A 144,179-nucleotide genomic window follows, 5' to 3' on the forward strand; every position below is an offset into this window, starting at 1 on the left:
AATATTTTAGACTGCTGTAGTTTCACAATTTGCTGTTTAGTTACTCCATGCTCTCTGGGCATGTCAGTTACCTATTCAAACTAGATATTAAGTAGGGAAACAGTATGTGATCGTGTCCCCTCCTTTTTAAATGAAAACATTAGCACTACTAAATCCATGTTTGCGAAGGGAAATATTATGGCAGCATTTGGTGCAGGAACTGCAAATGCATTTTAAGCTTTATTCCTATCCATTTGTATTCCACTATTATTTTCCCTATGTTCCCTTGTCTGCGCAGTTTTACTTCATAAATGGCTTGTGTGAGTGCCCAGTAGTACAAGATGCGCCTTCCCAAATGCAGAAAATGGAATCTTTATTGGTTTAAGCATATTTTTCAAGATGCTGCACAAAACCCACAAAGCACTTAAGCGGTTTTAAGTATCTGTGAAGCAAGATATATTAGACTTCCAATGGCTTTTGTCTTTAAACAGGTTTACAAAGGAAATGGAAGTGGATCTAATATTTATAAAGGTGGCCAACTGACCTAAATGTGTAACAGCAGATTTCACATCTAGCAATATTGTGAACTATAGAAACTCAGAGGCTGAAAAAGGGATGAATAGCTGATCTTTGATATATTGCAACATCCTATGATGTGTTTATGTTTTAGTCATGTGTTGCTGTCACTGAAACTACAGGACTTGATATGACACCAATCCCACCCCACATCCAACTATTTCTGAATTTTGGGAAAGTCCAGATTCTCTTTAGAGAACATAAAGGTTTTAAATATGTGCTAGTAGTGCCTTAGATAATTATTTTCTTTTCTTACTTAACTTTCTGATGAGCATAGGGAATTCCTTCCAGCCTAAGTTGACCATATCTCCCCCACGCAAATATGGGACAAGAGGAATGATGCCATCCAAGCCAAAACGGGACACAGGGTCACCTTAACTGGGTGTCAGGAGGTGGGGCTGCCATTTGGGGGCTGCCATCCAGCTAATTGAAGCGGCTGGCTTCCACCAGTGGGGGGGGGGGGCACCACGCTGCCGCTCCAGCTCCAACAGCCAGGGGAACCTGAGGGGCAGGGGCAGCTGCCCAGTTTCCCCAGCTGAGGGAAGCTGGGGGGGCAGCCACACTGCTGTGTGGGTCCAACTCCAACTCCCCCAGCTAAGGGAAGCTGGGGGACAGCCATGCTGCTGTGGGGGGAGCCAGGCAAAGCTGGGGGGCAGCCACACCACGGTAGGGGAGCCGGGGGCCAGTGGCGCAGTCTGGTTCCTGGCTTCGCCAGTCAGGGGAAGTAGGCGGCAGCCTCCTGAAAATATGGTGCAATTAGTCCCTTTGACTAAATAAATTCAGGGCACCATTCTGGCATCCCAAATACAGGACTGTCCCACTGAAACCAGGCCAGATGGTCACCCTATTCCAGCCTGTGGCTAGTATCAATTAGGTGCGAATGTTTCCGCTGTTATCAGCCCTCTTCATGCCAAGTGCTGCGAGCAGGGGGCCTTCCTCTTGCTCACAGCTTCATATTAGCAAAGTCTTGACTACTTTCACCTAGACCTCAGCTCTTACATCAGGGCTGTGATACAAAGGCTTATGTTTCAGGGTCTCATCATACTACATACACCATCCCTTGGGAGGCAATAGAATTTCACAGGTACAGAAGAACATCATATGGAGATAATGGGGTTGCAAAGTACTAGCCAATCTATGGGCTTCATCTAGCCGGTAGGCCATTTATTACTGGGGATGCTGCACTAGAAAGGAAAACCACTACTGTTGACTGAGTTATTACACCAGTGCAGCTCATTGGAGCTCAGTTAATAATGTGCTAAATGAAACACTCCAGTACACTCAGTCTAGCTGCATTGGCTCTACAGGTCTAACAGGAATAAAACAGTAAAAATACGTCTTTGACATTGAAGGCTATGTCCACACTAGAACGTTTTGTAGACAAAACTGGGATTTTGTAGACAAAACTCCCAGAGCATCTACACAGAAAATGCATTTTGTCGACAGAAACTGACAACAAAAAAGCTGTGTAGATGCTCTGGGGTGCCCTTTTGTCAACAGAGCAGATCAAAAGATTGATCTGTTTTTATGTGTAGACACGATCTGTCAACAGAAGTCTTGCCAAAACATCTCTTCTGATAGTAAGCTCTGTAGACAGATGCTTCTAATGGAGATGTAGCTAAAGTCTTTGTATTCAAATTAATGTTTATTAAAAGAACCAGTCCATTGGGTAAAGAGCTGCCATTTTTGCCTAATCATTGCTCAGTGTAAAACTACATTTTCAAGATTACTTTTATGAGGAGCAGATTTTGTCACCATGCAACAATTCTGAGTTCATTAAACAAGAGTTGCATTGTGTATACAAATGTATGAATAGCTCACAAACTATTTTAACTCTGAAATGACAAAAATTTTCTTTCTGAATTTCTTAATCAAATTTCACTTTAATTCCTTGGTACTTTTCAGCTATACGTTGCCATTTGACTCGTTAACTGTCACTCTCAGAGGTAAACTAGTACTATTTTACTAAATGCATTCTTGCCCTGCCCAAACTTTGCAGCATGAACAGCAACTATAGCAGCTTACTAAAAGCCATTCCACTTTGTATTATTAAATTGTGCAATTTAAAAAAGAAAAATGGATACTCCCTTTTGCATTGGCTTATGAAACCATTCCCTGCTGTCAGAAGCCCTGGGAAAGGTTTAATTACACTCTTAGCAGGTGCCAAATTGTTGAATGGCACAATGAAAACCTGTTAGAGATCTTGAGTGCCATTTGGATGCCAGCCATCAATGCTGTCTGCCTCACTGTGGCTTGTTGTGCCCTTCACAAGTTTTGTGAAACCAGAGGTGAGTCATTTCCTCCCTAAATGCATTGACAGCAAGGTGCCACAAAACTGGTACTCCCAGCAAAAAACTGCATCTACTACAGTTGGATGCACCTGAGCAACTGACGTTTGGGGTGCTTTGTGGTCTCACACTGTGGACTTGTGTGGCCCAAAGGAGAAGGAGAATAGTCCCTCCGTGAATATGCTGGTGGGAGTGAAAGGGCTAATCCACTGAAGGGAGGCTTCAAAGCTCTAGGAAATGAGATGGGATGCTCAGCTCACATATGAATGGTGCCTCCTCCTGGTCCTTTTGGGGCTTAGCTTTAGGTCAACACCCCTTCCCACAGTTTCACACTGTCCCTCCATCCACAATGGATGACAGGAGAGGGATCACTTTGATTACCTGTTCTGTTCACTTCCCCCGTGGCTCTTTAAGGAATCAGTTCAGCTCTGGGTGCTGTCACCACTAACTCCTCTTGTGGCTCCCTCCCCTGCCACCACTGAGATAATGGAACTCAATGGAATTGGTCTAACAGCCAGCAGGGTGGTGGGAGGGATCCAGCCGTTAAATCAATTACATTGAGTTCCACTGAGTGGCACCAGGGCAGGGAGATACCCACACTGCAGGTGGGGGAGGTAAGCCCACAGGAGAGCTGAGGGGAGGGGCAATTGAGTTTTTCCTGCTGGAGCCACACAGCCCAGTTGAGAAGGCGGTGGTGGCAGCAGCCACGGAGGAGGGGTGGCAGCACACACAGCTGGAGGAGCTTGTCAGCTGAGGCAGGTTAATTCCGAGGATGGGGGTACAGGTTTGGGGCTGAGATGGTTTAACCCTGGGGATCGGGAGGGGGGAAGCCTGGAGATAGCAGGGCAGGTTTGGAGACTGAGGAGGGTACAGACTGGGAATGGGGGGCATGGAGGGTTGATGCAAACCTTGCTCTTTCCCGCTTAAGAGCCTATCCCCAGGCGCAGCATTTCCTTTGTCCTCATTCACTCTCCAAATCCAGGGGTGAAAGTAAACTTTCTAACCAGCACAAATCAATGTGTGTGCACTGTCCTTAAAATAGCAGTTACAAAAAGTAGTTTGACATGATTTATTAAGGGCTGTCTCGTATTCGCATGCATTACGGCTCTTCAAGAATTGATTTTGTAACTGAATATGAAAAATCCTCTTCTTGCTCTTTTGGTTGCAGACCCCTGCTCTGGGGCACTGGCCACTGTCAAAAGACAGGATAGTGGGCTAGATGGACCTTTGGTCTGACCCAGTGTGGCCATTCTTATGTTCTCACCTCTCTGTCCACTTGTGGCCCACCTTGCTCCACGAGTTGGTGCTCTCTCTTCGTGAGTCAGTCCTCCAGCCAGCTCACTGTTTCAATTCTCCCTTTCTTACACACAAACACACAGTGCCCCTGCTTCGGGGCTGGCAATGGAATCCAGGCCAGCTCTCTCTTCCATGTTCCAGCTCAGGGACCATGTAGTCTTCTGTCAACATCTGTTCCCTTCTGGATTTCACTGCATTTCCAAAACCCTTCCTCACCATGTGGAACTCCCCCATCTCTGGGTTTGCCTGCTTCATCATTCCCTCTTACCAGGCACCAACTGCAGACTCGATGTCTCTGAGGAAGTGACCACAGCCTATTTCCCAGAAGCCCCCTCTGCCGCTGGTTTCGCAACTTTGTAAGTCCAGTTCAGCCTGTTGCTCCTCCCCTGGGCTCCCTCACTCAGGGGGTTACTGGTAGGTTTGCCTGCCTGGCTCTTTTCACTGGCGTCTCCTGGAATCATGCCCTGTCTCCCAGAGGCTTGCTCAGCCAACCCAGCAGTTTTGGGGCACTAAGACTGGCAAAAGCAGCCTCTACTCTGCTCTGCCCAGAGTGCTGTGTTTACCTTTAGTATTTCAAATACTGATTATGAGATGCAATTATATCAGTACACTGCATTGATACAATAAAAAAAACCCTTTATTTCTAAACTGCATTACAATGAGACAACATTCACCTGTTGCCACGCAGGCCTGCTGCCCTCACCTCTCCCACCCTTCCACCCCCAAAGCCCCAGCCACAAAGAACCCTCTTCCAAAACAAAGCACAAACAAGTGCAAACAGTGAAGCCAAACACACAACAGAAACTCCTAGCCCTCATCGGCATGTCTCCTGGCCCCAACTCCCTTTCCACTCTCTCCTGATTTTCTAAGCCGTTGGCACTGGTGTAATGGTATAACAAATACGCTTCATCTATAACCATATTGAGAGGCCTAGAGCTCCTCTGTGAGCAAAACAGAGCAGCGTCCACTAACGAACTGTAGAGTTAAAGCAAAACAAAGCAGCAGAAATGTAGTCCTTTAAAGACTAACAAAACGATTTATTCGGTGATGAGCTTTTGTGGGACAGACCCACTTCAAGTCACACTCACATTTCATCTAAATTTCATTACAACAGTGTCACACCAGGCTGTTAAGAGGGAGACCACACCCTAATGCCACCCACTATCACCAGACAAAGAAAGCTGATCTCAAGAAGGGGAAAGAAAACGTTAACAGCATTTTGTCTGGCAAGAATCTACTTAATAACTGAGGTTGTGGAATCTCCATTCTACGATTGTCCTCACTTTCCTATTGTTTTCTGTATAATCTATCTAGTTTGTAATTGTTTGTCTGCTGCATAATTAATTTTGCTAGGTGTAAAACAATTAAGGTGGTGGGATTTGATTGGTTAGGTAATTCTGTTACAGTACGTTATGACTGGTTAGTAAAACTGCACTAAAATAATTGGTCAAGGTATAGCTAAGCAGAATTCAAATTTCACGACTTAAACTGGAGTCCAAGAAGGAAAATAGCCGGAAGGCAAAAGGAAGGAAGGGAAAAACCTGGGCAGACTCACCCCCAAGACCAGGACTGCCAGACCCTAAGGTGCAGCAACCAGCATCCAGAGACTCAATTTGTCCCAACAAGGGAAGTCTGCCTGCCTACCTGTATCAGGACTGGTGAGCATGATTGTGTGCACTTGGCAGGTATTCTGCTTTCTTGGTAATTGTAAATAAATAGATAATAAGAATATTATCAGTGGCACAGATCCTGCATACCTGCAGGGAATTCTGTCCTGAGCTCCAGTACCTGGGCAAGGCTGGGAGTTTAAATTAACAGGGTCCTACCTTGAGCCCTTGGGATTGAGTAAGGGGGTATGTGTCCCTGAAGCACTGAAGGGATAAAGAATTTGTGTGGGTAAGACCGGCGTGGAAGCACCTACTGGGAAGGGGGTCAAGATGAAGGACTGCTTGCTGCTAAACTGCCCTGCCCACGTAACCATGGAGCTTTGCAAGCTGTTCCTGGACTTGAGGGTATTATGTTTCAGGGCACCCATGCTTTTGTTCTGGGACAGGCAGCAGGAAAAAAGATAATGATCAACGAGGTCAGCGTCAGGGTTGTAATAACCACAACATATTTTTCTGAGGGTATCAGTCACACCAAGCTCAGCCATGATTGCGAGCTGGGGTCACAAGTACCTAGAATGATTAGATGGATTTCACATCATGTCTGTTTGGAAATATATATAGGTTTAAAAACTGATACATTCAGTATGCAAAGTTCATTTGATAAGTTACAAACATTCACAAAATTACAGTAAAATTATCAGAAGATAGTCACAATAGCTTTTTCTTTTAAGAATAGAAAAGCTAATATTTACAGCTGAAAATATTCTTCATGGAGAACACATTATCTGAACTTGTTTAAAATAACTGCCCATCACAAATATTTTTGTTCTCAATGACAGCTTTTAGACAGATTTGTCTTTACAATGAAGTGCTGCAGTTTGTATTTTACACGCCGAAAATAAAACTGAAGCAGGACAATCGCAGTATTGACATGTCCATTTTAACAGTGTCACTGTTGGTTCCAACAATTCATGTCCTCTAAAAATAAAAGCATTCAAGATAGATCAATTGTTCAGCAGCATAAAACCTATTCCAGAGAGATACTTTGCACTGGTAGTTAAATATTAGAGATGCTTTTTGTAAAGCTGCTACAACTTATTACTAAGTTACTCAAAGAAGGAAAGTATATTCTGAGCTAGTAGGACCAATACCAAACAGTATTAATCAAGTACAGATTCAAAGTCAACCAGTCAGGAGTGTGATCAGCTTAGCCACGACGTGTACATTGAGACTGTTTCCAAGGAGACGGTAGCGTTGCTTCACTGTTATTGTATCAGGAAACCCTAGAACAAAAACATACAGTTTAAAGACACAATTAGTCTGGGTCTGTTCCTGCCCTTCTGTTCTATGGGAATTTGCACAAACATTTCCTGGCGCAGTTACTGAAAGCTACAATACACATAACGTGTCCTCTACAATGTGTCTGAGCCATGCCCCATTGGAATAACACCCACTGAGTTTCATGGATTTCAGATCAACCCTTTGGAGAGCAATCCAGCTAAGATTTTACAAATGACCACAACTTTTCCTGCCATCTGTGCTAACTGAGCTTCACTTGCACAACCCAGAGCTGGGAGTAAGGAGGAGGATGGTGGCCAGGGTCCCTTTTTTGGGGATAGCAGTTGAGCCCCCAAAGATGGCAAGTGTGGCTGGAAGGAAAACGTGGTCATAGCAGCCATAATGTGGTGCATCAGCAAGTTTCCAAGTTTTCTCGCAGGAGACAGGCTGAGCCAAGGGAGGGATGCCCAGGAGAAGGTGGCTAAGAAGAGTTGTTCCAGCTTTCTCTGGCAGTTGTTTAGGCCCTGAATGAAAACTATTGTAGTGAAAAGCATCTCCTGCCAGCTCCAGCCATTCTGCCCTGCTCCCTGGCAGCCAGACTTGGGCAGCCTCTCTCCTCAAGAGGTTCATTCACTTGCGCCTAAGAGCCCCTGTCACACGCCCCACACAATCCACTGGGTTCAGCTCAGGATTTACACAAGAAGCTATATGCCGATAAACTGGCTGGAACAGCAATGGTTCCTAAGTTTCCTTTATCTTCGACTGGGCAGACCGCACTGTGCAGAATGTCACAGACCCTGCTCTCTCACCCACCTGAATAAATTATGCCTAACTTTGTACTTCCTTGGCTTAAGTCTCGCCATCGCCCCCAAAGAGTTAGTGCCTAATACGCTTTGGCAGGCTCACTGAACAATTTTGGGTCTAAGTCATGTTTGCTTTTTAAGGATGCTGCCCTGCTGGTGACAACCTCCTGCCAGAGAATGCCAGTGCCAGACTCTATTTGCCCTCTGTTTGTTTTTCCACAAAACACCCAGGGCCTGATTCTCACTACTCTACGGCCCTTTTACGAGGCACTGGCAAAGCAGTAATATCATAAATGAGAATTGGGCCCCAGCTGCCGGCAAGTTTTGAGTCATTTGGCTACTTCTCCCCCTCTCATTCTGTATCAAAAACAGGAGAGAACAGGCAAGAGAAAAACATTATGCATAAGCTGATGTCATCCTCCTGAAAGCGAGTCACAGGTGCCAGAACAGAGGAGGCAGTTTTGATAATGTTGCTGTGTTAACCTTATGGGACCTATAATATTGACTGCAATAAAACAATTAGTCTCTTATTGTTCCACATTGTAATTATCTTTTCCAAACAGCTGAACCCTAAAAGCACAAATAAATCTATTTTTGAAGTCAAAAGATAACATTTACAATAACTAACAGCTTTCTGCATCTCTTCTGCTGGAAGCAACAAAAATCAAAACACAAACCCTAAATTAGAAGAACCAAAACATTTAAGTCAGACAAGAGCCTCTCTTCACTGCCCGTTAGAAATACAGCAACTTTTCATTTGGAAACGCTTTGTTTTTCTTGGTTTACATAAACACATCTATTTGGCTAAACACCATACAAGTTTGTTCTTATAAACTCAGAAAAACAGATGACATTTTAGAGAAACTGTCACCGAATAATAGCCCATCATTAAATAAAGTAACAATAGTAATTCATGATTCAAATGAAGTCTCTCTATAGTAACTAACACACATGCAAAGTGAAGCATTTTTCTTTCACCCGCCAGCTTGCCAGTTCTGGTTGCAGTTCTGAAGACCAGACAAGAGGCAGGTGAAATTCAAAGACACTTACCAAATTCTGGAGGGAACCCATGGAGATTTGCAATTTCTCTAGGAGTAAAATAACGCAGCTTTAGTGTTGATAGTTTCTTAAGCTTCTCTTCTTCTGATAGCATCTCAATGGATTTGAACACTGATTCTAGCTGTGGGGAAAATTCAGAACGGACATGGATAATGGACTATGACTACATAAAATTATAGCATAACATATCTTCACAAAAACACTAAAGGTGACTGCATTTCTGAAGACAACAGGACAGCTGCGTGTCCTGTTTACAAGTACAGTTTGTGCTATACTTTTGCAGTCAATGTCTCAACAATTAGAGTTTGAAGAAAAGGCATTACGTTCTCAAGGGGTATTCATTCTTCTCAAGTCAGAAGCCATACAAATATTCAAATATGCAACCAAAGGAAGATAAACTGCTGTTGAATATTAAAAAAGAGAGATGACTCAATAAGCAAGAACTAACATCTTATACTAAAATTATGCTATGGATACTTTGTTAAACATGACAGCTTTGATATTCCTCTCTGTTCCAATTCCGCGTTTGTTGTGCACTGAAAAACACTATTTAAATTCTGGCCAAGGATCAAAAAGTATGGTTTTTCCATGTAAGTTTGATAGGTTGTGTGAAAAAAGTTCTTTTCCCCGTTTCATCAAAAAACCTGCCATTTCATTTTTACTTTTTCTGTGCTAAAATATCACTAAAAGTGGACAATTTAAAAGTGTTTGTGTTTCAAAGCAATATATAAAACTTGTCAAGCAATTAAACTTTTTTTTTAAATTTCACATCTTTTGCTGGCAAATAGGGTCAGCTGTGTGCAAAAATTAGCCCACAAATGGCAATAGAAGCCAAAAATATTGTATTCTGACTTTTCCACAGATCCAGCCTATATCAAAGTTTTCACATTTCATTGTGAATATTCCGCAGAGCAATAGGAATGATAAAATTGAAGCATGCCCACGTTCTCTACACACAAGCTTGATTTTAACGTATTCCACCTGGATTCTCCTAGTAAATTTACTGGAAATAACCTGAAGATCTGGAGGTTCAGTTTGTGTATGCTATAAAATTTAATTTGGCAGAAATTTTTGCTTCCAATAAATCCAGAATAGTTAAGACAAGGAAGTTAAGAAAAACATTAACAATAAACCCTTCTGATATGATTTACATTACATCCTGTACCTGCACATCCTCTGCTGTCTGCAGCACTGAGCCCGTTCCTTCTACATAGTGGCCATACCTTAGGAACAACAACAAAATCATATGTGAAAAGTTCCATTAAAGTATTGATGAGAGTAGAGACAGAGGGGTTAATTTGCTGGCACTAGCATTCTTCCAGAAAGGCTTTCTTATTAACAAAACTGAACATGGGACTGCAAGAGCAGACGTTGAAAATAATCTTTGGAGATTATTCTTCCATCAGTGCTCAGAAGATTGAACCATGGTAACAATCTATAGTGCAACCAGTCAAGGATTTCAGGCATAATGTCTTCAGAAACGGCCACCTAAGTTGCACATGCAAATTATTCATTGCTGAGGACAAATGGACTTGTGGGTATACAGTTTGGGCAGTTTAATTTGGCATCTATTTGCATACAAAATAAAGATGGCCACTTCTGCAAATTTGGCTTTTTGTACTCAAAAGGAGGACAAACCACTAGCGAGCGCCTAAACATTTTCATTTAGGAAGAGGAGAAATTCAGCCAATTTTGTAATTAGTTGAATATATTTGTACTTGCGTTTATTTCTCTACAGCAGTCAAAAATATGCAACATGTGATAGCAAAAGTTGACATTATGAGCTATATTTTAGTTCCTTTGGAGCCTTTGTGGTTCACATCGTAAATACATGTTTACTCCACAGTCTCTTGCAGACACTTACTTAAATATAATTATAGGGATTCCAGACCATCAGAAACATAAACTGTTCACATGTTAACTATTGAGCAACAAAATCCGGAGCAGACAAGGATTTAGAAAAAGAAACAAACAGGTTTTTGCACAGTGAACCTCTAAGGAAAAGACAATCAACCATCTGCTTTACCCCTCCGGATGCATTTATTCCTCACAACAACTAGCCATACCCTTCCCTTGGACTACTCCCCAGTTTACTCCTCACCATTGTACAGACTGCTGTTATGGAGTCCACTGCACAGATTAACTCACTCTATCCAGATGCACTGTGAAACTGTGGTGGCTGTCTTTTATTTTGGGCTTTACACATCCCACAAAGGGAAAAAGCTGAGGGGTGGGGGCAGAAGCAGTGAGTGGAGGACTCTTCTCACATGTGCAACAGTCTTGTTAAAGCTCAATCCTGAATTAAGCCAAGCACTCCTGTGCTGATCCAGAAAAGTACTTTAGCACACAAGTAGCTCTACTGAAATCAACATCACTACTCATTTTGATTAATGTTAAGCTTGTACGCAAACACTGTGCTGTGTCAGGGCCCTAGAACACTTACGGATTATGATGTAAGTAATTAAAACATCCTCTAAATACATTGTTTTTAACTAATATTGTTTTAAAAAATACTTTAATATTTGTTTTCACAAGGTAACCCGCATGATAAAAAGGAAGCACGTGCATTTATAAATAGAATTAATTAAAAAAAAACAAAACAAACAACAAACCCTTCTGGGGCAAAACAACTAAAATAATTGTAAACATTTCCTAAACTGGTACTTCAAATCCTTACTTTGCCAGGTGAGCTTTTGCATGCATCTATATTATTATAAAAAGGCACCATTCTAAAGGATTTATGGTGCAGGAATTGTGCTGACAATATGGTAGTATGATTCACACCATGTATGGGGGTCCTCCCAAAAATGACAAGACTTTGTTTCTCCATAGGATTATACTACATTGATTTCTAAGTGAATATGATGAAAGATCACTTGCTTTTTACAAATGAGTAACAGTTTTCATAACTTTGGCAGAAGTACATCTTTTCTTAATAGCTGTTCGGTTTTTTTTTTCTTCTATTGTTGCTCACTAGAGAAGAATTAACAACTAACTCTAAAGTAGACGAAGTAGTTAGTAGCATTTGGGAAACTTTGGCATGGAAACACATTAGGACTTAGGCAGCTGATTACTTTTCAGTACTTATATGGCAAGTAGACGCCCGGTTAGACAATCTTTTTACTTTATTTTACTGAAGTTTTAGTGTTTTGTTCTTTATGTATGTAAACTTCTTAAATGCCTTAGTTTGATCCAGGCAACCTATTCTTTGTCTAAGTACAGTGACTTGCGACTCAAATAAAAAGTCAATTTCGTCTACACTATCTCCCTTCTTCTTGTTTGAACCATGACCTACACTGCTGTGAAATGCTGTACACTTGCAGAGTCTGTCAACAAGATAAACATGTTCTTCCCCAATGCACAATCCAACTCAGCTAAATGCTCTCGTTATGCCCAAAATAATCTGTTCCACAACGAAATAAAGGACTCCAACTGGGTGGCCACTGTTTCCATTTTGTGTCATCCTATAAATATGTATTTTAGAGAGTTTGCACATCTATCTGTGCAGGAGTTCATTTGTTCAAGAATGCCTCCTAAATAGAAAGAGCTATGACGACCAAATTTGGTATGCAGCTTCCACTTAGCCTAACAAAAGCAGGAAAATTGGGTGTGCCTGGAATAGGACTGTTTTCCATAGCATGTGAAGGGAGGGAGCAGATAAAAGGTACAGCTATACTACAGAGTGATGATCACAGGAGGGAGGCTGCACCAGGAAGATAGTGGCTAGCTGGTGTTAAGGCTCTCTCATGCTGTCCGCCAGTGACCCAGATAAGTGGTCGCTGCCCCAAACAGTCCCCCCAGGCCCTCAGGTGCAATGCTGCTGAGGGGGGGACACCAGCCAGCAGTCCCACTGCCCAAAAACAGCACTTCTGGGGTCAAGGCTGGGCTGTGCAGTCCCAGCTCCCACACCCCTGGAAAAGCTCTGCCAGTGCCACCCTCCCCTGTGGAAGCCAGCGTCAGACACTGCAGCCCAGCCCACCCGTTTTCCCCCTAGGAGTTGGCGGCCAAAGCCAGGCACCACAGCTCTGTCCCCCTCCCCCGAGGAGGAGCAGGGACGGCAGCTGAAGTGATATCCTCACCACCATGAACAGCCCCAGAGAGGTCGCCCACATGTCCCACCCTCCCCGTCCAAAGGCCCCAACCTCCTGCCTTTAGCCCACCCCCACCGTGAGCCCCCAACCCCCTGCCTTTAGTGCCCCCCCACCTCCCATTCACCTGTATTTACTCCTACTCCCGCTACAGGGTCAACCCCTGCCCTGAAAGGGCCTGAGCAATGCCAGGTAAGTCTTCTAGTAAAAATATACTGTAAACCCAATACATAAGGGTCAAATTTATCCCTGTTGACACTGCAGTGACATGTTTAGAACAACACAAACGATCAGTTTGGCCCAGGGTTTTTCATAAAGTGTGCTAGTTACAGGCCCAGTCTGATGAGATGTGGTGTGTGTGTCCCGTATTACCCTCAGCTTTCATTGGCACTGATATCAATTAGACCTAGAAGAAAAATTATCTTTCTGTCCTGTAAAAGTTTTCAAGGTTCCAAAACAATTTCCTGCTCTGAATAGAAAACAAGAGGCAGTCAGTCACTCTTCAGTGTTCTCAAACTGAAAGTATGAAAAAGTGGTTCAGGTGAACTGAAACAAACATCTTGTTTTCACTGACTCCATTTTGTTAAAAATTATACTTCTGCTCTATAAAACAGCTTAGAACAGAAGAAAGGCTGTACTGTGTCTGATCAAAGGTCCATCTAGCCCAGTAACCTGTCTGACAGTGACCAATGCCACATGCCCCAAAGGGAATTAACAGAACAGGTAATCAAGTGATTCATCCCTTGCTACCCATTCCCAGCTTCTGACATGCAGAAGCTAGCAATCCCATTCCTGCCCATGCTAGATAATAGGCACTGAGGGACGCATCCTTCATGAATTTATCTAGCTCTTTTTGTCTTGGCTTTCACATCCTCCAGCAAGGAGTTCCACAGGCTGACTGCGTTGTGCAAAGAAGTATTTCCTTTTGTTTGTTTCAAACCTGCTACCTATTAAATTTCACCTGGCGACCCCTATTTCTTGTGTTATGGAAAAGAGTAAATAACTTTATTCACTTTTCCCACAGTCAGTTTATGAAACATTGTGTGGAATTAGAGAACCAGACACGTTTACTTTCAAAAAGCCAGAATATTTGACAATTTTAAAACATTTTTAAAAATATGAGCTGATAAATTTCTTAAAACTGACCCTTTGCCATGAAAAGTTTTGGTTTCATTTAATCAGCATTTTCTGACCAAAAAAACAAAAACAACAAAATAAAAATTGATCAAAAAATTCCCAGCTAGCTTTAACATCTCTGGAAATTGAGAACAATCAGCATTTTGCAAGATTGGGCCTTAGAAATGCAATCCACAATTAAGAAGCTACTAGACCAGAAAGCAGCAAATATTTAACTGCATAAGTGGTCATCTGTGCATTTCTCCATTCAAAATACAACTAATTGTTGTAAATAAGGAATATATGACAATATCCTTGTATGGTGTGAATGGACATAGCTCACTGCCGTCAGTGGAGCCACTTACACCAGCTAAGGATTTAGTCCCATGTTCACAACATCAATTAAATATACATTAGTGGCAGTTTTAATGAGGAAAGGAACTGTTACACACAATGCTTTGTAATTTCAGTAAGTAATATAAATAAGTTAATTAGTGCATTAGTTTTCCACCAGTCTACTGGAACAATATTTCCGCCAGGGGTAATTAAGCTTCTCAGAAGGTCACCAAACAAATGTCATTGTCTTTGTGATTGCATTTTTGGGCTGGGCACATGATGTTCTGCCAGAGCAATTCTCACGCTTGTATTCTGTTGAACCAGGAAGCATGCAATAAAGAGAAATTTGTTATAGTAGTGTCTTGCTTTCTGAGGGAACACACCTTTGGGGGTTTTTAAAATGACTGCAAAGAGAAGTTTGCATTTAACTGGTCTACATAAATTCCACCAATGGGCTTTCCTAGAGACTTACCCTTTTGTGAAGCATGTGGATCTCCTGCATGTGGGGGTCACAATATCTAACAGTAAAGCATAACGTAGTAAGGCCTTTGGTGGCAAGAAGTACTGACTCAGTTCTTCTCCACCTTCTTCAAGGAAGTCTTTTAGCATCTGAATAGAGAGATCACGGTCCTGGTTCTGCTTTCTTTCCATTTCATTTGCTGTTTCAAGTTTAAAAATTATCACCTCCTTCTGCAAACACTGTCCATTGCCACCAGAGTTTGGGTCAATGTTCTCCTCTTTGGGTAGCGTGAAGCAGTTCTCTTTTTCCAAGCCTGCAGCAATTGTGTGCTTCGCAGAAGCTTTTGGCTCCTGATCTGGGAAATTTTCCAGTATCTAGCATGGAACAAAATATGCAAATGATTAAAATACTGTACTCATACTGTAATAGTCAACTGCCAAGAGAAGTCCATGTAGCAATGTTTGGGAAGTTATACAGAATTGGCCAGGATAAAAGAAGACAATTCTCCTGCTTCATCTATCAAGATTTTGAAAACATTATAAAGTGCTAAATTTTACGTGCTGCGTAGATGTAAGCAGCCAGTTTATAGAATGCGGACCTTGCCACAAACAAAGGGCTGTGTGAAACTATTAGGAGCTTGACTAGTAAGCTAAAACTCAGTCAAGGTTTGCTAAAACGTTTGTGAATCTCTAATGAGTTTCCCACCTCCTCTCACACATGCCTGTGTCCCTCTCAACAGTTCTGCCATTCGCCATAATCTTTCAAAGTCTTGTGGACTGGGTGGCAGTTCACCTCAACCAGAAACTCGGGGGGGGTTTGTTCGTCATTTCCTCCTCTATAGAGACTGCCAAAGGGCAGTCACCCATCTTCTACCTTTAAGGGTCCTAGCAGACATGGCTGCACCCTCCATCCTCCCAATAGAAGATGTGGCTGGGAAGAGAAGGCAGTGCCAGAGTGCCCAGCACGTCAGTCTCTTCCAAGTCAGACGAACCGTTCTTAAGAACTACAAGTTATCTGAGCCAGAGGAAGCCATTTCAGTCCTCTAAAAAGCCAAAACCAGGAAAAAGGAACAGTAGCTTACAGCCATTTTATGTAGGCTATATCTACACTTACCGGAGAAGATCAACCTCTCTGGGTCGATCTTCTGGGGTGCCATACCACACATTCCAGGGTCAACGTCAACCCCAGAACTCCTCCTGAGCTGCACGGTATTAAGTAAGATCGAAGGGAGGAGCACTCCCATCGGCCTTCTGCCAAGAAGACAGGCACGGAAGTAGACAGCTGCAAAGTCGATTTTTGGTATGCAGTTGGCGTAGTAAAGAATTGCGTAGAAGCTGTCAACCTTCAATGTAAGTCTCAACACAGCCTTATGCTCCATCTGCTAAACATAAGCTTTGCATCGCTGAAGATCTGGCCCTGTCTCCTTTGAACAAAGAGTAGTCAAGGAATAGCAACGAATCTCACCTGATCTGCAGCATGAAAGGAAAATGGCTCAGACTGAAGCTTTGCAATCAGAAAATACCGCAGCCTGGAATTAGGAATGCCAAGCTGTAAGCAAAACGCCATTATATAATCAGTCCACATGGTACAGAGAATAAAAGCAATCTGCATTGTCACAAAAAGAGCAAGTTACCCTTTTCTCTATCAATAAAATATCTAGCACTTAAAATGTTTAGCACTTCAAAGCTGTTAACAGTAACTAATGTTCCCTGAATATACTGCTATTTTCAACTGGCATTAAATACGGTTTTCATTTGTGCCCATGAAGAAATCTCTACATCATTAGTTTGTAGTAAAGGGTTTAAACGTACAGGTAATTTTCAGGCATTGTATAACTCTGATCTTTGCATCTATTTGCAGAATGGTGAGTGCCCTCCCTTCCCACTCATTTATTGTGCCTCTGATCACCCTTCCCTACCTAATTTTTCCTGAAGCATGAGAAAGACTTGATTTTTCTCAGGATTTATTATGATTGTTGCCTGCAATTCGCTAGCAAAGTCATACAATTTTTTAATGTAAGGTAGGAAATGAAAGAGCAACTGAAATGTTTTTAACTACATTTTTAGGACAAACATGAACATCTCCTCTTGCTTCTTCAGTCACATGAACAAGGAAATTAGATAAGACAAGCTACAATGAAGGATGCCCTGTATCTCAAAGATACAGAGGTTCGCATGCAACACAGTACATCTTGGACAACTAAAACATAAGCATTTAAGAAGGACCCACTGGCAAATCAAATGATAAGCAGGAAGAACATGTCAAAATCATGACCTAACCCAAAGCTAAGTCACAGGGCACCAGCAAGTCCAGAGGGAAGTCCATCACCCTTTTTTCCAATATGTGAAATTCTTTCCAAATACAGCAACCCCTCGATTTAATGGACTATGGGGGACAGGGGTGTCTGTTAATGCCAAAAGCATGTTATAACCGAAAGGTGATACCGTATGATGAGGCCCTGACCTCCCCAGCCCATCGTTCACTCCTGTCCTCTGCCTCCCTTCCCTCCTTCTGCCCCATTCTTCCCCTCACACCTCCATCTTCCTCTCCCAATTACCAGGAGAGGAGCTGAATGCCGGCCTGGCTCCTTCCAGCTCCTCCTGCAGCTCTCAGCACTGTGGCTCCTCCAACCCCCGGCTCCGAGCCGCAAGCACGGAGGTAGAACATGGCCATTCCCAGCCTGCCAGCGGGCAGCAGCCTCTGACACCATGGCTGCTGCTCAGCACCACTGCAGGCAGTAAGGTCCAGAGGTCCAGGTGATGACATGCTCCAAGCACAAAGGGCTGGGGGAGGAGAGCTCCTGCGCCCCCACCACCCCACCTGAGCCACCCCTCAGCTCCAGCCCCAGCTGTTCTGGCGGCAGCTCCTCCAGCCCCAGCAGCAGCTCTGGCGAGTCTCCAGCACTTATTTCTGAAGTCTGTTATATCGGGGTTTGTTAAATCAAGGATTTATTGTATCCCTTTTGCTTTTAGGTACAGTTTGATGAGTTAAGACTCTTACTACTCACACATGTTGGAGACAAGAGAAATTCTTGATATTTAAATCCACACTTCTCTAGTGTTTCTACAAGTATGACTCTGATAATGGGAAAAAAAAAGCCAATTACCGCCCAGATGTAGTTAGATACAGTGCAATATACTTTGTTCAGATCTTTTTTCCCTAAATAAAATCTATTAAATTCAGTATTATATTTACTAGGACAGTCAGCAGACACACTATTAAAATGGAAGAGAATAACAAGAAGTCCTGTGGCACCTTATAGACTAAGAGATATTTAATATTATATTAAAAATGTGGTATTAAAACACAAGGTTGCTTACTAAGAACAGTGTGCAACAGAAGGTATGCAATATTCTGCACGGTCATACCAGGCTGGATTTGCATTTCTAGTGAAGACTGTGATCCAAATCCTGCTTTAGCAGGACCATAAAGAGAGGACTGTTGGATGGTACGGTTTCCATCTATAGAACAGGATCCCACCAGGTAGGCTGGGGACATGCACAGGCCCAGTTCACAAGCTCTTTGCAAGCAGATGCAGTTCATCTAGTAGCCAAGAGGGTGCTAGAAATTCCCCCAACTGGCAAACCATGTTCGTGAAGGAATGTGGTGATGTACCCACTCTTCTAGTACTTTTGTCTCTGGATAGAGCTGACTGTTTGCATGGATGGGGGATGGGAGGATAATGCAAAAAGAGGATCCCTAGGGCCTCTGCCATACCTGACACAGCAACGGACAGGATTCCTTTTTCCAACTTAGGTTTAAACCCCAGGCTCCACCTCTCCATTACCAAGGCTATAGCTACCCTAGAATGCTTATAATGGCACAGCTGCATTGGTACAGTTGCACTGTTACAAGATCTGTGTAGCCACTTTAAGCTGACAGAGAAAAGTCTCCTGCTGGCTTAATTACTCCAGCCCCCACAAGTGACAATAGATACAGCAGTGAAAGCTCTCCTGTCAACAACACTGTCCACACCACTGCTTAAATAGGCATAAGTTAGATTGCTTGTGGGAGAAGGGAGGTGGCTAATTCACACCCCTAAGTGACATGTTAAATTCTGCTGACATGTAGCCTAAATTTCCAAATGAAAGCTAATCACAATTTTCTACTAATTGTCAACTAATTGCCTGAGCAATTTGCTGATGAGGTCACACCAAGTGTCAGCAGTCAAATGTATGAAAACAAGGCTTCCAGATACCTCTTTGCCATCTACTGGGACCTCAGTAAAAGCTGTGTGACCAACACCCACACCTTGCGTTGTTGGACAATACTGTTCTTTGATACTTAGAGATCTCTCCTGAATGAAACAAGATGACAGTACAAGTGATGAAGATGCAATAAAGATACACATCAACTTGTACCATCTAGAAACATTAATTATTGTATCTGCATGGGGAAATTAATACCTTTTTGATTAAGTCCCCCCAACCTTAAAAATTCATTGTAAAATTAAAAGTGTATTTTTAACCTGTAATTGATAAATGCACCATTTCATGCCACTCCTCGTAACTTCCCAAGAAGTGACCTGCCCTTTCCTTTTACCCAACACTGTTGCTAATTAAAGATGATTAGACCAGGGGTGAGCAAACTTGTTACATCAGGCCCCACTTTTTGTCCCTGCAGTTCGCAGGACCCCCACCACCACCTGCCCAATGTAGCCTGAGCCAAAAGAAATTTCGGCTATGTTCCCATTAAAAAAACCCTTCTGGCATGCGTAGGAGAATGATTATGCAGAATGTAAAACCTTTATTAAAGGTGAATACACAGACAAACACAGTAACAGATTTCAACATTTTTAATATGATGGATGAGTCTGAGACTCAGCCGCCGATTGTGCTGCACCCCCCTTATGAAATTTCACACGCCCCCAAGGATGCCCACCCCCCACTTTGCACACCTCTGGAGGAGATCATACCTGGCAGAAGAAGTTTCAAAGCCTTTGACATTTTCTAGAAGTATATATTTCGGTAATCTCTGGAGCCTACAAGAGAAGTGGATGTAGTGTAGTAAGACTTAAATCATATTACTTCAAGAGCATCATCTTGTTTAGCAATAAAAGATTCAGGTGCAACTTGCCAAACTGAGGGGCTGACTTTAGTCAGTTAAACACAGATGGTCTGATCTGCAGAGGTACTGAGCACACGCAATTCTCAATGAAGTTAATAAGAGTGGCAGAGCTTCTGCAAATCGGACATTTTCTGCTGCATATATTTAGCTTTTGTGGAAAATCTACTTTAAAGTATGTTTTCAGTGAGGCTCGTTAGAAGTCTAGCGGCACCAAAGCCATGTAGGAATTCGAGAGTCTAGAACCATGTTCACTGCTTAGACAGAATGTCTAGTCCCTGGAAGAGGGAGCTCTTCATGTTGTTCTGGAGCAGGGGTCAGCAACCCCCGGCACAGGTGCCAAGAGTGGCTCCCAAACTGATTTTCACCAGCACACGAGGCAGGAGCTCAGCCCCGTCACTCCCCCCATGCAGCTGGGAGCTTGCTCAAAGCCATCCCACCTGTGGATTAAGAAAAGACCAGCTAATGTTACGAACCACCACCTAAACGGTAAAGTTTGGCTGATTCCTGGATCACACAAAGTTCACAGAGCGTCAGTCAGTAAAATGGATTGTTTCAGACATGATCAGAGAGGTAAAGAGGGAATCCCAACACATAAAACAAGTGCAACATGACATACTCCTGTACTCCTATAGCAAGTACAATAATGATAGACGAGTTGAGACACTTTCTTCAGATGCCAAGGGCTTGAGTCACCCTGTTACCACCAACTACCACCCCCACTTCCTACCTAAGTAACACAGCAACTGGATGGTGCTCAACTGGGTGTCAACTCCCTGACTCCACCAATTTGAGAGTTTATCATCATCAGAGATAAAGATTTAAGAGAAACAGAGTAAGGATAATGGAAACAGAAATGGTCCTGTATAAAGCAAAAGCACAACCACTTTTTTTAGAGGCTCAACTTAACAGGCTGAGACAGCAACGAAGGGTCCTATGGCACCTTATAGACTAACAGAAAAGTTTTGAGCATGAGCTTTCGTGAGCACAGACTCACTTCATCAGATGCTTTGCTCACGAAAGCTCATCACCTCATCAGTCTTTGCTCACGGAAGCTCATGCTCAAAACTTTTCTGTTAGTTTATAAGGTGCCACAGGACCCTTCATTGCTGTTACAGATCCAGACTAACACGGCTACCCCTCTGATACTAGGCTAAAACAGTTTCTCTCCTGAAATAATCTCCCAGAATCTCCAGCCAGTGTGGCTAGGATCCACCCTTCATGAATGTACAAGGAGCCAGAATAGCTACCCTGCAGTTTTGTAGGCCCACACCTTGAGCCAACTATCCCAGGCCAGCTGGCTGTGGCTGTTTTATTGCAGTGCTGGCAAGCTCTCTATGGCCAGACACATCCACTGGCTGAAAACTCCCGGGCCAGAGTATCTCCCAAGAGCTCCCTTTCCATGCCTTCGTGTATCAGCCACCTGCCTCCCACCCACTGCCACTTCACCTTTATTCTTCTAAAACAGATTGGGAAAAAAGTAGAAATAGGAAAGGAAGGTGCAAGTACTTTCAAATACTGTGCATGAAATTTGTGCAGGACATTACAAATAAGGATGTGTAACAGTAGTTCCTTCATTTTACTCACTGAAAACTTTGCTGAATGTTTTCCCATTTGGGCTGGAATTTTTCATAGCTGGTCTCTGGCTAAGATGTCATTTCCAAAAAAACACAGGCACTTTATCTCAGCAAAACATAATCCCCTGGAGCCAAGGAACTCAGTAGCAATGGCTTTTTACTGTCTCTCTGCAGTAATTCCAGTTTCACTTTGACAATCTGCCCAGAGCAGATTAGCTGCATTTCCTGGGACACGGAGATAAATCTTCCTAGCCAAGCCCAACTCCTTTGCCTTGTCATGATGAGGGTCACATCATGAGGGTTTCTTTTCTTCAGACACAAGACACAAAAGTTTCTATCTCCTCAGTCTAAACATGCGGCAATGAGAATGTGCCATTTTCACATTGAAAGCAAAATACTTTTTCTGAAGAAGAGCGACCCCCTTCTGCCTCAGCTTCCCCACCTGTAAAATAGGGCTAATGGTACTGCCACTCTCTTGTGAGCTCTATGGGTGGACTTACCAACAGTCTGATAAACTAGTAACTCATACATTTTTTTAAAACAAACTCAGTACAGTGGAAGGATGCAATCAAGGCACTGGGTTTCAAGAAATGTGGGTTAGGATCCTGGCTCAGTCACACGTTTCCTTTGTGACTTTGGGTAAGTAACCTGATCTCCCAGTTCTTCACCTTCTTATTCATAAAATGGGGGAAATCAAAATTCCTTTTACTTGTCATTTGCCCATCTTAGCTGTTTGGATCATAAGCTCTTTTGGGGCAGGACTCTCTGACTATGTCTCTGTATGTCCCATTCCCATGTAGGGTCTTTGATCTCTAGTGTAATAAAACGGCAATTAATCTATTTTTAGCATATTTAGCGTGCAAGGTTTAATATGTGACTGCATGCTGATGAAAGTGCATCAGAAGATCGTCAATTTGAGAATTACATTAACATGCTGCTACCAGCTCCAAGAGCATTTAGTATCTCAGTAATGATATATCCACTAGAATTCAAAGAACTAGTGAACCATTATGCTCAGTTATCCAGTGGGCGTGAGTTTCATGCCAGATTTATTTCTTCACTGAAAGAAGGGATGAGGGTGGGAAGTCTAGGTTTGTTGCCTGTTACCCAGAATGATGAAAAAATTTTTACGATCCTCCTTACACAGAACGATGATCCCAAGGTTAAGGGTCTAGCCCAGGCCTTGGGAGACTTCAGTTCGATTCCCTGCTCTGCTACAGACTTCCTGCATGACCCAAGACAAGTCATATAGCCCTATGCCAGAGTTCTGGATCTGTATAATGGGAACAATTGTACTGCCCTCCCTCACAAGGATGTCCGAGGAGAAATGCACTGAAGATCGTGAGGTGCTGAGATAACAATTACGGAAACGATAAAAATTAGATCGCTTTGTGCAAGTGATGCTTGGGGTTTTAACTGACTGCAGCACAGTGAGTAGATTCCCTCAGAAGCTGATGCAGCATTGCCTGTGTGTGACGGGACACGTGAGCCTCAGCCCTAGGCAAAGTGACACAAGGTCATGACAAGAGAAAAAGACAACACTGACACTACCCCTGTTGTGCACCAAGTTTGCAAAAACACCTTGGACACGAGAAATAATCTGGCTAGAGACAGGATCCTTGGGACCACCTCCTTGCCCTTACCAGCACTATCTCAGGAAGAGAAATGAAGACGCCCGATTCTCCAAAGGTAACAAGACTTTTAATGGAGGGCTGCTGATGGCCCATGTTCTCCCTTCATTTACCAAAAAGGTGAAAAAAGCAGAAGGGGTCAAATACCCTCTGCTCCCTTGAGGAAAAAACTGTCACTGAAAAGCAGGAAGCTGACAGCCTGAGCTCAGCCTCCACTATAAATAGGGAGGTACACCTCTTGTGGAACTGGAAGGGACCTGAGGAGGTCATCGAGTCCAGTCCCCTGCCTTCTTAGCAGGACCAAGCACCATCCCATTTTTTTCCTGTCTTCTCCTATTTGCTCCCAATCCCTAAATGGCCCCCTCAAGGATTGAGCTTGTAACTCTGTGTTTAGCAGGCCAATCCCTCTCCCCCCACACACTTTTTTTTTTAAAAGGCTTGACAATTTACTTTTCATTCATTTCTTGCATTTGAAGTATTCTTTGAAGACATCTTTGGCCTGAGATTCCTTCCCATAGTCTGACAACCACACAACTGCAGCCCACTACTTTGCGATGTTTTCCTTCTCTGTCGATTTTGCATAGACCTACCCACTCACCCAGTTTCTTGTTGTTATCAACTTTCATCAAGTTGATTTGGTGCTCTGCACAAATGGCTTCAACCAACTTTATGTACATGGGTTCATCGCAGTTTGAAGCAAGAACACAAAGGCGGGCTTGGCGTTTGTCCAAGGCTTTGGCAGCTTCACGAATACCATGAGCTAAGCCATCATGGATGAGTGCAGTCCTCAGAACTTCTTGCAGGGTGGTGGTAACATCCATTACACCTCCAGCAGTAATGCCTTCCTCAGCCATGGTTGGTGGGGGTTGCTCCCGACTGGGTTTTGTCCACTGCCTCCGCAAGACACCAGCAAAATAGGCTCTCCAAGCAATGGTTTGTGGTTAGCAGATCCCTCACAGCAGCAAAATCCAAGTGCTCAGGTCGATGCCAACCAGTGCCCAATCCAGCATCATGGACTCCTCCAGTGGCAATACCTAGACCAGCTCTCTTGTTCCACTGCACGAGAAGAATTTCACCAAAATATTCATCTTTCACTAAACCAGACTATAATTCAAAATCGGTATTTTGAGTCCATTTGCACTTTGGGAGCAGTGAACATTTCGGCTAGTACATACAGTTTCATAATTTCATTTATGAATAGCAGTAAGAATTTTTGCAATCATTAGTTAGTTCAAAAGCAGTCACTCTGCAGAGATGGTAGATGAACACTAACAGAGAAGCAGGACTTGCATAACTCCATACTATTACAATGATTTAAAATGTTAAAAAACAAATCTAAGACGGTGGCATTCCAAACAAAGGCGGCACAATCTTTGCCCCAAGATCTATAAGCAGGGATACTAATAATATCATGAACTTTGTTTCAACCGTAATCAGTTCAAAAGGTTGAGCCAGAAATATTTTTCACCCTGGGTATTTCAGAGGCACTGATCCCGGTATTTAAAGAACACCCACCAACAAAGACTACACCCAACCAAAACCAATTTTGCCACTGGAATCAAAGAATAGCCTGCCTTTGTTCTCTATGGCATATTCTGAGCTCAAAAAAAGACTTGTAAAAGGCATGAAAACCCAAGTACAGAAATCAAAAACAATAAGCTGTAAATCGACACTGGTGTTAGCAAGAAACTAGAATTAACAAGTAATGTAAGGTTATATGAAAACAAGAAGATGACCACAGTGCAATTTTATTGTCATCCCTTCTAATCGATTTGAATAGTTTCCCTTGGTACAATATTAATACCTGCCCTGTTACTTCAAATGTTTAAGTGGTTGAGCAAATACATACCTTGGGAGAATATCAAGGATATAAATAAAACTGTTTGTCCTTGGATCTGATACGTCACCTTGCAGGCCGATTCTAAGAGAGGAAAAAGAAAAAAAACACAATCATTATCTAATATTTATTTTTAAAACAAAATGTTAAAACTCTTCCCTTAGGTCCTGCTCACACAAAGAGGTTGGCACAGGCACCAGTACCTGTGTACCAGGATCTGGGCCTTTTTCAGCACTCTAAGGAAAAAAAAATTGACTCCCAAACTCAGAAACAAAGAGGTTAGGGATTAACAATCATATAGAACACAATCTTGTACACATCTACCTGTGGCTGGATCTGGTGAGGTGCTAAGCAACCTGGCCCAACCCATCCAATCACCTGAATGCTCTTAACTGCAAATGCATGTGAAGCCCTGATGAACTCAACGAGCACGCTCACATGCCTCATGTTAATCACATGTTGAAGTGTTCTGCTGGATTGGGCCCAGAGTACTCAGCAACGTTCAGGCTCCAGCCCCACATGCCTAATTTTACTTATGTGAGTAAATTCATACACTTAAGTGGGACTTTTGTTTAAATGGTTCCAGGTCTGAGCTTGTATTTATATTGCTTTTAAAAGGAAAAACAACATTTAGGTGCAAGTGTGTGGGCATTTTTCACCTCTAAAATTTTGTCTTGTCAGCACAAAGTCAAATCAGTAGGGTTGGGGGACAATGACAAAAACCAGCCTGTCTTCACATTGTTTTGAAGCAAAACATTCTTAAAGATAATCATCTTTCTATAAATTAAAGTTATTGGTGGGTTTGGAGGGCCAGATTCTGACACACTTAATCATGTTGAGTAGCACCTTACCTCATGAGCAGCTACATCAACAACTGGGACTGTTAACAGAATAAGAGACTACTCAAGAAGAGTAAGATTATTTCAACCCAGCTGTGTGATTTGTTACAGAATTCAAATAATTATTGTTTAGATACTGAAACATGTTACTTGGAATTAATCAAATAAGCATTCCTTCTGGATAAGAAGTTGACCTGCTAGGGCGTATCTGTCACCCCAATACCCACAAAGAAATAGGTTTCAAAGTCTTTTTGACTTTATATAAACCTTCACTACATATACCTCAATTACCATTCCCTTATTCTCTGTCTAATCACAGCATTTACTGCAGAATAAGCCTCTACAGTTTCAAGTATGTGTGAAGTCAGTGCATATCCAAGGGAAGATTCTACTCTCAGCCACTGTGGTGTAACCCTGGAGTAATTTCAGCAGGCTGTCTGGAGTTCCTTGGACAGAGAAAGATCAGACTCTAACCATTAACACACAAAGGGAGGTCTTCTAAAAAAGCAAAATTCACCAAGTTTCACTTTTACAGGTGATGTACAGGATATAGAATAAGTAGTACATTGTGCCTGACTGAACTACTGAAGTCTGACTCTTAGCACTTTTATGGCAGCACTTCTTACAATCTGCTGAATATCCAGTTCATCATCATCATATTGGGGCTATTTGAAAGCAAAAAGATAAAGGGAAAATACAGACATGTGAACCACATAGTGAACAGATCTTGAATTTCTCTTTAACCTAACATTCATAGTTACTTCCCTTTTCTTCAGAATCGAAACATTTGTTACACACACACACACACACACACACACACACACACCTTGTAAATGGCTGACATGGAGGACTCATCAAAATCATATCAAAAGATAATCTGTTGAAGTCCAACAGTGTTAATCCCTGAATAAGAAGAAAAAGAAGCACATGTGAGAGGTTGGATTTGTTTTTTTACACCACCATCAATTACTGCTTTATAGCTACCAAACTTTCTTGTTACTTCCACTGTTAGCAGCTCCCTAGTAAATACTTTCTAATCAGCTGTTTGTCCTAACAATTTTGTCTTTCAATCCCTGGCAAACACTGTGAAGTTCAGATTGGTATTACTTCTTTGACATCAAGTACTGGTGAAGACAGAACAGATGCCTGGTCCTGGGTTTGTAAAACTACTCTTTCAGAGCAGCAGGGATAGCTCACAGTTCTTTCAGTGGGTTATGTCAAAAATGACGACTATATTTAGATGTTGAAAAAGCATTTTCCCCTCTCTGTAGGCACCTATCTGTAATACTCTCCATTTATCAGTCCTCAAAAAAAAATGCTGGCAAATTCCTTGGGACTTTGCTAAAACAATCATCACAAAAACATGTAAAAAATACACCTTAACACCTACGTCATATTGCATAAGTAGTAGTATTTAAGAGCCCTACTCATGGATCAGAACCCTATAATGAATGATAGGTGCTGTGCAAACATTGAACAAAAAGTGCAGATTTTCTGCAGCCATTATTGCAATGCTTGGGCTATAACAGCATGTGTTACCCCCAGTACTCTCCCTGCAAGGATGGCAAGGTACTACCAGAGCTGGTTTTAAAATCACTCCTGAGAAAAACCAGTCAGTCTGAATTTAAGGCATTTTTTGTTTTTAAAAACAGTATCATTAATACATGCCACATAACACGTGGTTTTAGTGACATATTCAAATTGGATTTAAAGGAGGAAACAGATTCAGAGATTAATATAGGGTTTTACAAATAAAATGTAAAATTGCAATGGCCATAATACTAATATATGTAATTCTAATAGTAACCATCAGAATGTCTGTGTACATTTTGGTTAACTGTTTTCTCAAGAAAAGTTATACATGTGGACATAGTTCAGTTTCCAATATTATATAAACAAAAGCTGAAAATACTCAATTATATTAAAATAACAATAATGGAGAGTTGTGGACCTGAAGCATTAAGCAAAGTAATCAGAAGCACTGCAGGTTGCAGACAAACTGTTGAAGTCCATGCAGGCAGGCAGCATTCTGCCTGTAGCAGAAGACCAGCTCTGACATCGTGGTGTGACTGAACCGATCATGAGTTGTGAATGCACATATCCAAAGTTTGAAAAGATTCACGCTATGCCTGCTGAACACAGCAATCACGCCACCAGTTATATTCAGTTAGATGGAGTATCATCATTCTCCAGATCTGTCTACCAGGTTACGGAGAATCTTTTTCCTTAAAAGCAGATGAAAAGTACTGATTTTTCAATGCAAAGTCTTTCTACTTTAAATGCAAGTAATATGGCAGACAATTGAGATTTCAACTGAGCATCCAGCGGCCCGCAATTTCTTGTTGCGCAGCGGACAATATCTTTCCTTTGTTTTCTGGATGAAGGTTGGCCAAACAAAATACACAGGAATAACTGCCTCACAAAATCTCCTCACAGTACTCTGTTTTGTCTGGTATAAGATCTGCATTCATCATTAGAGCCAACCAACCACAATTTGAATGCAACAGCAGTTGCTGATGCGTCCCAATGGTCTCTGACTGATTGAGTTCTTTGCTTCTCAGAAAAATCCACTGGTTATTAACAGGGGTTCATGATTGTCATGGAGGTCGTGGGAACCATGACTTTCCATAATCTCTGGGACTTCTGTGGCAGACAGCCTGGCTGAACCCAAGATCGACCAAGCAGGTGGATCCAGGACCAGCTATTCAGGCAGCCCTGAGCACAGCCACAACACCACTTCTGAAGTAGTTTTACAACCCATCACTTGGACAGCCCCACAACCAGCTCCTGCTTGGGTGGCCAGCCCTGGGGACCACCCAAGCAGAAGCCGGCACAGCTTGCCCCGGGTACCAGCCAGAGCAGCCACTGTCAGATGTCCCCCTGGTAGCTGATGCACCCCAGCAGCAGCCACTTGAAATGCCCTCTCCCAGCAATGATCCGCACCTCAAGATTTAGTCAGGGGTATTTATAACACGTCACGGACAGGTCAAAGGCAGTCAATTTTTTCACTAATGCCCATTACTTGTCCTTGACTTTGATGAAAAAGGCTTCTATAGCTAAATCACAGCCTTTATTATACTAACCACAACCTTCAAATTCTGCTTCAAGGTCACTCCCAGTGCTAACATAATGCAGCCAATTTTTAACATACATTTCCAAGTACATTTGTGAGCTGCTCCATCAAGTGTCACCAGGCATTTGGGGTTTTATAGACTGATGGCATTCACTAACCAAGCTCCAAGCAGATGGTGATTGTGAAAACACTTTGTAAAAAATCTACATTGTTACATCAAATCACTTGGCATAAGGTCTTGTCTAAGGAGATTTAATCAATGTGATGCACAACCATATAACCAAAGTCTTGGCAGCTTCTGCCAAATCACTTCTCTTATGTTGCATCTCCACACCCCACCCCCATCTTCTAATATTAACATAACTGTTTTTCAATGTAATTCATTGCGTGATGTGTCCTGTCAAGGCACCTATATATAACAATTCACCTGATACCTGCTTTCTTTGGGGTGCTTGACTGCGTGGCCCTAGACAGCTTATCTTTGCTTGAAGTTGGATGCTCAGTAACAGAAAAAGGAGTATACGAGCCATAAAAAAATAATCTTTAATTGTCAAGCCTATATTTTTTTATTTTAGTTCTTGTTACAAACACATCCATTTGTGGTTGAAAAACCACGATACTTCCTCCTTGTCGTCTTTGGTCAATCTGGAACGTACTTTCATCAGATATCTTTGAGAACAGCAATGCAGCTTTAGCAGTGCCTTCCCACTCAGAGTTTGATTCTAATCTTCACATATGTTTAGGCAAGGCCAATAAATTCCAATAGGTCCCTGTACTTTCCACTGCATTTTGCAAAATGTTTCCTCGGATGGTCTGCCTTCCCACTCCCTTTTTCCTTCACAGTTTCAGCATCAAAAGATTCTTTTCCGTCTTCATGAACTTTGTCAAAATAAGCATGGACCTGATCCTGTCGTCTTCCACGTTTGTGAATGTTGGAGTGTTTTGACTTCAACCACTGTACTCCGAGTTCAGTTACAGCAGTTGCTTCACCCAGCCAGAATAAGAAGCTGAATTCACCTCAAAAATTGAAACCTCTGAATCTGGAGATTCCCCTACTGTGTCAAACAAACATCAAATGTTCATGGTTAAACAAAGAAGGGGAATTCTAAGATTCAGGAGTTTCTGTTTCATAAAGCAAAGGCAAATAGTATACAGCACACAGTGTACACGGAGGTTAGGTTTCATTTTATTTGCTTTATTTGAAGTTAAACAGGCCATTTTACTGCAAAACTTTTTTCAGATTCTTCAACGTTTGCCAGTAATGTTTATTAGTCTATTCTCATAACAGTTTTATTTTTCCTGGTTTAAACTGGCATGTACCAATGCCCATTCTCAACTAGTTCTTCGTGGGAAACTGCCACCCTTGTCTAACTAATCTATTAGAATTCTTTGAAGGGGTTAATAAACATGCGGACAAGGGGCACCCAGTGGACATAATATACCTAGATTTCCAGAAAGCCTTTGACATGGTCCCACACCAAAGGCTTTTATGTAAATTAGGTGGTCATGGGATAGGAGGAAAGATCCTTTCATGGATCGGGAATTGGTTAAAAGACAGAAAACAAAGGGTGGGAATAAATGGTAAATTTTCACAATGGAGGAGGGTAACTAGTGGTGTTCCCCAGGGGTCAGTCCTGGGACCGATCCTGCTCAACTTGTTCATCAATGATCTAGAAAATGAGGTAAGCAGTGAGGTGGCAAAGTTTGCAGATGACACCAAGTTGTTCACGACAGTCAAAACCAAAGCAGATTGTGAAGAACTACAAAAAGATCTCAGCAAACTGAGTGATTGGGCAGCAAAATGGCAAATGAAATTTAATGTGGGTAAGTGTAAGGTAATGCATGTTGGAAAAAATAACCCAAATTACACGTACTACATGATGGGGTCAAATTTAGCTACGACAGATCAGGAAAGGGATCTTGGAGTTATAGTGGATAGTTCTCTGAAGATATCCACGCAGTGTGCAGCGGCAGTTAGTAAGGCAAATAGGATGTTAGGAATTATTAAAAAAGGGATCGATAATAAGACAAAAGATATCATACTTCCCCTATATAAAACTATGGTACGCCCACATCTCGAGTACTGCGTGCAGATGTGGTCTCCTCACCTCAAAAAAGATATATTGGCATTAGAAAAAGGTTCAGAAAAGGGTGACTAAGATGATTAAGGGCTTGGAACGGGTCCCATATGGGGAGAGGCTAGAGAGACTGGGACTTTTCAGTTTGGAAAAGAGGCGATTGAGGAGCGATATGATAGAGGTATATAAAATCATGAATGGTGTGGAGAAAGTGAATATAGAAAAATTATTTACCTTTTCCCATAATACAAGAACTAGGGGACACCAAATGAAATTGATGGGTAGTAGGTTCAAAACTAATAAAAGGAAATTTTTCTTCACACAGCGCACAGTCAACCTGTGGAACTCCTTGCCCGAGGAGGCTGTGAAGGCCAGGACTCTATTAGGGTTTAAAAAAGAGCTTGATAAATTTTTGCAGGTTAGGTCCATAAATGGCTATTAGCCAGGGATAAAGTATGGTGCCCTAGCCTTCAGAACAAGGGCAGGAGATGGATGGCAGGAGATAAATCACTTGATCATTGTCTTCAGTTCTCCTTCTCTGGGGCACCTGGCATTGGCCACCGTCGGCAGATGGGATGCTGGGCTGGATGGACCTTTGGTCTGACCCAGTATGGCCATTCTTATGTTCTTATGTTATGCATTTGCTATTGACCGGCAAAGCCACATGCTGTGGATCAAACCATCTGTCTCCTGTACTCAATGGCTATGGTTACACTAGAGGGTTTTGTTGACAAAACACACCACGTTTACACATAACGTGCCTTATGTCGACAGCGTACTGACAAAACCTAGCACTTTTCCCTGAGAGGGTTCTGACTCTCCACGATGAGGCGTAACACTTTTGTTGACAGGATGTCCATTGACAAAACAGCTGCAGAAAAGCTCCCAGGGGGCCTCTCTCGACAGACAGGGCATTCAGAACAATGTGTGCTGTGCTTCAAGGTGCTTGTTTCATCATCAAAGGAGCAGCCAGGCAGTCTGGCCACTCTGTCGACAAAGCGGGCCATTCTTTCGATATGCTGTTAGACTATGGCCACACTCTGACCACAGAAGCTCTGTTGGAAAATCTCTTCCGACAGTGACTTCTGTTGACAGAGTGCTGTAACATAACCATAGCTAATATGGCATCATACCAAATATCCTCTCCATGTTGACTAGGACAACAGGTTCAAAGCATGTACCATCCCCATGTGCTGTTTCGCTCTCTCCCCCACCCCGCCCCCAAGACCAGCCTGCCTTCTGCTGTGCCTTTTAACTTGGTGTCACAACTTGCTGCACTCTACTGGCAAATAAAGTGGGCAAATTCTCACACAGAACAATGCTGTCAAATTAAATGTCCTTTTTTCAATTTATTTATTTTTAATTAGGATACAGATTTTTTTTTAAACCAATGCATTGAAAGTTGTATGGTTAACTGGCATGTTTAAGGTTTGAGAAGCATTTGGACTGCAAATTCACCCAGGAATATGATTAAAAACAGAACATTGCGTACCATGTCACATGCCATGTCATGTATGCTAGCTTAATGGATAGGTAACCCTAACAGGAAAGGTTTTAACTTAGCTCTTACGGGTGAATGTTTTTTTTCTTTACAGGAGCATTGTGAAGATTCTGGTCCCTTTTACATAAAATCTCACAAAGCTAGTTTTATGGCCTACCAGTCATACAATATAAGAAGATTCTTGTTTAAAGATAAAAGAAATGGATCTGTGTTACAAAACTACCACCAGAGCTACAAATGCACTACTGTTAACATTTAAACTGCACCATAAGGTTCAGCTTATAGTATTTTTTTATATATTTGGTTTATTATAAGCCAAGCTGTAAAATCACACCTCAAGAAACAAAAGCAAGAAAGTAAGTGTAATTTTGATCATGCAAAAGAACTGGTTCATTCTCTCTGTGTGTGTGTGGAGATTGCTAGCCTTATAAAAACGAAAGTTTCTAGTTTTAAATAGAATTTTAGCAATATGCAAGAGAAATTTTACTATTTTCCCCACAAAGAGTAAGGAAGATCTTATTCACTTGAATGTGCTCTGAAAAATCCATCGAGGACTTACAATGTAATGTCTCTTCTTCCCTTCACTCATTTAAGAAACTCTGGGCTGACAGTAAGTAGCAACTGCTGAATAAGCAGGATCTGAAGAAGTGGGTCTGTCCCATGAAAGCTCACCACCAAATAAATCATTTTGTTAGTCTTTAAAGTGTTACATTTCTGCTACTTTGTTTTGTTCAGGTAACCTTTAGTCATCTACTCTGGCTTTACTTAAGCTGGTATGTTAAAACAGCTCACAATCTTCTACTACCAAGCTAAAAGCTGTGACAGAAAAATCAAATGATATTCAGTAATTGCTAGCCACTCTTAAAGGGACAGAGAATTATAGAAATCCATGTGACTACTTTATAAATTCTCCTACCATATTAAACATACTCAAACAAAAACATGTAATTCATATTTGTGGCATAAATCAATTAAACCATAAATCCTTTTTATAAATACTGAAGTTAATTTACAAAAGTTCTTTTTCCAGGGATATTAGAGATGGAAGAGACTCACCAGGTCGATCCAGCCTTCTCACAAGGCAGGCTGCTCCATACTGTAAATCTTAAATTGCCTTTACAATCCAGTTTTAAATGTACTAGAAATAAACGTCTCTTACTCACTTTATAAAAATCTTGTAAATTTCTTCGTATTTGGGAGATTGGTGGGCATTTCCTGACTTTTCTTCCTGCTTGGCAACATAGTCTTTATGGCACAGAAATCAAGAATCCGTATACAGCAGGTTTTGAGGAAAAACAAAATCTCCCTCAGGCCGGCTAATTTAGAAACAGCTGAAATGAGTCTGTACTCTGTGCCTATGTGTGTGTGTGTCCCTCAAGTAACAGTTACACCTCCAGGAAATCAACCAATCAACCAAGTCATAATCAAGTAAAACAATCCTAGTATATTACTGCCTCCAGTTTCAAGTGTTTTGATTGCTTCTTCCCTGCTGAAAATGAACAGTAAATACTCAGAGATGGTTACAGCAAAAAGAGACATGTTCATTACTCACTTCAATTGTCTTTGGCCACAATGGTGTGCTGAGAAAATTGTGTTTGTAGACTTCATTGGCAATAGTGTTCACATCAACAGCAGCAACAACTTCTGCAGATATACAGCTTTCTGGAATTAAGAAAGGAATTTGCAGAACTACAGCTGTGCTGTAAGATACACAACATTCTTTCATTTGTAAGTCGGGTCATAATGTTACCAAAGTTAATGCACAAATGGTTTAAAAGATACAGGAAAAACAAATTTACTCAGAACTGCTGGGCTGTCTCAATTGTTAACCAAAACGTAAAGCAATCCCTTCATTTTATAACCAAAGCTGCTTTTCTTCACCCACTGTCCTCCCAAAACCGATCTGTGATCACTGTACTGCACACACTAACGCCATTCTCCCTCTCCTTAGTCATTGTTTTCCCATGCGAGAGCTCCCAGGACAAGGGGCTTTGTGGATCAACATGTTGCACCATATAGCAATTGACCAAGATACTCTAGGTACTAATGACAGATCTTAACTCCCTGACTTGCCACTCTTTGAGTATATTGTTTATCAGTTTGGAAAATGGAGTTAGGAAAGTTGCCCTTGAATTTGGACCATCTATGTTGCTTCACTGCAATATCTTTAAAATCCCCTTTCCGGATCCTCACTATTATTGCTTGCATTCCACCCTGAGTCACCTAGCATGGAGCAGCTTGAAGGACAAGGGCATGAGGCAGGTCTTAATGTGACACAATTGTTCTGTAGATGAAATGAGAAATACTTGATTTCTTAAAACACTTTAGTGAGAAAGCAGAAGACTGCAGTATAAATCGAATAATAATTATCCAAACAGAAAAATGCACCACACAGAAACAGATTCTTATAAAGCAACAGAATAAGACAGTTCTATGGTAATTAAGGTAATCAATCATGCTGTTCAGCCTACCACAGCACATTGCTTCCTGGCAGTAATCAAGTTCTCTGTATTGAGCCATTATACTTAAAGCAAGTTTTACACTCATCAATATTACCACAGCAGGCAACTATATTAATTCCAATAAACAGCACCAACTCCACAATGGGCTTGGCATGTTCTTCCAACTGCAGCATTAACTTTTTTCTTACCAAAAAAGTGGCAAGGTAGAATGCTTTATTTCACTTTCCAAATGACATGTTAGGTGTCAACCTGAGTACATCACGAATGATGGCTAACTACCTAGGGAGTGCTGTAAGCGTTCATGGCCCTTTATACATTTTCCATGCCCAGCAATTTTATAGCAGGAGAGCCAAGTAGAGAACTGCAACAGTAATAACTAGAGAACTGAAAATTAAAGCCTTTTCTATTATATCTGATAGTTAGAGCTTTCAAGCCTCTTCCATCATACTCAAATTCCTCTTCTGTTCAGAAATACTTGAAAGGTCATATAGGAAATTTCATTTAGGAAACACTAGCACTGTTTGGTTTACTCACTTTAACCAATAACAAAAACAATCTAAGTCTCAGGGGAAAAAAAGATGACTAGATGAACTAAGTGACCACCTATTAAAGGCCATGTTGTAGTATATCTTGTTTTCCTTCCTGACATATTAAAACACAGATGTATTAAGCACAGGTATGTTCACAGCAGAGCAATTGTGATGACTACCCCTGAGACTATGGATCAGGTGTTAACACTGACATCTAGTGTGAAAAAATGTCAGTTTAACACGTGTGTCCAACCTTTTGGCTTGCCTGGGCCGCATTGAGTGAAGAGGAATTGTCTTGGGCCGCATATAAAATATATAATATAGTTAATGTATATAAATCACATAATAATGTTAAAAGTTCACGATCTCGTGGGGCCGCATTACTAGCTGTCCAGGGCCGCATGTGGCCCACGGGTTGGACACGCCTGGTTTAATAGGTCAATTATCTAAATTCAGAAGCTTATTTAAAATCTGGTACCATGGCTTCCTAATGGATGTACATTTCCAATAGAGCGAAGGAGAGTCCTTTTCAAGATATATTTTCCCTAAGTAACAGGTGTCTGTCCTGTGGATACCCTGAAAGGAATGAAAATTAACCATCTCAAATCATTATCCCATCAAACAAACAACAGAAGCGGCAGAAGCTAGAGACTGACAGCCACTTGTTGCTCAGATGTCCAACCTTTTCACCACCCCTACTTACAACTTCTTAAAAATTTATAAATAAATGAGAGACTTCAGTCAAGGTCACCATGCATATTATAGGACATAACAAATACTTGCCAAAAATCATTAGTGACGCACTTTGAACCCGAACCATAAAGTCTAATTATGAAAGAAAGGGCATAAAAGTTTTGTCCTAATGCTCTTCATCCAACACCTATTTCTCCAACTCTGCAATGCTGGGCTCTGATAAGATCTCCTTTTGTTACAAAGGATGGACTTCACGTTCCTCATAGGCCGTGTCTCCGCTCAGAGAAAACTCTGAAATGGCCATGCTAATGGCCAAATTGAAGAATACTAATGAGGCGTGGAAATGCATATTCAGCACCTCATTAGCATGCTGCCAGCCGTGGCACTTCAAAATTGCCCCTTTTCACTCCTGTGCAGCTTGTCCAGATGGGGGTTCTTTTTGAAAGGACCCCGCCAACTCTTGCTAATAGGAATAAGGGGATTTCAATCAGCAGAAGTTGGCGGGGTCCTTTCAAAAAGAAACCCTGTCTGGATGAGCCATCCAGGAGTGAAAAGCGGCAATTTTGAAGTTTCAGCACTTCATTAGTATTCTTCAATTTGGCCATTAGCATGACCATTTCAAAGTTATCTCTAAGTGTAGACGTAGCCATATTGAGCTGAAATAGCATTAATAAAAAAAAAAAAAACCAACTTACTAATCAGGCTTTTGTTCTGTATTCAGGGTCCAACATTCAGATGTGACATAATGGAAAGCATGACTATATTCTTTTCAAATTTGCTTTTTCATGAGAAGCTGGAGAAACAATACACATGGTCTGACTACAATCATGCTCCTGAGAGCGTGACACCACTACCAAGTAGAATAAATTTGTTAGCATACTAAGTTACTTTAACCTAGTTCCCACTGAATCTATAGCACTTTGTATGGTAACTGGTTTTATAAAGCCACAATTCTAAAGACACTTAACATTTATCTTCAGGTCAAGTTTTTTCCTCTGTACTTGGTGAAACAGTGCGACTTATCTACCTATAGAGACACTTCAGTATAGCTCTAAGCACTTTACTCTCCATTTAAGTAAAAGATGCAAGAGTCTCGGTTTACAGAATGTCTTGGCAAACTAAGAGCATTGCTGCTTCACATGAATTGCAGGCTCTGCATTATAGGAATAGCAATTAATATCAACCATCAAACTAAGGTAGGTCAGCACAGGAACAACATAGGGCCACCTTTAGACTACATCTACACTACAGAGATCTTTTTAAAGAAGCATTTCCAGAAGATCTCTTCCAAAAGAACTTCTTTCAAAAAAGTGCATCCACCCACACAAAAGCGGATCAAAAGAGTGACCTGCTCTTTCAAAAGAGAGCGTCCACATAGCCACCGCTCTTTTGAAACACCAGGCCAGGGATCGAAAAAAATCAGGATCCATGAGGACTGCTCTTTCGAAAGAAGCGCCCTGAGGAGCATCTACACACATTTTCCTTCGAAAGAAGGCACCTCTTCCTGACACAGGAAAGCAAGAGCGATTTTGAAATGAGTCCCACATTCTTTCAATTTACTTTCAAAAGAATGCTTTGTGTGTAGACACTCTGTGGGATCTTCAAAGAAAAAACACCTTTCTTTTGAAAAATCTTTCAGAAGAACTTGCTAGTGTAGACATACCCTTACAGTCACATTCCCCAGGGCCCCATTCAATCTCTGGTGTTAATCAGAGGAGACTCTGAGCTGCTTTCAGTTACTTTCAACTGTTAATGGCCCAAAGACTGTTCTGGCAGCTCAGGATTGCCTTGTGTCCTTGCACTTCTAGCTACTGTCCCTCTCTACCAAGTGTATTCCACAATGGGGTACTGAGATACCGCACTGCACAAAGCATCTATGTCAGTTTGCATTCCTTACAGAAATGGATTCTTCAAAAGGGCGCTTTCCGAAAGCTTGATATATCCAGAACTGAACAAAGTGGCTGCCACAGGCAAAATAATCTAGTGTTATCTAACAGTAGAAAAATCTGTGTACTCAAGATCTCACAATAAAATAATTAAAATCATCTTTGAGATTTTATTAAAATCGTTTTAATATTTAATACTGGATGCTGCATTTTGCTGTGAATAACTCTATGGACATCACATTTCTGTATAACTGTTTTTCTCATCATTCAAAGCTTTTTTTCTTGAAACCAAAAGAACAGATTAACTCTTCATTTTTAATTATATCATGCTTAGGCAACTCTCACTAGGTTAATCAGTTCAATTAATTATATGATCGCTAGGTAAATAAAAGCTTCATGTTAGGAAAACTAGGAATAAGGTATACATTTTTACCAGGGAGAGTAATTAACCACCGGAACAACTTGCTTAGGGATTTTGGTGGACTTTCCATCACTTGAAGTCTTCAAATTCAGACCAGATAGCTTTCCAAAAGATATGCTATAGCTATGAGATATGCAGTTAGGGGCTTAATGCAGAAGTTACTGTGTGAAGGCATATTGTGCGTTTTATGCAGGAGGTCAGAGATCCTAAATTTGACCTTAAAATCCAAATTTGGGAACGCTTCAGTCCACTTAATGGTACAAGGCTGCAGCATCCAATACGCTCCCTGTTCACCACATGTGGCGAACGGGGCAGTAGAGTGTGGCAAAATGCAGCTCAGGAGAACTGCACACAAGGCGCCCATCCACCCGCTTCGTGCACACACCCCACCACATGGTGGGACAAGTGTGTGGCTGCAGCAGTGGAGGTGGCTCCTCCAGCCCCAGTGGGCTTCAGCCATGGGGCAACCAGTGCAGTGCAGCTTCAGCCTAGGGTAGCCCACGTGGCTCTAGTGAGTAATCTTGCAGGGTGAGGGGGAGAAGGTGTGTGCATGGCTGGGGGGGGTGGGAAGGGAGGCCTTGGTGTGATCCTTTAAATTTCTTATGAACACTGCTGCCTAGGGGGAGTGGGAGGTAGTGATTTAAAGGTGTGAAAATTCAAACTGATGGAAGTAGAGTAGGGAGCTCCATTCATTTTAGGTTTGGAAGAGGTAATCCACAGTTTATAGATCTTTGTAAAAGACTGAAAACAATTTCAGCTGCTGCTAAATATGTCCTTTCACACTTGACAAACCAATGCCCCTGCCATGTATTTCTAACAGACCTTAAAATTAGCATAGATCTGTTCATGTTTACTGTTGCTGTCCTGCACCCAGAATCATCAATGTCAGCACAGTCAAGGGCAGGGGCTGGAAGACCTGAAAACAAAGGAAATTCAGAGCCAAAATAACTAACTAACTATCTACTGTAGCAAATGTATGAAAATGTAAGAAGAAAAAATGGTAACATTTCATGCTAGTTCAGCTTCCCTCTACAATAAACATTAAAGATTTCAGCTTTGCAACTTTTAGGTATAGTTATTCACCTCATCACACAACATTTTGCTCTTGCTTCCTATAAAATCAGGACAGAAGTCACGTAGCATTTTAAAAAGACTAAAAAAATAATTTATTAGGTGATGAGCTTTTGTGGGGAAGACCCACTTCTTCAGATCTGGGGATAGTGCTAACACACACAGCTACCTCTCTGTTACTATTGCTTCCTGTAAAGTAATCAATGTCTTCCTTCCCATCACCACACACTCAGTAGAACACCCAAATGTGGATTTCTCAAAATCATTTTTTGATCAGCACCACTGTTCTGTGGAAAAAAAAAGCTGAATTTTAGAAATTAATGACAAAGACTGCCAAGACTTATAAGATGATTTCATCTTGTGTTTTAATGATCTATCCATATTTGTAGCTGCCAATTTTTATTTTATTTAAATAGAACTAGTCTCAGTGATATAAACAGGACTGAACAGCAATTCTACATTTGATGTCAAAGTTTACTTTCTAGAAAGTCTTTTGTCAAGATCCAATACAAATTATTGAGGTTGTCAGGTAAAATGGTAGCCATAAATGACAGACTGCATACAGATTTAAACCCTTCCTTTGTGAAATTTAAAGGAATCACTAGAAAGAAAACATACAACTGAGTTTGTAACCCAGAAGTGGTACTTTTAAAAATTCTTCTCTCGTAATTCATGCACGCATTTTGAACACGGCTGACCGTAAGTTTGCATGGAACAGACAGAGTTAATTTTGCTTGAGAAAGCTGCCTAAATTAATAAGCCACATAGTTTGTTTTATTTTAAGTTTTGCTTGTTCTTTTGGAAGAAAGTTGCTAAAGAAGTGAACTAGAAAGAAAGATGACTTTTCTAAAAACAAAACATTGTAATTTTCATTGCAGATGTTCTGTGGTTACTAATACATATATAGCAGGTTTGGTGTCTGACATCTAACTATCAAAGCCTCCAGTTTCTTAACAGTAGAGAATCTGGCCTGGAGCAGCTATCACTTTACTTTTTAATGAGGTGCAGGGTGAACCTCTCTAATCCGGAACTCTCTTGTCTGGCAAACTCTGTAATCTGTCATGATTTAGTTAGCAAGATGACCACTTATCATGGGTGTGCCCAAGTCTCCCATGGTCCCATAAAGGCTGTTTATAGCCTCCAGTCCTGGCTCTCAGTGTTCTGTGCTATTATTTAGCTGTAATTTACCCCACGTGTCATTTAAGAAACGAGCAAGCAGTGGAAGTGTTGAAAATGCTGCTGGAAAATACTGACCTCCCGTTGACCGGAAAACTCTCTCATCTGGAACTGATCAGGTCCCAAGGTCGCCAGGCAAGAGAGGGTCAACCTCCAGTGTGTAACAGTTTTATAGCACTGCATCTGTTTTCAGGTACCCTAAAGGAAGGCCCCAGTCCTGCAAGCCTTAACCATGTGTGCAATATACTCCTAACTTTAATAAAACCAACCATACAAAGGTCTACAAAAACAGGTCTAAATCAGTAACTACCTCTATTGGCTTTAACAGACTAGCTGGATGTGACTGAGAGCAGAGACTCCTTCTGTCTAATCCCAGCTCCATCTGACTCCCTACATGACTCTTAGGTTAAAGCACCAGCCAAAATTACACTGTTTTCATTCCTTATATTACTAGACATTAACAATCTCCTTACAAAGTTCTAAGGTTCCAAAAAATAAAAATAAAAATAAAAAATACTACATATTTCACTGAGTATACTAAAGTATGAGCAAAGAGGTACAGATTTGTCACCATGAGTTTCAGAACTGATGCCAGTAACAAAGGACTGAACCAACTCTCATATCTCCAATGACAGCAATATTCTAGTGCTCTATGTGTCAGTGATGGGAAAACACTGGAGCACAAGCCTCGTCTGCATGAGTAAGTCACCACCACACCACACACATCTCCTACTCAGGGATACCCAGAGTTTTTATCTCAGAAACCACTACAAAGTAACTGTTGCCAAATGATGTTTTGGCAGCCACCCTAGTAAATAAAGATGCACTTCCAAGATTAGCGAATAATCATACTGAAATTATACATGTGAGATGTTTTTCAGATCAGAGGCTAAACAGATACCAGGTAGTGTGAGGGGAAGTAGCCTTAGCTTGATTGTGGAAAATATGTATTCACCAAATAATTTACAGGAAAACAACTGAGCCTAGGTCTAAGATAGATGTTAGTGTGGTAGTGAATCTCTGATACTTACTTTTGGCATTATTGTAAAAATAATTTTGCAGACCTAGTCTCACCTGCTGCAGACTGTCATAAACCTTTCTTTTTAAAATAACAGCTTCTTTTCTCCCTTTTTTCTTTGATATACACATTTACTACAATCATTACCACAAGAAGCAAATGAGCTGCTTATTCTTAATTTCTCATGAATCCTGAAGTTTAAAAAAAAAAAAATCAGAAGTAGGATGCCTGCTAAACAACAAGTGGGGCAACTAGATGATCGAGATGCTAAAGGAGCACTCAAGGACAATAAGGTCATTGTGGAGAAACTAAAGAAATTATCTGCATCAGTCTTCACATCTGAGGACATGAGAGGGACTCCCGCATCTGACCATTCTTTTTAGTGACAAACCTGAGAAACTGTTCCAGATTAAGGACTCATTAGAGATGGTTTTGCAACCGATAAACCAGATGGCATTCTCCCAAGAGTTGTGAAAGAATTCAAATGGGAAATTGCAGAACTACCAACTGTGTTTCTTAAACTATCCTCTAAATCATCCTCTATACAAAACGAGAGGATATCCAAAGTGATGCCAGTGTTTAAAAAGTGCTCTAGACGTGATCCTGGTAATTAAAGGCTAGTAAGCGAAATCATGCCTTGTCATATTTATTAGACTTCTCTGAGGGATCAACAAGCACAAGAACAAAGGGGATCCAATGGATGTAATGTACTTAGGTTTCCAGAAAGCCTTTGACAAGACCCTCACCAAATGCTCCTAAACAAAGTAGGCTGTCATGGAACAAGAGGGAAGCTCCTCTCCTGAACTGATAAGTGATTAAAAAAAAAAAAAAGGTAAAGGAGTAAGAATAAATGGTCAGTTTTCAGAGTGGAGAGTGGTAAATAGTGGTGTCTCTGAGGGGTCTGTACTAGGATGAAGCCTATTGAAATGGTGATGCGATACAATTTGCAGATACAAAATTGCTTAGGAAGTTAAGTCCAAAGCAGACTGTGAAGAGCTTCAGAAGGACCTCACAAAATTAGGTGAGACTGTTCCATTCATTCCCTCTGGGGCACCTAGCATTACCCATTTTCACAAAACAAAATACTGGGCTACATGGACCTTTAGTCTGATCCGCTGTAGCCATTTGTATGCTCTGCTGACAATAACCCACAGCACTGGTGAATGCAGGATCTCCTCTCTTCTCAGAGATTTGGAGGGAACACCTTCACACGACAATGCTGCAGTATCAGAGGTCACTGAGATTTATACTGTCTCCTGTTACTGAGAGCAAAATAATATTTATTAGAAAAATTGTGTCATGGTACCACTTTTTTAATAGCTGCATATACACAAGTTTGAAGCATACACAAATCCTTATTATATATGAAAGAGTACTTGCAAGGAATTTTTACTTTCTTCATCTGATCGGCACCTGAATAAAATCATCTGAGTCCCACTTTGCCTTTACAAGGATAAACATCATGAGCAAACTACATCCAAATAGCTAAATGACAAATTCAAAATGTGGGTAAAGCAAAAGAAAGAAAGGTTACTCACCGTAGTAACGGTGGTTCTTCGAGATGTGTCCCCGTGGGTGCTCCACAATAGGTGTCGGGCTCGCCCGGCGCCGCAGATCGGATCTTCCAAGCAGTTTCTGCCAGACCGCGCATGCGCCGGTGCGCGCCGCTCCCTTGCGCGCTCCTGGCCACGTGCGCGATCCGGTCCCCGCCAGTTCCTTGACCAACCGCCTCGGATGCTCCTGCAAAACACTAAACAGAGATCCGAAGCGGGGAGGATGGGCGGGTAGTGGAGCACCCACGGGGACACATCTCGAAGAACCACCGCTACTACGGTGAGTAACCTTTCTTTCTTCTTCGAGTGTCCCCGTGGGTGCTCCACAATAGGTGACTACCCAGCAGTAACCAAAGACAGGAGGTGGGTAATCGGATTATGTGCAGCTTGTCCCCGAGAGGACCACTGTCGAGAGACGGGTATCCTCTTGGAATACCCTGTGAAGGGCATAATGTTTGGCGAAGGTGTCATAGGATGACCAGGTCGCCGCTCTGCACATGTCTTTCAGCACAATGCCCTTGAAAAAGGCTGTTGATGCCGCCACCGCCCTAGTGGAAGGAGCCGTGGGAGTGGCCAGTAAAGGAGTCTTTTTGCGTTCGTAGCACATTTTTATGGAGGATATGATGTGCTTCGAGATTCTCTGCGAAGAGAGACCTTCTCCTTTCAATTTGGGAGCGAGAGAGACTAGGAGTCTATCCATTTTCCGGAAGGACTTGGTCCTGTCTATAAAGAAGGCTAGCGCCCTCCTCACGTCCAGGAGGTGTAGGAGCGCCTCTTTGTTAGAGTTACGAGGCTTTGGATAAAACGAGGGTAAAACAATAGGTTCGTTAATGTGAAACTCAGAAGATACTTTGGGAACAAAGGCTGGATGCAGCCGTATGGTTACCACCTCCTTGGAAAAAACAGTGCAGGGTGGCGTTGCCATAACTGCCGCAAGCTCGCTCACCCTGCGAGCTGACGTGATTGCGAGAAGAAAGGTCGTCTTTATCGTAAGGAGGCGGAGGGAAACCGTGGCCAAGGGCTTGAACGGTGGTTCCGTTAGCACATTAAGCACCAGGTCCAAGTTCCACGAAGGTGGAAGTGGTTTCCGAGGTGGGTATAGGTTTACCAAACCTTTGAGGAACCTGGTAACCATGGGATGGGCGAACACCGTGTGCCCTTCCTCCTCGTGTCTGAACGCCGAAATGGCGGCAAGGTGAACCTTTAACGAGGATAGTGAGAGTCCTCCTCTCTTGAGGTCCAGTAAATACTCTAATATTACAGGTATAGGCACCGAAAGGGGGGCTAGCCGTTTGGTAGAACACCATGCCGGGAAGCGAGTCCATTTCTGCTTGTAGGTCTTCCTGGTGGAAGTCCTCCTGCTACTTTCTTGGACTTGCTGCACTTCCTCCGTACATGTGCTCTCTAGGGAGCTGAGCCATGGATTAACTACGCTTGTAGTCGTAGGCCTTGGGGGTGCGGATGCAGTATGGATCCCTGGGCTTGCGTGAGCAGATCCGGCGCCACCGGAAGGGGCATCGGTGGACGATCCGACATGCGCAGGAGTAGGGGGAACCATTGCTGTCGATCCCACGTTGGGACTATCCGGATCATTCGGGCTCCTTCCCTCCTGGCTTTCTGCAAGACTTTGTGGATCAGCACTGTGGGAGGAAAAGCGTAAAGCAGGGGGCCCCTCCACGAGATCGCGAACACGTCCCCCAGGGACCCCCGTCCCAGTCCTGCTCTGGAGCAGAATCGTGGGCACTTCTTGTTGTGTTGAGTGGCAAACAGGTCTATCTGGGAAAAACCCCATGCGTGGAAAATCAGTCGTAGCAGATCGGGATGGATCTGCCACTCGTGCGTGAGTGCAAAACGCCTGCTCAGCTGGTCTGCCTTCACATTGTGAGCACCTGGTAAGTACGAGGCTTTCAAGATTATATTGTTGGTGATGCACCAGTTCCATAACCGGACTGCTTCTGCACATAAGGCACGGGACCGAGCTCCTCCTTGCTGATTTATATAAAACATGGTGGAGGTATTGTCTGTACTGATCCCGACAACTTTGCCTTGTATATGGTCTCGAAAGTGTGTGCAGGCGTTGAACACTGCTCTGAGCTCCAGTATATTTATGTGCAGTGACTGCTCCGTGGAGGACCACAGCCCTTGAGTCACCTCTTCGCCCATGTGTGCTCCCCACCCTATGAGGGAGGCATCTGTAGTAAGAAAAACCGATATCTGTGGTTGGTGGAAGGGTACCCCTGTTAGCAAGTTCTTGGGGTTTACCCAGCATTGCAGGGATTTGCGCACCTCTGCTGTGGGCGACACCACCCTGTGAACGGTGTGTGCTGCCGGTTTGTATACGCTCGCCAGCCAGTGCTGCATGCTGCGCATGTGTAATCTGGCGTTCTGTACTACGAACGTCGCCGCTGCCATGTGGCCCAGCAGCTGTAAGCACGTCAGGACTGGCACCGTAGGGCTGAAGGTGATGACCTGCACGAGGGAGCCAATGGCCCGAAAGCGAGTCTCTGGTAGATACGCTCTCGCTGTAATAGAATTTATGCGTGCCCCTATCAACTCTATGTCCTGTGTGGGGTCTATCTTTGATTTTGCCAGATTGATAACCAGGCCGAGCAAAGAGAATGTGCCTGCTGTGACGCGTATCATGCGTAGTACCTCCTCCTTCGAGGCCCCTTTGAGTAGGCAGTCATCCAGATATGGGAATATAAATACCCCCTGTCTGTGCAGGTAGGCTGACACCACTGCCAAGGTCTTGGTGAAGACTCTGGGGGCCGAGGAGAGGCCAAACGGTAGGACCTTGTATTGAAAATGTTCTTTGCCTACCATGAACCGGAGGAATTGCCGGTGAGCCGGATGGATATTTATGTGAAAATACGCGTCTTGTAAATCGAGGGCTGCGAACCAATCTCCATCGTCCAGTGCCGTAAGGATGGAGGCGATTGTGATCATCCGAAAGCGTTGCTTGCGCAGGTACCGGTTGAGGCCTCGAAGATCTAAGATGGGCCTCCAGCCTCCTGTCTTTTTCTCCGTGAGGAAGTACCTCGAGTAGAACCCTTTTCCTTGCAGTTCCTCCGGCACTCTTTCCACTGCCCCTATGAGCATGAGATGGTCTACCTCCTGCTTGAGCCTCGCTACGTGGGAGGCCTCCTGGAGGTGGGGCCTGGGTGGAGGTCGTGGTGGTGGGAGCGACTGGAAGGGGATGGCGTACCCCGTGGCTATGATCTCCAGCACCCATTTGTCTGTGGTGATCCTTTGCCACTGGTCGTAGAATGGTTGGAGGCGATGGTGGAATAGCCGCTTCGGATGACCTTGTGCAATGGTAGTGATGGCGCAGCCCTGGATCTGGGTGTCAAACTTGTGGCCTTTGGCCCTGCCCCGAGGACACACGGCTCTGTTGGGAACGTCGCCTGGGAGTTCTGTACTGCTGGTGCTGTTGATGTCACCCTTGCTCGTAACCCCTGTGGTACTGGGGACGCTGTTGCTGGTACTGGTACCGTCTTTGTTGAGGGTAGTACTTTTTCCTTCTGTATGGAGGGGTGTAAATCCCCAGGGTCCTAAGTGTGGCTCTTGAATCTTTACTGGAATGAAGGACCGAGTCAGTTGATTCAGCAAACAGCTTCTGCGAGTCGAAAGGAAGATCGACGATCTTTGCCTGCAGGTCCCTCGGTATACCTGAAGTCTGGAGCCAGGACTCCCTTCGCATCACCACTGCCGTAGCTGTGGAGCGTGCTGCTGAGTCCATGAGGGAGGTTAACCTAGTGTAGTTGTCGAAATTATGGTTCGCTAAATGCGCTGCGTAATTTGCCATTCGCAACAGTAGAGTGGAGGAGGAGTAGACCTTTCTGCCAAACAGCTCTAGCTTCTTGGCATCTTTGTCTGTTCCCCCTGTCTTGAATTGAGATGTCTTTGATCTTTGTTGTGACGACTCCACCACCAAGGAATTTGGTTGTGGGTGGCTGAACAGGAACTCCATGCCCTTCGCCGGCACGAAGTATTTCTTATCCGCTCTCTTGTGGACAGGCGGAATAGTCACAGGGGTCTGCCATATCATAGTGGCGGACTCCAAGATTGCTTCATCAAGCGGTATTGCTATTTTGGAGGAGGCCGGAGGTCTCAGATTTTTGAGGAGTTTATGGTGTTTCTCTTGCACCTCTGCCGTCTGGATGCCTTGCGTGAAGGCCACCCTCTTAAACAGCTCTTGAAACTGTTTGAGATCGTCCGGAGGATGGACGTCCCCCGGGGCCATAGCCTCGTCCGGGGAAGAGAGCGAGGAACCACTAGGATACGCCTCTCTGGACCCTTCCGGTTCCTGTTGGTGATGGTACATCCTCTCGCTGGAAGCGTGCAAGGGAAAATCTCGGGGTTCCATAACCAGTTCCCCCTGAGATACTTGAGTCTCTGTCCCCGTTCGCGATTGCCCTCGGGGATACGGGACCGTCTGTGGGGATCTTTCCCTGGTAGATTGCTGGTGGTGTCTATGCCCCGCGTGATAGGGGCGACCATGGCAGCATGGGCACTGTTCTTGGGAAGGTGACCTAGACCACTCCCTTGGTGCATACCCTCTACATCTGGGGGAGCGAGATCGTCGAGAGATCTGGGACTCTGGAGAGAGCGATTTGTGATAGTATTCCAGCGGCTCAAACCCCAGGAAGGGTGAAGGTGGTCCCAGCCAGGGCGAGGCTGGTTGTAAAAATGGAGACGGGGCTCCGGGTAGGCTAGGGGGGACCCCTGCCTTCTGGTTGGAGTCTGCAGCATAAGCGGAGGGCTGAGAGAGAGCAACTCTGCAGCCCTGTCTGGAGAGGGGCTGCGGTGCCTTGTTTTGTGTGCAGCCTTCCCCCTCCCTTGAGGAGGTAGCTCCGCCCCCTGACGTGTAGGGGATCTCGGCCCCGTCCGCGCTGTGCTCGGCACGCTCATGGGCGGTGCCGCATGGGCGGTGTCCTCCGGTGCCTGCAGGCTGCGTGCCTGCGCGCTCTGCACCGCCGATTCCCCGGGGGTCGGTGCCGCTGCTTGCGGTGCCGCCAGTACCGGCGCTTGTTCAGCTGCCGCCCTGCCTGCGGTGCGGGGCGGCTGTTTGATTATCAGAGGCTGAGCCGCCTCCACGTGGCTCTCCGTGCCGCCACTGATCAGCTGTTGCTGCGGCTGGGGGCTGTGCGCTCCTCCCGTCCCGCTCGCTGTTGCTGCCAGCAGGGATCGGGCTGGGGAGACTTTCCTCCGTTTTTGCGCTGATGGGGTGAGGGAGGCGGCTTTCCTTTTATGGGCCCCGGAGGGTCCCCCCTGCTGCGGCCGCTCCGGCACGTCTGGCTGGAGGGCCTTGTCGAAGAGCAGCATTTTAAGCCGCATCTCCCTGTCCTTCCTTGCTCTGGCTGTTAATTTTGCACAGAAGGAGCATTTCTGCGTGACATGGGACTCCCCCAGGCACCTTATGCAGAGACTGTGCCCATCAGACGCTGGCATTGCCTCTCGGCAGGACTCACACTTCTTGAATCCTGACGAGGACATTGTTGGTGAGTCTTTCAGTTGTTAATGGGGTACTTAGCACCTTCTCTGTGCTGTTTTTCCCCCTCTCCGATAGCCTGCCGCGGCAGGAGGGCTAATGGCCCTAGGCTCCTGGCCTCCGGTGCTCCGCTTGATACTAGAACTGGACTGAATGCCGTCCCACTTGTTGTTTCATTTTTTTCTTTTTTTTTTTTTTGAAAATAACAACAACTGGCTAACTTAACAGTAGCCTCAGAACTTGAAAACTTTAAAGAAAAAACAGTTAAAACCATTGTATACGCTAACTTGGCCGTAGCCTAGTCGGATTCTGTCTGTAGCCGACGGCGGTTAAGAGGAACTGGCGGGGACCGGATCGCGCACGTGGCCAGGAGCGCACAAGGGAGCGGCGCACACCGGCGCATGTGCAGTCCGGCAGAAACTGCTTGGAAGATCCGATCTGCGGCGCCGGGCGAGCCCGACACCTATTGTGGAGCACCCACGGGGACACTCGAAGAAGAATAGGACTTCTTTATTCATACTGAGCAGCTACTAATTTTAACAGGACTCAAAACAAGACTCCAGTCTGCAAGAGTGTGAATTGGGCAAATTTTTAAGTGACATGGAAACAGGGAGTCAAAGAACAGCGTGTATGTCTCACTGCAGACTTCCAATAAAAAGAAATGGCCAGATCTGGAAAAAGTAATGTCAGCTGTAATGCAAACTTATTTAGCCATTTGATATGTAAAATTTAGATTAGTACATAACCTTCAGCACTATCAAGGATCATTCAAACATTCAAGAATTCAAGACTCCCCCTAAAGAAATGACTTGCTTTAGCTTCTCTGGCTAGTACCACTACAAAAGACTCTGACACATACTATTTGTATTTATTGTAATTTCTTCACTCAAAAATAAGCGCAGAAGAAGAGACGTGTAAATTACTATCTAGACTGACCCTGCCCCAATTGTTCAGGAACTCCTTCTGTGATTCTAAGCTGTAATTACAAGTTCTGGAAATAAACTGAACCTTTCTGGGACCAACAATAGTGGTCTGGAATCCTCACCCTCTTTCCCACCAACCCCTCCCAAAAAATGTCCTTGATGCAATGGTGATGATTTGGCCAAAGTCCCAGCTTTCTCAAACACAAGGAGCATGAACTGTAGAGTTATACTTTTTCTCATTTACTTGCAATACTCTTATTTATTCAAGGCTGCATCTTAGACAGGCTCATCTCTAACAACTACTCTGTTACTTTTATGCTATGGTATCACATTTCATTTGGACCACGAGCATACGTAGGGCCCCTTAAGATTCCCACTAACTTTTAAACACATTAATGTTGATTAATTACTAGATGGTCTTAGAGTGTCTATGACTACGTTAGAAGCCAGATAATATCTGGGGCTGATGTTTCACATACATCTAGATACCAACATGTGACAAACAGTTGGATAGTGGTTTGCATTCATTCAATCTATTTTTCGTGGAATCTCATGGGAACTAAAACAAAACATTCAGATTTTCTTTTAGAATACTGTTAGGAAAACTAGAAACAATGTACCTGTCTCTCTTTCCTTCAGTTAAAAACCCCTACAACTCCCAAAAAAATACCGATAGTCCATGCTCTCTTCCAAAGACACACTTAGGTTAGGGCATCTTATTTCGAACCTGGCACAGGCTACACTGCGCTGGAGTTTAAAATAACTGCTTATGATGAGGGTTACTGGGAACAAAACTACTACAACTACTACTACTTAATCTTTGTAGTCTGTGTGGAGCATACATCATCTACAGGTCTCACTCTGTCACAGGACAAAACTTCTAGGACTCCCCCAGTCGTTGTTCTTCAATCTCAGCAGATCTTCTCCACATCGCCAGAGGAACAAAACACCACACTTCAAATAGCCCTGCTATGGTATTTGGCCATGCGGTTTCTATTTCTGAATACAATAGAAACAATACTGTAGCCTGAGGGAATAACAAAGGCATTTGGTCCCTAAGACAATTACTAACGCTTAGTTCTAGCTTTAACTCTTCCTACTTTTTGTACATTCACATATTTTGCTTGCTTTTTTGTTACATTAATACTTATACACACAAAATAGTAATATAAAACACAATACCCTACTTTGTATGTGTGTTGGGGGAGACCTTGTTTTTCTCTTGAATTTTATTCTGCTGGCAAACTCATCTAGATGCATTTTAAAATCCTTATTGAAAGCTTTTAATTTGTACTACCATTAACTATATTCATAAACTACAAAACACGTTCAAAATGCTCCTGTTTAAAACTATGTTCACTTAAATTTTCCATCTCCTATTGTTACAGGAAGTTTAATAGGCAGACACCTGGCAAAAGAGAGATGAAGATGCCTAACTTTCAAAATAAGTCACAGAAATGAAGAAAACAGGCCTTACTGGCATGGTGGGGGGAAAAAAAGAAGAAAGAATCCCCTTATGCCCAGGATAAGCACAGTTTGTTTTGATAGTGTATAGACTAGCACGGCTTCCTCTCTGTTACTAACCAAAGAAAGTGGAAGGTAAGGCCAGGTCAGCCAAAAAGACGACCTCTTATTCTGGCACAGGCGAGCAAAAAGACAGTAAGTCTAAGAGAAGATCTGTACTAGCTTGCTACATCAGCAGATGTGCTATAGTGGGTAAAACTGTGCTAAAATGTACTATGCCAACAGGAGAGCACTCTCCTGTCAGCAGAATTACTCCATCTTCATGAGAGGCAGAAGCGTATATTGATGGTAGAGAGTCTCCCTGTGATATTATGCATTGAGGACAGTGCTTAAGTTGATGTATCTTATGTCAGAGAGGAGAGCTTTCTCACACCCCTTAGTGATGTAAGTTGCATCAACCTAAGGGATAGCGTAGACCAGCCCTGAGAGTATCATCTCATTAGACCTGGTCTACACTAGACCTGAAAGTTGATTTCCAATACACAAGTTTAGCTACTGCAACTGTGTAGATATAATCAACATATCGGAAGTTGACTTTTGTGACTGTCTTCACTAAGAAAGGGTGATGGAAGAGAAGCATGCAGAGGTTGACTGCCGACCCCGGACAGACTGACTTTGCACATCTTTACTAGACACACAAAATCGAATTCCAGAAGTGTGGACAAGCTCGTAGTTTGCAGAACTTCCAGGCTGATCTTCAGGGAAGTACAGAGAAGCCCTTAGTTTGCAGAACACCTGTGCTGTTGTGCCTAATAAACATTTTAATAAATGACTTTAAGAAGCCTTAGTAACATCTGGACAGACTATTTAAATTGGTTTTCCTTATTAGACCTTTAGTAGTTAAATTGTTGCATGTCAAAAAAGGTGGTACATCTATCTAGGACAGCAGTGTCCAATAGGAATTTAAAGATCGCCACAGTTGTGGTTGTCATCCTTCCATATTTGCTACAGCCACATCCCCTGCCCCCACTCTAAATAAATGCTCTCCTCTGCCCCAGAGCCAGACACTCCAACCCCCCCACCTAAATAAATGCCCTCCCCCAGAGACAGACACCCCAGTCCCCCATTCAAAATCAATGCCGGCAACACAAGAGAGCTACTGCCGGAGCCAATGCCAGAGCCGCCACCCCTGGAGCTGGAGCCATTGCAGTTGGGGCCACCAGAGTGGCTGGAGCCGCCGCCGGGGCCACCACTGCTGCCACGTACTTCTCCCACCAAGCAGTGGGGCATGTGTATGGAGCAGGACAGAACTCCCCTCTTGCAGCTCTAGGAGGAGATGGCATTTAAAGGCTCCAAGAGCCACAAGTGGCACCAGAGCCGGAATCATCACACCGCAGTGACCTCTTCACACACATGGTGAGCTGCGCATTTATTGGACGCTGCGGATCTAGGATATGTATTTGCTTACAATCCTTTCCTTCCAGATAAACAGCCACCCTTACCTTGGAACAAAAGCCAAGTAGTGTTCTCCCTGAAATGTTTCAGAATAATCCACTTTAATTAATGATTTGTCAAGAATCCTTCTAATATTAACCAAAATCATAACACCTACTTTAGTCCCTAATAAAGAGTAAAAATTCTTTTTTTAAGTACACATCACAAGAGACAGGCCATCTTCAACCAAACCCCAGAGACTGGCCTCAAATGAAACGTAAGCAAAATAGGTAGGTAGAAATCCAACAGGTGTCTCACAGGCATGTAAGTACACTCTTGATCTGGGATTACTGTTAAGACATCCTGGCAGAACTCTCCTTGCCCGCGAGCCCCTGGAGTATGAGTTTTCGCTCTGGTGCATGTAAATACCACCTATATTCCTATACTCCAGTAACCCTGATAACCTACCACCCCCAGGCACAGGCCGAGGAGCAGGTCTGAGCTTGGCCCGGACAGTGCATAGCAGCATTACCAGCCTGTTCCTCCCTGCCCCCCGAGTTTGCAGCTCAGGAGCCCCGGCGCTCCTCTGCTTGTGCAGGTGCCGGCGCTAGCCCGAGGCGGACGCCGGCGGGAAGGGGTCACGAGCGTGGCCGGTACCTCTCAGCGCCTGGTGCATCCCCCCGATGCCGCTGTAGAGCTCCAGCACACGGAGCGAGCCCATCCTCCCACCCCGGGAGCAGCACCTGGCTCTTACTTAGCATGCGCGAGCGCTGAGCATGCGCGCTGGCAGTTGCTGAAGCCACTGGCTGGCTCCGCTCCCCCTCTGCCCTCACTCATTCCCGGACGCGGCTGCCTGCGCGAGGCGGGGGGCGGGGCCCCGGGTCTGTGGTCTGCAATGCAGGGCTGGGTGGTTTGTGCCACAGCCGCCCCCGTGCTCCCTGCTGCTGAGGCTCCGGGCTCCAGGAGGGAGGTTGTGTGCGACGTGTGTGGTTTGCACCCACCCCCAATCCGGAGCGTTCACACTTCTGCTCCGGTATTTTCCCGCCTTTGAGCCTGTCAGACAACCCCTCACACCCGCCTTCTTCTCAGCTGTAATGTGTCTGCCTGTAGCTGTGCAGCATTGCACAAAGTTATCTTCTCCTCCCATTGCCTGAGCGGGGCTTCCGCTCCTGCAAGCTGCTGTAACTGTAGCTTCCTTCCTTTCAACTATTTATTTTTATTTTATTAAATATTATTTTTATCTTCCATTGTTCTTAGCGCTCAGGCGTTTATCGTGGTTAATACTGTGCACGTTATTGACAATGTGACATTTCAATGATGTTTTTAATAGCAAGCAATCATTTAAAATGCTAATTGCGGCTAGTGGGTTATGCAATCACATCTCAGTGCTTTGTAGTAATAGGGCTTTGTTATAATTTTGTAATTTACATTTTTATTTCCACGTTTTTCCTCTTGTACCACAAGTGTATGCTTTGTTAAGATTCCTTGTATCCTACAGTTATATTAACTTTTTCCCCTATTTCATGCAGTCCCTTCTGCAAAAAATGTACTTTCTAAACAGCCATTAAAGACACTCAACTATATTATATGAAACTCCCCCAAAGAAAAAACTTCTATTGTAATTTGCACAGAACACAGATGCAAATTATTGACAATATCCCAAGTTAAAAATAATCACATCATATAAGTTCTGCTATGATACCTGTCAGTACTGGTTTTCATTCTGACAAGTTTACCGTTTGTTCTACCAAAATCACAAAAGATTTTTTAACATAATATATTTTATTTTTGAGTCAACCTCACAAACCTATTTCTCTTACTGCATGGTAGTATTTAAAACTGTGTCTTATATTTGGGTGTTCGATACAGACCAGAAAACATAAGAACATACAAATCACCGTACTAGGGCAAACCAAAGGTCTGTCTAGACACATATCCTTTAAATCCAACAGTGGACAATGCCAGGTAACCAAAAGGGAATGAACAGAACAGGCAGACATCAAGTGATCTACCCTCTGTCACCCATTCCCAGCTTCTAACAAACAGAGGCTAGGGACACTATTCCTCTCCATCCTGGCTAATTGCCATTGATGGACGTATCCTTCATTAATTTATCTCTAGCTCTTTTTTTAATCTTTTTACAGTCTTGGCTTTTACAACATCCTCTGGCAAGGAATTCCACAGATTGACTGCGTATTGTTTGAAAAAGTACTTCCTTTTGTTTGTTTTAAACCTGCTGCCTATGAATTTCATTTGGTGACTCATTATGGGAATGAGTAAATAACTCTATTCACTTTTTCCACACCTGTCATGTATATATAGACATCTATCATATCCCACTTTCGTTGTCCCTCTTCCTAACTGAGAAGCCCAGTCTGATTAATCTTTCCTTGGGCAGGAGATGTTCCATACCCCTAACCATTTTTGTGGCCTTTTTCTGAACTTTTTCCAGCCCCAAGATTTTTTTTTAATTGAGGCTACCAAACCTGCACACAGTATTCAAGATGTGGATGTACCATGGATTTACACAGAGGCAATAGGATATTTTCTGTCTTATATATCCTTTTCATAATACTGCCTAACATCCTGTTTGCTTTGTTGACTGCTGCTGCACATTGAAGGGATGTTTTCAGAGAACTATCCACAATAACTCCAAGGTCTCTCTGGAGTGGTAACAGCTAATTTAGTCCCCATCATTTTATACATCTGGTTCAGATTATGTTTTCTAATAAGTATTGTTTTGTATTTGTCAACATTTAGATTTCTTCCGCCATTTTGTTGCTCACTCACCTAGCTTTGTAAGATTATTTTGAATCTCTTCACAGCCTCCTTTGGACTGAACTATCTTGAGCAGTTTTGTATCATCTGCAAATTTTGTCACCTCATCATTTCCTACTTTCTTCAGATCATTTATGAATATGTTTAATAGGATTCGCCCCAACATGGAACTGCAGGGGACCCCATTAGTTACCTCTATCCATTCTGAAAACTAACCATTTATTCCTACACTTTGTTTCCTATCTTTTAATCAATTATCATTCCAGGAGAGAACATTCCCTCTTATTCCATGGCAACTTACTTTGTTTAAGAGCCTTTGGTGAAGGACCTTGTCAATGGCTTTCTGGAAATCTATGTGCTCTATATTCACTAAAAACAAAGAGAAGTCCTGTGGCACCTTATAGACTACCAGGTTTTTTGGAGCATAAGCTTTTATGGGCAAAGGCTCACTTCATCAGATGCATGCTATATGGATGGAGCCACCTTGTCCACATGCTTGTTCACACCCACACCAACACACCGCCAAAAATTCTAGTAGTTTGGTGAGACATAACTTCCCTTTACAGAAAGCACATTGACTTTTCCCCAACAAATTATGTTCACCTATGTGTCTGAAAAATTCTGTTCTTTTCTATAACACCAAGAAGTCCTGTGGCACCTTATAGACTAACAGATATTTTGGAGCATAAGCTTTCATGGGCAAAGACCCGCTTCATCAGATGTAAATAGACATATAGATGCATCTGACGAAGCGGGTCTTTGCCCATGAAAGCTTATGCTCCAAAATATCTGTTAGTCTATAAGGTGCCACAGGACTTCTTGGTGTTCTCCAAGATATAGACTAACACGGCTACCTCTCTGATACTTGTTCTTTTCTACAGTTTCAACCAATTTACCCCATATTGAAATTAGACTTACCAGCCTATAATTGCCAGAATCAGCTCCAGAGCCCTTTTCAAAAATTAACATCACATTAGCTCTCCTCAGCTGGGTCTACCCTTCCCCCCAGCTTCGAAGGGGGCATGGTAATCAGGGCCATGGGAGATTACTAATGAAGTGCTGTGGTGAATACGCAGCACTTCATTAGGCTAATTTTCCCCCACAGCAACTTTGAATCACTGGCATGCGTGTAGCCATGGGCACTTCGAAATGCCCGCACTACTTCGAAGTCCCTTTACTCCTTTGACGCTTTGAAGGTGCCATGGGGGCCTGATTACCATGCCCCCTTCGAAGTTGGGGGCAAGTGTAGACAAGCCCCTCCAGTCATTTGGTACAGAAGCTTATTTAAAGGATAAGTTACAAACCACAGTTAGTAGTTCTGCAATTTCACATTGTTACCAGGCAATATGCACATATTAAGTCTGTTAAAATAGGACCAAGGCCTCTTACAGTATCCAAAGCTACCTCATGGGCTTCCATTTCCTGTGCCTTGCTGAGAAAAGCCGAACAGTTGTTCCAAGTTACACGAGAAGAGGGAGCATACAAAGAACAGCAGCTACAAGGGAACAAAGGGCTATCTGAGCCAGGTCTAAGTCCCGTGGGACAGACGCTGTCCCACCCACTGTCCTATGATCATCAGGCATGAGACATGGAAAGAGCTCCATTCCCGTCCTATCAGTCCCCCACCTCTCCTATGAAAGGAAGAGTCCTGGAGAACTTTTCCCGCAAACAGAACAGCCATCTTAGGGGCTACCAGTCTTCTTCCTTTCCCCCTTGTCCTTTGCCTTGTTCCTGAGCCCAACCACTCCTATTCCAAAGTCCCTTTTATGCCCTTGTTTGTTCCCTCTGCTGTTGCGAATACACCTGTTGTGATATTTTCTACATATTCCTGCACTTAGCCCTGAACCCTTTGCCCAGGTGTTACATTGCCCATCTCTGAAAGGGGAACATCTTCCACATATTCTTTTCAGACGCACTTCACACTTCCCCTGGCCCTCCTTCTCTTTCATTCTGAGATGGCATCCCCATCTCTCCATTTCTCTCTGCCAGCAGCCTCCCCACCTACATGTACTCCCTTGGCTTATGCCTCCCCCTTGTACCCCAATTTTTACATTGTACCTTTCTGGTGTGGTGTAGACACAGGCCTGCTGAGTGACCAAACTGTCCAGAGAGGCAGCACTGCATCAGAAGTCAAGGCACGGAAGCCCCACACATGACAAGTATAGATGTATCCAGCATACCCACCTTCTGCTACCATGAAACAGCTGGGCAACTGCAAATCTGATAGTTGTACAAGAATCTTAACATGAGCACCATGAGCACACATTACACACACACACGCGCGCGTATGGAGAGGATGATCATATGTCCTGATTTTATAGGAATAATCCCAATATGCAGACCTGGCAACAGATTTTTGCCAGACCCTGGGCAATGGGGAGGGCCTGAGCTCCAGGCCCCCAGCAGGGGTGAGGCTTTGGGCAGGGGGGCAGAGGCTAGAGGCAGCCAGCTCTCAGTGCTGCCTGGACTTTGCTACGCTTTCCTCGGCCTGCCCTCAGAGCTGCTCGGACTATACCACACAGCGCTCCAACTTCAGATTAAAGGGCCCAGGTCTTTGGCTGCCACTGAAGCCTTTTAAAACACTAGACCCCTGGGCAACTGCTCCTTTTCCTTCCCCTTCCCGCATTGGTGGCCCTGCCAATATGTGGGCCTTTATCTTACATAGGTGCCCATTGCTCCCAACCTGCTGCCCTATTTTTTACGCTTATTATTTGGTCAACTCACCCGAGAAAACCCTCTCTTCCCTCACACTAGGGCTATGTCTACGTGGCACTCCCCCCAGCACTGCTGCCAGCACAGCCATGCAAAAGGAGCTTCTCAGGATTGCAAATGGTGTGCCATTTGCATACTCCCAAAGCTCATTACCATAGCCCCATGAGAGTTTGGCGTCGGCAGAAGGGGGTGCCAGCACTGCAGAGGCTGTGTGGATGTGCCTCTGCCGGCTAAACCCCCCTCTGTTGCCAATCCCTTATGTCTCAAACTGTCAAGCTGAGGCATAAGGGACTAGTGACTGAGGGGGGTTTAGCTGGCAGAAGCACATCCACACAGCCTCTGCAGCGCCAGCACCCTCTTCTGCTGACGCTGAACTCCCTCAGGGCTGTGGTAATGAGCTTCAGGAATATGCAAAAGTCATGTCACTTGCAATCCCAAGAAGCTCATTATGCATAGCTCTGCCAGCAGTGGCACTGCGGGGAGCGCTGTGTAGACCCAGCCTAGGGGTAGAATCTAGCATAGGAGATGGCAGCTGTACCTCTCCTAGATTATGCCAGTGGAAAATTCTCCACTGCACTGTGCTTGCCACTTCAAAGCCTCTCTACACTAAGAAGTGGACTAAAGAATCTGGTGCCTTAATCTTCGTATGCCATGACAGTAAAAACAGTAAGTGGGAACTCATGGGCAGAGAGGGACTTTACTGGTCTTCTGTTAAAATGAATGGAAAACACCTAAAGTTCCCAAAATACTTTTGTCTGAGTAACTTCTTAGTAATCAGTCCCGTAGTTCACAACAAAGTAATTAGCCTTAGAGGTTTTAGTTAACACCGATTAAAGTAACACCTGCATATTTTAGGCCCAAACCTTACTGAGTGAGTGCTATTCTGCTGCCAGTGAAGCAGCTGATCAAGTTCCCATTGATTTAAAGGGAAAATGTATTGGGTCCAATGAAAGGTGAGGGTACTCAGCATCCGGCAAGATTGACCACCTAGCATCTGAGGTGGGAGTGTTGGCATGAAGCATGGTATCAATCAGTTATGTCTTAACATTATGTGAGGCTTTCGATATAAATTGATAGAGTTGCTGTAGAAATGTTAGTTTATTCTAAATCAGTGCATCTCCAAAATGCTGTGATTTATTCATGGTCTGCTATTTTTGTGTCTCTCTCTTACTCTCTCTCTATATATATACCACAATAAAGAATTGTTGGCATAAATGTATTAAACCAGCATTTATATCCAAATAACTTTTTAAAACTTCTTCCTCCTAGCAACAGAGAGTTATTTCCTCAGTTTAGTTACTGTTTCCGAAGTTTGCTCTCAGCTCTGATAGTCAGTCTGATAAAACAGTTAATCATAGTGAATCTGGCAGATGTTCCCCTGGTAACCAATAGACACATCCAATGAAACACATATATATGCTGAAAGGAAACACGCAATCAAAACCACTATACCATTTCCACTTTTTACAATCCTTGAATATGTTATAAACGTTAGAGCTACTGGGGCAGAAATTTTTTTTCATTACAACAATATCCAAAAATGATGACAGAAGGATGCATGTCATTGTGAAAGGGAGGTTTACAAACTGTGACTACACCAAACACCTTCTTTCACTGCAAGCTGTTATGTGTATCTGACAGCCACCACCACACATGCACGTCATTTTTACAGAGATCCTTAACTATGAAGTCCCTGGGGCTGCTATATAGGAAATCAGAAGAAATGGGAGATTCAGGTATGATGTATCAGCCTGTAAGACTTGTAGAATAGTCTGAAAATAGTACTTAGATTCACTGACCATCTGAATCTTGGAGCTAAGTAAACATTAATATAGGAGATTGAAAAGAGGGAGCTGCTCTAAAGCATCTGTCCTATATCAAAATGTAGATCTGCAGAAGCAAGCAGACCTCTCAGGATACTGGAAATGAATAATACATTCTGGATCAAAAACCACACTAGCTAGTGAAAATTTCTAAGTATATGGCATATCCTTGCTATGTAATCATTTGAGTTCAAAAATACTAACATCCCCTATGGACAGAAGTGAGCATAAAATATTATTTTCACAACCCCTTGCCCAAACCTTCTTGACAGTATCAGAATTGAACTTTGTTTAAGTTAATATTTCAGAACAGAATGTTTCACACTTGACTTCTGATAGAAAATATAAAGTTAAGCTTTCCAGCCACTAATGTGGTATTTCTGAGAAACCAACTGTGCCACTACTTTACAGCTACCGATATTAAGGTGATTCATATACTGTACTTTGGAGCTGTCACACCAAACATGAAACCAGCATGAGACTTGGGCTGTTAGTCTCACCCACTACTTTTCTAAGAACTCTGCAACAGGGAAATTTTGTGAGTGAAGTTAAAAATGATTGATGAATCAAAGTACAGTAGGTGTAAAGGAAGAATCAAACACAGTTTTTAGAGTTTCCTTGTTTCATACTTTTAAAATGTTTTTAACTTCCCAACACAGAACTAAATGTCACCTTCCAGTGCTGGGACCATGGATGTATTTGCCTAGATCAGTGGTTCTCAAACTTTTCAGCATCACACCACACTTTTGATTTTTGAGAAACCCTCACACACCCCACTTCTTTACCATCATCCAGCCCCGCTTTTAACAAAAAATTCAACTTGCAATTTACAATAAACACAAAAACTGGATATAAAAGTGTTATTTAAAACTAAAAATAAACACAAATAGTTTTTCTTGGCCCCTTGCAGGTGCCTGGTGCAACCCCAGATGGCCAGCTGCCTGAGCCCTGTGCCATGTGCCAGAGCTTTTCCTCGCCAGCTGCCCCACCCTCCTAATCTGCACTGCCAGAGCCACCTGCCTGAGCACTACACTGCCAGGGCCAGCTACCCCCTCACCCACCAGCCACCCGCCTCAGCTGCAGGAGCCAGCCACCCAAGCCAGCCACCCAAGCCCCACGCTGCCCAGGCCAGCCACTGGTATGCCCCCCATTTGGGAAACCCTGGCCTAGATAATAAGAATTCATGTCTAAATGATGTTGCTTCATTAATTGTCTTTGAATTTCTGGTGCTCACTAAGCAATTCCAGCCTATTAGGCCTGAAGTGGCAGACCATGTCAGAACCAGATCATGTGTTTACACTGTGTTATTTACTTTTTGTTGTAGTTCTACATTCTAGATCAAAGGAGATTTTAAAACAGACACACACACACTGGCCCCAGAACCAAGTGTTGGGGCACTCCACTTGAAACCACCCGCTGGATTACACCCTTAGCAAGCATGCAGATGACACTAAGCTAGGGGGAGAGGTAGATATGCTGGAGGGCAGATATAGGATCCACAGTGACCTGGATAAATTGGAGGATTGGGCCAAAAGAAATCTGATGTGATTCAACAAGGAGAAGTGTAGAGTGCACTTGGGATGGAAGAATACCAAGCATTGTTATAGACTGGAGACCGACTGGCTAAGCAGCAGTACAGCAGAAAGGGACCTAGGGATTATGGTGGATGAAAGGCTGGATATAAGTAAATAGTGTGTCCTTGTAGCAAAGAAGGCTAACAGCATAATGGGGTGCATTCGGAGGAGCATTTTGAGCAGATCTAGAGAAGCCATTGTTCCCCTTTATTCAGCACTGGTGAGGCCACATCTGGAGTACTGCGTCCAGTTTTGGGGCCCCCAGAATATGAAAGATGTGGATGTGCTGGAGCAGGTTCAGTGGAGGGCAACAAAAATGATTAAGGGGCTGGAGCACTTGACCTGTGAGGAGAAGCTGAGGGATTTGGGCTGATTTAGTTTGCAGAAGAGAAGACTAAGGGGTGATTTAATAGCAGCCTTCAACATCCTGAAGGGGAGCTCTAAAGAGGGTGGAGAGAAACTGTTCTCATTGGTGACAGATGGCAGAACAAGGACCAATGGTCTGAAGTTTCAGAAGGAGAGGAGTAAGTTGGATATTAGGAAAAACTGCTTCACCAAGAGGGTGGTGAAGCACTGGAATGCGTTGCCTAGAGAGGTGGTGGAATCTCCATCCCTAGAAGTTTTTAAGTCATGGCTTAACAAAGTCATGGCTGGGATGACTTAGTTGGGGTTGATCCTACCTGAAGCAGGGGGTTGGACTCAATGACCTCCTGAGGTCCCTCCCAGCCCTGAGATTCTATGATTCTGTGATCTGTCTACTTCTTTCATAAGAAACTAGCCCCTTAAGGGATTTTGACTTTTCTCCAGCTTTGACTCTGTCATTTAGTCCCTAGTGATGAGTGTGGGCTTGGACCCCACCTCCCTTCCCCCACCCACCCCATGGTTCAGTCAACTGACCAGGCATCAGATGACACGTGATGGTAGCACGGATGTAGTGTTTCCCCTAGAAAATTAGGAGCTAGGGAAGGTCGAGAGGAACATTTGCTAAGGAAACCCAGAACAAGAGAAATTGTGAAATGAGATTGCATAATCGAAGGAATCCAAAATAGCTCATGAAAGGTCCAGGTGAAAAAAAAAATAATTCAAGCTGTCAGTTCTGGCTGCCATTACTTTTTCCACATTAGGTTTGCCTCCAGTGCAGATTTTTCCAGAGTTTTTTTAAGGCTATCGATTTTAATGCTATTTGTCTGAAATATTTAGTGGAGGGTAAATCCACATGTAGCCTCACTAAGTATGACTTGATTGGAGGGGGGAAAACAATAAATATTCCTCCATAAAGAGGAGAAATCTGCCTGAATGTGAACATGTGTTGGCATTAGCAATATCCATCTGCACAAGAGCTGGGTTGAATGAAGTCTTGTACATGTATAAAAAATGAGCAACATATTTTGCAAAGTAAGTGTTTTCTAATGCCAGACAGCAGACAAATAGGCTCCGGATGAAATGCTGGATTTGTCAATTGGGGACCCCGTGCGACAGTTGTGAAGGTCAGTGGAGGATTACATCATTGCAATGATGATAAGGTACTGATTTCCAAGTGGCAAATGGTAAAACTGACAAACATGGGAATTCAAAACTCAGGAAATAAAACAATATAAGCCCCACTGATCTTCAATCTGATATATACACAACTCTCATTCCCAGTATATATGCCACTAGCCCAAGCATTATGGTGCAATAGTCAGTAGCATCATGTCATGAACAGAACTGGAAAGTTACATGAAAATACATCTAGTTATAGTGCTCTGTTTGCCATATGGAAAGCTCTAATGCTGCCTTGACTGTGTCACTCCCCACCACACAAATGTCAGGCTTTGTGCTAAAAGCGTCACAGCCCAGTTATTATAACATCCCTGCCCTACCTGTCATCTCTTCAGCTTTATTGTCTAGAAGCTTACTTCTCCATGAACTGTTTTGAGCACATGTCCTGGGCTGAATAACTTCCATCGTACTTCCTTGTCTTCAGAGGCATAGAAACTGGCCAAAAATTCAGTGGCAGGAACTGTCTCCTTTCAAACTCCACTGCAGAAGCCACAAAGCTCTTATGTGGGTGGCAGTCCTTCCTCCTCTAGGCATTGACTCTGTCACACCCAGTTGCTATATACAAGACTCTCTGACCATTGAGGAGGATACCAGCAATCAGCTGAGCTTTCCCATGTGAAAGGAAAAGGGGCTTCTTTAACAGACTGAGCCAGACCACTGTGCCAAAGAATTGTTCTCTGTTCCTGAGCTGAGATGCATGTGCTGCTCCCATTGCCCAGCAGATATGCCCCACAAGGAGAACAAACATTTCTAGTCTGCCTCTTTCTCCCCACTTGCCTTCCCCTGATACATGGGATTTATTCTTATCCTGCATCTGGATCATTTCTTTTCAGTCCCACCAGGGAGGGAGCATGGGTAAGGATACATATGTTTGGAGAGTAGGCGTGGAGCAGAACTACATGAGTTGTCCACCCCTCTGGGCAGCTCCAGCTTTCTTGGCTCTGGAGCACATGTGGGTCTCCCTTTAATCACTGCTATAACAGGACAAAAAGCTTCAGGATATACAGTAAAATATTCAGTCTATTTACACATATCACTGGAACCAAAGATTTGGCATGAGGTCCGCAGTTCATGCTGCTCTGCCTGTCCTGGGCATCTCAAAGGAAGGGGCGGTTGTTGCACATAATTATTTATTCCACTGATGTGTCCTGCCTCACCCTCAAAAACAACAGCAGCATTTCCTGGTGTATCATCTAATGACAAACTGTCTTATTATGTTCAGCATAGGTGATGATATTGATAGAGCAAGGGCAGCTAAATCACCTCCACCAGACCTATTTGTCCAATGGTTAGAAGATCCCCATTACATAGCTTGCTTTTGCGGAAGTGTTTCCAAAATGAATTAATAAGAGTTTGGCTACTAGTGCTCACCAGTAGCGTATACCGTACTCAAAACACAGCATTTGCCCTTTTCAGGAAGATTTTCCTACAGAAAATAAAGGACAAATAGCACAACACATTTTCCTAAGGGTCTTCCAACCTCACATTTTAAAACAGGAAAGGGCCATATCAGGAAGATGGAATGAAACAATCACAATGCAGGAAATGAGGCTTATGGTTTGGCTATGTAAACATGACAAATGCACAGGCACCCAACTGCTGAAGTGGCTTCTGCCTACTCCAGCAGCATGCTAAAGGCATAGCAACTGAATATTAGGTAGATGCTTGCAGCGACGAGCTCTCTGCTCTTGTAGTTTTAAACTTGGATGATAACAAGGGCATAGTTGGTACCTCACCGCACATTACCCGGCCACCGGCTAACATGCACTCAGTAACTGGAGACTGAATTTGTAGTTTACAAAGGGTTTCACTAAAACCTGAGATCAACTCTGACTGTGAAATGATTTTTTTTAATGGCAACTACAGTGATAGCAGCCATGGAAGTGTCCAAAATGACAGAGGGAAGATAATGTGATTGCTCCTTTGAATAGCCCACAACTGCTTTGAAAAACTGTTTGTATTGAAAGAAAAGGCCTGTATTTAAAAAACAAAAAATACAATATGCTACAATAATCATTGAAATGTAAATATTTTACAAAAAGTACTGTTTCCATTTATGTCACCTACCCATCATAAATCGCTAGGAACACTTACAATAATAGGTCTGAAAATATGTTTCACAAGATAATATAATAGATTAAATGCAAGGAGTTCCAAAAAATTCTCCCCCGTCAGGAAAAGCCTGAGCAAAGAAGCAGGGTTTGTAACATGTCTGAATAGTCATTAGACTTGAGCTCTACTGAAACAACCATGGAAGGAAGAAGTGAAATCAAATGTAGAGGCACCTCTCTGGAGCATGGCCATTGGTAGAGTGTTTCATCAGCTGAATAATACTTTCCTTCTGAGCAGCCTGAAACTTCACTGGGTCCACCAATCTCCAAAGTTGAACTAATCAATACTTTCTCTCAGATGTCTTCTGTTTCCTCAAGTTACACTTGTGTAAAAAAAACAAAGCTCATCTTTCCTCCCTAAACCTTTCTTGTTTCTTTTCCTCTACCGCTGGTATTACCTTGGGTGGTCTTTGACTCTGCTCTCAAATTTTACCTATTCATCCAAACAATCTCAAATCCTGATATTTATTTCTTTATAATATATCAAAAATCCACCCTTTCCTCTGCGTCCCTACATATAAAACTCTTATTTTGTGCCTTGGTTATCTCCTACTACGACTCAGGCCAACCTCTTCCTCTATGTCCTCCCTGGCCTCCCTTTTCCCGAATATCACTGCTCTCCAACACATACAGATTACAGCAGCTAAAATCATCCCCTCAACCCCATTTCCTCGACTCAGACCATATTACTGTCTTATTCAGATCCCTCCATTGGCTCTTCCTCCCCTATTGAATCAAGTTGGTGGTTCTTGTTCTTATACTCAGTCCTCAGCACAATTTGTCACTACGTCCATCTCAGCTCATCTTCTCCTCACTCTCCTGAGTGCTACCAGCAATGCAACATTTCAATTCCCTTTTCCCACTCTTGTCTCTCCTGGAATAATCTGCTTATCTAAATGTGGAGCCTCTTACCCACTTTCCATTTAAGTCTCTTCTGCAAGCCCTACAATTGCTAGGCCATGCCACATAACACCATCAACACTTCCACCTCCATTTAAAAATGTTCTAAATCGTTACTGTTCCCTGACTTTCTAGGTGAGATTTTCAACTGACCTTTGCTATACTTGTAGTGCATGAGCTTCATGGAACAGAGACCATAGTCAAGATTTGAAATGCCTGGCACTCTGTGGAAACAACCCACTTACACAATTCTTCATGGTGAACATCCAAAAAATAAATGCCATCCCCCACAAACTAATAGTTGCTCTGGAAAATTTTGGCCTCTATCTTTAGCTGTGTCTTGTCTAGCGCTGGGCATATTGGTGACACTTAATGTCTAGTGATATGGTAATAATAAATAAAGTGAATCATAGGGGAGGAGTCAATATTTTTAGAAAGGGGTTGGGTACTATTCGCAATGTAGTTACAGTGCGGCTAAGGAACTTTTCCTTCCCTCTTTCCCAACCCCAGAACTGCTGCATAGGTCTTTGAGGCAATCACAGACCGCTTACACCATAACCCACTTAGATTTTAAAATGAAGCTTTTGCCTCAATTAGCCAAAAAAGTGGATGAGGGAAAGAGATAAGACAGAACTGGTGGGTATATGCCCTCCTATTCTGGCAACTAGTAAAGTCAAACACATAGGGGAACTGAATGTGTAAGATTTGGAACAACATTAATTTTGGAAATATAAGTCATATGATCTGCCGGCATGAGTCATGTGCAGAGCACTTCCTTAGCAATAAAACGCCCTTCATATTACAGAAAAATATAATATTACAGACACAGTAGTTTGATTTTGAAAAGCTGCTAGTCATTTCCTTGACTAGATAACTAGTTATTCATCCACTCTGTATATATTTGGTTTACTAACATGGCAACTTGCATACATTGTGCATATTTCTGGTACATATTATAGGAGACATCATTAAACCAGAGTTCAGCCCTGTGGTCCTTACTCATGCTAAACACCAAAGAGCTGAGTAAAAGCTGGACAAGAACTTCAGGATTTGAAAAATTGTCTTTGATACAAGTTGTGTTTGCAATTTCAGATTTTGGGGCTCAAATGTTTTCCCTTTGAAGTCAATGAAAAGACTCTCAATTTACTAAAAGCAGACCATTTAATCTTTGTTTATAAAATGAATATGTAATTATAACATTGAATATGACTTTAAGAGGATAATTTTCATACGACAAAATTAGTATGGGAAAACAATTACAAATCTCACTAAGGTAGAAGAAAAAGTTAAACTGAATGCAAGATATTGTAAAAGTCCTGGATTGTCACAGCATTCATTTTCTTATAACAATAGCATTTGCATTTCCAAAGCATTCAAAGTTAAGATTTTTTTTCTGGATACTTACTAGGGTAAGTGAATATGTATAGCATTTTAAAACAGAAAATGCCTCAATCATCTCACCTGTCTAATAAAGATACATAAGTAAATTAAGGTACTCAGTGGAAAACTTGGGTAACATTTTGCTTGAACTACTCTAGTCACTCCCTGGCTGAAAAGAAGCTGCAAATAGAGAAACAAGGCTATCAAGATGTATAAAGGTGTTTTTAGACATATATATTCAGGGCCTCGTTCTTGTGCAAGTAGTCCTTGCAAGAGTAGGCTCATATTTTTTAAATACAAGATTCCAGGTAAAAGTAGCCCACGCAGCATTCACTAGTATCAATAAAAGTAACGTAATTTGACAATAAGTATCTCACAGAAAACAGAAAGTGGATTTTTTTTGCATTTGCAGAGTGTAATTCTTCATTCCATTCTGGGCTTTATTTTCTGCAGGAAAGGGGCTATAAGCTTACGTACATCTTACCTCTGGAGAAAATTCAGGAATCACTGAATTAATAGTTCACAGCTAAACACTCTCATTAAAAATGCAATTTAAAAAAATCATGCTGTTAGCTTAGCTCTACTCTATACCAATTCAAGCTAAGAGTCATGACTGTGACGCACTAAGCAAGACTTAGTCAGATCAGCATTAAGATGAGAAATCTGGTCATTGCAATAAACTGTCCTGGAAACTATTTAATGCAATTTTACTTCTGGGTCACTTCTGAATATATCTTAGTATGGTCTCAGCAGATTGGGACGTAGACAGTCATGCTGTAATAGAATGGGAATTTTCTGTAATATGTAAGTGTGTGTGTGCCTCAGTTTCTCCCAAATATTGCTTTATTAACTAGGCGGCAGGAAAACTTGTGTATTCTTTGCAAAGACACAGAGTTACTGGTTTGACTGAGCCCCACGCCCATGGAGAGTCTGAAAGCCATTAGTCACTCCAATTACCTAGACACTGGTACTAGCAAGTAATGACCATAGATTGGTCACCACTCCACAACAAGCCAGCCATGCCCCCTGGAGAATAAAGGACTGAGGAGGAGAGCTAAGAGACAATATTTGTCCATGAAAATGAATAAAGGACAGAGGATGGGCCAGGTGGGATGTTGTTAAGTGTGAGCTGCTGAAAAGGAAGTCCCCTGTGAAATGGCACAGAAGAGCGGTTTTAGAGGGCTCTGGAGTGATCAAAATGGACTATGCTGTACCCTTCTGTTCTCCACACTAGCCAGTGGTGTGTTCCGCACACCTAATGAAGCCAACTGCTTTTACAAAGGTTTGCTGAGAGACACGGCTGATGCTGAGGGTGGGCATGCATTCTGCCCTTTGGGTGCACAGGTCTCTCTCAAGTGTCCAGTTCAGGTGGATTCCCTGAAGGGTGCTCACAGTGTGCAGTAGGAGGGCTCAAGTCTCTGAGGTTCAGTCAAAGGAGGCACTGAAGCCATGTGGTTTATCCTAGTGAAAGTGTGTGACCCAAAATGGCCCTGGCAAGCTGAAGGGGCCCTCTCAGGGTCTGTTCCAGAGTTCCAGACTTGTGGATCCAAATGCCAAAGATAAGGGTCAAGATAGTGTTGGAATCAAGACGAAAGGTCAGAACGACAGTCAATGTCTGAACATCAGAGCCAAGGGTCAGGAATCAGAGCTGAAACCGGGAACAGGATTTCTGGGAATCAGAAAAGAATGGGGCAGGGCTGGTTCTGAGGCAGGAGCAGCAGGATTAGTGCAGGACTAAGTTCAGGGCAAGATCTGGATTGGTCCCATGGAAAAGCAAAGCAGGGCCTGAAGAGAGATAAGTACAGAAAGGCAGAGAGTTCATAGGACCATGTAAATTGAGCAGTCAACAAGCTACAGCTTCTGCTGGGCTTAAGAACCAATCTCCTAGTCCTGGGGTAAGCACGCTTTTTACATTGGGCCCCACTTGTCATCCCTGCAATTAGCTGCCCCACCAAATGGTCTAATATAATTCAAACCAACAGAAATCTCCATTATGTTCATATGGAAAAGAACCCTTTCAGCACATGTAAGAAAGTAAGTAGAATGTAAAAACTTTATTAATTGGTGTATAAATGTAAGTACACACACACAAAAACAGTGACATATGTCAACATTTTAAATGAAATAGAGGAGCCTCAGATGCAGCAGCTGATCATGCTATGCCCCCACTTATGAAATGTCATGCCCCCAAGGCATCCCCCACCTCCACTTTGCCCATCCCTGTCCTAGCTTCCTCTGCCAATGAGACACAACTGTCTGTTACACTCCTGACTCACTAAAGCCGTGTCTACACGTGCACGCTACTTCGAAGTAGCAGCACTAACTTCGAAATAGCGCCCGTCACGGCTACAAGTGTTGGGCGCTATTTCAACGTTAACATCGACGTTAGGCGGTGAGACGTCGAAGCCGCTAACCCCATGAGGGGATGGGAATAGCGCCCTACTTCAAAGTTGAACGTTGAAGTAGGGCACATGTAGACGATCCGCGTCCCGCAACATCGAAATAGTGGGGTCTGCCATGGTGGCCATCAGCTGAGGGGTTGAGAGACGCTCTCTCTCCAGCCCCTGCGGGGCTCTATGGTCACCGTGTGCAGCAGCCCTTAGCCCAGGGCTTCTGGCTGCTGCTGCTGCAGCTGGGGATCCATGCTGCATGCACAGGGTCTGCAACCAGTTGTCAGCTCTGTGGATCTTGCGTTGTTTAGTGCAACTGTGTCTGGGAGGGGCCCTTTAAGGGAGCGGCTTGCTGTTGAGTCCACCCTGTGACCCTGTCTGCAGCTGTGCCTGGCACCCTTATTTCGATGTGTGCTACTTTGGCGTGTAGACGTTCCCTCGCAGCGCCTATTTCGATGTGGTGCTGCGCAACGTCGATGTTGAATGTTGACGTTGCCAGCCCTGGAGGACGTGTAGACGTTATTCATCGAAATAGCCTATTTCGATGTCGCTACATCGAAATAAGCTACTTTGATGTAGGCTTCACGTGTAGACGTAGCCTAAGGTTGCAAGCACATTGAACAGGTGCAGGATGTTGCTCCGGTCGGCTAGTGCTACCGTACTCCTAGAAATGCCGTATTTCTGATAAGTCAGGAAATAAAGGCCAGTTATGGCCCCAAAGAACTCCACAACACTTACCCTGGAAGCCAGGGCATTAGCCTTGAAGTTCCGTCCAAATTCCAGTTCTGGGCCTGCCTAAAATCCTCTAAGCAGTTTCAACTGGATACAATATTTCCTCACTGGCACTGCAAATTTTTTGCATCTCTAGAGGTGCATAGAGACAGCAAGGACTGCATGTGTGGCAGACCTTATATGGACCCAGCAGTACAGGAGAGACTCACTGCACCTTTCGCACTTGTGTACCACCCAATGAATGATGGTAAAGGTTTAATGCCATGCTAATGACCACATTGTGGCTGCCAACTTCTTAACACTTCTCAGAAATTTCACAGCAAAAGACAACAGTACGACTGCTGGCCAAGAAGTACCCAGATCAGAAGGGCACAAACATTCACCTAATTATAGTTAAATATTAGGAGTTACATACTTATTGCCTAATGCAAGCAGCCTGAATTTGGGGAAAAATAAATGCTGAAAATATGACACTGATCATCAACATGTAATGCATAAGCAGTTAGTGTTCTATCGGTAACAGCGCACAGCTGAGTGGGTGTGGTGCATCTTTTTTTTTTTATGTACTGCTAAATTATCAGTACTTACAAGTAAAACATTTTTAATCTATAAGGCGGCCTGTCTCGTGCCTTACTGCTGGTTTCTCATGGAGGGAGGGTATTTTCTTGTACCAGGACTTTAAGAAAATTCCCAAAGATTTATAGCTGTAACTTGATGGCTGAAATAAAGAGCTCCCAGGGGGCACTGTAGAGGACAGGCCAGGATGCTACTACAGTTAGCCTCAGAAATGCTCTGTATGTGTGTGTTATCCCTGCCTCCTATTGAATGAAAAAATAAAGTGAGCTATAGTGCAAGACTTAGGTTGCAAACACTGCTGTAGCATAATCACGGCAGCTTTACTTGCTTGACTAAGCTGCAATGAAAACAACAAAGTAAGGACCAAAGAAGGGCAACAAAGAAGTGCAAAAAAAAAAAAAATCCCTTCATTTAGAACCAAACTTCATTCCTTTTCTTCAAGACACCATCAGAATAAAAACACAGTACTATTTCTTTTATAAAATAACTCTTCACAAAATATTCCAAGCCTGATTCTTTCCCCTAGGAAGAATCCCACTCATTTGACTGTGCCCAGATATTGGAGAATCAGACCCTCTACTTTGCAACTTCTTCATCCTCCATCTGTACATTCAAGTCTATCAGCATATCAACATAAGTATTAGTTTCTAGGGGGTTGTGAGTTAGTGAGAGGTTTAAAAAAAATCAAAAAGCAAAACCAAAATGTTATCCTAGAGCAAATATTTTTGCCTAGCAATTGACAGAAAAGACCTAAAAGGTTTTAGTTGCTTTATCAATGCCGAGTCTGTTTGCCAGTGTGTTTTGACCCGATGTTCCACTAATTTTTCTTTTTCTTAATTTCCTTCCATAACTTCTAGTTTTAACTCCTTGTTAACACCTACATAATTTCTCTTCCTTGTTGAGAGCCCATCCTTTGGCACAAATGGGAGTTTTGCCACAGTATAACCTACAGCAACTCATTCTTGAAACTTATACCTGTCACATAATTGCTGTCAGGTCCTATGTCTCCCTGGTTGTCATTTAGCCAATTGCTCTCCTAAGGCTTGATCCTATGCCCATTGATGTGTCATTAAATTTAATGGTGCACTTATTAAACTGGAGTCTGCTTTCTCATCCAAATCACAGAGGGTTGCGCCAAGAAGCAGGAGCAAGATCTTAATCTGGTTTCATTCACCTACTCTGGTAATTGTCTATTGTATCTGCTTTCAAATTGTAACTAGTCAAAGTGTTTTTCATTAAAATACTAATAACAAAATAAAGACCTCTGCACATTCAATGACCCCAACAAACCGCATCCCTTAGCTCACCCAGACAAAGGGACCAGGGAAAAATTTCATTTTGTCTTGGCAATTTTGTGCCTCACAATTAATATCTAAATAACTGAAAGAAGTTAACAAAAAAGTTTTCTCTATTTGTCACTATTTATTTCATAGGTTTAACAGACTCACTCATATAATTAGTCACTGCTTTTCCTGATATTTAGCTTTTCTCTTGTGTAAAATTTTATTTTATAAAATAATCAATGTATACTATTCAATGGGTGCGTACCAGAAACTGGAGTTTTTTATCAATATCGAAACATACGAATTGTCCCTGTTCATTTAAGCTGGATGTCTATACTGCAGTGTCTGCATGAAACAGCTCAAGGCTACAGTCAGTGATTGTTTTTATTCAGCTTGGGATGTTATTATTAAAGTGCCTATTCTGTGCTGCAGCGGGGGTTGCAGTGTATGTTTTTTATAAAGAGCTCAAATTACCCAAGGCAGAAACTGTGTTAGGGAACAGGGTGCCGTGACAGGGAAGTGTGTGTTACTTCAGTTCAGCGGGTGTGCCCTCCCTGCTCAAGTGCAGCCACCAGAGCCTCAGGGTGCACATGCCAGACTAGCCATTTCCTCTCCCCAATTTGGGCCTCCATAAGCAGCAGCCCAGCTTATGCACAGACTTGGTGAGAGCAGAGTGAGTGGCCTGTGTACAACTCGAGCTTTTTGGGACCGCACCCAGCATGAATGAGGTCTGCATGGTGCGTGTCTCAGACATCAGCACTCAGCCTTGGGCATGCGCTTAGTTCACCCCTCCACCCTTGCACATGTGACTGGCATGGAGATGCAGGCCTCAGTGACTCCTAGAGAAAGGGAATTTGATGCTTTTCTGCATAACCCCTAGCACTGCTCCACCACCCCATCTTGCACCTGGCCTTGCTGCCAGGGCACCAGAGGAACACAGACCCCCAGCTCTGTACAGCACACAGTATGGAAACCCGGGTAGAGTGCCCAGCTGCTACCTGTGGGGCAGGGAAAGACTTGTAAACACTCTGGCCCCTTCTCCAGTCTCCTCTTCCATCACTCCTTCCCATGCCTGATTCCTCCTTCTTCCCCTCCTCTCTTTGCCTGATCCTCCCACTCTGCTCCTGCTTACCCTCCTCCATTCCCCCTCTCTGCCTCCTAAGTCCTAGTACTGATCCCCCACGCCCCACCCTACCTCCTACTGTCTGGGCTGCCAACCCTCCAAGAATGGCCTGGAGTGGGCACCTCGCTGGGTGGCTACTGCCAGCAACCCGGGAGGTTTTAACAGGGTATTTCCAGCTACTGACACTAGCTCATGGGGGAGGTGAGAGAAACCTCTCCCAATAATTTCAGTTGCAGTTGGCAACTCGACTTACCCTCACAACCCTATTCCCGCCCTTTACTGCCCCCTACGGACCCCCTTCTGCTCCCCTTGCGCCCCGACCCCTCACTCTGAGCCACGCCCTCCCCCGCAGAGCGCGCCGCCCCGCCCCGCCCAGCCCCCTCGGCCTCGGCTGCAGGGCTGGCGGAGGTGGGGAGGGAGGAACCCCGTCCCGGTCGCCGCCTGGCGGGGGAGGGGGCTGTGCGCCTGTCTGGCCTGGGAGGCGAGGGGCGGGGCGGGGCGCGCGGCCGAGCCGGGGCGTGGCGAGGGTATAAATACCGCCGCGGGCGGGCTCCCCTGCTCTCCTTCGCCTCTCGCTCGTGCAGCAGCTGGACCTGCCAGTCCCGGGACTCCCCAGCGCCGTCCGGCCGCCGCCATGAGCACCACCACGACCACCACTAAGACCTCCTCGTACCGCAGGATGTTCGGGAGCGGCAGCCGCCCCAGCACCGGGGGCAGCCGCTACATCACCTCCTCCAGCCGCTACTCGCTGGGCAGCGCCCTCCGCCCCAGCAGCAGCCGCCTGCTCGCCTCCTCGCCTGGCGGCCTCTACGCCACCAAGTCCTCGGCCCTGCGGCTGCGGAGCAGCCTGCCCCCCACGCGGCTGCTGCACGACACGGTGGACTTCTCGCTGGCCGACGCCATCAACACGGAGTTCAAGGCCAACCGCACCAACGAGAAGGTGGAGCTGCAGGAGCTGAACGACCGCTTCGCCAACTACATCGACAAGGTGCGCTTCCTGGAGCAGCAGAACAAGATCCTGCTGGCCGAGCTGGAGCAGCTCAAGGGCAAGGGGACCTCCCGCCTGGGCGACCTCTACGAGGAGGAGATGCGGGAGCTGCGCCGCCAGGTGGACCAGCTCACCAACGACAAGGCGCGCGTGGAAGTGGAGCGGGACAACCTGGCGGACGACATCCTGCGGCTGCGGGAGAAGTGAGTGGGGCGGGGTGGGCGCCGGGCTCCTCCTCTTCCCCCCCCCCCCCCCCCCCCGCGGAGGGAGCGACCCCGCCCCACGCGGCTGAGAACCGGGTCGAGTGCTGGGGGAGCTTCATCCCTAGCGCGCTGGGCAGGGAGAGCGAGCTTCAGGGGCGGGGTCGCAGGTATCTCCCCCCCCCCCCCCCCCCGGGGTAACTAAGGGGAGTGCGCGCCCCTCCCCTAACTCGCCACCAGCAGCAGCCGGGACAAGGATCGGGGGTAGCTGGGTTACTCTGTATCCTAACAAAGCAAAGCAGCAGAGACGTGGCGCTTTAAAGACTGACAAAATGATTTATTCGGTGATGAGCGTCTGTGGGGCAGACCCACTTCTTCAGCTAAGTTTCATTTCCAGTACAGGCTGGCATCTGTTGGTGATGAGCTTTTGTGGGACAGACCCACTTCATCAGATCAATTGCATTTCCACTACAGACGGGCATACGACGAAGTGGCTCTGTCCCATAAAAGCTCATTACTGAATAAATCGTTTCGTAAGGCAAGGCTGCCATATGTTAGTTCAGGGATTTTTCTACTCCGGGAGCAGGCGGTTCTTGGAAAACCGTCTTGCGTGGCCCCATCTTACAGGCAAGTCCTGAAGCTGAGGCTGTCTTGTTTTGTTTCGGTGCTGTAGCGAAATGACAGTAGTACCAAAGTTAAATTTGCTAAAAGCCCATCTGAGCACTTGGACACGATTGTTTTATTGAGGCTCTTCTAAGTTTTTGGTGGCTTTCGAAACTTTGGCTTGACTAGTTAATCCGCTTCTTCACTACTGCTGTCTGATGGAGTCTGAGTTTGCCAAAAGATTATTTAAAATCAACCCAAATCTAGGTCAGCCTCTTGTTGTTCATTAGCTGAATAAGCATTAATGACTTTGGCACTGGCTGTCTGTGGATTTCAGATTGCTGTAACAGCATAAAGCCTCAAAGCCCAGTCATGTGAACTTAATAAAGGAGGCACAGACCAGAATAATGTTGGACTGAGATGCCCCCCCCCCCTTTTTTTTTTTTTTGTTGGAGGCCCCATCTTCCCCCTCTGGGATGTTGGCTGGGTGTGGCTGCCAGCTGGATTTGACCAGACACTAGTGTTGGGTTTCTTCTCCCCCCCCCCTCCACCCCCATAGCTCATTGTTTGCTTAATCGGTGTGCTACTATTTTCAGATTGCAGGAAGAAATGATTCAGCGAGAAGAGGCTGAAAACACCTTGCAGTCTTTCAGACAGGTTTGTAATTTCTGCATATTAAAATATGAATATGCTAAATGTAAAGTTGGCATAAAATACATGTTTGGATTTACAAGTCAGATGTAGAGCCACCTAGTGGCAAAAAGCAGCTTGTAGAGTTGCAACATTTCTCAGTACCTCCGGGAAGTTTATCAAGGGGGCTGCCATTCCTGTAGTCTAGACAATGCTAAAATTGGTAACAGTTAGTTTTAAAGTACTATCTGGAGATTGCTCTAGAATATATAGTAGGTCTGACACTTGGAATGTATTTTCAATGAACAAACAAATAGAAATGTTGTCTGGAACACTAGGTATAATATCAGACATATCAGAGGTGCAACCTTAAAACAGAAGATAGGCAAGTGTGGAGGTGGATTTCTAGGTTTTTTTCTCTAAGTGTCTGCTTTTAAGCAAGGTATCAGTCCTCATGTAGTAACGTCTTGTATTCTTTAGGTATGATGGGGGTGATGCTACTGCTTAAGTGCATGGGGGGGGCAGGGACAGCTATTGTTTGCTTTGTCCAAGACTAGCCTATTCTACAAAAGCACTCCAATGTGGAATCACTTTCTGATCCAATAAGGGTGAAAGGCAGCCATCTGTTCGCTTGGCTGAAGGATATTAATGGTTTCTATGGGATTCACTATGGAATGCAGATACAGGCATTATCGCAAGTGTAGAGGCAGCAGATTGAAATAATAGAACTCTTTGTGTTGAAGAGTGGCTTGCTGCAGGCTGCATTCTTACTGAATGTGTCATGATGTAAGAGCATTTTAGAGAGATGTTTTATAACCGTTATTTTAGATACAGACCAGTCTTGAAATACCAGGAATGGGAATAACAGTGTTGAACATGTGAGAATTGTCTTGTTAGGGTTATAAGTCAGAGCTCCCTTCTTTCCTCCTGTCCCTGGGTTCTAGAGGAAGGTCATGACTAGGGATCCTAGTTTTCATTGATTAAAAACCCCACCCCCAATTCTGATCTAACAAAACCACAAAAAAGCTGCATTTTTCTGTTGAGATGCTGACCTTTAGTTACTCTAGTCTCAATATATATTCTCCATTGAATGCTGTTTTGAGATTTATAACTTTTAAGAAAGTTTGGAGCCTGCCAGTGCCATAAATCCATTGTTAGTAAAATAAAATCAATAGAATTCAGTTATGTTTCTTACATATGCCAATACTTCTATGTTTGTACTTCATATAGTAAAAACCGGTTATCTGAGCTTTCATTGTCCATCCTCAGTCTGTTGGTGGTTTGCTTAATACAAGTCCTTCTCTCAAAAACAGTGGTAAAAAGCTCTTTCCCAGTTTTCCTGATTAACCAGGTATTGGATTGTGATCTGGCCCTAACTCCAGTGAGATTGGATAAATGGGTTCACTGAGCATTTGACCTTCTGTGAAAAGGAAAAACTAATGATTCCTCTGTAAAAGTACAAATTCTGCATTTTTTCATTTTTTTTCCTGCTCCCATGGCAAACTAATTCTTGGGATCCCTAGTCATAACATCAAAAGTTAAGAGCAATCAAGTCATAAGATGGGGTGCTTCTTTTAATAGGAATTCTCAAAGAATAAATATGAAAAACATTAAAATTTAGCTGCCTCTTTATGAATTGTAAGTCATCTAGGCAACTTCTTTCTTTCGGTAAGAAACTAGGCAGTTGGCATACAGGTTTAGAGGTCACCAGAGGGCTTTGCTGAGTACACTGTTCAATGCTACCATCACTTATCCATGCCTCAGTTCACGTGTTTTACAGCTGAGATGTGGAGAGGTGATAACTTCTTTTGTAAGCTATTTGAGATGTAATCCGAGATGCTTTTAAAGTATGTGTTCTTGCAAGCTCAGACATTTCATTAGTTACCAAAACTTCTAACTTGAACTATATTTAGTGTACATGGTATTTTAAAGAACTTGCCTCAAGACTTTTTCTAAGGAGTCAATCAGTGTGGAAAGGCATTACTAGAATACCTTGTATTGCCAGACTGCTGGGCTCAGATATGGCTTGATTCCCAAAGTTGTTTAGAGTCTCGTATTCTAGAGTCCCTAGTGGATGCCTGTCTAAATTACAACCAGATGTTTTCCAGTCAGTCTGAATTATGCTAATAAGGCCCAAGATTGGCTCAAGACAAATAGCATGAGCTTTTTATGCAAGAAGGAAGTCATAATGGAAAAATGGATTTGTTTGCCTGAAATGTGAAGGAAACCAGGCACCCCCTTAACAGATTTACTTTTCTTTTGTATTAAAGAATATATGGGGGAGGCCCCTTATACCTAGTGATTAGGGACTGTGAATTTGATGTAAAGCAAAAGGATGTATAAAGGGGAATTTTCTCCCATAAGAATATGGGGGCATATGCACCTCTCATGTTTCCATTGAGCTGCCACACTGAAGGGTGCCCAGGGGCTGCTTCCCGGCTCACTGGGTGGCTCGTCAGCCTTGCTGGGTAGCAGCTGGGACACCAGTAGCTCCCAGTGCAGTGAGGTGGTGAGCAGTGTTGGAAACCCCGGGGAGCCAGGAAGGATGTGGCAGCTGCCAATGAGCCACCAGTGCTCCCAGAAGTCCAGAGGAAGCAACAGGGATGGGGCAGCCATCATGCTCTCCCTGCTCCTTTGCTCTCTCTGAGCCTCGAAGGCAGGGACAGGGCAGCCACAGCGCTTCCCCAAGACCTGAGGAAGCAGCAGGGAAGGAGGCAGCAGCTGCTCTTGCTCCCGCAGCTTCTGCAAGAAAGGACAACATAAGAGTGGGGAATTTTTACATCTTTGGCCACAATGTGCCCAGGACGCAAGTGTGAAACAGCATACAGCTGGTTGACTTATGAAGGGGACCCCCTTCCTCTGTTTCATAACATCTGGTTTGCATTAACATACATTACACTGGCTTAACTAAGCCAGTTAATTGACTTAAACTGGTATCAAGTCCCACATAGGCACTCTTACATGCATTTAACTTTGGTCTAGTTGCAATAAGCTGAACTCAGCCAGGGGTCTAGTTAAAGTGGTTTAAGTCTGGCTTAAATTATAGAAGTTGTGCAAACTGTGTTGCACTTGAGTGTGGTTTTAAACAGACCCAGGTCTCTTGTAAATTGACATAACTGTGTATAGTAGGGGGATCTCGCAATATGCATGTTGTCAAATTCCTTGGTGTTAAACGTTTCCTTGTCGTCCATAGGCTGGATTATGCTTTGTTATATGTTAACAGCATGAATACTGCTTGTATTCTAATACACAGGTCACTCAAGTGATTTTTTTTTTCTGGATCTGTCTTAACCCTTGCTGTGATACTGGAGAGTGGGAGACATATTCTTTTAAGATGTAAGGGGTCAGTGATACTCCATGCATAGAATTCAGTATTTAATACTTTTCAGCAGAAGTACAGGTATTAACCGTAAACTTCACTGAAGACCTGTTAAGACTTAAAGCATATTCAGAGTACCACTGCCATGAGTGTGGCTACAAATGACTTAAAGTGGGCAAACAAGTTTTAAAGATGCATGCATGCATTTGAGCAATTAAAAGCCTGAACAATCAGGCACTCACATAAAATCTTCTCCTTAGTCAGGGAATTGCAGAAGTTGAACATGCAATGCTAAATGTGGCTCGCTCTTGACTTTCCTTCTTGAGAAAACAGCTTGCATCTTCCTACCAGAGCACTGAAGCTTTGTTCTTTTTCCACCCTTAAGGATAGTTGCAGATAACTGTAGGATGCTATTTTATGGCACTTAAAATTCCATATCAGAGGAGCAAAGTAATTCACCTAATGAGCTGTTCAAATAGATTCACTTGCATTAGAGTTGAGCCTGTAACTAATTCAGAATGGAAGAACTGCATCTGAATTACTCCATTTGATAATGGTGCAATAGATACCTGCTTTTGGACAGCAGCAAAATCTACTTGTGGGTCAGAACTTTCTCTTTTCTGCTGTCCCCAGACTCTAGGGGAAGATCATGACCAGGGATTATAGAACCACAGAGCAAATTGTTGCAGTGTTACCCAGCTAATCTGGAACTAGGAAGTAGACCTAATGAGAGCCCATGTTAAGACTTGCAGGCTGACCTTTGGGCTCAAATTCAGAGAAGTGTCTTGAAAAAGACTCTGTCCAGTCCTCTAAAACACTGAGTTTGTATGCATGGTGGTGGACATGTTTAAATGAATAAACTATACAAGTAAATATTGAATTCTATGCAAGATCTAATTAATTGTCTATCTGACTTCAACATACAAGTTTGAAAACTTAGCTTTGCTGCTAGAACTATGGGCTGCCTTAAATTCAATTGGCCCTCCAAACTGGGGAAAAGACTTTATGGTTTAAATTGTACTTTAAATGAATTGGTTGAGGTTTAACTCTGTTACCTTGTGCTTGTGTAACAGAAGCACACGTGGGGAGAGTTGGAACACTCAAACTTATAAGTGAGTCCCTCTACTGTAACCGCTTGTACAACTCCAGTGCACCTGTTCAGTCAGTTTGAAGTTTATGGCAAGTCTTGAACTCCAAGAATATCAGGCGTCACAGGAAGTGATTAAAATGGGTGCAGGGAGCACCAGATATTACTGCAGGTGATGGCACATTTGGCATATGACATACAATATTATCAATCCCCTTAAATTCTATGGATGCTTGACACTGTGCACAAGGTAGATCATGAGATTTGTATAACAATCTCCTTCCAGAATTCCTTGACCTTTAAAAATTTTGCTCCATTAGATCACACACAGTTAACCCCCCAATGACTTCTTGCACTCTGAGATAATGCATAGTGCCAAGTTGAGCACTCACTAGTAATGCATCTAGCTATGTAATGAGAATGATATGCAGTAACATCAAATAGAAGAGAGGGGGTGCTCTGACAAAAATAAAACTCTATTAGGTTGAGAATTTTGGCCTGAGATAAGATCAGTGTTGTCAGGGAATTCTGCAAGAAATTCCATAACTTTCTGTTACCCTGGCTAATTATCAGTTGCGGAATGGATTTTTCTAGTACACAAATGGCTCTGAGTTGGACTGAAACATGTGCTGCTTGATTAATGTGTATGTGCTCTCTACAGTTGACGTACAACTCTGTTCATGCCAGTACCCAACTTACAAATGCATTTCAGATTACTTTTGGCTAGGCTTTCAGGTAGTTTACACTGGACTGCTTGAATTTGGCTCAAATGAGCAGTAAACTTGTTTGTTATGCTGACACGGTTCCCCCACTGCTATTCATAGTGATCTTACTAAATGGTCTCTCTTTAATTAGGATGTTGACAATGCCTCTCTGGCACGTCTTGATCTTGAGCGCAAAGTTGAGTCCTTGCAAGAAGAGATCGCCTTCTTGAAGAAGCTTCATGATGAGGTAAACAGAATCTTCGTTGGATTGTTAATCTGCACTTTATCCCATAGAGCATTATTTCACTGTCTGCTTTGGTCTTAAGGAAATCCGGGAGCTGCAAGCCCAGATTCAGGAGCAACACATCCAGATTGATGTGGACGTTGCTAAACCAGATCTCACTTCTGCCCTGCGTGATGTCCGTCAGCAGTATGAAAGTGTTGCTGCTAAGAATCTTCAGGAAGCTGAAGAATGGTACAAGTCCAAGGTGTGTGAATGGCTGTTATATGGCAATAAAGAGATTTGGCTTACCTGTGCTACTTAGGTATCTGTAATATTACAGCAAAACTACAGAACTTTTCACATACAGGAGACAAGGCTTAACTTTCCGAGATCAGGAACACAGGTGCAGCCTGTCATGAATATACCCCAAGCCTTGAGCCACAATACGGTGTAAAGCATCCAGATACTACCGTAGTTGAACTTACTCTTGTCATCTTTCTTATTCTTCGCATAGCTAGACCCATCCCATGCATTGAAGAGTGGCATGTATACTGATGAGCTGGGAGAGAACATGCATTTTAGCATGGATTATTCTTCATCTAACTTTGGAAAACATATTAATCTCATTTTTAACCATCAAATTAGAATGAAGAGCTGTAACAGCAGGACATTGGTTTAGAGCCCCTCAGCTTCCAGTATTGTTATCTGTGTGCTGTTTTATTCACCTCAAAATCCTCTTAATCTGATTGAAGTCCCAGATAATAGTATGCCAAACTAGTGTAAAGTATTGCACTAACTATAAGTCTGGATTTTTCAATAGTTTGCAGATCTCTCCGAAGCGGCTACTAGGAACAATGATGCCCTGCGTCAGGCCAAACAAGAGGCTAATGAGTACCGCAGACAAATACAGTCCCTCACTTGCGAAGTTGATGCACTTAAAGGAACAGTAAGTGAAAGATTATAGGTAACAACAGCTGCAGTGGTCGGATAGGTCACCTCCATTCACAAGCTATCAAACAAGATGGCAGTATAACATAAATATTGTGCGCTTGTAAAATCTATGCTCTAGGGGCCTTTTGATTTAACTTGTCTTTTAGCTGCGCTGGTTGGCCATTGTGGAATGGAAACTTGGAGATGACTGCTACTTCAGCTTTAAAACTGAGGTGTCAAAGCAGAAGTATTGAGCAGAATATATTAGTTCACAAGCTGACTAACGGAAAGATTAGTCCACTAGTAACTAAATGTTACACTTCATACTATGTTCACTCCTTAATTATCTTTTTGAAAAACAAAATGCTTCATATCTAATTTTTATGTTTCATAGAGGTGCCAGCATGCAAACAAAGCGAGATTTAAAGAATGAACACAAACTACTAAACAAATCTTTAAGATCGCAAATGCTACTTAAAGTGGGAACTTGTATAACTAGGCTCTCTGTCAGTGCTCCAAATCTAGATCTCTTTGAAAATTAAACCAGAGACCCGATTCACTACTAATGAAACTTGCAGGTGTGGTTTCTCAGGGGCTGTGGCAGCAGGAGCCTAGAGGCCATACCAGCCCTAACCTACTTCCACCCCAAAGCCAAGATGCATGGTGACCTTGCCTTTTCTGACATGTGAATTCTGTGTTGGTTTGTTAAACACTGTGGTGGTCTCAACTTCCCACAGGAGAGGATGAAAGAGCTAACAAATAGCTGGTGTTGGTCATGTCAGCTTTTTGAGGACCTTCCACCAGTGCATTAATATTAGTGGTGAAGGTGTTAAACTTCTAGAATGGAATGGGTGGGTGGGGGAGTGTTAAACATCCAGGAGGAAAGGGCTGACTGCTGCTAAACTTCAACCAACAATTGATTTGAAAATCTCTTGCAGAATGAGTCCCTGGAGCGCCAGATGCGTGAAATGGAGGACAACTTTGCTGCTGAAGCTGCTAACTACCAAGACACTATTGCCCGTCTGCAGGACGAAATTCAAAACATGAAGGAAGAAATGGCTCGCCATCTTCATGAGTACCAGGAACTGCTGAATGTGAAGATGGCTCTTGATATTGAGATTGCTACCTACAGAAAACTGTTGGAGGGAGAGGAAAGCAGGCAAGTAAACTAATGCAGATATGAGTGGCTAACTCTGAATGCTAGCTTCTGTAAGAATGTCAAATTCTCAAGTCCAGCTTCACTAAACTTGGTTCCTCTCCTGCAGGATTACCATGCCTGTTCCAACTTTTTCTTCTCTGAACCTGAGAGGTAAGTAGATTCAAATGTATCTTCAATTGTTTTTAAAAAAGTCTCTGACCAACTTTTGAGTCTGCTGTGGTAAACTAGAACATTTAAGGATGGCTTCCTTTTTACCAGGTGTGATTGATTCGGGTTTTGATATCAGAACCCAGGTCTCAGACATGAAGTTGTCTCTGTTAAAGGAACCACACATTCAAATATTGGTATTTTAACTAGGTTGGAGTGGGTGGGGCATTTCTAAGTTCGGGGCAACTTATTTGTAATTTCATAATAAAACCCCTGCAGCCAATATTTTGTAGCTAATGATGGATACAATTTACTACTACAATTTAACTGTTAACTGGATACAATTTTTAAAGGGTTTTTAGAGGTCAAGAACTCAGCATTCCCAGAAAATCAGACCCTTTTGAGGTGCCAAGGGTGCACCTGAAAATGGACATCACGGATCATAACCACTTCAGATCGCTTGTCCTACATCCAAGAAAGAGATCAGGATTGTCTGTAGCCAGTTACTTCTCTGAGGTTTTGCTGAATTGACCCCCTTATATGGGGTTGTTTCTGAGTGATCTGGATAGAAGCCTCTTGTATGAAGATTGGGTGATGAGACTTGAATTGCAAAACATGCAGCAATTTTAGGATATGAAGTGCATCACTTTCCTATAAATAATCTGACCATTTTATTGAATGTCTGCGGTATTGAATGAGTAACTTAAACTAGATCACTGAAAAATAAGGCAATTTTTTTCATCTGCAGAAACCAATATTGAGTCTCACCCTGTTGATACCCACTCGAAGAGGACACTCCTAATTAGGACTGTTGAAACCAGAGATGGGCAGGTTGGTGCTAAGTTCAGAGTTTTTTAGAAGAGGAGGAAGTAAAATGTATGATGGCTAGCTGTGATGTGCAGTGTTACCTAGTATCATTTTAACTTCCTTTACCAGACAGTACATGCTGTAAGCATTGTACTCTAGAGCGCTATTTGAGCTAACAGTAAGATACGCTTGGGCTGAATATTTCCTGTATTTCAGAATGTAGTGACTGCAGTCTTCAACAGACCAGTGAACCCTCTCTATGCAAGGATAGAACAAGACTCATAACCATGCTGTAAAAACAGCTATTCTGGACTTCTATTTCTAAATGATAGATCTAGAGATGGGTTAGCAGGATCTGAAGTAATATTCCTAAAAGCCCACTTAGTCCTACAATATGGCAGGCAAACAAGGTGCTTATTTAAAAAAAAACTTTTTGCTCATTCTTTCAAGGTAGAATTTATTTGACCAGGTAGCTTTTTTCCTGTAAGTAAAGGCTTTTGTCATCAACTTATGCAATAAATCTAGAAAGCTATTTTTCTATTACATGTCTTGAGTATTAAAGTTGCTCAGAATTAATGTAAACTTTCTTATTTTTTAACAGGTTATCAATGAAACTTCCCAGCATCATGACGAGATGGACTGAAAACCCTAGAGAAACTGCACACGTCTCACTTGTGCAGGGCAAAAATTCTTACCAGCAAAATTAAAGTGTCCCTGTCTTAAAGGAAGAAACAGCTTAAGTGCCTTTCTGCAGTTTTTCCAAAAGCGCAAGATTATTATGATAGAGAATAGGTATTTAGATCTTGCAAACTGACTCTCCCTGAAGGTTTAGAGTTTACAATGGAGTCTAGTTTACAGATAGCAATATCTTGTGCTGCAATACTGTTTAAGTTTCCAAATTCAGTAAAACTGCTTTTTTCCAGCACATTATGAGCAATCTCACTGCTTCAATAAATATTTGGAAAATAGCTTTTAATGTGTTCTAATTAAATGTAAATTCTCCCAGAAAGCATTGGAATAGGAACTTTATGCTGGACAATACTGATCAACCTGCACAAGCCCATTTATGATAGTTGCATGGAACTTCCTTAATCTGCTAAAACACTTGGAAGAAACTTAAATTTGTACTCAACTTTTGCTTGCTTCAAATTGATACATGGGGCACTGGACCATACAAATATTGAATTAAAGGGACTACACAAATTGGAAATGCATAGATGTGAGTTGAACTGACATTATTTCTATAGATTAAAAAAAAAAACAAAAAAAAACAACCTAGCTTCTAGCAAATGTCATAATAGCTTTGCTTTCACACATGCACATCCAAACTAATAAGCCTGAAAACTAGGCTGTAGAGTCATAAAATGACTCTTTTAAAGTGTAAAGAAATTTGCTGCCATTAACACAAGAAAAAAAAGTTAATGCCAGCAAATAAAAGCTGCACTACTACCTCTGCCTGGATGTTATCTAGATGTAGACATGGCTCCTTCAAGGGAACCCTGAAATTATAAATCTGCTGAAATGCATGACTCCCTCCCAGTAGAATAAGCCTGAAAGCCAGGGCCTTGCTGGATGGAGGGGGGGGAGGCAACAATGTAGTAAACAAGCAACGTGTCTGCCCTAAACCAATACTCTTGCACTCAGGGCCCTAGCTCAATGATTTTTAACATAGCTTCTAAAGGCAAAAAATAAACCACCCATTTCCCCGGAACCCCATAGGACAAAAATAATAGGTCAGAGCTGTAACAATGCCCACATCCCTTGTCAAAAACAATTCCTGATGGAGATTTGAAGCTGTATTTTAGTCACAGGGAGGAGGTGGTGGTGGTATGGGACAGTTTGTGCGTATCTCCCCAGATCAAGATGTTGAGTAAGACTTAGCTTTGTGTTTTATTGCTTCAGGTGAAGTAGTAATAGCACTCGCATAACTTAACTAAGCACTCTGCATCCATACCCCCAGAGGATCAAATACCATACAAGTTCAATGAACAACTGGTGTGTGTGTGTGTGGGGGGGGGGAGGTAGAGCCAATTACAGAGGACACTAGAAATCTGCCAAATGGTGTGGTACATTGTGTTCAGATCCTATGATTTTCCAGTAATGCCTAAATAGGCTGTCTCAAAGTGTTGGAGAGCCTGCACAATGGGTTCACCACCATGATATTCCATCCTGAGCTAGAATGCCCAGATCACTGGGAGATACACCACAAGACTTCACATTAGCCTTTAAGATGTCTTTACAGTGCTTATCACCAATAGAGCCATGTCCTTAAGTAAGTTGGCGGCAAACTACTATCTTTGGTATCTATCCTCCATCCTCAAACATGACCAATCCTGTAAAACTATAAGCATTGCTTCCATGCTAGTGACCACACAGCTTAAGAACTGGCCTGTTAGAGTTCTGTCTTGCCAATGCATGTGGTCAATCATCCTCAGGCACCACATAGGGAATTGATCAAGTTTCAAAACAGGGCAGTGGTATATTGTCCATGACTGAGCTATCCAGCAGGCTCTTCAGGATAACTGCCTGACAGCAGCTTAACACCATGGTCCTAAAGGTTCTTGGACTGTCTTCCAAAGGCAGCTTCAGCTAATTGAGCAGATGCATCATTTATGTGTGTGGCCTGCTGGAAGGGCAGGACTATTCACTCACAGCTGTTTACCATCTGTCAGTTAAAGTGCTCTACTTTTAAGGGTAGCTTAGTTGTATGAGACCAGTACTTTGTGTACTCCCCACCGCCTAGTGAATTCCATGAGTGCTGGGGAAAGGACTTGCAGACATGGCATGGTTCCTTCCAGTTCTATAATTCTGTAGTGAATAGAGCCACACTTAGGATACACACTCATATAGCAATGCTCTGAACAGGCCCAATAATATGCAACTGGAGTAAAAGGTTGTAAATGCAGAGGAGAGATCAGCTAAAGCTCCAGCATTTACTTCAAGATGTGTAGTGTACAGAATTGGTGAAATCTGCTTCAACCCCCCAGCAGAAATGTTGGATCCTTGCCTTGTTGCAGAAGTTGTGAAGTAGACAATGAGATGGCATTAGAGAAAGATCGGTCTCATAGGTTAGTTGAAAGCCATTCCAGGAAACTCAATTTCATACCTACCTGCAAGCCCAAAATGACAGAGAAGGCAAAGGTAGCAATTACCCCAGAGCCTGATGAAACAAAAAAGTGTGGGGTTCCTGAGGGCTGCTGTACTAACCAGAACCTTGGGCCCTTTAAATCACTGCCAGAGTATCACATTGTATGCTCCAGGCATACTGTGGTGTGGGTGGTGCTGAGGGTTGCCATGAGGGGGCAAGTCACTTAAACCAAAGCTCTTCACATATGAACACACAACTAATGAGCCTTGTTTTTCGGTTGATGATGAGGCCTTGGAATGGGGGTGGAGGTTAGCTGGTTCTGCTCAATTGGTTCATGAGTGGCAGGGCGAAATATTCGTGTAACCCTGTCTGCCTGTGGTGGAACAGGGCTCAACAGGACCACGGTTCAGGTTGCAGCATGCATTCTAACACCTAGTGCTGCTCACCCACATTTCTACTTGCTTTCTACTTGGCCCCAGACTAAAGGATGCAGGACATAGCCTGGATTAGCTAAAAATCTATTGTCTTCATCCATATGAAGGACTTTCTCTCCACCCTCATTACTGGTTTATTTTGGCCTATACATTCACTCTGGAACATTCATTGGCTTACAGTTCAGACTGTAGTGTGCAATGTGATCCACACAACACTTAATGTACATGGAGCCAGACAGACATTAAACATCTCGTGCCTGAAAGAAACCTATTTCCAACTGTTGGATGACCAGTCACATGCTTTGGGGATCGGTGTCACACAGGCTCTCAGACAACACTTGGTATGGCAATCTTTAGGGAACTAACAGGATCCATATAACTTTCCTGCACACTTCAGCCCTCTGTCAGCACCAAGAGGCCTCTGGGTCCCATCTTCATGTAATGGGTGTAACTCCTGTTCTTTCCTCCCTGGGTTACTCAGGACCAGGCAACACTCATGCATTCCTGTGCACCAGATGGGTTTAATATTAAAGAAGCTCCTCAGTGTCTCAATGGTGATGTTGGATAACTGGGAATCCCCTTTCCACTCCTTTTCTGCAGTCCCTTATTTCTAAAGGTATATAATGTGAGGGTGCCTCCACCTGGATCACTCCTGTAATGGTGTGCCTTGAGAAACTCTAGGAATACTTATTCCAGTTATAATCTGTTGAACTCCCAAATAGCAATTATAAATCATGTAGCTAATGGATCAAATTAGAATTAATGTACACATTTACTTAACTTAAGGAAATAGGGTTACAGACTAAACTTGAATGAAATCAATTAACAACATACACAGAAATAAAATTTATCTAGCTAGCCTGGACATTGTCATCAGTTATCCCACTCCAGAGTGCACACTCCTCAGTTATCAGAGTTGCAGATACTTGCTCGCATTGGTGGACTTGTAGGTAGTCCACTGGATCACAGATCAGTGGATGTGCTTTGTGTTGGTCCAGGCAACAAGCTGACCGGTCCCTCTGACAGTGCTGGCCCCTCTTGCACTCTAACAGCCACAGATAATCACAGTCCCTTCTTTGCAGGGCCTCTCATCAGCAAGGTCTAGCTTCCCAAGGCAATTCCTGGGCTGGGGAGGAAAAAAAGCTCCACATCTGCCCTGAAGTCATCAGATTTCGAAGTTTACTAATGAAGCGCTGAAATACATATTCAGTGCTTCATTAGCATGCGGGCGGCTGTGGCACTTCGAAATTGACGCGCCTCGCCGCCGTGCGGCTCGTCCCGATGGGGCTTCTTTTCAAAAGGACCCCGCCTACTTTGAAGTCCCCTTTTTCCCATCAGCTGACGTGGCAAGGTGCGTCAATTTCGAAGTGCCACGGCCGCCCACATGCTAATGAAGCACTGAATATGTATTTCAGTGCTTCATTAGTAAACTTCAAAATGGCCATTTGCGTGGCCATTTCGAAGTTTGGGGCTAGTGTAGATGTAGCCCAAGTGTGCAGTGCTCACTTTATATTTGATCACAAATATTTGTACTGTAAGAAAACAAAAGAAATACTCTTTATTAGTTCACCCTAATTCCAGTGCTGCAGTACAATCTCTTTATCATGAAGGCTAAACTTACAAATATAGAATTATGTACCAAAACCATCCCCCCTGCATTCAAACATAAAACAATGAAAATCTTTAGAGCCTACAAGTCCACTCAGTTGTACTTCTCATTCAGCCAGTTACTCAGACAAACAAGTTTGGTTACAATTTGCAGGAGAAAATACCTGAACATGTGGGCAGGCGTTCACATGACACCATTACAGCTACATTGCATGATATTTATGTGCCAGATGCACTAAAGGTTCATGTGTTTTTTCATGCTTCAATCACAATTCCAGAGCATATCCATCCATGTTGATGCTGGGTTCTGCTTGATGACAGGCCAAAGCAGAGTAGACCAATGCATGTTCATTTTCACCACCTGAGTCAGCGGCCATCAGCAGGTTAATTTCTTTTTTGATGGTTTGGTTTCTGTAGTTGCCACATTGGAAAGTTGCTCTTCTAGGATGTCTGAAAGCATGCTGTATACCTCCTCCTAATCAAATTTTAGATGGCACTTCAGATTCTTGAACTTTGGCCCAAGTTTTGTAGCTGTTTTAAAAAAATCTCACATTGGTATCTTTGTGTTTTGTCCAACCTGCTGTGAAAGCACTCTTAAAATGAACGTGTGCTGGGTCACCATCTAAGACTGCTAAAACATGAAGTATATGGCAGAGTGCAGGGGAAAAAAACACCCAGAAGATGCACTATTTCCTCTCCAACCCTCCCGGCCCCCCAAGGAGTTCAGTCACAAATTTAATTGATCCATTATTTTTAAAGCAGCACCAGCAGCAGCCTTGAAATATGCACCGTAGAACACTGGCCAAAGCACGAAGGGGAATGCAAATTTTTAGCATATCTGGTATGTAAATACCTTGCAGCATGGCCTACCGAAGTGCCACGCAAACACCTTTTCTCAATTTCAGGTGACACTGCAAAAAAGAAGCAGGCACCATGATCTCATGTAAATGTAAAATTTGCGTGTCTGAGCAACGGGCTGAACAAGAAGTAGGACTGAGTGGAATTCTAGTGTCTAAAGTTTTTCACTGGTGATGAGTGCAGTTACGTAACATAAATCTAAATGTCTAAGTTATACCTTCGTGCTACTGCACTTGCACTACGGTACTTGTGCGAGGAGAACTGAAAATGTTATTTCTATTGTCTCTTTTTTACAGTGCAAATATTTATAATAAAAATGGTATAATGTACGCACTATATTCTTTGTGTTCTGTGTAATAACTGAAACCAATATATTTGAAAATGTAGAAAAACATCCAAAATGTGTAATACGTTCCAACTGGTAGTCTATTTGTTTAATTAACTGCAATTATTTTTGAGCTAATAGCATGAGTTAACTATGATTAATCAACAGCCCTAATTTCAACATATATAGAAACTTGCATCCAAAGCTCCCAAAGCATTTTACAGATATTAAATCTCACAAATTCCTGTGAGGGATGAACTATCTCAATTTTACAGCTGGGGAAACTGAGGCTCAAAGCAGTTATGTGACTCAGCCAAAGTCAGGCAACAAGTGTAGAGCACAATTTGAATAGACTCCAGATCAGCTAAGTCCCACTCCTACACTGAAGATAAACAATGTTTCTTCTCTATAAGTAATACAAGCCTCAGAAAGTTTGCAAATATATCTAAAACTTGGGTCACTGCTGCAAGTGTGAGGGCAAATCAAACACTGCATCAGTCTTCTACAATGTATTCCTAGCAGATTAGGATGCTCTCTTCCCGTTTAACTATTTTTATAGGTTTCTTAACACTACAGGAAAAGAGGCCTTACGGTTAAATGACCCAAAGTGTACAAATAGCTGGGAAAACTTATGCCTGTTCACTGTGAACAGTAATGTTATTGACAATAAGCATGGATTACAAGTGCTGGTCTTAGTCACTGCTCAAATAATCGTTAAAACCATTGTGTCAGCAATGACCCAGAAATAAATTCCATATAGAATTTTGCTTAACTAACCACCCAGAATGGGACAGTAATCACTCCCTTATTAGGACCAAGTCTTTGGATGGTCTCCACTTCACACAGGGATAATGTGAAGAGATGGCTTTCAACTGTGGCAGCCCCATGGCAAAAGTTGCCATTGCACCATCCTGTGGCACTTCTCAGTCAACAAAGACCACTTCATAGCTACTTAGAGCTTGCCTGAAGGCGGAACACAGCCTATAGCTCCAAAGCTCAGGTCATGAGGGTGGGAAATATTGTTTACGTACAAGGTTAGTTGTTGGAGCAATACTAAATAGTTCTCAGTAGCATCCTTCAGTCTACGTAGACTATGGATCACACCCTTCATAGTTCCGTTTGGCATCCTCATTTGCAGCATCGGCTGTGACTGTGAAGACCCACACGAGAGTGACAGTCCTTGCTGCATCTGTTGCATATGTAATGGGTGTCTGGCAGGTCCTTGCTGTGCTTTCTGTGGGCTCGCTTCTCCTTTGCTAGCTGTCAGATCCTCAACTCACCCTTCTGAAGGCCCTTGTATAGTTCCTGCCTCCATCTGCTGCGATTGTCTGCCAGCTCCTCCCAGCTGTCTGGCTTGATGTCTACTTCCCTGAGGTCTCTCTTGCAAACATCTTTGTAGCACAACTGGGGGCGTCCGGGAGGTCTTTTGCCAGAGGCTAGCTGACCATACAGGATGTCTTTTGGGATCCTTACATCATTCATCCTGTGGATGTGGCCAAGCCAGCGGAGCCGCCACTGCCTGAGGAGGGTGTGCATAGTTGGATTCCAGCTTGCTCAAGGACGGTAGTGTTGGACACTCTGTCCTTCCACGATATTCCAAGGATGCGCCTGAGGCAGCGCAAGTGGAAGACGTTCAGCCTCTTTTCCTGGCGGGCGTACAGGGTCCAAGTCTCGCTGCGGTAAAGGAAGGTAATGAGGATGCAGGCTCTGTAGACTTTCATTTTGGTGTGAGTGTACTGCTTGTTGTTATTCCACACTCTCTCGCTGAGTCTGGACAGAGTTGTGGCTGCTTTACCGATCCTCCTATTTAGCTCAGTCTCCAAGGACAGGGTGTCAGTGATGGTGGACCCGAGATAAATGGACTCGTGGACTACCTCTAACATATAGTTGTCAATGCTGATTGATGGAGACTCAGCAACGTCCTGAGCAAGTACATTTGTCTTCTTTAGGCTGATGGAGAGCCCAAAGTCCTTGCATGCTTTGGAGAACCGAACCAGCAGCTTCTGAAGCTGGTCTTCTGTGTGTGACACGACAGCAGCATCATCTGCGAACAGCATATCTCTGATGAGGACTTCCCGCACCTCAGATTTAGCTTTCAGCCTTGCAAGATTAAACAGTTTCCCATCAGATCCTGTGTGCAAAAAGATGCCCTCTGTTGAAGATCCAAAGGCGTGTTTAAGGAGGATTGTGAAGACGATCCCGAACAATGTCGGAGCAAGGACTCATCCTTGTTTGACGCCGCTCCTGATGTTGAAAGCATCTGATAATGTGCCATCGTATTGGATGGTTCCTCTCATGTCTTCGTGGAAAGACTGGATCATCTTGAGTAACCGTGGCAGACAACCTATCTTGTGGAGCAGTTTGAACAGTCCATCCCTGCTGACCAAGTCGAAGGCCTTGGTTAGGTCGATGAAGGCAATATAGAGTGGCTTCCTCTGCCCTCTGCATTTCTCCTGCAGCTGCCTCAGACAGAAGACCATGTTTATGGTAGATCTCTCTGCGCGGAATCCGCACTGTGATTCAGGATACACCCTCTCAGCAATCTTCTAGAGTCTGCCGAGGATGACGCGAGCGAACAGTTTACCAGTGATGCTTAGGAGGAAGATTCTACAGTAATTGTTGCAGTCGCTTCTGTGTCCTTTGTTCTTATACAAGGTTATGATGTTAGCGTCGTGCATGTCCTGTGGAACCTCTCCCTCTCTCCAGCACAGGCACAGTAGCTCATGTAGGGGTTCCAGGAGAGTGTCTGTGGCACACTTGATAACCTCTGGTTGTATACCATCCTGGCCCGAGGCCTTTCCTACTGCAATGTTGTCAATGGCTGTCTTCAGTTCATCCACAGTTGGTTCCTGATCCAGTTCGTCCATTACTGGTAGGAGTTCGATGGCATCGAGGGCTGAGTCGACCACAATGTTCTCGCGTGAGTACAGCTTGGAGTAGTGCTTGACCCAGAGCTCCGTCTGTTTGGCTTTGTCAGTGATGATATCACCAGACTTGGATTTCAGAGGTGCCTTCTTGATGCTCTCGTACATTCCCCTGAGGTTTCCAAAGTCAGCACTGGTCTGGATGCTGCTGCATAGCTTGAGCCAGTAGTTGTTGGCGCAGCACCTGGCCATCTGCTGTACTGTTCTTCTGGCTGCTCTGAGTGCTTGCAGGGTATTCTGGCTCGGTGAACGTTTGTACTCCAGGAGCACAGCGCACTTTTTTTTGGTGGCTGGGATCATCTCATCGGAGTTAGCTTCGAACCAGTCATTTGTGTTTCTAGCTCTTCTTCCAAACACTGACAAGGCTGTGTTGTACATTGTATCCCTCAGATGCTGCCATCTGGATGTCACATCGGCACCCCCAAGGTTGCTGCGCAGATTCTCCTCGAGGGTCGCTCTGAACTTTTCAGTTCTCTCTGAGTTAGCCGTCTGTCTGGCATCAACGCGGGGCCTTCCAGTTGGTTTAGAGCGGTGCAGCTTCTTGGGAATCACCTTGAGTTTGGAGCAAATTCATGAGTGATCTGTATCGCAGTCAGCACTATGATAGCTGCATGTCAGAAGGACGCTTTTGAGGTTGTCACGTCTGACGATGACCACATCTAGTTGATGCCAGTGTTTTGAGCGTGGGTGTCTCCATGACATTCTGTGCTGTGGCTTGGTTTGGAAAAATGTGTTTGTGATGCACAGATTGTGGTACATGCAAAGTTCAAGAAGACGCTGACCATTTTCATTCATTTTTCCCACACCAAAGTGGCCTAAGCAGGAAGGCCACAAGTCACGATCAGCTCCAACTCTCACATTGAAGTCACCCAGAATGTACAGTTGTTCGCGAGTAGGTATTTGCGCTATGGCAGCACTAATCACGTCATAAAACTTGTCTTTTACTTCCGGTGCGGCATACAGGGTTGGGTGTAAGCGCTGATCAGGTGGACAGGACCGGCGCGAGTTTGAAGTATGACCTGAAGGAGTCTTTCTGATCTACCCATGACTAATTCCACCATTTGTAGAAGGGTGTTTCTGATAGCGAAACAAACACCATGCTCCCTGGGTTCTTCTCGGGCTTTACCCTGCCAGAAAAAGGTGTAGTCCTTTTCCTTTAGAGATCCCAAATCTGCGAGACGTTTCTCTTGCAGAGCAGCAATGTCAACTTGGAGCCTCTTCAGTTCCTCATTGTTGACAGTGGTCTTTCGGGTTTCGCTGATGTCCTGAAGATCTTCAGTCAGACCTGTCAGCAGGGTCTGCACGTTCCAGCAAGCAAGCTTAAAACTTTGATGGTTTCCTTTTCTTGTTGATTTTCTCATTGGTTTGCCTGGTGCTCAGCTTTCAGGTCACTTATCAGGTTTGGGAACCTTAAGCCTCACGCACCCAGTGAGGCAGGTGAACTGTGGCAGGACAGTACCCTATTGGCTGGGGGCTGCCCAGCTTGAGGTGGGCGGTGACTGTCCAGTGAGATGCGACGATCTCTCCCACCGTCGGAGGCAACCCCTGGCACTCGTTCTCTATGCCAATCAAGCAAGAGCTTATAACCGGTATCTGTTACCTCCCATGTTGGTTCAACGCTGTTAGCAATGCTGGAGTACCTCTCCAGGCACGAGCTTGGGTGATTATTGGGACCCTGGGCTGCCCAGGCACCAGTGTTCCCCTCTCGGCTTTACTGATATAGTCCAAAGGAGAGGACAACCTCTATGTCTGGTACCAGCTCAGATGCAGGAGTTGCCGGGTCAATGCCAGAAGTTGGCACAGAACCGCCTTAGGACTCCCCTCTGGATTTTCTGTCAGGGTTTACTCCCTTAGCCTTGCTCCTTTCCAGGATAACCCACAAGGCAGTGGGGCATGGAGAACGTGGGTACGGTCCCACTACCTCTTGCACCTCCCTGGCGCCACATGTCCCCAACTCTCCCCCTGATGACCTCCTCGCCTCCCCAGGACCCTGCTCCCCACCCCTCTGCCTCTCATCAGCTACCATCACCCCCAGATCTTCCCTCCCTGTTCCCTTTTCCCCCATCCACTCCAATGTCTCCCAACTGCACCACACTGCCCCCTATCTGGTCTTGTTGCCTCCAGGTCCCCCTTCCCCTGGCCTCTCCGCACCTGGCCACACGCTGCTGCAGCCCCACGTCCTCCAGGAAGATGCTGATCTTGCAGCCCACCTGCACCCTGGGTCTCAGCCAAAGCTACCAACTTTTCATCTGGCTACGGCTGTCCCTGGAGCCCCACAGATCTGGTGTGGCACGTGCATACAGGGAGCGCAGGACTGGGCCTGGAAGCCATGCAATCTGAGCCAGCATGCCGCAAGCAGCCTCCATGGGTGCTGCCATCCTCACAGCCATACCAGATGCCTCCAAACCACTTGCCCACCACTGACATCCCTCGATCTCGCCCCCCCAGCTCCTCATGCTGCAGCGGGTCCCTTAGCTCCCTCTAAGCTTCCCCTTTAAAGTCCCCTCTCAAAACTCCCTCCTGTTAGCAAGCACCTGGTCGCAAGCTCCCTGGTCGCTTGCCTGCAGGGCTTTAGAGCTCTGGCCTACCTGAGAGAGCCCCTCCCTCTGACTACCGCTCAGCCAATTGGCACGCAGCCTGAGCACATGGCCTTTCAAACAAATAAATAAATAAATAACTAGTTCACAGACTGCAGTTATGTACTAGCACCCTCATTGTCTGTAGCGTGAAGGACACAGGCCTCAGCACCCTCCCTCCCCCATTTAGTTCTGTGAGACTACCAGCTAGTTTTTGCTTTGAAATAATTTGCAGTATCCTTGTTCTTTTCCAAGGCAACTGTTTTTGTTTTATTTAAAGAGGCTTGAAAGCATTATCCTGTAATTGTCCTTTAAGCCTCAAGTAACCTCTAAGTGGTTTTCACCACTTCTTTTTATCTTGTTGCCAAAGAAATCAAAGACAAAGGAAACCAGTCAGTGTGATGTTTGGAGGTGAAAAAAGCCACATTTCCAACAAATTATGAGGGTGTGGAAGCTACCTGTGCACACTGTTACCATGTTAAGAGCAGGTCACCTGGTTCAAAGTGTAACCCTTCTGCCGAAAGAAGTCAGCAGTAACCAGGACCAGGTTCAACACCTTGGGTTTCCTTTTCATCCTTCTCACACAGAACCAGCTCAAGCACCCACCCAGTAGCCTGCACCCACCCAGAGTTCATAACCAATCCTCAAGTAACTGTCCCAGCTCAAATGGATTGAGCAGCGTCCTTGGCCTCTCAGGCTCACCAGTCCAATACTGTAAACAGCCAATCCACACACCCAACTTTCTCTATACCCCCACTTCGAATGCCCACTTACAACTCGGTCCAGTCTGTGCAGGCCCTGACACATCACCCTTTTGCATTACCTCACTGAACCTGAGGTGATACCACCTTTGCGCTCGCCCAGCATTCTGCTTGGTCCCTGTGCCAGCTGCCCCACCAGCCAGCCATGCTGTCCACCCACTGCTCCTCCTACCAGCCATCTACCAGTCATGCTGTCAATCTGATGCTCCTCCTACCAGCCATCTACACCATCTATCTGCTGCTGCTCCTAGCCAGCTACCAGTCACGCTACCTGCTGTACAGTTGGCCTGAGACAAAACCCTGTGATTTCAGCTTGTGCCAAAGTAGAGCCTCCTAAATGATACAAACATTAGTATCCTGCTCTACCTTTTAACACATGAGGCAGGCCAGTCAAGCCCCCCGCCCCCCAACATAGCTATATGACCAAAACTCAGGCAGCATCAAGGTATTCTGAAGTTAGCTCAACCCATACCCAGTGCAATCCATGTCTTACAGGGTTATGATGACCACCCTGTCCCCCACAACAACTTGGAGCTTTGGTGAGATTTTACAATTCTTATACAGTGTTAGCATAAATTGTGATTTTACAACAATGTGTTTTGTTTACAATACACAACATCTCATTGCTTCCTTGCTACCCATCAGGCTTTGTTTGCAAGGTATCACATATGCACATCTTTGCATTCTCATGCAAATGTCCTCTGGAAGACTCATTCCTCCCAGCCTTCAGCAGCATTGAGTTCCTGCTGACACATTCCTTAAAGAAGCAATACGCACCTTTCACGTTCCTTTCTACAGAGCATCCCTAATAGCCATCATCACCTTATGAGGCAGGGGAGGGGGAGAAAATGTCTGGTGGCAGGGGTGGGGAGAGTCAGACAATCAACCCCAGCCATCTAGAGCTGAGAAGCTATTTTCTAGTTCTTCCTTAGCACTAAAACTGGCACTGTTGTCTTAACCCTTCTATTCCTGTCAACTACATGGCTCGCTAGGGAAGGTGGCATTTCAGCTTATTTATAAAGGCCTAGCTCACATACATCAGGCAAGAAGGGGTAACACATGCTAGTGCTTTAATTGTCATATCCACAAAACAATTTTACTGCAGTCCATTTGCACCAAGTCAATTCATTCCTTGCATGTTTGCCAGTGCAACTAACCCTCTATCCCAGTGCTATTGCCACTCAGCAAGGCAGAATTAATAGGTTTAAGGCTGAAGAACATTGCCATGTCTAAAGAAAACAAGGTAAGCGAAATGGGAGCACAGGATGCTTTGTATTCTGTGCTGTTATCAAAATCAATATATCTGAAAATGGAAAAAAACCAAAATATTTATAATAAATGTCTATGAGTGTTTTATTGCTATTTAGCAATGCGTTGTTTGACAGTCTAGTCTAAATCAGCAAGTGACCTAAGCCTCAGGCTCCAAAGGAATTTTTATTTTAATGGCAACACACATCTCATAGAGCTAGAAAGGACCTTAGAAGGTTAATGTGTCTAGTCGCCTGCCCGCTTGGTAGGACAAAGCACGCCCCCCCTTTTTTTAAGCCCAACTCCTTAAATGGCCCCATCAAAGATTGGGCTCACAACCATGGTTTTAGCAGGCCAATACTCACTCTACTGACCTACCCCTCAGTGAAAACACCCATGGTTTGTTGCCTATCTGATCCAGGGGAAAACTCCTTCTCAGCCCAAAAGATGGCAATTAGGTAGACCCGGAGCATGTGACTAAGACCCACCAGGAAGGTACCTGGGAAAGAATCCTCTGTAGTAACTCAAGGTCCTCCCCACTTAGTGTCCTGTCTCCGGCTGTTGGGATTTTGATTCCTGACTGCCTGCATGACATTTTTGCCTGTGCCACTAGTTCTGCCTTTGGAAACAAATGCTCCACTTTTTACTATTCACCCCTTGAAGCTACTGAGACCAACCTTGCCTCAGAGAGTTAAGAGAATAGTGATGTGCCAGTGACTGCTGGCCAGCATGTCTTTGTACAGAGGGCCATCACAGATCTCACTGATGCTTATGGTTATGGCTGTGCTTGTCGCCAGTCTAACTGGAAGACTTATACTGAAACAATAGAAGCCATCTCCAAAAGTGGTGGTCTGCCTGGCAAAGCCTAAGCAAGAAATAAGGAGTAGGGATTTGTTCACGGCTGTCTGAAAATGCAGGGGTTGGGGTGTTGATTGTTGGAGCTGCAGGTGTGAGAAAGAGAAAGCAAACAGAAAGCTGGGGGAAGCTGGAGAAGCAGTTATAAGGGTGTCCCTGGGAGAGAGGTCCATGAGGCACTGGTCTGGCTTGGAGGTTGTGAGCAAGGAAGCGTCCTGCTATAGTCGTTCCCAGGGTCTGCTGCGAAAGAGGACCTTGTCATGATTTTTGTAAATGAACAAGATTGCACCAAACAAACGCTTCCCTTGCTTCAGCATTTTCTCTTTTTATCTGAAACAAGCCAGGAAGGCCCCAGATATTGGCTCAGTGCCTGGGCCAACAGCCCAAGGAGTAACTCTGCATCTCTACCCAGCTGTTGGTTTCTTCTCCCTTTCAGAAGCAGGGGAAGCCATTCTGCCACAGGCTCTAACATCTCTTCAGACTCTCACAGTCACACACAAGGTACCTAATCGTATAAGTCAGGGAGCTCAGCAATCAGGCATGTTGCCTTGGGAAATATTAATGCCCACAGTCTCCAAATTACCGTCAAACCACTTAAAGGGTGTACAAAAGAATCTGACACTCCAGTTTCTATTGGATTTGTTCCAGAGATGTAGATCAGCTGCCCCCATGTGGTAGGCAGCGGTACTGCAAGACAGAATGACTATGGATTACCTCCTGCATCTCCACATTCATTCCCTGAAAGTGCCTGGCTTTCTGCCACAGGGAAATCCTGTCTTTCTCTTTTCTCTCCCTTCTTCAGGCTTATTTTTGCTGATGTCTGGTCTGGATCCTGAGTATGTATTACAGATCTGAGCATAAGGGTGAAGGATCAGATCCCTTTAGTGCCCTCAGGCCTGCCAAGAAACCACGATCAGATGCCAGGACTTCAATCTGTCTTCACTGCAGTTAGGAAAGAGGAGACGAGCTGGAAGATGTGCCGTACAAATACATCCGCCTTCCCAGTGCCCAGGATTACTGCCCAAGCTGTGCATTAGGCTGCAAGGCCATCACTGAGACATTCCTCACCCGTCAACCACACTAGCACCTATTCATGTTGAAACAGCTGCCCCTCCCTCCAGCCAGCCAAGGTGAAAGTGAAAAACTCCACACAGCAGTTTGCCAGTTTCACCCCATGGAGAAAATCCCTTCCAGCCCCTCACACAAGCGATCAGTCCAACGGCCAGCGACACCAGAGGGCCAGCAGCTATTTTAAGGGAAGGGACTGAAATAGGGACCATACAGTGACCACCCCATCTGGAAGGAAAGCTGTATTGTGCCCTTCCACCATCAGATAGGAGCCAGTACCCCTGCCTGCCCCACTCCCAGTGCCCAGTGACAATACTGATCAGATGTTCCCTTGCTCCTTACACAACAAAGCACCAGTAAGTGTGGGAGCAAAACAGCAGCCTCCGTCTGCTGGAGGGAAAAGAAAGAGCACAGAAAACACTGCCTGTGCTGCTGCCACTCCAGATGTCCCGTCACCTTGCAGAGAACGGCTCCGCTGCATCTGGCCCCGTTAAGCCCCAGCCGGGCTAGCAGGTATTTGACCGCTATGACTATGGCACTGGAGCATGTCGCCATCATCTCTGGAAATATTCTAACATGCTGGGAGGCTAAGGAAGTATTAAAGTTGCTGCTGTATCAAAGGGCAGCTGAAGCAAAGGGATATTAAGTCTATGTATGTAGAAGTCCGTCATATCCGATGATGACGTCTTGAGCTTGCACAGGCTCATTAGTTGTGGACTTGCATGTGGCTGAGGAGGCCAAGCTTTGAGCGGCATGGGCGTTCACAGTGGGGGCAAGCGAATTGTCCTGGCTCTGTTGACGTGGCTGCTGCTGTTGCTTTCTTTCTCTCGCAAGTATCAATGAGGCACCCACGTTGCTGCTTTTCAAAGTTGTCATACACATGTTCTACAAGAACACGCCAGCTTGTTGGGTCTTTTGCATGCTGCTCTAGCTGATCTGGTTTTAAACCAGCATGAGCAATGTTGGCCTTCATGCAGTACAATATCCAACAGTCCACTAAACTGAAAGTGTACAAGGCTGTAGTCCTGATCAGTCTCCTGTATGGCTGTGAAACCTGGACCTTGTACAGAAACTGCTGGAGAACTTCCACACACGCAGCCTGAGGTCAATCCTGCACATTCGATGGCAGGAAAGAGTTATGAACCTGGAAGTCCTGGACAGAGCAGAAACCACAAGCATTGAAGCCTTGATTCTGAAAGCCCAGCTTCGCTGGACAGGGCACGTCATACGAATGGAGGAGTCAAGAATGCCTAAGCAATTCCTCTATGGTGAACTCTCCCAGGGCAAAAGGAATCAAGGATATTAAGTGATTAGCACAGAAAGCTAATGGCAGTGATATGAACCCAGAGCTCCTGCTCCCAATCCTGAACCTTCATCAGAAGATCATCCTTCATCTCTCTTGCTGAGGCTCACGTGCAAAGCCAATCTTAGCAACAGGAAAAAAGGGATCACCTTGGGTGGTAATGTGCCAGGTTGCTCAATTAGCATCTGGAGGGAGGAGTGGCACCACATTACTCAGTCAGGGATTTTTTTGCTTGATCGATTGGCTCAGGTGCCACCAAAAACATTTCCTGACCTGGGTGGCAAAATATCTGCACCAGACCTGTGCACATGGCCTGCCAAAGCTCATGTGGACCTGGCTTCTGCAGCAACTTATGCCTGGGTTTAGCTTGAAACATACAAGGTTAAGCATCATTATACTGTGATCTGAGAGAAGAGATTTCCCTGGCAAGTTCTTATCTTGCATGTCTAATATTGATATTTAATATCATTTCCAGTAGCTTTGCTATAGTAATATAGTCAATTATTTTACACTGAGGATTTTAAAAAAGTGAAAGATCCTTGCAAGATACTCTCCATATAACAATTCCTTCCTAAATGTAACATCTTGGGTTATTGAAGGTAAAATCAATTGAAATATCAGATGCTTTTCTCTGCTGTTGTTTTTCCAGTGTGCTGAGTGGGATCAGTGGCCTCTCTGGTCTGTTTGACCACAATCAGAGAGTGAATGTAGGTCTCTAAGCCCTACCATGGCATAGTCGTAGGTAGAGGGGGAAGCAATGAAATGTTTTAAAACCACAGTGCCTGACGCTTTGGTTAAAATACTGAACAAGTTTCAATTAATGGAATAGGATTTGCATTTAAAAAAATGTGGAACTGCGTATCTTGAGGGTGGGATGTTCTAAAGCTCTGAAGTGTTGCCCAGACAGGGAGCTTTTTTCATTGCCTGGGATGAGAGCAGAGTTTGATCAATGCAGAAAGCGTTTGAAACGGCCCCCCTTGCCATTGCAACGAGTGGCACCATATGATTTTGTCTTTTCTCAATACTTGTCTGGGATTTTTTTGTTTCTTCACAGGGTTCTACTGACTTGATGCTGAGCACCTGCAATTCTTGTGGATTTCAGTAGAAGTTCAGGGAATGTAGCACCTCCCAGATTCTAATGCTATTAGCTGGCAAACTCAGTCTGTAATTAAGCTTGTGAGCCACTAGATGTTACTGTTCCAATATATACAGTACAGCTTGGCAAGTGCCTCTTTGTAACAGGAAATAGGCAGTTATTCTGTACCAACTGAAATACAAGCCCAGCTACATTCACAAAGGCATGTGGGAGTGGTAATGCTGAATATTCTCACCTGTAACTTTTGGATGCCCAGAAAAACCGTGGTTTTCTCGAAGCCTGAGTTCAATGTCTAGATTCCCCATACAAGGACTAGGAAGAGACAGAGAGGCACTGTGAATGAGAGTCACAAAACCCAGCATGCTCTGTGGTTTGTTTTATAGGATAGTCGATGAAAGATACCAGGGGAAAGGGGAAAGGAATACTAAACCCTGTCCCTCTCTTGGAAATAGGCTTCTGCTGCTGCTGTCTTGGAGGAAGGTGCTTCTGTTGTCTTAGGCTATGTCTACCCTATGAGATAATATCAATTTTAAGACATTTACCCCGATTTTTTCAAGTGCCTGTCTTCACTGTAAATTCCATTAGCTCGATTTATGGTGCACTAAAATCGACATAATATCGACATCGTAACATCGTAGCGTTCGGTTTGAATTTAAAATGCTGAATGAAGGGCAGTGAGGGAGTGCCGTGCCTTTAAATTGAATTTATTACCCTCCAGCCATGTCCTTTATGTGCCCCACAGTTCTCTGCTCTGGCCTCTTCCATCTCCACTGCTCTCAGGTACAGAGGAATTAGGCAACAGGAATACCATTTCAGTTTGGCACCTGGAAACCTGTGGCTTTAGGGTCATCAGAAGCTTAAAAATCTTCTTTCTTTTCATTTGCTAGTAGTGTGGCTGTGGGGTCTGTGGTTCTGTGTATACCCCTGCTAGCTGCCTTTTCTTTTCTGCGCTGCCTGGCGCGAGCCGCTGCCCCACCATATCATGTGGCAGCTAGGCTGTGGGTGAGAGTCGTGCTTGTATGATAGGACGGTAAAGTTTTCAGCCATTTACATGTTGTTCTGCCTCCCCCCCCCATTCCCTCCCTCTCTAGAACTTTCTAGAGAATTCAAGAGCATTCTAGAACTTTCCCTCACTCGCATCACATGGCAGCTAGTCTGTGGGTGGGGGTCGTGCTTGGATGAGAAACTTCTTTTCAGCCGCTTACATTTTGTCCTGACCCCCCACATCCCCTCCCTTTCCTCCCCCCAGAGGAGCCACACAGCCTGGAACTTTCCAGCGCCCAGCTGCATCACATGGCTTGACCGCGAACCAATAAAAGGACATGCTGCACAAGGTGCCAGGCAGCTTGTGTGTGGTGAGGTTTCTGTAGCCGGCCAGGGCAAGTCTCCCTGGTCAGTCATGAATTTTGGGCAACAGAAGAAAATACTTTGTCACTAGCTTGGCTGTCCTCTCAGAGGAAATTTTTGGATGGGCTTTAGCCAAAGGCTCAGGGGGTCTGTAGTTGGGGGGCTTTTAGCAACCTGGGGGAAGTCTCCCTCGATGGTCATGATTTTTGGGTGCCACAAGTGTTTCAATGATTCATTGCCATTTCAGTGTAGCACCCATGTCTACTTAAACATATTCTTCTTCTCAGGGTGTTTGCCAGGAGGTCTAAATCCAGATCCAAGCCTGCAAAGATCAGTGCTTTTGCATCCCATTTTCAAAACCCTGTTGGTTGGGAAACCCAGAATCTTTTTTCTAACCATTCCTAAGTGCTTTACTAATCCTCCCTTCAATTATAGAAAGCCCATCTCTTATAAAGCCAAGGCAGACCCCGTCTGGAAAAAGGGACTTTTGTTCAACGTGGCAGGGGAAAGAAGAATGAAATGTGGGAAGATGTCATCAGATACTCACATCTACTTGCGGGGCATTTTTTCCCCATGCAGCACCAGTGAAAATAGCCAGAATGCTACAGGGCTCAGGGAACTGTGGGATAAGTTCCCACAATATACTGCTGCAGCCCTCGATTTAAGCTACTTGAGTGTGATAAGTCGATTTTGTGGGGAGCATGTGGGGAGGTGAGGATGCTCGAAATCAAATGGATAAAACCCAGCAGTAATAAATCGATGTTAAGAAAATCGATTTTAGCTCATAGTGTAGATGCAGCCTTAGTAAAAAGAGGAAGCAGCAGCCACCGGAGTGGCAGGTTTGTTATATTTTTTGGTGGTGCCCTTCTCCACCTTTTTGAGGGCTCTGGGGTGGAGCTGCTGATGAGACATTTGGGACGTGGGAAGGGCTGGGGCAGAGAATTGGGGTGGACAGGTGAAGGCTGGAGGGTGCAGCCAGAGATGAGACGTTCATGGTGCAGGAGGGGGATCAGGACTGAAGCAAAGGGTTGGAGGCAGAGGGGATGAGGACTCTGGCTGGGACTCAATGGTCTCTCTAATCTTTTTCATCCATGTGCGGAATATTTTTATATGCACTTAGATATTTGCATGTGCACCACCTGCAGAAACAAAAACCCAGCATGGCCACTCCACCAATCAGCAGGGTGGCACCTGACTCTCTCCTGCATGGCCCACAGCCACTGGTGGTGTACTGCTACCCATGCCTCGGCACACATAAACATGTATTCAGCAAATGGATATAAAACCACGCATATGGATGAAAAAATTAGCAAGAACATTGTCCAGGACAGTCCAGCATGACGGAGGGCCACTGGGATCTGTTTTCCCTGCAGGCTTGGCAGGGATAAGGGAGGCAGTAAAGCAGATGGATGGAGGACCCATCCCTGGCAGGTGACCAAGGGTAGTTGTGGGACTCAAGGTTCTGGTACCTCAGGGAGGGGAGCACCAAGGCTGGAGAGCTGAAAAAGACAAGGAGGACCCTGTGGCAGGGAGGTGACAAGGGTTTGCCCTGGCCTTGAGCTGGCATCGAAGGACACAGTGGAAGGGGGAGGTGTAGGGCACTGGGGAACCCCCATGCTGGGCAGCAGGGGAGACACAATGAAGCCTACTGGCTGGCTCTCATAGTGCTAGGGCGAAGGGGCCAGCTGTGGTGGGGGAGGGTCCCACCGGACAAGGGAAGGGTCTGTCTGTCTGAAGGCTAAGGGTGGCAAGGGGAGGAGTTGCCAGGGGAGTGGTCACGTGGCAGGTGACACCCTTGTGTCCCTCTGCAGCAGTCACTACCGGTGACTAGTGAACTTCTACTGCAAAAACATAGGTGCTGAGTGATTTTAGGGACCGCTAGATTTTAGGAGGTAGTGGAGCAGGGGTTTTCTGAATCCTGGTTCTGGGAGTTAGGCATCAAACGTGGCATTTGTGCATCTGGCCCTCCCTGTCCACAGTTCAGCTAGCAGCGTTCCAGTAGGAATATCTTTGGAATATCGAATGCAATGATAGAGTTGTATCAGAGCGGTAGCCGCGTTAGTCTGTATCGTCGAGAACAAGAAGTCCTGTGGCACCTTATAGACTACCAGATATTTTGGAGCATAAGCTTTCGTGGGCAAAGACCCGCTTCGCCTTTAGTCTCAAAGATGCCGTGGGACTTCTTGTTGTTCTCAATGGTAGAGTTGAACTACCAGCCTCCTGCCCAGGGGACACATGCCAAGGACACAGGCCTGAGGGAAATGAGAAGGCAGCAGAGGGTGTAGCTACATTTGAGCTGGGAGTGGTGATGTACCTGCACTAGCTGTGCTCAAGCTAACCCACTAAAAATAGCCATGTGACATGATAGGTGGCTCCAGCTAGCTGCCCAAGTACCCACGCTCCCTGGGTATGTACTCAGGCAACTAAGCCATGCTGCCTCCCATGGTACTCCAGCTACGTTGCTGTTTTATGCATGCTAGGTCAGGCAGAGTTAACACAAGTACGTCTGCGCACACTAGGCATCAGTCCTCCCAGCTCAAATGGAGTCGCATCCTTAACCTAATAAAACCAGTGGTGCTGGGTTTCAGTTACCTGCATCTAAGCACATAAAATGCAAAGCGATTGCTTCATCACTTTCTCGATGGCTTTTTGGAGCAGCTTGCTATCGAACAAAGACGTGCTACTGTTTTTAATCTTAACACAGGAGTTGGTTCATGAATTATAAGTGAGCTAGTAAGTAATAGGCAGCACCATATAATCAAGTCCATAATCCATAAGGGAGGAAAGGTACTGAAAACTAGCATGGCAACACCAACCTTTTGAAAGAAGAATTAAAAATAAAGGCTGGTTGAACACAGCCTAAAATCGAAAGTGAGGGAAACAGACAAGAAAGAAAGTGGGCAGGAGAAGTAAGAAGCTGGGATACAAGGGTACAAGAAGTATTTGAACCAGACTGGTGTCTTCTAAATGTGGAAATCCAGATCACACAAGAGACTGGCCAGTGGATTCGTGAAGCCATTATGTGATCAACTCCATCCTGTCCCTGATCACACTGTTCCAGTACTCCAACCCCATTGCAGCTGGGGCCAGTGAACCTCCACAAAGCTACAGACCGGGTGGGAAAGGTGTGTAGACCACCCTACTTCTTTTTCAAGAATCCTGCCTCACACTCTTTTCCTGAGCCCCAAACACACAATTCTGGAGATGGGGGCCAGGTCAGAGTTTTGACTCATAGATTTAAGGGGGCTGTTGCCCCTGACTAAAAGACACTGATGGTGGGGGGCAGGGTGGGGGGGGTTGGTTGGTTGGTTAGCTCACAGAATCAAAAGGAAGGGGAAGAATCTATGGGCCATCAGGATCCTGAGAATATGAGTTCCCGGGAACAATGAGAAGAGACCAGTGCTGCAGGTCAGCCTGAGTTACAGGCGGGTGGGCTAATGGGAGAATGAGGAGGCCGGGAAGCGTCCCATTCTCCACGTGGTCTGGATTTGCCTGGGTCGGACTGGGTGGAGCCAAGATAAAGAGACAACACGCGCCTGAGCTGAGCTAGGAAGGAGAGGCCCAGCCAGCTAAAGAAAGCCAGAGACACAGCCTAGCAGTGGATGTACACAGAGAACTGCAACCAGAGTCAGATGGGCCACAGAAGCAGCCCTGGAGCTGGAGGCAGAGCAGCAGAGGGTGGAGCTGGGATTGGAGCAGTCTGGAGCTGAGTGCAGAGAGCACCAGGAGAGACCACGGGGACTCTGGGTAAAGACCCAGTGCAGGGAGACACCACTAGGCAAGAGACCTTACAGGTCAGACATGGGAGAGATCATAACCCCAACCGAGGTGATTGAGGTGGGGACTAATGCTGGGGAAAAGGGTCCTGCCACCCAGAGCAAATGTCTGACCTGCAGCATCCCTGCAGCACAGCCAGGGCTGGGAAGGAGTGGGACCTACAAGGAACAGACTGAGAACTGCCTTTACACTCCAGAGATACTGTTTGTGATGTCTTCATGCCCTACAGTGGAGTGATGTGTTTTCCACTAACTTATCCCATTTTTCCTCATTCTTTTTTTTAAAGAGATGATTGTTTAATTAATTGTATTTGTTTGAACTGGCTGTAATCTTCAGTGGGTTAGGGAAGCATCCACCGTGGAGAGAGCACCCAAAAGTGGGGACACCTTAGCCCCTGCCCTAGGTGACAACATCGCAGGCTGAACGCCCAGCTATCCTGCTTTGGTGGGCTCTGAGGACTCTGCCACACAGGAGAATGGAAATGGAGGCCTCTGGGTAAAGGAAGTAGGACCAGGAACTCAGATCCTTCTGCTAGCCCATTTCACCAGTGTAGCATAGAAGCCAAGAAAGCTCCCGTCAAGAGCGGGGCCATTCCCCTGAATACACAAAGGTAAGGACTTCCACATACAACCAGAGTGATGGAAATTTCCTTGGTTTCTGTTTCTTGATTCCTTCATGGCTCCTGCTTACTTTCTCTGTGTTTCTGTTTCTATCTGTACTAAGATGAAGCCTCTGAAGCATAAGCCCACATATCATAGGCAAGCATGAAACCTGAGGCCTAGGCAAAAGTAGTCAAGACTTCACTAATGTAAAGCAAAGTGAAGTTGTGAGCAAGAGGCAGGCCTCTCCTCACAGCACTTGGCAAGAACAGGGCTGATATTGGAGCAACATTCACACCTAACTGACATTAGAGAAGGCTGGAAGCACATTCCAGAAGGGTCATAACAGAACACCTTGTTCAGAAACGCCTCAGTACCAAGACACGCCCCACAGATAACAGGAACAGACCGACCCAGGTTCAGGACCAAAGCCCCACAAACAAGGTAATAGGTGGGATCTAGGTAATAATCAAAAGGTGGCAACTTGATACATCAGGAATGATGTGCAACTTGTTTGCACCCAGGTATAAAAATGTAACCCAACCTTTATCTGACATGGCGCCAGTGACGCATCCCATGTCACTGACTGAAGCGAGTCCATCATAACAAGCATACGTGTGCTAGGTTAACGGTAGACATCAGGTCTAGGGAAACTATTACTGCACTTCATCTACACTAAACCTGGGCTGGTGACTTTGATTCTTATCTGTTTTAGTGGTCTTGGGGGGCTCATTCAGGGTCTGCTGTATTGGCTACTTGTGTAAGCCAACCTGACATACAGAGGGGCCCAACATGCAGCCCAATGGTTAGCTTCATTGATGGAGCAAGAGACCTATCAGGACATCGCACCAGTGACATCTGACTGTCACGCCACCTTTAAAATGAGGATTTTACACACACACACATGCATGCGTACTAGAGGTGGTATAACCCTATGTGAGTTGCTCAGATACCGTGGCACTGGAGGGCATTTAAGTACCTTACACTGAATGTTTGCTTCCGCCACACAAATTCGAGTTTCTTCACTGCTTCTGTGATATTTATCAACCTTGGTTTACCATTGTTTGGACTCTGAAATAGCACACAGCTCAACAGTTTAGACTGAGCAGTTTGAAGCACAGCAAAGAAAACAAAAAGCAAAGGGCAAGCAGAGGCTTTTGTAATTGTGCTCAGCCTGTCTTCTCAGGATTTAATTTAAACCAGAATGCTGTTTCTTACTTTCTGTAGCAATCATCCTTCACAAGGAAATGAAAATATACTTGGTAAGCTAATAAATGGGAATCTGTTGGTGGGGGGGAATACTTATTTATGAGACTGACACTTCAGGGTGCTTAGAAGGTAATTTCAAACTGTGAGAACTACACTGTGTAAATTTAGAAGCCATTTTTCTAAATGTCAAGTATTTATTACATGAAAAATCATTTGGAGTGTGGAGCAGCTCCCCTCAGAACTATAAGGCATTCTGGGGAGGGCTTTGTGGGTGAATAGAAATAATCCTTGAGAAAGAAAAAGTAAATGCTGTCTATGAAATGGCATTGCCTGTATAAAAACAAGAAAAAAGGAACAGGTGGGCGGGGCAGATGCATTTTTCTCTGCCTCCTGCATGTGGTCAGGTTAGTTTGATTATTGGCCTGCTAAACCCAGGATTGTGAGCTCAGTCCTTGAGGGGGCCATTTAGGGATCTGGGCAAAATAGATTAACAAAAAAAAAAAAAAAGAAAAAGGTGGTGCTTGGTCCTGCCCAGGGGGCAGGGGACTGAACTCGATGACCTCCTGAGGTCCCTTCCAGTTCTATGGTACATGTATTTTCATATATATAACCCAGTGTAAAGAATAACTGGCTCTGGCCTTCACAGAAAGGCTGTGATGCATATTATGGTGCCTCATAATTTCATAAATTCTGGGAACTAATTGAACCAAGGTCAGAATCATAGCAAGGACTGGGTTCACTAAGGTGCTGAGGCCCTTAGGTCGAACGTTTAGTTGCCAATGACATTCTCAATGCCACCATTCAGCTGCCACTTAACTCTATAGGTGCCCAAATTTCCAGGGCACCTGAGTTTCCACCAGTGGGCATGTGCAAAGCTGCCAAAGTCCTGATGCCACTCTGCCATTAAGGAGCAGTTCAGAGTCCTGGAACAAGCCAAACCTCTGCTGGGTCCTGAGGGGATTTCTTGGATCAGCCTTTCTCCCACAGTCTCAGCAGTGGGATTGGCACCTGTAGGCAATGCTCTGAACAGCCCTACAGGCTCAGCCCCTGCTCAGAAAGGGCATGTGTGCATATGTCCCTGGATTTCCCCAGTACCCAACAGGTTAGCGAATTCACTTGGGATATGAGGCCCCTTTTGAACCCCGCCTCTGCAGAATTTAGAGCAGAGACCTGAACCAAGGTCTCTAATGTCCTGTATTTGCTGCATTCAGCCTTCTTTTTTCTGCATGGTGTCCATTGCTCCCATGCAATAGAGTAACCAGTGAGAAGTCCCCAGAGTGCATTAGTCTATTCAACATCATTGACTTACCCTTTGTCCTGGCACCAGGGAGACACCCTTCCTTCCTTGTGTGTGTGTATGCACGCGCGTGTGAGAGAGAGAGAGAGACAGAGACAGAGACAGAGACAGAGACAGAGAGATTGAGATTTAACTGAGGCCACGTTCCTCATTATGGCATCACTATTTGGTGTCCCTCACCCTTTCCTCTTGGCACGTGCTTTTAATCAGTACTCAGGCAGCCCTTGGTCTCCTCACCTGGAATTCTAAATTGTCCGGACAGAGTAATTAATGTCACTGCAGCTATTGTTGGCAATGCTAGTTCATCTTTGTTTCCTACCACTGTTTCATGTGGACCCCCAAGCGATCACAGCTCCCTCGGTGGTTGCTCACTATAATTCCTCTCTTTGGCTGTGGCCAAACTAGCTCCTCCTTTTGGAAGGGCTATGGTAATATAGCACTTCAGAATATGCTAATGGACACCCTGAATATGCAGCATCTCATTAGCATAATGGCTTCCACACACACTTCGAAACTGCCACCCGTGTAGCCAGAGGCTTTCAAAATGACCTCCCTGATTCCCAAAACCAGATGGGAATAAGAAGCTTTCAAAATCAGGGGTCCATTTCAAAAGGCCCCTGGCTACATGGGTGCCGTGTGTTTCAAAACTGGCAGTTTTGAAGCGCGTGCGGCTGCCATTATGCTAGTGAAGTGCTGCATATTCATGGCACCACCTCATTAGCATATTCCAAAGTGCCACATTACCATAGCTCTTCTGAAAGGAGGGGATAGTGTGGCCATGGCCTTTTGGTTTTATCACTTTATAGAAACTGTCTTACACAACCTACATTTCTAGCCCTCATGAGCTCCATGAATAGATAGGAATACTATTTAAATGCCTATTCCATACTGGCCTGCCTTGGAAACTTTAATATCCATTCTTCACAGCAGTTATTGCTTACATCAGGGTCTCTCACGTATAGGTAGGCATAAGGTGACCACATGGCCCTCTGGCAAATACAGGACACTTGCTTCTGGAGGTGCTCTCCCATGTTAGGGCTCCTTGCCGATAGAGGCTGCTGCCCCACAGTGAGGCACTGGGGATGGAGGCTCCACAGCCTGCGAATGAGGGAGAGCAGAGGATGGGGGCTCAACAACCTCTCAGCAGGGTGTGTGTGTACTGAGAAAAGGAGCTTCACAGCCTCCCGGCAGGGTGGACAGGGAACAGGGCAACCACCCCACGGAGGAGCTTCCCTGCAGCAGGCGCTATCTCACTGAGGCATGTGGTGCCAGGGAACGAGGCAGCTGGCCCATGGCAGAGCTTGCTGGCAGCAGGGCCTCACACCATGGGGTGCCAGGGAATGGGGCAGCTTCCCCATGGAGGAGCTTCCCTGCAGCAGAAGCTGCTGTCCCGATGCACAGGGAACCAGGTAACAGGGCAGCCTCCCCACAGAGGAGCTCCCTGGCAGTGGGGTTGCTGCCCCAAGGCACAGGGTGCCAGGGAACAGGATAGCTGCTCTGCAGCGGGGCTTCCTGGCTGCAGAGGCTGCCACCCTGATACACCGAGTGCCAGGGAACAGCACCCCACAAAATACGGGACAATTTGTCCATTTTCTTAAAAAAGCCAGGACACCTGCGGGACAACTGAAATAAGGGACTGTCCTGGGAAAAATGGGATGGATAGTCACCTTAGTTAGGCCCTCAGTGTCATGTCATGTGCTCTATTAGTCCACGAAGCACCCACACTGCAGTGCGCTGACAGGTTATGCAGCATTTCATACCCACTCCAAACGAACGCTATCTTTTGTCTGGGGTCACCCAGCACAAGCAGTATAGTTACCTTGAGTCACACCTCTGCTCTCACCTAAGAGCAGCTTCACTGTAATGAACTGCAGGTCAGGTGAGTTTAGAAACAGCTGTAAATTAATGTGCTCAGAGTTTCTATTTCAGATTCACTGTTCAATGTCTCAGCAAAAGTGATTCTCCATTGCAGAAACTATCTGTGTTACAGTAAAACCTACAGGCCCTAACAAAGACAGAGGGCCGACTGCATGAGGTGATATTAAAGGACATAGCAAGAGAGGAGACAGACGAAGGATAGGAGGAAAAGAAAGAAGAAGTGACTTGCTCAGAGTCACAGAGTGTGTCAGTGGTAGAACTAGACCAGCTCTTCTGACTCCCTGTCCAATAGCTTGTCCCCAAGACCATTTTGGGTTCCTATAGGCCCCTTTATTGTTCAGTGGAATTACTGTCCATTTGATGAAGAACAGTTATTACAGTAACTCAGTCTGGGACCACTACAACCCATTCCTTCCCCTCAAGGTTGCTGATAGCACCACAACTATCCCTTCTAGAATCCTTCTTGTCTACAATTTGTTAAGCCAAGAGATCTAAGTTTTCAAAAATGACCTCTCACTCCTGAAAGAACCAAAGACGAAGACTCTGTTATTCCCAATGTCCCAGAGCCCCGGCTGTAGAACATGATCATTGTTTGCCTTTGTAATGTATTTGTTGACCAAAAGCAGCACGATGATTGCTGTGCTGAGTGCAAGAAAATAAGAGGAGGCTTGTGGAATAGGGGGTTTCACCTGCAATGTGTGCGCAGCAGCTATACAAATAGTGGAAGGCACACAAAGGTCTAAAAACTCAGATAAAACATATTCCAGTCCTCTGCTGTGCACAGGGGTTGAATTTATTAACAACGAAGGGGGCAACTTCAGAAGCATTAGAACTACATCCCACAGGAAGCTCAACTGTAAAGGGTATATCTTCTATAGGTCAGTTACATGTCCAGACTGTGGAAATCAGAGGATCCTGTTCCATTTCAAAGACTTCGTGTTATCAGAAATTATAGGCAAACCATTGCCCATCCTAGCCAGTAACAGAGTATACTATGTATAAAATAAATAGGTGTATCACAACGCTAAAGACACTGAGAAGTTGAGTGCACAGTTGCTGTCACATAAAAAATAATTTCTGAGCAGGGTTCCAGACAGCACTCAGGAAAGACTAGGACACTTTGGGCATGTCTACACTTCAGGATCAAAGGGTGATTTCTAGTTCAGGTAGACACCCTGCACTAGATCTGACCTCGCTAGGACATTGTAGCCAGAGTACTAACCGGGGCTGGTCATCCCCGCTGTACACCCACCAGATCAGGCAGGCTCATACCAGTGGCAGATCTTTCCTCCCATCACTGGTGCCACGTGGGCACATGGCTATTTTTACCACAGTACAGGTTGAACCTCTCTCATCTGGCATCCTCTGGGTCCTGACCAGTGCCATAAAAGAGAATTTGCTGGAGGACGGGAGGTCAGTATTTTCTTGCATATTACTAAACACTTCCACTGCTCACTGGGCTCTTAGAAGACATTTAAGGGCAAATTACACTGAAATAACAGCACAGAACACTGAGAGCCAGGACTGGAGGCTGCAAAGAAATTTTATGGGACCACAGGAAACTTGGCCACACCCATAATAAGTGGGCATCCAGCTAACTGAAATCATGCTGGATTATGGAGTTTGCCAGACAAGAGAGTTGTAGATTATGGAGGTTCAACTGTAGCTCAGTGAAAGCAAGCACAGGGCTGACTTCTGGAGGTAGTTATTACACCACAAGTTTGAAGCATATACACACCCCTTGGAGCAAGAGACCTCGATATTTTTGTTTCCTTATATGTCTTTTCCATGGCAGAGGAGGTAGTCAAGTAACATGCTTACAATCACACAGTGCTATTCCTTCCCCTTGTTGCCTGAAGCCCAGCTACAGACAGATAGAAATACATCAGTATTTTCCTGCCATAACATCACCATCTAAACAATGTATGTCATTGCCACAGGGCTGTTATGTAAACGGTAGGGGAGGGGTTCCATGGCAATCTGTTGTAATGTGGCAGCCCGTGCTATAAAATGTGTGTGAATAGGTGATTTTTGGACAATTGTACAGCAAAGCGTAACTGTACAGCATGCATCAGCTCCGCTGCCACATCACTATTTTTTTCACCTCATCTCATTCTTTTGTACAATGGCTTGGGTGCAAGTAGAAGCCAAATTAGTTGAAGATCTGGTATTCCATGTAATTATCAGGGCATGCTGTTAGGGGAGTATGTAGAGAAGGATAAAGAAGTCATGTCTGAAAGATAAGAGAGAATAGCTTGGTCAAAAATGAGAGAGGCTGGAGAAGCATCTGTGAGAGGTGGCTCTAGGAAATTATGTGTGTAAGCAATTGCCATTGCAATGGTATCGTAAAAATGAAACAGGAAGATTGTTAACACAGATGCAGAACAAAAGGAATGATGATGATAACACTTGAATGAAGCACTCAACCATGTGAAGCTAGCAATTCCACTTGGAGGATGCAAAGGAGGTGGAAAATTAAATGTTTCATTGTTAGGAGTTTCAGAAAAAGAAACAAAGAAAGCAATTAAGCGGTTAAAAACCATCCAGGCTTCCAGCTGAGGTAAGATCATTGCAAAAATGCTGCTGCTGCTGATGTGATAGTAGTAGGGTAGTACATGAAATGCATAAACTCTATGATGTAGTCTGGGAGAAAGTACTCTGCCTAGAGGACTGGTAGAAAGGTGTGATCTGTGAATGACCAGAGAAAGGCAACCAACTGATGTGTGATAACTGACAAGAATAAAATTACTTCTAGTACTTAGAAAAATGTTCTGCAGTATTCCATTGAATAGAACATAAATTGGTTATAGATGAAAAACTGCAGAAAGACCAAGTAGGCCTGAAACCCAAAAGTGTATAGATCACATCCTTACTGTGAGGCAATTGAGAAAGGGCTTGGTTACCAGAGAAGAGATGCCTTGAACTTCATAGATTTCACCTTAACTTTTGACAGTATTGGAAGACCTTCAGAGAATATGGACTTCCTATAAAGACAACAGCACAGATCAAGATGTTGTATGAGGATTCAAAATGATGAATAAGTAGAGCCATCGATTTGTTTTATATTGTCATTGGTTGCATCTGGATTGTCTCCTACTATTTCTTCTTTTCTGCGTGGTGACAGAACACATGATATGAAGAACATCAAAAGAAGAGAGCGAAGTTATGTAGAATAGAGGAAAACTTTAAGATCTTGACTTTGCAAATGGCATTTTTCTGTCTGACACAGATGATAATGCCCCAAAAACACAACTATGAATGTCAAATGCAAGGCTGCCCATGTATCAGTAATGATGGTGTATATGAAATAGATAGTGATGAATAACGCATGGTTAATAAATTTGCATATTGACATTCCATGTTGTTGACCAAGTCCAAAAGGAGATGGGAGCAAGAATCAAGAAGGTATGTGGTTTTTTTCAAGCATGGCAAATTTTTGGAGATTCAATTAAGAGCTAAGTCACACAGGGTTATGGTGATATCTACATTGTTTCATGCATCTGAAAGTTGGCAAATGCAAGAAGCTTGCCACGGAAAATGTAACAGATTCCATCTGAAATGCTTGCAGAGAATACTAAGTGTTTGCTATTGAGTTCAATTAACTAATGCTGTTGTATTACAGCAGACCAGCCAACAGACCATAGAGCCAATGCTTCTTTTTAAAAAAGAGGGGCTGAACTGATTTGGAAATGTCGTTTGGATATTTAAAAAAATGTATTCTGAGATCAGACCATGACTGGACACAACTTGGTGAAATACTGAAAAGAGGAGTACAAAAGATGTGTAAGAAAACCATTGCAAAAGGTATTGCTGTTGCGGGAACAGATTACAGTGGTGCAAGAAGCATGACATTAGCCAGACAGAGGTGGAGCACAGAATTACCTTATGTGTCAGAGGAAATTAATAATTATTTTTACTAGCATCAAAGTCAGGGCCAGAGCACCTCTTTATCAAGCACTCTCAGAAAACTAACCTTCACTACAAATTTGATCAATAAATATCCATGCTATTTTCAAGTACAATAAACCCCCAATATACGTGATGTTGACCTGTGCTTAACTTGTGTTAACGAAAGTTAAGCTTAAGTCGAAATCCTGGGGTTCCCAAGAGCTGGAGGCTGGCAGGAGTGCAGTTCCTTCTCCAGCTCTCTGCTCCAGCCCCCAGCTCCCCCAGCTGGGGAAACCCAGGGAGAAGCCAGTCTGACGCGGCTGTCTTCCTGCCCAGCTCCCCCAGCTCGGGGAACCCAGGTGGACAGACAGCTGCCCTGCTGCCGCTTCTCCCTGGCCTCCCCCAGCCAGGGAGGAGCTGTGCCTAGCTCCCTGAGTGGCAGGGAGCCAGGAAGCTTGCAGCAGCCTGGTTCCCAGTGGCTGGCGGGAGCCAGGAACGTGACCAGTGCTGATGCGCTGGTCAGTTTCCCAGCTCCTGTAAGCTCACAGGAGCTGCTCCCCTAGGCTTGTGGGACCCAGAAAACTGTCCAGTGCACCAGCCCTGGTCAGCTTTATGGGCTCCTGCCAGTGGCGCGATGCAGGAGCCAGGCTGCCACCTGGTTCCTAGCACCTCACAACTTGCATGAAATTTGAGTCACGTGAGGGTGCACAGGAGCACTGCCTGTGCGTAACTCGGGGTCTACTGTACATCTGTAGAGCTTTTGAGTATGATTTTAGAATTTTATAATGTTGTACCTGATTCAGGTGGCTCTTTTCCTCTGTGGTAGGGTTGTCATCAGTGGGGTGCTTCATTGTTAGTGGAGATGGTTTCTTTTGATAACTCTTGTATATACGGGGGCTGCTTCTTTCCCTGACCACTCACGCTGTCTCACCTGTGTCTTTTCCCCACCTTTTCATCATTACTTGCACCTGGACTTGTTTTTCTGTCTCACTATCCCAGATCTTCATTCAGTGCTTCCTCAGACCCTGACATCTGTCTGCCACTGTCACGCTCAGGCCCGCTGATGGGGGAGAGCAGGTGAGGCAAGGGCAAGGAAAGGGGCAGTTGCCCCCAGGGCTGGCATTTCAAAGAGGCCCAGAGCTCCAGCCACTGCTGCTGCTGAAGTAGCAGTGGTGGTGGCTGGAGCTTTGGGTCTCCTTGAAATGTTGTAGACTGTGGACTGACTGCCCTAAGCCCTGCCCCTTCCACCCTAAGCTCTTCCCTTCATGGGCAGGGACCTGCAACCCTCTCCCACCTTGCCCCTTGGGTCACAGTGGCTGTTGGTGCAGCTGGTCACACTTAAGCTGCAAGGGACACATATGGGGTGCTTATGCTGACCCTGTGCCCCCACGCCCCTGATGAAATACCCTACATGGCCATTGCTATGACTTATACTGCAACATGCAGCAGAAAGTGGCAGAAAGAAGGAACATTATCTGCCCCCTTCGCTACTGGACTCAAGGTTTTTGTTTTGATTTTTGTTTTTCGACAGGCTTATCCCATTTCCAAAGTTACTTGAAACTATGAAAGCTTCTTGACTCTTCATGAGCTTAATGAACACGACCCTCCCCCTCAGCTGCAACCACAAGTGAATCTGGTTTGGAGGGGCTGTCTTAAAATAAAACGTTACAACCTGGAGTACTGGGGCTGGAAAGAAAGAGGTGAGGAAACTATCTCATTGCCTGTTGCAGCCACAGACCTAGTCATCTACTTCCTTTGGTGCTTGATTTTGGTCAGGGTGTATTTTCGGTGAAGAGTCACAACATAACTGCTGAATCAACCACCCACAATACAATAATACCTGGTTCTTACATTGTACTTTTCAGCAATAGATTGCAATATAGAATTGCTGCTGTTCCTAATGATAATTTTCTCTACCTTGTGTCTCATAAAATGTACTGACCTAGAAGAAATTTTAATTTGGTTCAGTTCATTTTTTCACTAACTGTACCTCTTTACCATTTGTCTGTATTGACAAGTATGGCAGCAGGCGAACAATGGCAAATTTCCATACCATCCTATGAGAAATGAACACTGCAGCCATAATGCAATTAAGTACCAGGATGGGAATAAAAAGCTTTTCACTCTGTACGTATGTGATATCAGAATTCGGAGAGAGACTTCAGTCCTGCCATAAGATCTGCCTGAACACAGCCTTATTGACTCCAGTGGTGACCCATGCAGGCACAGGGGTCTAGCCACATGGAAGCCATTGGTGGATTGGCACTTCAGGCCCAGAGTTGCAACAGGACAAATGTGTGGCAATTCTGAGTATGGCAAAGACTAACTTTTAGGTGCCATGTGAATCCATAAAGCCTGTGTCAAACACCTGAATTCCCTATGCAATGCAGGGGGAGAGCAGGCACCTAGGATGGGGATCCACCAAAGACGGCTTGGTAGGCAGGGAGGTGCCTAAGCTAGCCACAAGAAGGTGGCAGTGGAAGATGTGTGTCCTAAGCATCTAAATCTGGAGTGGAGGGTGTCACGTTACTGGATTTTTAAACTGACTATGGCAGCCATTTATGTTACCATTGTATTATAGTGGCACCAAATCTTGGGCCAAGTGAGGTGTCTAACGATAGCTAGTAATGCCCTGAGTCTGTTTATGTTACTTGTATGTCTGTGCCATATTTGCATGTAAAGTTATAGATATTGGCTCTATAGCTCTATTAGAAATGTTTTAGTGATGAGAATCACAATAGGAGGTATGATCACCTCCCCCAGCCAGGGTGAGGGACTAAACAAAGACTCAGATGTTGAATACACATCTTGGGAATTTGGGTTATCCACACCAGCCCAACTGGACAGGTGACCTGGGCTGAGCAATAGAATTGAAATCAGATGCCCAGACATCCATGCCACATACTGTGGAAATGGACTGGGATGTGCTAGCATAACCAGCAACCAATGGCAGTTTGCCAGTGCAGCTCATCTGGGTCAGGTGATTCTGACTCTCCAGGAACTATGGGAAGAAGAAAGGGCTTTTTCCCTCCACATGGAAAACTATAAGATAGGCCCTGACAGTGACCATCTGGTGGAGGCTCCCGTTCCAGTTCTGGTTCCAGGGATCCAGTGTTCCAGTCTCCATGCACTAAGCCAATGGCACTTGGGGTCACATCCCTCATGGAGTGTGTTTTCAGAGACTTTCAATAAATCAGCATATAACATCGCTGGTCTGCATCAATAGCGTTAATTGACGTATGTAATGTATCACTTCAACTCTTCTTCTCTCACACCCTATTCTTTCTTTCTTTGTTAATAAACCTTTACATTTTAGACTGTAAAGGTTTGGCACAGTGTGCTGTTTTGGGTAAGATCCAACCATATATTGACCCAGGACTGCGGCTGGACCCTTTGGGGCTGGAAGAATTTGTGAGGAGCTGCTGATAGCCTCTCACCTGAGAATACGGGGCTGTTGGTCTGGGCTTGGGTAGCAGCTGGAGAACCTGTAGGTTTGTTTGTGTGGCTTCTGGCTGGCAAGTGGGGCTGGCAGAGGAACTTTTGTGGCTGGTTGGATTTGCCTTAGTGAGAAGGTAGTCCCAGCCTGGGGCTGTAAATTGTCCGGATTTAAACAAATATACTCTGGGTTGGTTCCCTCAGCTGTGCCCAGAAACCCCACCATATTACAGAGGGAGATGCCAGTATTTGTTAGTAAGCCACAGCTAAGACTCCCCTCTCCTGGAGTCATGTGTATGAGGCCCAGAAGCCATTTCTTGCAAGACATGCCTTACACACCTACCTACCACCACACAAAGTTGTAGGCAGAAGGAGGGAACTTCCCTACATATCTTATCCCAGTGCCTATGATCTAGGACACCATGAATCTATTCCTCTTCTGCCTGGTAAGGTTAAAGGGTTTGAAGATAAGTTTCCTGCTTCTCTGATGCCAATAAGTGCTGCTGAATTATGGGCTATTCTAATATGGGGCTCTGTGTTGAAGCCATTCCACTTTATTAATGAGGCCATAGAACAGGTATGAATCCATCTACAGTACAGTAATTACGGAACTCCCCTGAGGGGAGAGAGATCCTTGCTCAGATCCTTTCTTCTCCTCAGGCAGATGGGGTAACTGAACCTGGGCTCCCTACCTGCTGCAGAAGTGCCCTAACCACTGGCTTAAAAACTATGAAGGAGACAACATCCTCCTTCTGCTCCCTCCGGACACCCATGGCCACGTTTTGTAGGGCTAGGTGTACTCGGCACGTCTACTAGATGGGCCCCTGTAGGGAAGAGGCAGAGGAATGCTTATCTTCCCTTGGCATGAGGCTCTCACTGTACACAAAGCACCCAGAGGCATAAATTTAGAAGCCTAAGGGATTTTTAGAGCAAAGTATCCAGGGAGTGAGTTTAAGCACTAACAGCATTAGGCAGCAACTGAACAGGGGATGTTTGGGCTGCAGTGTGGCCTATAACAGGGGTGTTGGTGCTTAAGATTGGGGCTCAGGCACCTTTGTCCCTTGTGGATCTGGCTCTTAATTGCTAGGCTTAGTAGAGAACTGTAACTGTACATTGTCATAAATAGGCTTCAGGTCGCTTTGGCATTTATTTGGCAGCAGGTGGCATTTAGCCTGTGGCCATGGCTCCTCCCCCTTTCTATTCAGCCAGTAGTTTCAAAGAGAAGGCCTGAGCTGAGCTCTTTCATCAGGCAAGATTCCCAATGTTGCCAGCCCAGGGGATTTGATGTGGACACAGCAGTGAGATGAAGACAGACCTGGATACATGGGTGGTGGGTGAACCAGCAGCTGGGGGGAGGGGAACCCCTCCCTATCACTTCTCCTCAGAGGCTCCTTTCCTCCCAAGGCCCTGCTGCAACCCAGAGCTCCACTACTGCTGCTGTCTCCCTGTGCCCCTCACTACTGCCCCCATCCTCAGCCCCCCTTGACTCCTTCACTGGAGTGCTAGGCAGGTGGCACAGCCCCGGCACCCCAACGATAGAGTGTGGGGCCCCTGAGGCTAGGCCAGGAGCATGGGGTGAGCAATCACTGCTGCAGCACCTCTCAGCCCCAGGCCAGCAGAGTAGGGCAGGTGGTGCAGCTCCAGTGCACTCAGCCGTTTAGTGGGAGGTGCATGGTGCCACAGCAGCGTCTGCAGCACCAGAGCTGTGTCTACACGTGCACGCGACTTCGAAGTAGCAGCACGAACTTCGAAATAGCGCCCGTCACGGCTACACGTGTTGGGCGCTATTTCGATGTTAACATTGACGTTAGGCGGCGAGACGTCGAAGCCGCTAACCCCATGAGGGGATCGGAATAGCGCCCTACTTCGACGTTCAACGTCGAAGTAGGGACCGTGTAGTCGTTGCGCGTCCTGCAACATCGAAATTGTGGGGTCCTCCATGGCGGCCATCAGCTGGGGGGTTGAGAGACGCTCTCTCTCCAGCCCATGCAGGGCTCTATGGTCACCGTGTGCAGCAGCCCTTAGCCCAGGGCTTCTGGCTGCTGCTGCTGCAGCGGGGGATTCATGCTGCATGCACAGGGTCTGCAACTCGTTGTCGGCGCTGTGTATCTTGTGCTGTTTAGTGCAAGTGTGTCTGGGAGGGGCCCTTTAAGGGAGCGGCTGGCTGTTGAGTCCGCCCTGTGACCCTGTCTGCAGCTGTGCCTGGCACCCTTATTTCCATGTGTGCTACTGTGGCGTGTAGACGTTCCCTCGCTGCGCCTATTTCGATGTGGTGCTGTGCAACGTCGATGCTGAACATCGACGTTACCAGCCCTGGAGGACGTGTAGACGTTATTCATCGAAATAGCCTATTTCGATGTCTCCACATCGAAATAGGCTACTTCGAAGTAGGCTTCACGTGTAGACGTAGCCCAGATGTAAGACAGGTGCTGCTGCTGCACTGCTCCTGTCCCTAGGCCCAGAGCACTGGTGGCAGGCACTACAGCAGTGCCCCTGGCTGTCACACCAGGCATACATCAGCCCTAGCCTTCCCAAGTCCAGGCTGCAGGCCATAGGGACCCAATCCTCGCTTGGGCCATAAAAGAGGGGCAACTCCCAGGCACTTCTGGGAGGCGGAGTGTGGGTGGGGCCATGCCAGGCTCTTTCCCCAATCTATGACAGTCACCACCCATGCGTGGATGGATTTAAGGTGCCCACATGACTTAGCTTGTTCTGAGGCCCAGCATCCTCCCTCCAGCAAGGGTGCAGAAAGGTGGGTGCTTCAGCCCACAAAGGCCATAGGGCATCAACCTACCCCAAGGGCCCATGGTATACCACCAGATCCCAAGTCTTTCACCTCTGGGAACTATTCATTTTGTCCTTTTAACCTCACTGGAAACTGCTTGCAAGTTATGCAAATTTACTCAACTACCTCAGTTAAGTATGGCACACCTTCCTATTTAACTCACTCTGGCTTGAAGGTGGTTTGAGACATATGGGCTACGTCTACACGTGAAGCCTACATCGAAATAGCCTATTTCGATGAATAGCGTCTACACGTCCTCCAGGGCTGGCAACGTCGATGTTCAACTTCGACATTGCTCAGCCCAACATTGAAATAGGCGCAGTGAGGGAACGTCTACACGCCCAAGTAGCACACATCGAAATAGGGATGCCAGGCACAGGTGCGGACAGGGTCAACGGGCGGACTAGCGCTTCCGGGGCAACAGCTAGCCGCTCCCTTAAAGGGCCCCTCCCAGACACACACAGCCTGCACAGCACGCGGTCTGAGGAGCCATAGGCACACAGACCCCGGGTGCCGCAGTCATGGACCCCCAGCAGCAGCAGCAGCAGCAGCTAGAGGTCCACCCAGCCCTCCCGGCAGGAGCAGGGCTTGCCCTGACCCATGCCATGTGGGAGGCAGCTGAGCACCTCCTTGCCCCAGGGGAGGAGATGCCCCCAGGGCAGCAGGGCTCAACCCCTACCCATGCAGCACCCCGCTCCACCCCCCGCCTCACACGCCGGCGGCTGTGGAGCTACCCCACCAGCACCGACTGGTGGGAGCGGCTGGTGCTTGGGGAGTGGGATGACGACCTCTGGCTCAGGAACTTCAGGATGACTCGGCAGACATTCCTGGAGCTGTGCCAGTGGCTCACCCCCGCACTCAGGCACCAGGACACTGCCATGCGGCATGCCCTCACGGTGCAGAAACAGGTCGGCATCGCTGTCTGGAAGCTGGCCACTCCGGACAGCTACCGATCCGTGGGACAGCAGTTTGGTGTCGGAAAGGCCACCGTCGGGGCTGTCTTCATGGAGGTAAGCGAACCCACGGGGGGAGGCCAGGGCAGGGCAGGGCCACGGCAGGGGGGCCAGAGCTGGGCACGGGGGCCAGAGCAGGGGGGCCAGGGCAGGGCAGGGGGGCCAGAGCAGGGCAGGGCAGGGCCACGGCAGGGGGGCCAGAGCAGGGCAGGGGGGCCAGAGCAGGGCAGGCCACGGCAGGGGGGCCAGGGCAGGGTAGGGCAGGGCCACGCACACCCTGCTCACCCCTCATTGGTGCTGTCCCATGTGCTTTCTCTGCAGGTCGTGCGCGCCATCAACGCCACGCTCCTGCACAGGCTCGTGAGGCTGGGGGACCCGGATGCCACCATCGCCGCCTTTGCCACCCTGGGCTTCCCCAACTGCTTCGGGGCTCTGGATGGGACTCACATCCCCATCTGCGCCCCGCCTCACAGTGGCGGACGATACCTCAATCGCAAGGGCTACCATTCTGTCGTCCTGCAGGCCTTGGTGGACAGCCGGGGACATTTCCAGGACATTTACGTGGGCTGGCCTGGCAGCACCCACGACGCCCGGGTTTTACAGAACTCGGGACTGTGCCGCCAGCTGGAGGCGGGGACCTACATCCCCCAGCGGGAGATCCCTCTGGGGGACACCACCATGCCCTTCTGCGTCATCGCAGATGCGGCCTACCCCCTCCGGCCGTGGCTCATGCACCCCTACACGGGCCATCTCTCTGCTAGCCAGGAGCGCTTCAACCAACGCCTGAACCGTGCGCGCCAGGTGGTGGAGCGCTCATTTGGCCGCCTCAAGGGACGCTGGAGATGTCTCCTGACCCGCCTGGATGCGGGCCCCAACAACATCCCCCAGATTGTGGGTGCCTGCTGCGCCCTGCACAACCTCGTGGAGAGCAAGGGGGGGACCTTTCTGCAGGGCTGGGCTGCAGAGGCCACCAGGGCACACGTCCAGCCACCTGCTGCCCCCAGTCGGCAGGTGGACCCCGAGGGGACCCGGGTCCGGGAGGCCCTGCGGGCCCACTTCGACGACCAGGCCGCGGGGTGAACTCTGCCCAGGCCCCCTACTGCCCGCCCCCTCCTCCCCCACACTCCTGCCCCCACGCCCACACCATGGAGCACCCCAGCGCCCCCCCCCCCACTTGTCCTGGACAAATGACAGCACGCACTTGTGGCTGAACGTAAACTTTTTTTGGGTCTTTCTGAAACTGATTTTTGGGGGATGTAAAAAGAAATATGTCAACCACAAACAGAAAACAGGGACAAACGTCCAACCAAAGCAATATGTAGAACAATAAAACAATGCAAATAAACAACAGTGTGCAATAAATAATAAAAAGGAAACCAGGGAGGATAAAGGGGAGAACTATTTACATAGGGGGGACGGGGCAAACCGGGGGGCCAAACAAACAGGGTGCAACTATATACAAAGGGGGGCGGGCCATGTCCCGGGCCCATCGCCCCTATAGCCCGGCACTGGGCGTCGCTGGCTGGGAGCCCCACCGCGCCTGCAGCCTGGTCCGCGGCTGGGTGGGAGCGGGCTGGACCGGAAGGTATGGGGGCCAGCGAGTGTCAGGTGGCTCCAGGGGGTCCCTCGGCGCTCTGGCCCTCGCGGGTGGGTGGTGGGGCGACGGCGGACAGGTCGGCGACGGGCGGAGCAGCTGGTGGTGGGGCTGCAGGAGCGGGCAGGGCGGGCAATCTTTCGGCCAGCGAGGCATGGGGGGCCAGGTAGTCCACAAGCCGGTTAAATGTCTGCATGTAGGCCCCCCATGCCTCCTGGCGCCAGGCCAGCGCCCGCTCCTGCAGGTGGAGGTGCTGCTCCGCGACCTCCAGCTGCCGACGGAGGATGGCCAGCAGCTGGGGGTCCGTCGCCGGCGGCGGTTGGTGGCGCGGGGTCCGCCGTCTAGCCCTCCGCGGGGCCGGTCGGTCCTAGGCCAAGGGGCTGCCCTGGAGCGAGGGTCCCGGAGGGCTGTCCGGGACGACTGATGCCTCGCCGGCGCTCTCTTCCGGTCCTTGTGATGGTGCAGGTGCAGGACACAGGAGAGGAGGAGGGGAAGAAGAATGGAGACAGGCGTTAGTGTGGGACCCGAGCCGTGGCCTTTGTCCCCCCAGCCCTGTGCTGCAGGTTCCCCATCCCTGTCCCCGGGAGATGCTGCTCTGATGGATGGGGTTCAGGGGTCCCCCGGCCCTGCACCCCGGCCCCTGGTGGGAGCGACTCTCACTTCACCCCGCAGGGTCTGACAGCAGGAGAGGTTTCTTAGGCCACAGATGCCCAGTTTCTGGCAGGAGTGACAGCACCAGCTGTCGGAAGAGACAGTCCTTCCAACCCATCGTGGGGAGAAGACCCCAAGGGGGGGCCCCTCGGGGATGCAGCTTTCCCCCTCCTCAGGCTGGCTGCCTACCAGCTCTCCCTTCCCCTACCCTCTACCTGTGGCCCCCACCCTCGCCCCCCAATTCCAAGCCAGCTCGGCTCCTCTCTCCTGTTGGTTCAGGGCAGAGGTGTCACCTGCCAGCTGTAGCGCCAGGATCCCCCTTTGGCCCTGGGAGGTATTCGGCTCTTGTGGCTCATATGTAGCCTGAGTCTCCCTTTTGCACTCCCCCGACTCCATCACATGCTGCTGCTGCGGGGTGTCCCACCCCCTCCTCCCGGGGGCCCCTCGCGGTTCTGCTCCCCCCTGGCCCGGGGATGGGGCATGGCACTGTCATGCCGGGGGTGGGGGAAGGGGCTGATGGCTGCAGTGCTGTGAGGGCCATGGCCCTGGTGTCCTTGGGGCCATGGCCATGTGAGCATGTGGGGGGCCCAGGACACATATCTCTTACCCCCACCCCTCAAGCCCCGGGGTGTTCACCAGAGAGGGGTACCTACCTGTGGGTCCGCTCCCACGGTCCGGAGATCCCCGGGGGTCGGAGGCCCTGCTGCTGCTCTGGGATGGCAGGAGGAGGATCTGCAGGCTGGATTCTGCAGAGGAGGAGCCCCCCCCCCCCCTCCTCCTCCTCCTCCTGCCGCGATGTCCCGGGGGTGGCGTCCGGGGGGGGCCCCCGGGGTGCAGGGCTTGCCTCCGGGGCGGACTCCGGCTGCAGGGCCTGCTGGGGCTCGTCAGCCAAGGTGTCAAGGGTGGCCGGAGGGGAGGAGGTGTGCCGGGAGCCCAGGATGTCCCTGAGCTCCCTGTAAAAGGGGCAAGTGATGGGGGCGGCCCCAGATCGGCTGGCCGCATCCCGGGCCCGGGAATAACCCTGCCGCAGCTCCCTCACCTTACTCCTGACATGGTCAGGAGTGCGGGCAGGGTGACCCAGGGCAGCCAGGCCCTCGGCCAGCCGAGCGAACGCATCCGTGTTCCGCCTCTTGCTCCCCATTACCTGGAGCACCTCCTCCTCGCTCCAGAGCCCCAGCAGGTCCCGCAGCTCGGCCTCCATCCAGGAGGGGCCCCGCTGCCGCTTCCCAGACTGGCTGGCCCTCTGGCTGGGCTGGCTGCCCTGGCTCCCCTTGCGGGGGGTCCCCTGGGGGCGCTGGGGGGGCTGCTGGCTAGCCATCACCGCTGGGTGGGTGGCTGAGGGTGCTGCAAGCTGCCCGCGTGTGCAGGCTGCAGCCTGCACGTTGCCTCAGCTTTCTGCAGAGGCAGGGAGGGGGAGGGGACCTTTAAGGGGCCGCTCCACGGGGCCACCAGTGAGCTGAGGGGCTGGAGAGAGCGCCTCTCAACCCCCCAGCTGATGGCCACCATGGAGGACCCGGCAATTTCGACGTTGCGGGACGCGGATCGTCTACACTGTCCCTACTTCGACGTTGAACGTTGAAGTAGGGCGCTATTCCTATCCCCTCATGAGGTTAGCGACTTCGACGTCTCGCCGCCTAACGTCGAAGTTAACTTCGAAATAGTGCCCAACGCGTGTAGCCGCGACGGGCACTATTTCGAAGTTAGTGCCGCTACTTCGAAGTAGCGTGCACGTGTAGACACAGCTATGAACAGCATCTTGGTCTACTGTTGTTTGTCCTATGGGAGAAAAAATTTTCTTCCTGACTCCCAGGGGGAGATGGGCTAGATCCATAGCATCTGTCATGGTGGCGCTCCCGTTCCTGATTTAGGGTGAATAGGGTGGGGGAACAGCTGGAACAGAGCTGAAAGACACTCCAAATGGTCTGTACTTCAGATTAAGCCCTGGGAGCTGGGGAAAGGTGGCCAGTCAACACCTCTCTCCCAGATGCTCGTGGATGCTAGAGAATCCCAAGGTGGGGAGGTGCTGCTTAGTGCCTTTCTGTTAGTGGCTCCCTCCCCGACTGCGGGGATGCTCCACTTTCACTGCTAGCAACACTAAGTGCTACCACAGTTTGAAGCAAGTGGGTGGCATGTTCTTGTCTTAGAAAGGAGATCGGCAGCTGAACAAAATGACTCATGCTCTGAAATAAGTGTGTTAGGAGTTATGCAAATGACAGGTTCTGTTTGTTTGTTGCCTAAAGATGTATTGAAATACCTGAAAGAGGAAAATGTGATTAATAATCAAGTTATTCTATTTTGAACCCTTACCTCACATGCCCATAATACCTACCATTTCCTCTTGCTTTGCTAGGTAAGTAACAGTATGAATCAGTTTAGTGTCCCTGATATGAAGAAAGCACAGGTGTGTATTAAGTCCTGAGTTGTTGTGAATTTAATGAGAATATGCATATAAAAAGATTTGCTCCTAAAGACCTGTGAACTGAAAAGCTGTAGAATTTTTAGGGCTGTATCACGTTTCCGTCACACAGTTAAACAATTTCAGTCCCATTTCCAGGCACCGGACTGAGTCACATTTTAATTTTGGCAAAGTTCTGCCATACCGGTGGCTCGGTCTAGCACTACGTATGCTGCTCCATTCCACGGCAGGTTCTGAGAGCAAGCTCATCACCATACTATCTGAGAGAACATATGTGAGACCTTAATGTTCACATCCATTTACTTCAGTCTTTCCAATCACACATTAAACAAAACAGCGGTGGGCTACAGTTAAGGCTAATTTCAGAGAAAGAAGGGACACCAACTGAGGAGGCTACGAAGATCTACAGCCCCTTGCTTTTGCATTAATAATTCTTCTGGTTTCACTATCAATAAGGGAGTGCTTTCAAAGCAAGTTTTATTTAGCAAACAGGATTACATGTGAAAGTTTGCCAGCAGGTCACAGCATCTGATAAAGTGACACTGTCATTTCTAAATATCTGGCAATGATTTGACATCAGCATAGAAAAGAGCATACCCCATGGTGCTCTTGTATTTCCAAATTAGTGCATGATAATTCAAGTCAAATAGCATCTTAGCAGATAAACACTTCAGCTCGCTGAAGTGCTCTAAAGCATTTTCTTTTTGATACAAAAATGATTATCTGATTTAGCAACTCAATATATAATTGGGATCTCTTAGTCGCTTTATTTCTCACATATGCATCTTCAGGTGTTTACATCACAAAGAAAAGAAATGGTTTATTTTTAGCCACAAATTTTGCAGGAAACTTGATACATATGTCCTCACTTCCCTCTAAGGAGACTACACAGATCCAGGACCCTTAACTCCATCAGGTTTCATTACCAACAGGGGAGTGTTTTTAAAGACAAGGGTGTGAGCTGGGTGGCCAGATAACCCTTTCATTCCTAATTCTCTGGTCTGATTGAAATAAGGTTTGACAATTGCAATTCAGTCCCTAGCAGGCACCAGAGGGTAAAAGTCAACATCACAAAGCCACATCCACTACATGTACGCATTTGACAAGATATGATAAAATAGTTTGTATTTGGAGAAGCTCACAAATCATAGATCATAGAACACTAGGACTGGAAGGGACCTCCAGAGGCCATCGAGTCCAGCCCCCTGCCCCAATGGCAGGACCTAGTACTTTCTAAACCATCCCTGACAGACATCTACCTAACCTGTTCTTAAATACCTCCAGCGATGGAGATTCCACAACCTCCCTTGGCAACTTATTCCACTGTTTGACCACCCTGACAGTCAGGAACTTTTTCCTAATGTCCAACCTAAACCTCCCTTGCTGCAGTTTAAACCCATTGCCTCTTGTTCTATCCTTAGAGGCCAAGAAGAAGTTTTCTCCTTCCTCCTTATGACTCCATTTTAGATACCTGAAAACCGCTATCATGTCTCCCCTCAATCTTCTCTTTTCCAAACTAAACAAGCCCAATTCTTTCAACCTTTTTTCATAGGTCACATTCTCCAGACCTTTAATCATTCTTCTCGCTCTTTTCTGGACCCTCTCTAGTTTCCCCACATCTTTTTTGAACTGCGGTGCCCAGAACTGGACACAATACTCCAGCTGAGGCCTAACCAGTGCAGAGTAGAGTGGAAGAATGACTTCTCGTGTCTTGATCACAACATACCTGTTAATGCATCCCAGAATCATGTTTGCGTTTTTTGCAACAGCATCACACTGTTGACTCATATTTAGCTTGTGGTCCACTATAATCCCTAGATCCCTTTCTGCTGTACTCATTCCTAGGCAGTCCTTTCCCATTCTGTATGTGTGACACTGATTGTTCCTTCCTAAGTGGAGCACTTTGATTTTGTCCTTATTAAACTTCATCTTGTTTACCTCAGACAATTTCTCCAATTTATCCAGATCATTTTGAATTATGACCCTATCCTCCAAAGCAGTTGCAACCCCTCCCAACTTGGTATCATCTGCAAACTTAATAAGCGTACTTTCTATGCCAATAGCTAAATCATTGATGAAGACATTGAACAGAACCGGTCCTAACACAGACCCCTGCGGAACCCCACTTGTTATACTTTTCCAGCAGGATTGAGAACCATAAAGAACTACTCTCTGGGTACAGTTATCCAGCCAGTCATGCACCCACCTTATAGTAGCCTCATCTAAATTGTATTTGCCTAGTTTTTTGATAAGAATATCATGAGAGACCGTATCAAATGCTTTACTAATGTCTAGGTATACCACATCTACCGATTCTCCCTTATCCACAAGGCTTGTTATCCCATCAAAGAAAGCTATCAGATTACTTTGACAAGATTTATTCTTTACAAACCCATGCTGACTATTTCCTATTACCTTACCACCTTCCAAGTGCTTGCAGATGATTTCTTTAATTACCTGCTCCATTATCTTTCCTGGCACAGAAGTTAAGCTGACTGGCCTGTAGTTTCCTGGGTTATTCTTATTCCTCTTTTTATAGGTGGGCACTATATTTGCCCTTTTCCAGTCTTCTGGAATCTCTCCTGTCTCCCATGAGTTTCCAAAGATGATAGCTAAAGGCTCAGATACCTCCTCTATCAGCTCCTTGAGTATTCCAGGGTGCATTTCATCAGGCCCTGGTGACTTGCAGACATCTAATTTTCCTAAGTGATTTTCAACTTGTTCTTTTTTTTATTTCAACTTCTAACCCCACCCCTTTCCCACTAGCATTCACTATGTTGGGCATTCCTTCATCAGACTTCTCAGTGAAGACCGAAACAAAGAAGTCATTAAGCATCTCTGCCATTTCCAAGTTCCCTGTTATTGTTTCTCCCTCCTCACTGAGCAATGGCCCTACCCTGTCCCTGGTCTTTCTCTTGTTTCTAATATATTTATAAAAACCTTCTTGTTTCCCTTTATGCCTGTAGCTAGTTTGAGCTCATTTTGTGCCTTAGCCTTTCTAATCTTGCTCCTGCATTCTTGTGTTGTTTGCCTATATTTATCCCTTGTAATTTGTCCTTGTTTCCATTTTTTATACAATTCCTTTTTTATTTTGAGATCGTGTAAGATCTCCTGGTTAAACCAAGGCAGTCTTTTTCCATATTTTCTATCTTTCCGACACAGCAGGATAGCTTGCTTTTGGGCCCTTAATAATGTCCCTTTGAAAAACTGCCAACTCTCCTCAGCTGTTTTTCCCCTCAGTTTTGCTTCCCATGGGACCTTACCTACCAGCTGTCTGAGTTTACCAAAATCTGCCCTCCTGAAATCCATTATCTCTATTTTGTTGTTTTCTGTTCTACCCTTCCTTAGGATTGTGAACTCTATGATTTCATGATCACTTTCACCCAAGCTGCCTTCCACTTTCAAGTTCTCTACCAATTTCTCCCTATTTGTTAAAATCAAATCTAAAACAGCTTCCCCCCCGGTAGGTTTTTCAACCTTTTGGAATAAAAAATTGTCTCCAATACAATCCAATAACTTACTGGATAGTCTGTTCCCTGCTGTATTAGTTTCCCAACTTATATCTGGATAGTTGAAGTCCCTCATCACCACCAAATCTGGGGCCCTGCTTGACTTTGTTAGTTGTTTAAAAAAAGCCTCACCCACCTCTTCCACCTGGCTAGGCGACCTGTACTAGACACCTAGCAGGACATCACCCTTGTTTTTTACCCCTTTTAGTCTAACCCAGAGACTCTCAACATGTCCATCTGCTATGTCCATCTCCACCTCAGTCCAAGTGTGTACATTTTTAATATATAAGGCAACACCTCCCCCCTTTCTTCCCTGTCTAGCCTTCCTAAGCAGGCTGTACCCTTCAATACCAACATTCCAATCATGTGTATTATCCCACCAAGTTTCTGTGATGCCAACGATGTCATAGTTACATTTATTTATTAGCACTTCCAGTTCTTCCTGCTTATTACCCATACTTCTTGCATTTGTACACAGGCATCTAAGATATTGATTTGATCTTGCCTCCCTGTTTTGTCCTGAACCTCTTTTTACTCTGACATTGTTGTCCATGCTGCCTCCCATTTCTGACCCATCACCTGGGTTTCCATGTTCTCCACTTACCTGTGGGCTTTGGTCCCCGTTGAACTTAGTTTAAAGCCCTCCTCACTAGGTTAGCCAGTCTGTGTCCAAATATGGTCTTTCCCCTCCTCGAAAGGTGAACACCATCTCTGCCCAGCAGTCCTTCCTGGAATAGCATCCCATGGTCAAGGAAGCCAAAGCCTTTCTGGTGACACCATCTTCAAAGCCAGGCATTCACCTCTAGGATGCACCTGTCTCTGCCTGGGCCCCTACCACTGACAGGCAGGATTGAGGAGAATACCACCTGTACCCCAAACTCCTTCACCCATGCCCCCAGAGCCTGAAGTCACTCTTGACCTGCTCAGCATCATATCTCACAGTATCAGTAGTGCCCACATGGATGAGAAGCATGGGATAGTAGTCAGAGGGCCTGATGATCCTCGACAACGCCTTCGCAACATCTCGGATACGGCCCCAGGCAGGCAGCATACCTCCCGAGATGAAATGTCAGGGCGACAGACGGGCACCTCCATCCCCCTCAGAAGAGAGTCCCCGACCACCACTACTCTATGTTTCCTCCTCGCACTGGTGGCAGCAGACTTCCCAGCTTTGGGGGTACGAGGCTTCTCCTCTGCTGTACAGGGCGATTCTTTGTCTCCTGTATCAAGTACAGCATAACGGTTTCCCAGTACCACAGTGGGAGGGTTCTGAGCAGGGGTGGAACACTGCCTACTGCCAGAAGTAACAAGCTGCCAGTGTCCACCCTGATCTATTTCCTCCTCCACCAGTGGTTTATCAGCTGTCCTGTGTCCTGGGACAGTTACCTCAGCTGTCTCCACATGAATACTATCCAGGAACTGCTCATGGAGTCAGATACTCCTCAACCTGGCCACCTCCTCCGGTAGCTCCTCCACCTGTTGCCTGAGAGATTCCACCAGCAGGCACCTTTCACACTGGATGGTCCCCCCAGCCTGGATATCAGTGAGTGGGAATTGCAAGGTACAGTCCCTGCAAAACCACACCAGGATCTGGAAAGAGGCATCCATGATCAGGCAGTCTGTCTGGCTACAGGCACAGGTGGAGGAGACAGTAGTCGTGGTGGCACAGGTGTTGTGGGTCTTCCTAACCATCGTAGGCCTCCCTCTGTCAAACTCACTTGCTCTCCCTCTTAAACTCCCCTGTCTGCAGCTCCCTGTCCGCTTCACTCCCCTCGTCGCCCTGAGTAGCACAGATGCTAAATCACCTACATGAGAGCATAACAGCCATACTGGGTCAGACCAGAAGTCCATCTAGCCCAGTCTCCTGTCTTCTGACAGTAGCTAATGCCAGGTACCCCAGAGGGAATGAACAAAACAGATAATTATCAAGTGATCTCCCCCGTTACCCAACCTCAGCTTCAGGCAAACAGAGGCTAGGGACACCATTCCTGCCCATCCACCTGCTGTTCTCTTAGGGCAAAAGGCAAATCCACCCACGAGTGTAAACTTTCCCCCTGAAATTCATCCAGTTGAGAGTTGTTTTCTTCTGTGTGACAGTTTAGAGCTGCTGTGCCCTAGATTTCTATATGATCAAAAATGACTTAAATAAAGAACACACCCTATTATCTACAGTACTCACTAAGTACCTTCCAACCAGAGGTTTTGTGTCACATTTTCATTTAATTTCTGTTTTGAACATGTGTTTAACTTTTCATTTTTTGGAAAGAAAGAAGCAGTAATGATTTATACTTTTAAAACATTGTTCCCTTTTAACCAATTCACTAAAATAAAAAATAGCATTTCTAAGTCATTGAAAACAATGTTGCAAACAAACAAAGGGCATACACACAAAGGAATGGAAAACATTTGCTTATGGTTAGCAACTGTCCACAGTCTATTTTCTCCATGTCTCTATTTGAGAACCTCTGTAAATACACAAACTGATAAAGCTGTACAAGTGACAAGTCTAGGAGATTATTAACCTATTGCACCAGCTAACCCCTTGTTAAAACATGTATTTTTAATAGTTACATATTAAGCATAAAAAGAACCACAGAGCCCTTTAGTAGCAGCAGGATAGCTCAGTGGTTTGCCCATTAGCCTGCTAAACCCTGGGTTGTGAGCTCAGTACTTGAGGAGGCTATTTAGGCATTGGGGCAAATGAATTTCAGGGATGGTGTTTGGTCCTGTCAAGAGGGCAGGGGACTGAACTAGATGACCTCCTCAGGTCCATTGCAGGTCTAGGAAATGCATATCTCCAATTATAACTTTAGCAGGGAGAGGGATAGCTCAGTGGGTTGAGCCTTGGTCTGTTAGACCCAGCCTTGTGAGGTCACTATTTGAGGAGGCCATTTAGGGGTCTGGGGCAAATAGATTGACTTCATGGAAGTCAATGAGGACCCATTCCAGGGAGGGATAGCTCAGTGGTTTGTGTATTGACCTGCTAAACCCAGGGTTGTGAGCCCAATCCTTGGGGAGGCAAATTGGGGCAAATAGATGTCAGGGATGGTGATTGGTCCTGTCAAGAGGGCAAGAGACTGCGCTAGGTGACCTCCCAAAATCCCTTCCAGTTCTAGGAGATGTGTATTTGCATTTTGCATTTATTTTATGTCTCATAAGACTTTATTTCCAAACAGAAACTGGAAAACATTCCATTACTGAACAATATGGAGGTGGTGCAGTGTCTTTGGATCTTATCATAACAGTGAACCAAATGTGTGTTTGACATAAAACCATTAGGCACTTAAAAACATAAAACAAATTGTAAATTAAAATCAACTGATGTCTCAACAGTACAACTTCAATTCAGGTTCCTGTAATAAAAGCATGCTGTGAAGCACATGTATAGTAGAGGGGCATTAGTTGCCTCCTCTTAAACGCTGCAAAGAGACATTTGTACGTTATACTTGAACAGTCTAACGTATGAGACTGGACCACCACAAGTTGGCAGCTTAAAGTACAAAAAGGTGCAGTGATAAAGATTTGTTTAAGAGACCTTTTTGGAAATAACATTTGCAGAGCCTACACATAGCTGAGACACTGAAACCTCAGGCAAAAGACTCAAGTTTTAGCCTCTCTGAGATAAGAGTTATGTATTATGGTGCATGGAATTTATCTTTAGAGTCATAGAATCATAGAACATTAGAACTGGAAGGGACCTCAAGAGGTTATTGACTCCAGTTCCAGGCCCTCTTTGCAGGACTAAAAACCATGTAGATCAGTGGTTCAATGCCCCCACTTTGATTTTTGAGAAACCCTCACACCCCCCACCTCTTCTTTACCACAATCCAACCCCACCTTATAACAAAAATTCGTAATTTACAATAAACATAAGAACTTGATATACAATGTTATTTAAAATTAAAAATAAGCACAAGTAGTTTTTCTTGGCCCCTTGCAGGTGCCTGGCGCAGTCCCAGATGGCCAGCTGCCTGAGGCCCATACCAGCTGCCAGACCTTCCTGCACCAGCTGCCTGCCTGCCTGAGACCTGTGCTGCCAGAGCCGCCTGCCCGACCCCTGCGCTGCTGGGGCCAGCCGCCAGCCCACCTGCCCACTGGCCACCCAAGCCCTGTGCTTCCGGGACCAGCTGCCCACCTACTAGCTGCTGGCTCAGCCACCTGAGCCCTGTGCTGCGGGGGCCAGCCACCCAAACCCCATGAGTCCTGCAAGCCAGCCAGCTGCCCAAGCCCCACAAGCCCCACGAGCCGCCCACCTGAGTCCCTCCCCTCCCACAAAGCCAGGCACCCCCAGCCCTCCTGCTCTTACCGCATCCCTGTCACCCGAGCCAGGCACCCCCAGCCCCCATCTAACTCCATCCTCCTCCTCCTCCTCCCCCCAGCCCACACTCACTCACCTTTGCAGAAGGCAGCGAGCTCCACATGGCTCTTTGCTGGCTGCCTGCTTTTTATAGCAGCTGCTTTGGGTCGCCCACATAAAATGGCAGGGGCTTAGAGCCAGAAGCAATGTCTGGCTCTTTCTTGGGGTGGGGGGAAATGGGAGGGGGCTGGGTCACCTCACGCCCTCCCCGGAATTTCTGCATGCTCCCCAGTTTGGGCAACCATGACCTGGATCTTCCCCAATAGGTGTCTTTCCAGCCTGCTCTTAAATATCTCCAGCAATAGAGATTCCACAACCCCCCTAGGTAACTTATTCCCATGTTTAAGCACCCTGACAGTTAGGAAGTTCTTCCTAATGTCTAATCTAAATTTCCCTTGCTGCAGTTTAAGCCCATTGCTTCTTGTCCTATCCTCAGGGGCCATGGAGGACAATTTTTTTCCTCCTCCTCCTAACACTTTTCGAGGTACTTGAAAACCGCCATCATGTCCCCTCTAAATCTTCTCTTTTCTGAACTGTACAAGCCCAGTTCTTTCAGATTTCCCTCATAGCTCATGTTCTCCAGACCCTGAATCATTCTTGTTGCTCTTCGCTGCACCTTTTCCAATTTCTCCACATCCTTCTTGAAAAATGTGGTGCCCAGAATTGGACACAATACGTACGTTCATGGATAACCTTATAAAACATCATATCATTTAGAATCTTGCCGTGTGCTGTTCTCCCTTAATTCGTGCCTGTGCATCACACGGACTGAAGCAAAAGCAGAGATGGTCTGTTTAAAAATCAAATCAAATCAAATCAAGCTTAACTCCTAAATCTGCTCCCACCAGTATCTCAGTTTGCAGCCATGATCTTGCAACGGCCACTTTTGCAATTATCTACAGGCACAATTAATCTCACCAAGATGGCTAAGTATCTGGCACGTACAATCAGGTAACTTGATCTCAGCGCATTAGATTTTGGAAGTGGATCTGCCCACGTAAATCCCTGCACCAATGTAGATCATCTTGGATTCCACCCTCTGTGAATTCAGGAGAGGCTCTGCAGGGGACACTCAGGGTCTTAGGTGACACTATTTGAAACCACAAACTCTCCTTGCACAACGGGAGCCTAGATTTTAAAATCTGTCCCTTAGTATATTTGTACATAAGGGTTTTGTATTTAATCATTCTGCAGTATATGGGTGAGCCAAGAAAGGAAACTATGGAGAGGGGAGGGGAACGAATTATTTTCCCTAGGGGAATAACCCTAAAATAAAAAGGCAAACAGAGGAAAGATGCTCTCACTTCTGAAACCACCAGGACATCAAAGCCTCTTGGTGTAACATAGGTCTTTATCTGACTTGAGTTTTTTAGAGGAAGTTAATCCAGGAAGCAAGTGTTCAAAATTACAGGTGAAGTGTTAGTCATTAATGGAGAACTCAGTGTGATAGTCTGAAAATTCTGCTATCAGGATGCATCACTTTGTTTTGGAAATATTTTTAACTTCTCTGGTTCCTCCTAATAGAATTTAATGAATAACAACTTACTTTGATTAGTTATTTGGATGTCATTAACATTAAGAATAAAAACGTAAGGACCAAATATGAAGCAGATATAAAAATGCACATATAAAACACATGTAAATTACAAATATATTAATTACACTTCACTTCTGTAGGAATATTTCTATAACAGATAAAGATCAAAGAAAAACAGAGCATTTTTTACATTCACTTTGAACAGTCTTCTTTTCCAATACATTGCTTACAGTTAAACCCAATGACTGGAATATTTAATGTTATTTAATCTAATGAAGAGTGAAAAAGCAATGTTGCATGGTCAAAGATGACGTTTAGGAACAAATAGCTGCAAATTAGCTCAATATGTGCAAAGGATAAGAAAGAAATTATATATGTGATCCGATGACTCAGTAGACTCCCGAAGAGGTCACAGAGATTCTGCTGGTAGCAGAAATGGGTAATTAGAATTTTGTCTCATTCTATATTAAAATCTGTGAGTAATAATGTGCAACGGAACATCACTTCCTGTGATTCAAACGTGCAGGAACAAAAGTTCAGTCCAACTCTCACTAAAGTTAACAGGGTTCTTTCCAATGAGGCCAACTTTGCCTTTGCTCTGGGTCCTGTATGCTTCTCCATGGGTGTTTAGGGACCACGTGGAACTGAGAGAGGTGGTAGGCCCAGTGCCATGGTCTGAATGGGCTTAAGGGCTGACTGCCCTTTGCACCGCTCCTTACAGCCTTGGCCCTGCCTTCTCCAGGGCCACAGAACTGGGTCCTCCTTCCATCTTGCGCAGGGCCCATGATGGCGGCTGGTCCCTCAGCTGGAAGATTTCCAGTGGTAAATCTTAGTGGCATGCCTCAGATGTCCTAAAACCTTGGTAGGTTTTATGTCAATAGGCTGCATGAGGAAATGTAAAATGTGACTAAGGTTTTGAAGCTGGCTTATTTAATGGCTGATATGTCCATTTTGTATACTGGTAGAGATGCATATCTGGGGTGGAGGAGAATGCCCAGAGGGGTCAGTGCTGTCTGGGTTCTAACAGGCACAGCACAGAATCTAGCCCATTGTCCTTAGCAAGAATTGATTTGGACCTAAAAGAGACTATAATTAACTAAAGTGTGGTTTTAAAAAAAATTGTAGGCCTCTGATCTAGCAAATGCTTGCACACATGCATAGAAGTGGTTCCACCACATTAATGAGGCTACTACTTACAGCATGTGAAATTACACTCATGGGTTAGAATTGTCTACACAGGGAAACTGGAAGAATTCCCTGGCTTGGGCACTCTGTTTCACAATCAAAATGACTTTTTCTCCTGCAATAATTCCTCAACGTAGTGGAAGAATTTGCAGGATCAGGGCCTTCAACAGAAAAAGTTCATGGGCAAATCTAACACATCACACCATGTAGATAATAAATATACACTTTTATCCATCTTTTGTGAAATGGAGAAAAATGGTAATTTTTACAACAAAACATTTAAAAATTATAATAATTTAACAAGCAAAGCATTACAAATGTCACATAGTGGCACCATCTTGAGATTGTGCTTTATTAAGTTTAACTAATGCTTACAGAAGGGCATGGTAACAAGCCATACTGGCAGATGCTAATGAGGCGCTGCCAGGAATATGTAGTGCTTCATTAGCACAATGTTGGCCACATGCAGTTTGAAAGTGCCACTTCTGACTCGCTCGCTGCCCATGTAGACAGGGGCCTTTTGAAAGGACCCCCCCGGACTTTGAAAGCCCCTTCTTCCTATTTGGTTTAAGAAGTCCAGGGGGTCCTTTTGAAAGGCCCATCTACACGGGTGGCGTACAATTTGAAAGTGGTGCTTTCAAACTGTACACGGCCAGCATTATGCTAATGAGGTGCTGCAAACTCATGACAGAGCCTCATTAGCATCTGCTGATGTAGCTTGTTACCATGCCCCTGCCGAAAGAAAGGGGCTAGTGTAGACGTAGTCTAGGCGTTTCAAAGATTTTCTAGATAAATTTTGTTTGCACAAATAATTCTGACTACTAGAAGTTCAAATATGTAGCAATCACTCTTTCAAAAACCATTTACTTTTCCCTCAAAGTGTAAAATATTTCCAAATTATAATAGTGCAGTTTAATGCTCACAAAACAACATCATATCAAATCCAATACCAAACATCTGAGATACACACAATTGTTCACCTTTGGAATCACCGTCCTGGAATTAAAAACAAAAAACAATAACATGTTACCGTTTCTTGTACACAAGCAAACTACTAGAGTCAAACTAATAGATTCAAAATGAGCCATTTTTTTGCTTTTCTTATAACTTAAACATTTATGCATTCATATTCAAGCATTTATGTGCTTTGTCTCATACATCTGTATTCAGCCTTATATTAGAGCAGAGTCTGCTTCTGACATTTGTGAAATAACATTGATTCATAGATGCCCCAGGGTGTGAAAAGGACTAATAGTGAGCTATCAGCTTCAAATATCTGTTCTCTTTAGGGGCGGGCTCTAAGCTCACTACAACATTTCTGGTAATTATTGCTCAGCAGTGCCTCCAGTTAGGTCACCTTGTGGTATGCTCTCAGCACCCCTTTATCAGCTATGCACAGGCAGATCTGATCAGTAAGTGGATGGGAGAAAGATATAGACAGTTCAAATACAAATATAAGATGGCTGTAGCAAAAACATTGGCATTTAAAATTCTTGCATTTCTTCTGGAAGATTTTTTCTCCCCTTCCTGCTTACAGTTAGCAGAAATTAATTCTAAACAAAATGTTGCTTCCATTTACAACTTTAGATCCATTTTGGCTATTCTGAGGCTTGCTAATTAGACAAGAACAATCACCTGCATTATCACTTCCATCATGACCCAGACCTGGCACAGCGTTTCGACACATGCTATTTTTTAAGCATATGAACAGTCCCACTGATTTCAGTGAGTCTACTCAAGAGCTAAAAGTTAAGCACATGCTTAAGTGCTATGCTGGGTCAGGACGTCTACGCAGTTCTATAGCAACGGCAGCATCTGCTAAGGTTGCCTGGCTCCAGAAGTTGCCTCATGGCTCTGGAAGTTGCTACAAGGTTGTCTCTGGCTTGGCTAAATGTCACACTATCTCTTGCCTTTTTATCAAGACTAGCTGCTTTTGGACCATCTGACTACCACTGAAAAGCTCAGCTCCAATTACTAGCCTTCACAATAACCACCAACCTCTTACATTCAAACTGAAGCTCAAATGAATACATATTCAGCTGTACCTTTCTCTCTGGCCCTGCCTGCTGGGGTTTTACTAGCATCAGTTACATCCATCCTTTTCCTCTCCAGATGCCTGAGGTACATCCTTCACATCAAGTGGCAAGACTTCATCACAAATATGGAGCTTTGGAACAGACCAGGACAAGAACCAAGTGACATTGAAATCAAGAGAAGGAAGTGGGGATGGCTAAGCTCAGAAAACCATCATCCAGTATAGTCCGTCAAGTTCTCACATGGAATCTGCAAGGAAAATGCAGAAGATGAAGACGTCGGATAATGTGGAGAAGGTCTACTGAGAATGAATGACAACAACTTGGCTCCTCCTAGAGCCAGCCAGAAGTTTTGTCCCAAGACAGAGTGAAATGGAGGAGACTTGTAGATGACCTATGCTCCACTTGCAGTACAAGAGTTAAATAGTACGTAGTAGTAGTAGTTCCTCTTCAAGGAGCAGATCAACTCCACCACTCCTCTTTTTGTTCCCTCCTCTCAGAGGAGCAGCACAGTAACATTAACCAGCTTAGCCACTGCTCCTCCTCCTACCTCTACAGTGTCTCAGTCATCCATGCTTTACTTTAAAGCAGCGGTTCCCAACCTCTTTCAGATGGGGACCCATTTCGACAATTCAGGAAGACTTGGTGACCCAAGGCAATTCAAAAATGGGGGGTGGGGGGAAGTGGGGAGGGGGGCAGTGCCATAGGTAACTAGTTAATTTTGCCCCGAGGCAAGAATATAAAATTGTGTCCCCACATGTTTATATATTCATAATAGCTATTTCATAGAAAAGGGGAAATATATTAATAAAATAGTAACATTACATTTACTATAGTTAATCAGAGTTGTGGTGGTGAAAAGACACTCATCCCCAAACTGCCTCCCCTGATTAAACCCCACACTCAGGGGCTAGGGGAGTCACACTCAGGAGCTAGAGGGGGCTGTGGAGTCACACTCAGGGGCTGGAGGGGGAAAAAGGGGACTAGGGTAATCACACTCAGGGGCTCGGAGTCACTCGGGCTGAAGGGGGCGAAGGGTGTCTCATTCAGAGACTAAGGGAGTCACACTCGGGCTGGAGATGGCTAGAGGGGGCTAGGGGAGTCACACTCAGGGGCTAGGAGTCACTCAGGGGCTGGAGGGGGCTACGGGAGGCACAGGGACCCCCATGATTGGAAACCAACTGGGGCATGGAGCTCCGGAGGGCAGCGCCAGCTGCCCAAGTACAGGGGGAGCCCTGACTCCCACAGCTGGAAGCCAGCTGGGGCGTGGAGCCTTGGGCCGCCATTGCCAGCCACAGGAGCCTCGGCTGGTACAGGGGAAACCCCCATTCCCTCAGCTGGAAGCCACCTAGGGCACTGAGCCCTGGTTGGCAGCACCAGCCACAGGAACTCCAGTTGGTATGGGGGGCAGGAACCCCTATTTCTGTGGCTGGAAGCCAGCTGGGACAGAGCCCCCCGGCAGTGCCAGCCATAGGAACGCTGCTGGAGGCTGAGGGGACCTCACGTGCTGCAGAGGCTGGGAACCAAGGAGCTGATCAACTCTGCCCTCCCTCCCAACCTCAGACTCAGGCCCCCACCTTGCCTGAGCTGGGCACTGCTCCTCAGGTATGCAGTTCTCTGCCCTGCCGCTGAAATGGGTTTCAATTTAATTGATTGGCTTAACTGATTGATTGCTGGTAATCTAATTAAGAAGTTGAATACCACTTCAGTGTGAATGGCTTCTTAACAGCCACCTGTGGAGCTGCCCAGCCCAGCCTGTGACCCTTTTCATATGTAACTGTGACCCACGTTTGGGTTGCGACCCATAGGTTGGGAAACCCGGCTCTAAAGCTATGTCTATGCTCACAGAGTTTCTGTGCTGTCAGTTTTACTCGTGATGGGGAACTGGTAAAAGAAATGCGCTGGTTTGTATACTCACTTAGGGTCACAAGCAGCAGAGAGTGCTAACGTTTGCACCACTTATATCCCTGAGGGAAGTGCAGGTCTCATGGGAACTGGCGGGGAGGGGAGTGAATGCAGGGCACCCTGGATCCCTGCATAGCCCCCTCTCCCCAAACACTGGTCAACTTCAGTAGCGTTGCATTGCTGTAAGAAGGGGGTTGGTTGCTCCATGGAGCAGGCACTGTGACCTGTCCAGATGACAAATGAGTGCTTGCCAACAAAATAGGAAGGGGACTTTCAAAGTTGCTGGGGGTTACAGGGGAACAGGCAGATGTCTGTTTACTTGGCGTCAGGGAGCAGAAGTGCAGTGGTCACCCAGGCACTGTGGCATATCCCGTGGAAGCTAAAAGCTCTAAAAACAAAAAGAACATGTCTTCACTTGCACAACACCACAAAAGCAACGCCAGTAAGAGCTGCACGTGGAGGTGGTTTCGTTCTGTGGTGAAAATCTTGAGTCTCACTGCAGAATGTTATTGGCAAGTGTAGATGCTCCCATGATTTTTGTGCAAAAAGGGAGTTTTTCTGCTTTAGATAGCAAGTGCAGACATGCCCTAACGCAGCCTCTCTGGTTGTTCAGCCACTCCAAGGACTAGCAGTGTAATTCTGTATCAGATGGCCTTCTGGCTGGAGCCAGTCTTCTTGTTGTCTCTTTCTGGCAGGCAGAACACCTGGCAGATTTTCTCGCCTCGATAACATTTGCACTTGAACAAGGCTTCCGCACAATATGATATTTTCTAGACTAATTAATTAATCATTTGACATTTTTTCCTTTAAACTGATACTTCTTCCTGCTATTTCTGAACATGAAAATGAGCTAGTTTTCACCTCTGGAGCCTATGTTTATTTAAATCCTCCAGGCTTATCTGGCTAAATCAATGAGCAAACAAGCCTCTCTTCAAACCCAGAGCCATAGCAAAACCAAATACAAAATACTCGAGATCAGCTCCTCTTAACCTTTTAGATGCCAGGGACTGGCTTTCTTTCTTTCACAACTGTGGAGGGAGATGTCAGATGCCAGCACTGGTCCACAGACCAATCCTTGAAAAATGCTTCTAGATCATTCTTTTAATGTAATTCCAGCAGTCTGCTGGACGTCTCTCTCTCTCTGATGAAGTATGCATGTTATGTAGGCTGTACCTGCATAAGTATATGCATGTTTGAGTGTGTATTTAAGCAGATGGAGCTCTCATACTGCTCACACTGGCCATCAGCTGGTGGAAAACAATTCACTGACGTCAATGGATCTATGCCAAATTATACTGACAAAAGATTTGGCCCTTTGTATGAAGCACAATCTTCCCTTCTTCCTGTGCTC

General features: G+C 45.2%; 3 protein-coding genes and 1 pseudogene across 8 annotated transcripts in view; 1 reads left to right on the forward strand and 3 right to left on the reverse strand.

Annotated features, from left to right (window-relative positions):
• Positions 1-6,861: 6,861 nt before the first annotated feature.
• TRDMT1 (tRNA aspartic acid methyltransferase 1) lies at positions 6,862-74,082 on the reverse strand. 6 transcript variants are annotated; one of them, XM_074984819.1, is made up of 11 exons: positions 74,070-74,082; positions 34,039-34,148; positions 26,661-26,737; positions 25,008-25,079; positions 19,802-19,867; positions 17,894-17,963; positions 16,351-16,434; positions 14,899-15,260; positions 10,052-10,109; positions 8,878-9,007; positions 6,862-7,029 (listed from the first exon to the last, which is right to left on the reverse strand). In XM_074984819.1, the coding sequence occupies exons 3-11, from the start codon at positions 26,696-26,698 to the stop codon at positions 6,929-6,931; spliced, it is 981 nt and encodes a 326-aa protein (XP_074840920.1). In that variant the 5' UTR covers positions 26,699-26,737; positions 34,039-34,148; positions 74,070-74,082; the 3' UTR covers positions 6,862-6,928. The 6 variants fall into 6 exon arrangements, with proteins under 6 accessions (XP_074840920.1, XP_074840919.1, XP_074840921.1 ...); XM_074984818.1 differs by lacking the exon at positions 74,070-74,082 and adding an exon at positions 53,266-53,361; XM_074984820.1 differs by lacking the exons at positions 26,661-26,737; positions 74,070-74,082 and adding an exon at positions 53,266-53,367.
• Positions 23,616-24,139, reverse strand: LOC142008035 (small ribosomal subunit protein eS12 pseudogene; annotated as a pseudogene).
• A 5-nt stretch (positions 74,083-74,087) lies between the features above and the next one.
• VIM (vimentin) lies at positions 74,088-85,545 on the forward strand. Its single transcript, XM_074984816.1, has 9 exons — positions 74,088-74,723; positions 75,920-75,980; positions 81,215-81,310; positions 81,390-81,551; positions 82,107-82,232; positions 83,155-83,375; positions 83,482-83,525; positions 84,271-84,353; positions 84,931-85,545. The coding sequence occupies exons 1-9, from the start codon at positions 74,167-74,169 to the stop codon at positions 84,970-84,972; spliced, it is 1,392 nt and encodes a 463-aa protein (XP_074840917.1). The 5' UTR covers positions 74,088-74,166; the 3' UTR covers positions 84,973-85,545.
• Positions 85,546-138,556: 53,011 nt separating this feature from the next.
• ST8SIA6 (ST8 alpha-N-acetyl-neuraminide alpha-2,8-sialyltransferase 6) overlaps positions 138,557-144,179 on the reverse strand; it is a 17,049-nt gene continuing 11,426 nt past the window's right edge. Inside the window, exons 5-6 of the mRNA XM_074986274.1 lie at positions 139,871-139,886; positions 138,557-138,587 (exon numbers count right to left, since the gene is read on the reverse strand). The gene's annotated coding sequence lies outside the window, so the exon portion shown is untranslated. The remainder of the gene's footprint in view (positions 138,588-139,870; positions 139,887-144,179) is intronic.

This window comes from Carettochelys insculpta, chromosome 2 (assembly GCF_033958435.1).
Source record: "Carettochelys insculpta isolate YL-2023 chromosome 2, ASM3395843v1, whole genome shotgun sequence".
In the NCBI taxonomy this organism is placed as follows: Eukaryota; Metazoa; Chordata; order Testudines; family Carettochelyidae; genus Carettochelys; species Carettochelys insculpta.

Coding starts and splice junctions, on each gene's coding strand:
- VIM (XM_074984816.1), top strand. CDS start 74,167: ATGAGCACCACCACGACCACCACTAAGACCTCCTCGTACCGCAGGATG. Junction 81,311..81,389: donor TGAAGAAGCTTCATGATGAG/GTAAACAGAATC, acceptor TTTGGTCTTAAG/GAAATCCGGGAGCTGCAAGC. Junction 81,552..82,106: donor AAGAATGGTACAAGTCCAAG/GTGTGTGAATGG, acceptor ATTTTTCAATAG/TTTGCAGATCTCTCCGAAGC.
- TRDMT1 (XM_074984818.1), bottom strand. CDS start 53,329: ATGGGCTCGCTCCGTGTGCTGGAGCTCTACAGCGGCATCGGGGGGATG. Junction 26,738..34,038: donor TGTGGCCAAAGACAATTGAA/GTGAGTAATGAA, acceptor CTTCTTATTCAG/GGATTAACACTGTTGGACTT. Junction 15,261..16,350: donor CCTTTCATGCTGCAGATCAG/GTGAGATTCGTT, acceptor GTTCCATGCTAG/ATACTGGAAAATTTCCCAGA.